General features: G+C 43.2%; 1 protein-coding gene across 1 annotated transcript; it reads right to left on the reverse strand.

Moving 5' to 3' along the window:
- Positions 1–24,600: 24,600 nt before the first annotated feature.
- Positions 24,601–102,516, reverse strand: LOC149279329 (RAB6-interacting golgin-like). The gene is made up of 4 exons (XM_089501299.1): positions 102,278–102,516; positions 30,610–30,711; positions 29,579–29,719; positions 24,601–24,877 (listed from the first exon to the last, which is right to left on the reverse strand). Exons 1-4 carry the CDS (start codon positions 102,514–102,516, stop codon positions 24,601–24,603), a joined length of 759 nt encoding a protein of 252 aa, XP_089357425.1.
- Positions 102,517–144,179: the final 41,663 nt, after the last annotated feature.

The raw sequence follows: 144,179 nt of genomic DNA on the forward strand, positions 1-144,179 counted from the left end.
TGTTTGTGTGTATTGCCCCTTGTGTATTTGTGCCCCCCAGCCACCCTCCTTTGTGCATTTTTGCTATACACCCTTGTGTATTGATTTATCTGATGCCCCCAGCCAGCCCCCTCCCTTGTGTATTGATTTATTTGATGCCCCCAGCCAGCCCCCCTCCCTTGTGTATTGATTTATTTGATGCCACCAGCCAGCCCCCCTCCCGTGTGTATTGATTTATTTGATGCCCCCAGCCAGCCCCCCTCCCTTGTGTATTGATTTATTTGATGCCACCAGCCAGCCCCCCTCCCTTGTGTATTGATTTATTTGATGCCCCCAGCCTGCCCCCCTCCCTTGTGTATTGATGCACCAACCCCTTGTAATGGTTATTATAATGGCCCCCATACAAATGTGTATTAACCCCCCCTGATGTGTAATTATGTCCCCAGCCTGCCAGCCACCATCTTTTTGTATTTAATTTTCCCAAGGCAGCCCCCGCCTTATTAATGTGCCTCCTCCAGTGAGATCTGGTGTACTTACTTCTAATAACACATTACATTTGAAGACCCTTCTGCGTATCAATTTTTTTTTAATTAAATAATTACTTTTTTGAAGGTCTTCGTTTTTCCGCCTCAACACCGCTGTTCTCTTGCTCTTCTACCGCATGCTCCCTGTCACAGCATCTGTTCAGTAAGTGCCCGCCCCCTTGAGCATCTTCAAAGGGGCGGGACGAAGAGCCTCAATGATCGGCATGCCGGCAAGCCATTAAGCAGCCGGCGGCTGACAGTTTCAAAGCGGCTGTAAAACCGCTTCGGTTTTACAGCCGCTTTGAAACTGTCAGCCGCATCGGCTGCAATTTCAACTGAATGTGCCGGCACACCGGTGGGAAATGTCCCGGTTTCCCGGCGGTGAGCCGGGTCAATTGGGGGGGCACACTGGGGGGCACAGCATAATGTAGGGGGGGCCATGGCCCCCTCTGGCCCCCCCCTGCCGACGCCACTGCCATGAGTGAAGTCTGTAATTCCAAGAAGTGTGCTGACTGCAGGATGTTGTCTTGTGACAAGGAGGTTTCCCCAGCCGGGTTTTGTAATCCGGATAAGGCGTCAGCCTTAGCGTTTTTTGTCCCGGGTCTATAGGTGATATGGAGATGGAAGCGAGTGAAAAATAATGCCCATCTGGCTTGTCGAGGGCAGAGTCTCTTGGCCCTACGGAGGTATTCCAAGTTGCGGTGATCGGTGAACACGGTGATGGGGTAAAACGCTCCCTCGAGCAGGTGCCGCCACTCCTCCAAGGCCATTTTGATCGCCAGGAGTTCCCAGTCTCCCACGTTGTAGTTGCTGTCTGCTGGGGTGAGTCATTTGGAGTAGGAGACCGGGTGAAGTAGGTCTTGTGGCGCTGAGAGAGGATGGCAACCACGGCGGTCTCTGATGCATCAACCTCCAACCGATAGGCCCTCTGTGGGTCTGGGAGTACGAGGATGGGGGCCGTGGTGAACTGTTGTTTGAGCATGTCGAACGCCTTTTGTACGGGTTGGGTCCAATGAAACGTGGTCTGTTTTTTGGTAAGGCTGGTGATGGGGAGCACCTGGCGAGAGAACCCCTTGATGAACCGCCTATAGAAGTTTGCGAACCAGATGAATCTTTGGACGGCTTTGACCGAGTTCGGGTCAGGCCATTGTTGTATTGTCATCCCCTTCCTTGGGTCCATCTCTATCTTCCCAGGGGTGATTACGTACCCCAGGAACTCCACCCTGGTGGTCTCGAACGTGCACTTGGATAGCTTGGCGTATAGGTGGTTTTGTTGCAGTCGAGTCAGGACTAGTTCCATGTGCTTTCGATGTTCTGTGAGCGAGGAAGAGTAGACGAGGATGTCGTCCAGGTTGACCACCACACATTAATCAAGCATGTCTCTGAACACGTCGTTCAGGAATCATTGGAACGTGGCTGATGAGTTACAGAGACCCAACGGCATGACCCGGTACTCGTAATGTCCGTAGCGGGTACGAAAGGCCGTCTTCCATTCGTCCCCCTTCCGGATTCGAACCAGGTTATAGGCTCCCATCTTTGAGTACACTTGCGCCCCCCTGAGACGGTCCATGAGTTCGGGAATCAGCGGCTAGGGGTACTTATTCTTGATGTTATGTGGTTCAATTCACTGTAGTCGACACGAGGTCGAAGACCGCCATCTTTCTTTTCGACTAAGAAGATCCCTGCCCCTGTTGGGGAAGTGGAGGGTCGGATGAACCCTTTCCGTAGATTGTCCTCTATATACTCTTTGAGGATCTTGAGTTCGGGTTCTGAGAGGGAGAAAGATACGACCGAACGGAATGGGGGCACCAGGGAGGAGATCTATCGGGCAGTCATAAGGTCTGTGTGGTGGAAGTTGTTCGGCTTCCTTGGGGTCAAAAACAGAGGCAAATCAGTGGTACGGGGTTGGGAGTGTAGGAGCCCCAGCAGAAGGAGTCGACGTCTGCTGGAGAAGGGATAGTGTAGCATGCCGGAAGCTGTTACATCAGATCAGACAGCAGAAAGCCGGCGATGCTTCTGCTGTCAGTGGGGAGTCCAGCCTGATCTCCCGTGCAGCGGCAGGGATGTGTCCCTGACGCTGCAAGAAGGGCTGGACGTACCGGTCCAACCATAGGGGATTCTTGAGAGGTGATTTTTGGACATCCTGGTATATCCATAGGGGATTGAAGGGGTTAAAATCCCCTCCAGCCTTCCAGCCATCCTGTCCCCCAGCACAGCAGACCCTCTTCCGTTTAGGTGCAATCCATCACGGCTATAAAGACTGTACCCAAGTGCAAAATCCACCCAGTGCTCTAAAAGGCCAAAACCCTCCTTCCTACACCACGATTTAAGCCATGCATTAATCTCCCACTGCCTTTCTACTGTTGCGTGCGGCACAGGTAATATTTCTGAAAATACTACCTTGGAGGTCCTTTTCTTCAGATTCCCTGAAATCATTCTTTAGGACCTTCCTTTTCCACTGACTTTGTCATTGGTACCTGTGACAGAATGACCTGTCATACAGGGCCCCAAGGTACTCAGAGATGGCTCCAGCCTGGCTGTCAAACAAAGATAGCACAGGCAGGAACTCCATTGTTTAATTAATCCCATCAATAGGATTGCTGCCTGGGGATTAAAGGTTGGGTTGAATCTGTTAATTTATGTTAATGCTGTTCTCTGGATATATGAGTCTATGTTTTACATCAATAAACTGTTCATTCCTGCTGTACTCAATTCAAGGTAGTTGTGTCTTGTGGAAGTGATTCCGGGGACAACAGGAGGATACATGTGGGTGATCTCTGGGAGTTACACAGCTCTCTTGGTGAACCTGTTACATTGGTGGCAAGCGGCGGGATTGCTTCCTAGTCTGAGGGACACTTCCTTTGCACCGGGATCTATCTCCAGGAAAGAGAATGGAAGTCAGCTACGCAGAGCTGATCCAGAGGAATTGTACCTGCCTGAAGCTCTGGAGGGAGGTTCTCCACTTGGAAATTAAGTACAAGGGGAAAAGTCTCCCAACCTTTGAGGAAAGATTTTGGCTCCAGCGGAAGTAGCGGATGCCGTTCTTGGGGAAGTAGCCCAAAGAGGAATGGGTGGCTGAGCTGGAGGTGCTGGTCCAGACAGAGCTGAGGTTGGACGATGGATATCGGGCTCTGCGGTGGTACGAAGCACAGCTGTGCCTGGGGCTGGAGGATAAAGGTCCCACAGAGGGCTATGGCTTCGGCTGCCCAGGATTATTATTGGAAATTATAGAAAAAGATCCCGACTTCGGTAGTGCATCGGAGTGTCGGGAGGAAGACGTCCAGTAGCGAAGGGCGGAGGATATCACATACGTGCCTGAGCTGTGGGCTGACCTGGATTATTTGGTCACACAAGAATGGGAACTGGAACAGGCATATCGAGAGTTGTTTGACCATGCCTCTGCCCACCCCTCCCCCTTGTTCCTGAGTCTAACCATGATGCTCCCGCAGAGCCCGCTCAGACCACCCCAGCCAAAATACTGGCAACAGGAGAGAGGCAGGACGGCCCCTCTCTACCAGCACTGGAGGTGCCCGCAAACCCTATAGAAGAGCTTTCTCCAGGTCAGAGTGCAGCTGGCCCCTGCCCTCCCTCATCAGACGTCCCTCCACCAGAGGATGGTACAAAACCAGCACTGGGGGACATGTGTCCCATACAGGTGGATGAGACTGTGGTTGCCACCTGTGGTCCCCAGAATTGTTGGACAGCTGGCTCGGATCCCCAACCCTGGATTGAAGGGGCCCCTGCCACCCTGTCATCTCCCCAGCGTCTGAAAAGACTCCAGAGAGAAGGTGCAATTGTCAATTCTCTCCAGCGGCAGTTATATTTTTCGGGAGAGGCAGAGGGCAGGCGGGTGAGTAATGCTCTTTTGTTAAATTGTTTTGGGGAGTACCAATTTGTGGCTGGCAGTGGTAGTTCAGATATACAGACTGAGTTCGGAGTCAAACCCTGTGGGGTCTTATCAGACGCCAGAAAAAGGAGATATGTGATGGAGAGTGTGACGGAACTGTCCATCACTGGGGCCCCTGGAGAGGACTGAAAGCAAGCCTGCTACCCACAGATTATAGACCCTGCTCTGGCGAGTTGGACTGTTGTCCTCGTCTGGGACCGGAACTCCCCAGTCTCTAAGTGTACCCCAGTACTGGTTAGTGGGACAGGTACCTCTTGCCAGCCCCCTGCATCAACAACACTAGGAGCGGCGGAGCTGTGCTCTCCGACTGAACTAGATGCAGACCCGGTTGGGGTCTGGCCCCAGTTCAGTCTTCTTTTTAAAAGGGGAGATATGTGACATAATGACCTGTCATACAGGGCCCCAAGGTACTCAGAGATGGCTCCAGCCTGGCTGTCAAACAAAGATAGCACAGGCAGGAACTCCATTGTTAAATTAATCCCATCAATAGGATTGCTGCTTGAGGATTAAAGGTTGGGTTGAATACATGTATCTGTTAATTTATGTTAATGCAGTTCTCTGGATATATGTGTCTATGTTTTACATCAATAAACTGTTCATTCCTGCTGTACTCAATTCAAGGTAGTTGTGTTATTGGGTACACATAGCAGGGTTCCAAGGTGCGCATGCTGGCTGGTGCTGGAAGTGATTCCGGGGACAACAGGAGGATACATGTGGGTGATCTCTGGGAGTTACTACAGCTCTCTTGGTGAACCCGTTTCAGTACCAATATGGACCACGACAGCCGGGTCTTTCCCAGCCCCTCCCAATAATCCATCCACTCTGTCAGCAACGTGCCTGACCCGAGCACCTGGGAGACAGCAAACTGTCCGGTTGAGCCGACCAGAGCGGCAGATTATCCTATCTACTCTCTTAATTATAGAGTCCCCTACCACCACAACTTGTCTAGCCTTTCTTACACTCTCAACCCCATCCGTACTAGAGGCAGGGCCGGCCTTACCATGGAGCAGAGTGGGGCAATTGCCCCAGATGGCACTTTTGAAGAGGTGGCACTTTCCCGCCCCAAGCGCCTGTTTTTGGTTTTTTTCTTAAGAGAGAGGGGCGCCGACTGGTTTTCGCTTACCCGCTCGGCGACCCTCTCTCTCCTCTGCGAGCCCTCTAGCTCGGTCTCGGTGCCGGCTTGTAATGCTGAGCAGTAAAGCAGCGCGTACCATGGCAGAGCAGGGAGACTCGCCACAGGACTGCTGAAAGGTAAGTGCAAAGGGGGGGGAGAAGGGTAGGTAATGAGCCCTAGCATCAGCGGGGGGCGGCATTTTAAACTTCGCCCCAGGCGGCATTATGTCTTGGGCCGGCCCTGACTAGAGGTACTGTACTGACTCCTCCAGTACAGCTAATCCTGAGCTGATGCACCCATCTTCACTCAAGCAGGCAAATCTTTCAGGAATCATTCTAATCATCAATGTGTATGTTGTTTATGTACGTATGTTTTTTTTGTCATAAATAGATTTGTCTGGGGAATTTGCTGGAAAAGTAGAGATTTTTAAGGGGCAATGTCAATAAGGGACAATAATAGTTATTTATGGATTTAGAGTTTTGGTTCTTTTCATTCTCCTTTCATTTTAATGTTCTACTCTCCTAACCTTTACATTTGCAAGACAGAGCACCGAAAAACATGGTTCTATATATTAATAATTAAAATAAATCAAATTTAACCCATTCAATCCCAGGGGTTTGTGGTACCTTAAGTACTGGAGCAATTTTGCCATTTTTGCGGTATGTCAGTTCAGTGATTATTCCCCTTTCCTGCAAATAGTGTACCCATGTAAACTATATATTGTTTTTCAAGGAGAGAGAGGGCTTAGGTCCGGAAGATTTCCGGCGCTCAGCATTACAAGCCGGCACCGAGACCGAACAGGGAGACTCGCCGCAGGACTGCTGAAAGGTAAGTACAAGGGGGGGCGGCAGGGACGGAGGAAGGGTAGATAAGGGGGGGGGCGGCAGGGGCGGAGGGAGAGGAAGGGTAGATAAGGGGGGGAGCAGCATTTTAAAATTCGCCCCAGGCGGCATTTTGCCTTGGGCCGGCCCTGCTGCCATGTTCAGGTGCACATTGTTTCCTGGTTATCACAACCTATATAAACATGCCCAGCCCTTCAGTCTGGGCCTTGACATTATAGGACTGCCTGCTTTGGTTCCTGAGTTACGGCCAGCGACCCTCAAGTGGACTCCAAAGCTGAGTCCCCTGCAAGAGGGATATCTGCCGTGTGTGCCCCATCCAGAGGGCTTCCAGTCATGTGTGCCCCATCCAGAGGGCTTTCAGTCGTGTGTGTGCCCCATCCAGAGGGCTTGCAGTCGTTATTTCAGCTGTGCAGTCCAGTCTGACAGCAGTGGGGCTTGTCAGTACTGGATATCCGTGGCACCAACCCCCCCACACGGATTGAGGCGTTTTAAGGTAAGATTAATTTATCTTAACCTTAAAAAAAGCCTCTGCCCTGTAACATTTTTTTCTAAAAAGATAAAGGCTCCTTTTAAATCCAAATATATTTCGTGCACTGAGTGTGCCACCCCCTTGCCGGACAGCTGCAAAAAGGAGTTATGTAATCCTTGCTCAGCTTAACTCTTTTCTAAAGGAAAATGCAGGACATGCAGTTTCAGGGCGTTGGCTTCTAGACAAACTTGCACGTACCAATTACGTTGGTTGGTTAGTCATGCGCAGTCTACTAAAAAGGTTACGCTTGTGTGGATTTAATGGTATGGGAAATATTTTTGCGGGAGTGCAATGGTAAATCCTGGTGGTTGGATAGAGTGTCATCTAATGATGCTCTTTCTCTCTGGACTGATGCATCAGCGGTAATAGGTTATGGTGCCTTTTTCCAGGGAGCTTGGTTTGTAGGTGTTTGGCCACAGCTCTGGCGGCAGTGTGGTTTGACTAAAAACTTAACACTGCTGGAGTTGTAATGGTTCTTTGTTGCAACATGCGGACGGTAGTTCCCTCTCCAGGTTTCAATTCGTAGCAGTGTTCAGAAAGTGTCTTAGCAGTTTAGGCATATCTTCTGCTGAATATGGATCTTGCTCATTTCGTATTGAAGCTGCAACTCAGGCAGCTAGGTTTGGTTTGGGCGAGACAATTATAAAACGCATGGGCAGGTGGGAATCGGGTCGGTTTAGGAGATATATTAAGCCCAATTTGATTTAATCTTGATTTACATCAAATTGTAGTTACAATGGGGTTACTGTTTTTTAGGTTTCATATTTACATTATTGTTTGTATTCTTTTTTTTATAGATTCTGAGGTTTGCTTAGTGTGGATTAGTGGACACTAGTATGTTTTCTGGGCAGCACGGTGTGCTGGGATGAGGCCACAAGGGCGAGTGCTAGGTCCTTAGCAAGGGTGTATTCAGAAACATCTCCCAAGTACAGTGATGCCACCCATCCATGGGTTTGTTGGGTTGTTTGGGGGCTAAAAGGCCACATTTGGGACATGCGCAATTACGTTTTTCAACTTGGTCAGCCTAACCACGTGTCCTATTTGGGACATATTCGAAGCTGGCTGTGACAGAATGACCTGTCATACAGGGCCCCCAAGGTACTCAGAGATGGCTGCCAAACATAGATAACGCAGGTAGGAACTACATTGTTTAACTAATCCCAATAATAAGATTGCTGCCAGGGGAATTAAAGGTTGGGTTGTACACATGTATCTGTTTATTTATGTTAATGCCCTTCTGTGGATATATGAGGCTATGCTTTACAACAATAAAATGTTCATTCTTGCTGTACTCAATTTATTGGGTGCACATGGCAGGGTTCCAAGGTGTGCATGCTGACTGGTGCTGGAAGTGATTTTGGCGACAACAGGATACATCTGGGTGATCTCTGGGAGTGACTACAGCTCTCTTGTTGAACCCGTTACACTGGCCAATTCAAATTACCCCATCAAACCATATATATTTTTGAAAACTAGAAACATCAGGGTATTTTAAATGGTGGTATTGTAACACACAGATTGTACTTCAGGTATGAATTTACAGAGCAGCCAATGTTAGATAACAGCAGAAAATCATTTCAACTTTAATTATGGAAAATAACCAAAACAGTGTCACACCGGCTCCATAAACCCAGGGTAAATTTTGATGATGAAAGGCAAGCGGTTTAATTGAAACATTCAAACCCTTGGAAAGTCCATGAACTTGTATTTACAATGTATATAATAAAATTACCCGTTGGTCACTGAGGACCTTTAATCATCCCCAGGTGTCACTAGATTGAACTACCACTGCTGGAGACCTTTAGGTTAGATGTGAATAATTGTGTTTAGTGTCCTCTTAACAACTATATATTGTTTTTAAGGGCAAGTAGGAATTTTGTTTAAACTATACTGATTCATGTAATATAACATTATTAGAAAGAGAAACTGGGCATTTTTTTTTAATTACTACTGGAAAAAAATCTTGATTTATATTCAGCAGCCTAACCTAGTACAGTAATACCACACATACATCTTTTTTAAGTTTTATACCAAAATGCTCCTTTATATACAATTGTTTTAAATTATGTTCAATCAATGGGTGTTTGCTTGTAAAACATTTTGTTTAAATAATTCTGAGATTAGAACGATATTAAGCTAGTGTGAAGTAAATATAGTAGTATGAAAACAAGCCTTGTGTCACGTGAACCATCATGGAAAGAGCTCTCATCCCAGAACTTCAGCCCTGAATCACCTGGCAAGGATTTGGTCCCAAACCTAGGTGGACGGGGACTTAATGGATGGTCAGACACTAAATGAGTAGTCATACAAGCCAGAGCTCGGTACATAGCGCAGTATCCAACTGCCCTTAGTTGGTGTAACATTCTAATAATGTTCATGCTCTATTTTGGTAGATTTTCATGTTGTGGCCAAGCTTAACCTTGCTTGCTGTTTCCTGATTCGGCAGGTTCGGTTCTGACCTGCATTCATTTGACCTTGTCCATTTGTTTAAAGGTTCTGGCCCTTGCTCCATGTTTCTTCTGGTTCATATCCTGTTCTTCATATACTGGCTTATTCTGCTACACAGGATATTCAGTGCTTTTCCAGTACCAAGGGCCATCTATGGATCATGCAGGAATAGGCCAAAAGATATCAGCCTGTGAAGCCCGGATTGAAAGCATGGACCACAGCATGGATCAGTTTGCCCAGGCCCTGCATACTCTCTTTCCCCACACCTTATCATGTCCAGACTCCTGTGGTAGTGCTTACTCCTCTGCCGCTTGAACCTGTGTTCCATCAAATTCTGCAGTAACCCCCTCCTCCCGGTTATGGGGATGAACCATCTGTTTGCAGGGATTTCTGAACTATTTTGAGTTGTTTCCATCAGACAGAGCTTGAGTAGGATATGTAATTTCCTTATCCACCGACAGAGGATTGGCATGGGCTTCTTCTCTATGGGAGCAGAATGCACCATAACTTAATAACTACAGTGACTTTGTTGCTACCTTCAACAGGTGTTTGACATGCAAGGCTGTAGTTACACTGCTTTGTCCAACTTATTCTCCCTGCGCCAAGGCTCCCCTAGCTTGTATAAAGATGCTGTTGTGCTTCCTACTTTGTCAGCAGAGTTCTCCTGGGACAATGAAGCATCATCATAAGGATGAATTAGCAGCCAGTGACCTGCCATCTGGTCTGAAGGAACTAATCACCTACGTCGGCCGTGTTGTCTTCTGGCTTCTCCAGAGCCAGGGAGACCATTAAAGGAGACCTGTGGTTTGTCTGGCTCCATGCTTTTCTCCTCCTGAATCTTCTTGTTTGTCTCCAGAATAACCCATGAAGATTGGCACCACTCAACTAACAGAGGAAGAAAAATATTTCTGCCAGGATAGACCTGATGGTCCCCTTCTGCGATTCTCTAGGTGGGGTACTATAATGTCTTACCAGCAGTTTCATCCCACAAGGCATCAGTGCTGACCCTAATTGTCTCGTTCTTTGTCTATACAGCCTATATTAGCATTGGACTTTCAGTATCCAACTGCCCTTGGTTGGTTTAACATTCAGGTATTGTTCCTGTGCTATTTTGGTTTCCTGATATGTTAAAAAAAAACTGCAGTCTGACCTCAAAGCGGAGTTTGACAGCTAACAGGATTGTTCAGCCGGAAAATAGGGTCGAACATCTTACTAGTGCTCAGCAGGACAGAGACGCGGATATAGCCCACTTAGAGACCACGTGTGCAGACATTCAAGATGCGTTGGAAGATCTGGCTAACCGCTCCAGGTGCTCCAATTTATGGGTCCGGAGAGTGCCGGAGACCCTGACCGATCTAAGGGCATTTTTCCACCATTACATGCACCGGCTCCTGTCTGACACACCCTGGATGAGGAACTACATCTGGAGCGGATCCACAGAGCGCTGTGCCTGAGGCCAGGGAAAGAATCTCCCCGATCCTGCGCTCTACGCGGAATGTTTCACCTGCGATGCACGGCATTACCCCTATTTGGTATGCTGATATTGCCCCCACCACCCTACAGATTTTCTGCGGGAGCAGGAGATTTCGAACCAATGGGGATTCCCCTTGAAACTTCAGTGCAACACAGTGGGTTGCTTCTAATGCTGAGAGGGATTGATGAAGCTGAACCCTTCCTGAGATGTCTGGGCTTACAACCACCTGGTAATTTGGAGCAATACCTCAGCAGAATGCTTCAGAGATCTCGATCCAGAGGGGGGCCTGCATGGGAATCGGGGTCTCTTCAATGTTCCATTCACACTGAGGAAAATCCTGCCACGTCTCAAGAGAGGGGTTAATCTGCACGGGTTTCTGCTGATTCTCGTAAAGGGATTTAATCTTCCTTACCTGATGCCTAACGAGTTTGCCTATGCGGCTTGAACAGGTTTTCGCTTGACATACAGCTTGCCTAGGTTGACCTTTGCCTGTTTTTTGACCACGATTCTTTGCTGCCTGCCTATGACCTCGGACCTGTTTACTCGTTATTGCTACTGTTCTGCCTGCCTTGACCTCAGATACGTTTGACCTCGCTGCCTGCCTTTGCCCTTTGATCGCGGACTGTTTACTGGACTTCTCTAACAGTGCATATCTGCATAGTGGATTCTCCTTCGCTACCTGACCCCGTGACAATTTGATGGTCTTTCCCACCAGCGTTTGCTCTTTCCTTCATCCTCTTCATCCTGGAGGTTCGCACTACCTCAGATCAAGGGCTGATATTACCGTATTTGCTTGATTATAAGACGAGGGATATTTTTCGCAGCATTTGCTCTGAAAAATATCCGTCGTCTTATATTCAAGGATGTTATATTCGAGGTTCTTTCTCTTCGACATCCGGTGGAGGTCTGTGCGATGCGCGCAGACAACCTCCGCTGCTGCCGGCACTTCCTCTGGGGCTTCTATGAGCAGCGCCAGCATTACATGACCTTCTGGTGCTCCACCATAGAAGTCCCGGCGGAAGACCACTGGTCTCCCTGCTCCAACAGTTAAAGGTCCGTACAAGCAACTTTATTGGTTGTTCGTATGGACGTTTAACTGTTGGAAAAGGGAGACCAGTGATCTCTGCCGGCCAAGTTAACCCCTGACGGTGAACCTACCGATTTCCGCTCCTGTTATCTACGCAGCATTGCAGGGGTTAACGGGAGCGAAAATCCGTAGGTTCCCCGTCAGGAGTTAAAAAGGCTGTGCGAGTGAGCCTATTGGTCGCCTGCAGGGTCCTCCTCTGGCATCAGGCCAATAAGCCGGACACTATGATGGCAACGAAACTTAAGGGCCTTATCCGATCCAGAATAGCGTGAGTGATCAAGACCAAAAGAGGCTGCCTGGCCTCTGACCCTGAAGCTATTTCGGACAGGTTTGCCAAATGTTATGCTTATTTGTATGATGGCAAGAAAACCTCCTCATCCTTTTCACAAGACTTATAGAAGTTCCTCTTGGAATGTAAGCTCCCTTCACTTACAACCTTAACACAAGCTGACCTCGACGACCCTATCACACTGGACAAGGTTTCGGCGGCTTTGAAATTTTTTAAGAACCCCAAGGCTTCAGGCCCAGATGGTCTGACTACAAGGTATTAAGTCTTTTACCGCATGTCTTCTCCTGCATCTAACGAAATTGTTTAACTCCTTTATGACTGGGGAGGCACAACTATCTTCAGATATGCAGAGAGCCAAGATAGTTGTCGGGATTCTATCCTGACTGCAGGATATTTCAAGTTTAGCCCTTAGTTTGCTATGTATTTAAGCCATGTTCTGTGTATTTATGTTCAGCTGTGTTTGGTTATGCCATATCTATGCCTCCCCAGCCTATGCCATTACCACACCTGACCTAACCAACAGGCTTTATTACCCTGCCTCCCTCACCTGAAGACTGTCATTCACACCTGACCTAACGACCAGGCCTATATACCAGACTCAAATTCCTCAACTACAGAAGCCTGTGTATCTTTATAAGAAGTCTTATTGGAACATCCACTCTGCTTCATTGATTCTGCTTGCCACAAGTACACCTGCTACAGATTCCTATACTCCTTATAGCTCCAATATCTCACTTGGACCACAGCTATTAACTCTGGGGTAAGAACTGTAATCACCTGTGTATATCTGCCTACCTGCTTTCATAGCTGTTGTTGCTACAACAGCTCCAATTGGATTTTCTCCTAGACTTCATGCTATGAACTCTCATGTCCATTATCTTATGCTTTGCTTTATGAATTGTCTGCAACACAAGATATAACTTGCCTGCCTTGAATTAACGCATCTGTCTCTGGTTTATTGTGTGCCTTATTTTCCTTTTTTGTACTTGGTTCTCATTATGAATAAAGACCAGCAATCTGATTTAACTGTTAACCCCGAGCTGAGACTCTTTCCTGACCTGGTTAGGTTCCTGACAATAGTAATGCTTCCTGAAGAGGGTAAAGATCCTTCTCTCTGCACTAGCTACAGGCCTGTTTCCCTCATTAATATAGACTTGAAATTTTTTTGCTAAGGTCCTTGCCCTTCGATTGAACCATGTTCTGCCTGACCTGGTCCATCCGGGTCGAGACGCTCCGTATAATGTTCGGCGAACATTGAACTTGATCCACTCGTGTCTCTAGACGCAGAAAAGGCCTTCAACCGGGTGGACTGGGTGTATCTATAGTCCACTATTCAGGCATATGGATTCTTGAAGGGTGTGCAAGCCCTCTATACACGGCCCTCCGCTGTTGTGGGTATAGGCACATTCCGCTCTAAACCCTTTTCAATTATGGGTGGGACCCCTGGGATCACCTCTGTTATTTGCACTGGCCATTGAACCCTTAGCACAAGCTATCCGTCTACACCCTGATATTAGGCGCCTAACGTAGGAGACCATAGCTACAAGCTTAGTCTGTTTGCAGATGACGTCCTGCTATCTTTGACGTCCCCTTTAACATCACTGCCTAATTTATACCATCTGCTAGGGAGATTCGGGGAACTCTCAGGATACAAGATTAACTCTGATAAGTGTGAGGCCCTGAATGTAAATCTCCCTCACCCCTTGGTAAAACCTTTAACCCTTAATATTGATTTTAAGTGGCAGTCACTACACATAAGATCCTTGGGCATTAACATCACCCCTCCCCACCAACAGATGTACTCTGCTAATTATCAAAGATTACTTTTACAGTTGAAACAAGATCTGGCCACATGGTTTCCCTATGATTTATACGCGGTAAAAATGCCTAAGCTGCTTTTTCTATTTCACTCCATCTCATTGTCAGTCCGAAGAATGGACTTAAACAACCTCCAGAGAGCCATTGAAAGATTCATTTGACAGAGTCAAAGAAGTAGATTTGCTAAAGCCACTCTCTACAGACAGAAGACAGAATTGGAATCAGATCTATGTGGTGGTGCATGCTTGGGATGGATGATGTGGCATTCGAATCTGAACAAAGCAGTCGCTTCTGACAGTCCCACCCTCTCCGGTTCGCTTACTTTATGGCACTGAGTTCAATACAAGTATCAACTCACCAATAAAGCCACCCGTTTGACTCCACTAAAATTTGGCATGTACTCAAAATGGAAAAATTACTGCAGATATACATGAAACATCACATTTGTTCCACCTCACCTGGGAGCCTTGGATGGAGAAGTTTGCTCCGGCGGACGCCACATTGTCTTTCCTCTGAAAATGGGGGACGTTACGAGGCTTCATTAATCCTATAATTTTAGGCTTTTTTTCCCTCACCCTTTCCTTTCTCTTTTCCTCTTCTTTTTTCTTTTTCTTCCTTTCACTACCATGATTTTCATTGCTTGAGTTATCAATTATAGAGCATATTGCTAGCAGTTGTATACAGGACCAAATTTGTATTACCACGTGCACAGAATGATTGCATGGATCTCATTGCATGACCCGACTTTCTTTTATGCTATTGTTGTATACTTATGCAAGGTAGTACAAATAGAATAACATTAATAGTTTAGAGCTTCTTAATCCAAGGAGAAATCTGATTGCCTCTTGGAGTCAGAAGGAATTTTTTTCCCCTGATGGCAGAATTTGAAATCATCTTATATACTAATAAAATACTACTAAAAAAAAAACAAAAACAGACAACCCTCTTTTCACCAGTGCTGTGAAGCTGTCAGTTCCCTCCCTCCTGAGGCCTATTCCTGTCAAGACTCATGACAGACTAGTTAGACCCATCTCCTTCCTGGAGCAGTCTCAAATCTATAATAATTACAATACCTCCAGTTGCAATTTTGGTAAAAAAATATTTCCTAAAAATTACTTTTTCTGATTAAGGTTGGGTGCCTTTTTGGATAAATTGCAGAACCATCCCTCCCCAGATTTGGTAATATTTTTCTGGTTTGTCAGGTTTCCATACAGGAATTGTAGCACTGGAGACTCTAGAATGGCTAAATCTCATTTCATATACTGATGCGATAGAGCTACTCCTTCCTCAAGAACAGTTGAGACTCAACCGAGCCAAACTCCCCTGGCGGCGGGTGCTGGAGAGCCAGGAGACACGCGGGGCACGGCTGGCCGTGGATGGAACAACGGCTAGAGGAGCTCAGGTAAAACGCGGGCTACACCGTTGAGCACGCCCCCGGGAGTCCCAGTGTATATCTTTTAAAACCTCTTCAGGTTGAGCTCTTGTAATGATTAACTCGCGTCTGGTCCCCAGTAGCCCAATTGGACAGCAGGTTGTGTGAAATAAACTATGTCTAAACGTGAGTAGCTGTCATGGGAATGGGAGTAAAATGAGTAGTCCCTTAACGTGGGATGGAGCACACGCCAAACGTCAAAGAGATTATGTCTCATGAGCCTTTCCAAGGGTCTGTATGAATTGAGGGGCGGTGTAGAGCCTCTGAAATCTTATTTTTTTTATTTTTTGTGTTTTTTTTAAATTTGCAATGTTTTCAGTGCAGGATGGTTAGAGGTCCTCTTAGGGACCTCTTGAACATGTTATTAATGCCAGTGATGTCACAATGACATCACTTAGCTCACTTTGTTTTTTTTGTTTTTTTATTTATGGCAGCCATTACAGGAGATCAGGAAGCAGAAAGCCAGCCATGCAGGCCCTCTGCTGACATGGGGGAGTCCAGGCTGTCAAATGAAGGTCAGGACATACCGGTACGTCCATAAGGGTTTCTTGAGATGCGTTTTATGGACGAACCCGTACGTCCATAGGGGACTGAAGGGGTTAAAGTGAGTCTCCTGGATAATAACAATATCCACGTGGAGTGTATAGTTTTGTATGCCTTTGAGGCTTTTGTGTGAAGAATTAAGCCCATGTGTGTTATGTGTAATTACCTGTCAGGGTCCACTCTCTGCTCCCTGAACCATGGCTGAATCATACATCAAGCTAATACATCTGCTACCACTAGTGGCCACCCTCCTCCCTCTGGAGTGAGCTGAACCTGATTATCAGGTACAGCTGCGCCTCATGAACTGAGTGAAGCCTGCCTTTATAAGACCTGCCCTGCCCATCAGTCAGGGCCTTGGCATTGTAGTTGTAGGACTGCTTTGCTCTGAGCCGCTACCTGTGAGCTTGCTCCTGAACCCGTGCCTGAACCCGTGCCTGAACCCGTGCCTGAGCCCGTGCCCGAGCCCGTGCCCGAGCCTGAGCCCGTGCCTGAACCCGTGCCTGAACCCGTGCCTGTGCCTGAACCCGTGCCTGAACCCGTGCCCGAGCCCGTTCCTGTACCCGTGCCTGAGCCGATACTCGTGCATGATCCAGTACCCGAGCGTAAGTCCGTACCCGTGCATGAACCTGTACACGTGCCTGGCCTAGTGGTACTCCGTTCCCGTCCGCCCTGCCAGTGGGCCTCCGTTCCCGTCCGCCCTGCCAGTGGGCCTCCGTTCCCGTCCGCCCTGCCAGTGGGCCTCCGTTCCCGTCCGCCCTGCCAGTGGGCCTCCGTTCCCGTCCGCCTTGCCAGTGGGCCTCACCTGTACCTGTACCTGTGCCTGAACCTGCCTGTGGGCTTACCTGCCAGTGGGCCCGCACCAGAGCCTGTACCTGTGCCTGAACCTGCCTGTGGGCTTACCTGCCAGTGGGCCCGCACCCGAGCCTGTACCTGTGCCTGAACCTGCCTGTGGGCTTACCTGCCAGTGGGCCCGCACCCGAGCCTGTACCTGTGCCTGAACCTGCCTGTGGGCTTACCTGCCAGTGGGCCCGCACCCGAGCCTGTACTTGTGCCTGAACCTGCCTGTGGGCTTACCTACCAGTGGGCCCGCACCCGAGCCTGTACCTGCACCTGCACCCGAACCTGTGCCTGCACCTGCACCCGAGCCGGTACCTGCACCTGCACCCGAGCCGGTACCTGCCTCAGCTCCCGTCTCTCTGCCTCAGCTCCCGAGCCTGCACCTTCCTCTGCTCCCGTCTCTGTGCCTCAGCTCCCGTCTTTTCCAGTTCTGCTACTCTGTCTGTACCTATCTCTCTGTCACCATGCATAAAGGAGTACAGACAGAGTCCCCCGTATCCCCTGCACATGGACTCCTACCAGACCTGCTCGCCCGGGTCCTGACAGAATGCCAAGGCCATACCAAGGAGTCCGAGGGGATGACTGCAGTTCTGGAATTACTGGCGGAATGTCTTTTGCAGCTGTGTAAATCCGTACGGTCTGTGTTGGAATGTGAAAGCACCAAACAAAAGCCTATGACTGTGACCAAAGGCAAGAAAGCACTACAGAAGAGTGTTAAGCGTGAGCCTCTCACCAAAGAAGAGAAACAAAAACGGCGAGAGGACCACTTGTGTTATTATTGTGGTGAGACCGGTCATAGGATCACGTATTGTCCGTGGAAACCTGCTAAGTCACCTGCAACCCACACTGACCAACCCTGTGCCCAGGATCCTGCATATGACACCAGCAACCTGTCACAGCGGGAGCACACCCCGTCTCTTCCTCAGCCCGGTGAACCAGAGGCTTCTCATGTCATGGCACCAGGAGAACCTACGCCATCTGAAGCCATGTCAGAGGATCTCCAGACCATGTCGGACGACCCTGACTGGTCTGACATGGATTATGCTTCGTCTGAGGCTGATATGGCATACTCACCCGAGAACAAAGACACCAAGGCTGTTTGTGCGGTTGGGATCACCACTCCCATCACTCACAAAAGGGTACATAGGAAACCCCAGACCGCTAGACACTCCCTTGGGGCTCCCGGTAACGTCCTGGCGTCCGATGGGACAATCGTGCACAGGAAAGACCTAAACCGCTACGAGCAACTGCTGCGCGATCAGAGGTCTGGTACACCCTCCTACGCTCTAGCCTCCACCCAGTCCAGTCCTGGTGTTATCCAACGCCAGGTAGAGGGACTCTGTGTACAGGGGGAATTCCTAACCCCTGACGAATGCAGAAGTCGGACAAGACAATTGCTTCCCGGAACCATCGCCTCTGCGCATCCAGCGGCTAAGGCCCATACCACCCAGGCCAGCGCACCTAAGGCCATGTCATCAGAATGTGTGGTGGCGTCTAATGGGACTGTCGTACGTCGAGGTGACCTGCAGGTTTTCGAAAACGCTCTACGTGTGAGAAAAGCTTTCAGCACCATTGGCTACTGCCACACCACTGCCGTCCTAGGAACGCCCGGAGGACGCTCCTTGAGGGGGGGTACTGTCAGGGTCCACTCTCTGCTCCCTGAACCATGGCTGAATCATACATCAAGCTAATACATCTGCTACCACTAGTGGCCACCCTCCTCCCTCTGGAGTGAGCTGAACCTGATTATCAGGTACAGCTGCGCCTCATGAACTGAGTGAAGCCTGCCTTTATAAGACCTGCCCTGCCCATCAGTCAGGGCCTTGGCATTGTAGTTGTAGGACTGCCTTTGCTCTGAGCCGCTACCTGAGCCTGAGCCCGTGCCTGAGCCTGAACCCGTGCCTGAGCCTGAACCCGTGCCTGAGCCTGAACCCGTGCCTGAGCCTGAACCCGTGCCTGTGCCTGAACCCGTGCCTGAACCCGTGCCTGTGCCTGAACCCGTGCCCGAGCCCGTTCCTGTACCCGTGCCTGAGCCGATACTCGTGCATGATCCAGTACCCGAGCGTAAGTCCGTACCCGTGCATGAACCTGTACACGTGCCTGGCCTAGTGGTACTCCGTTCCCGTCCGCCCTGCCAGTGGGCCTCCGTTCCCGTCCGCCCTGCCAGTGGGCCTCCGTTCCCGTCCGCCCTGCCAGTGGGCCTCCGTTCCCGTCCGCCTTGCCAGTGGGCCTCACCTGTACCTGTACCTGTGCCTGTGCCTGAACCTGCCTGTGGGCTTACCTGCCAGTGGGCCCGCACCCGAGCCTGTACCTGTGCCTGAACCTGCCTGTGGGCTTACCTGCCAGTGGGCCCGCACCCGAGCCTGTACTTGTGCCTGAACCTGCCTGTGGGCTTACCTGCCAGTGGGCCCGCACCCGAGCCTGTACCTGCACCTGCACCCGAACCTGCACCTGCACCCGAGCCTGTGCCTGCACCTGCACCCGAGCCTGTGCCTGCACCTGCACCTGCACCCGAGCCTGTGCCTGCACCTGCACCCGAGCCTGTGCCTGCACCTGCACCCGAGCCGGTACCTGCACCTGCACCCGAGCCGGTACCTGCACCTGCACCCGAGCCTGTACCTGCCTCAGCTCCCGTCTCTCTGCCTCAGCTCCCGAGCCTGCACCTTCCTCTGCTCCCGTCTCTGTGCCTCAGCTCCCGTCTTTTCCAGTTCTGCTACTCTGTCTGTACCTATCTCTCTGTCACCATGCATAAAGGAGTACAGACAGAGTCCCCCGTATCCCCTGCACATGGACTCCTACCAGACCTGCTCGCCCGGGTCCTGACATTACCTTTAGTGTGGTCCCCCCCCCCCCGGAGACATCTCCACTTTCTGCCATCACCTGTATTGTGTGTGACATTGACATAGACATTCGCAAGAAGCCTACTTTGTTCACTAGATAAAAGAAAAATAAAGAAAAGGGAGGGTCAATATAATATAGTTGAGCGGGAATATTACACGGAGGAAAGCTCAGAAGGACTTGGGGCAGGAGGGGAAAACACCACAGTTATGTAAAAAAGAAGAACTGGTTTTGGTCTGAAACGCTCGTCACTCAAAGATTTCAATTTCAATCAATATAACAGAATTGAGTTGTTGCAGAAAGACTAAAAACTATATACGTCTTGGGATAAGTGCAGGACTTATTAAATGAGATCTGGTTGAAGAACCAGGGTAAATGCCTAAGCCTCAGCCCAAATCAGTGTGAACTGGTTCTAAGTAGGGACCCAGATAACTAAATGGGATCTACTGCCAAGATTAACTACAGTGCATAATGTGGCACAAAAAACCTAATTGAACTGGTGAAGTGAGCATGCAAATCATTCAAGTCTCCTCCCACACCTCTACAAGAGCAAGACCAGAGAGGGGAAAAGATAAAAGGAAAAAAAAAATAAAAGGAGGGGGACAGCAGATTTAAGCCCTCTCAAATATGCAGACGGCATCTACCTAGACCCCAACCCATGAGAAGGTAAACAAAAAGGTACCAATGCGAAAATGTCAAACATATACAAGATACAAACGTTAGGATAGGGAAACCACAGGATGGGGCCTAGTAGCCCCAGCAAGTACCACTTAGCTGTAAATAAGTATGCTGTCCCAAAAAGAAAATGTCCTCAAGCAATCGGGTGTCCTTTTTAGAGCAGCCCAGGCTCCACGTGCGAGACGAAAGCGCCATACGGCTGTTAATCTCTTCGTGAGAAACCAGAGGTTGGCATCAGGGCCAGCGGCATTGATGTGAGGAAGTAGTCAGTGATGACGTTCATCTGTAAGCTTCCACGATTGGCTTGAGCTATGCCTGGAGTTGAGTCCTCTTCAGGTCTGGGAATCGAAGCACAGTGTGGCAAAAAATAAGAAAAAAATGGAAGAGAGAAGAAAAAAGGGGGTCCATTATCCTCTCTGGATGCGCGTTCACCCCGGAGGCCTCACTCTGCTTGAGAAACCCTCTCATCTCTCACCTCCCAGGAAAAGTGGGTGTAGATGCGGGTTCATGAGGCGAGCGGGGGTCGCTAGGCCTGTGGTCAAATGGTGAGTCGGAGGCTCATAAGATTTTGCAGGTTCTCAATGTCATGTGTTATGAGGATCGCCAGCTTCTATAGAAAACTAATTTTTTTAAATGTTTTAGTCTGGAACGGCTTATGATCCGAAACATACCACATCATCTTTAAAACACAGTAGTGGCAGTGTGATGGCATGGGCAGGGCTGGATTAAGGTATGGGTTGATGAAGCTGCAGCTCCTGGCCCCTACCTGTAAATAGGCCCAGTCAGCGCCGGACTGGCCGACTGGGAAACCAAGAGATTTCCCGGTGAGCCGGCTGGTCAAAGGGCCGGTGGAGCACCAAAGTGGCCTATGCGGCCACAGGACCACCAGGGCCGTCTGCAAGAGGGGCAGCTGAGGCAGGCCCTGTCATTTTCGGGGAGCCTCTTGAGCTCACAGCAACTACGCTTAATCAATACTAAAGGAGGGATGGGTGGTGGGATCACTATACAATATGGAGCTGGCTGGGGACATCACATAAATCAATGCTAAATGGAGGGTTGTCTGGTAGGATAAATACACAATGTGGGTCTATATGGTGGGATAAATATACAATGTGGGGCTAGCTGGGGGGCATCAATACCCAACAGGGGTGTGACGGACCGCCCAGGGACCTACGGTTGTCCCTCTCCGCCAAGAGCGACAATCCGTAGGCAATATCCCCAAGCAAAGTAAAAAGATATCTCTATCCAGTACCCAAATAACCAGGCAAGACTAGTCTTTAGGTACAACAAGAGGAGAACTGATTTATTTTAGACACAGACGGCTGGATATATCCAGCAAAACACACATTAACATAAAACGATACTGGGATACAAACCGCCACCTTAATTTGCCTCCCAGAGACAACAGGGGCAGTAAAGGGATTAACAATACAAAAGGATACAGACGCCACTAACATAAGGAATACACATTGTCTTGATTAGATCATCTCCCAGACCTTAGTGTGCTGTGTGTAAACAGTTAGGAAAATAAGGCAATAATAAAATACATTTGTATTAATAACACACAAAAGACTAACATTAACTGAGGGGTAGGGTGACTCTAGGGTCATCACATAAATCAATACTAAGGGAGGGGCAGGCTGGGGGAGGGAGATAAATACACATAGGGCTAAAACACAAAAGGGGGGTCAAGACCGGAGGAAACACTTGTTTTTTTATGATTGTAGCTGAGCCTGTCTGGATATGGGTGTTGATGTGGCAGAGCCTGTCCTGGTGTGCATGTGTGTTGATGTGGCAGAGCCTGTCCTGGTGTGTGTGTTTGGGTGTCAGTGTGGCAGAGCCTGTCCTATAATCAGATCTGAAATAGAGGTCTGACTATAAGGCTAAGATCCAGATCCCCCGCATAGCTGCAAGGGACCTGGGTGACATGGCCACATTTAAAAAAAGCTTCTCGAGTTTAATATTTTGGGGCCTTTTCTAAATGTTTTCAGGAAGCTTTACACCATGTCTGCGACTCAAGTCAATAGCTTGTACTCATAAGAAATAATTATGAGAAGAGGTGTCAGGCAAGGTTGTGTACTTTCCCCTTTATTATTTAATCTGGGACTGGACCCGTTACTCAGGATTGTGCATCACTCTACAGCGTTTAGGGGCATAGATGATGAAGATTTAACGTGTGTGTGTGTGTGTGTGTGTGTGTGTGTGTGTGTGTGTGTGTGTGTGTGTGTGTGTGTGTGTGTGTGTGTGTGTGTGTGTGTGTGTGTGTGTGTGTGTGTGTGTGTGTGTGTGTGTGTGTGTGTGTGTGTGTGTGTGTGTGTGTGTGTGTGTGTGTGTGTGTGTGTGTGTGTGTGTGTGTGTCTCAGTGGTAGGGAAGCCTACCACTGACAAACTCCCCCTTCTTTAACATCATTCACTACCACACAGTCCTCACCTCCTGTTTCTCACCCCTAATCCTCCTAGAATGTAAATTCCTGTGGGAACAGGGCCCTTCATTCCTCTTGTATCTGTATGTCAATTGCTTGTCATTTTGTACTTGTCGTTATCTGTAAAATATTTACATTGTACAGCGCTGCAGAATCTGTTGGCACTTTATAAATAAAGCAATAATAATAAAATAATAAATGTCCTTCTGGCAGTTGCGCAGCCACATCTCTACCTTAGGAGGGTCATGGAACTGGGTTCAGTGTCTCAACTAGACCACTCCCCTATTTTTCATAGGATGAGGGTGCCACCGAATCTAGCTGACTTGGGCATACATTGGGAAGCATTACTTATTTGGGCACAAGGATCCCCAAGAAAATAGAGCTGCTATCTTCAAAATTATAACCACAGAATCAGCTTGACAAGGCTATATAGCTCTAGGGCAGATCTGAACCTTAATGTCCCAATACAATCTGGCTGTGTTATCATGATATGCCATATATTGAGGTTCCCCCAGGAGTTGGGGGGGGGCACCTACAGGAGCCAAGTCATCGTTTAGGGTGTCTGTCAGTCCCAACTGAAATTAATCAAGTAATGCAGCCTCTTTGAAGGCTGTCTCATGGGCAGACTGGTAGAATCGTGTTTTGTACTCCTCCACTGGTCTCTTGTCTAGTCAAACGTGGCATATAACTGATTGGGCAGTGTATGTGGATCAACATACAAAGCTCCCATGGCTTGTTGGAATTAAGCCCACAAATCCAAAATAGGGCTAATGATGCAAAGCAGATAGTGACCATTGCTGCGGATCACCTGCGAGAAGGGTGATAATGGTGTGAACCTTCACATATTCAGAAGAATAGGTCCAGGGTTGCAGAGAAAACATCACTTTGTATGTGGTAACAAAGGTGTGATATTGTGAATGATCACTTGAGACAGCTGAGGCTTGACACCTGACTCCTGAGGGTGCAGGCGTCACCTGACAACCAAGGGAGGACAGCTAATGCAGGAAGTCTGACACAGGATGGACGAGGGAAGATGGGTGTCCTAAAATGGACAATGTACTATCCTTCTAAGATACTCTAACCACCCTGAAAAACACTAGTTGCAGAAGTAGTATGTATATCATGGAAGGAAGCAACTTGAAAATACGTTGTTTAATTTTTAATTGAGATGCTTGTGCTCCTGGTGGGATATCTTAAAAATGTTGGTCTGTTTGCAGGATTTGAGAGCTGTTTTGCACTACTGTGGCCTGATCAACTGAAATTAACAACATTCATTTTGGTACTAATATCTCATAGTATTCGCCACTGTACGTTATATTCTTAGTTTTCACTGATATTGGACCAAAGTAACATCTACTTACAAAAAATGTATTTAAATAAAAAATGTGAAAAATATGAAGTAATACATATTGTGTGGTATAAATACCAAAGTGGACTTAATTTAATGTTCATAATTGATCATACATTAATATATGGCTTACTTTAAGAATTTAACTAGTCCCACTATAAATCATTCCTTTATTTCCAAATGTAAAAGTGCAAATTATAATTAGTAAGGATCAAAACAGCAGTTGCATATATCATACACAACTACTACTTTGTAGTGTTATATATAAGATTGAGAAACTCAGTTTAATTTTTTTATTTCTGAAAATAAAACTTCAGATATTTAAAACAAGGTCTGGATTTTCAAGTAGTTGTAACTTGTCCACCTCGAGCAGACTTATTCTCTTGTACATTATGCTTCTGGTCAATAGATTTACAGTGTTCAGATTGTGTAAAAATGTTGTCTTTACTTGTATCTTTTTCGCTGGAGGTCTGAATATTTTCTTCATGATTTAGGTTTTTTTCTCTTGAGGTGCTAGTAACTGCCTTTGTGGCTCAGCCTCTTGATGTTGCAACATTCGCTCCACCTCAATCTCCAATTCCAGTTGTTCCTCATCAGTTTCAACTTCTAGCTGCTGCATAAGTTCCTCTAACTTCTTAGCTTTCCGAATTTCATTCTCCTGTATGATGGTACATAGATGTTCTGTCAACTGTTCCTTAATCTCTGTCTTCTTGTGTAGATCTAGCTTGGCTGATATGTACTCAGACTCCGCTTTATCAAACCGTTTCCTGGAGACACAAATAGAAAATGCTTCTTAGCATTATTTGCTTCCTATGGATTTTTTTTAAAATGAAAATGTTAAAAAAATTAAACAGAATAAAAATGAACTACTTTCTGTCAGTAGAACAACCTCTTATCATTGTGGACTGCACCCCATCAAGAATTCAGTAACAAAAAAGACATTAGAGGTGGGATAAAAGAAGGTGGAGGCAGGGGAGGGCTGGCAGCCTAAGGCCTGGGGGGCAAGTTAAGTGAAGTGGCCCGTTGTGCCACGAATCAGCCCACCATACATGCCCATCTTTTCCTGAACGCATATTCATTATAAAAATACAAACGTGATTCCAATGTGGTTCAACATAAGTAAATTTAATAGCAACAAAGGATGGTAAAAAAGAAAAAAAACCAAAAAAAACCTAATGTCCCCCTGATGCTCAGCCAGTTAAATGCCCCCCATGATACTGGCTGAGGATTATGGGAAGTATAGTACACAGCAGCAGGAAAATTGAAAAGGCTAATATGAGTACCCTACCAGGATCATACCTTAAAGTGGGCTGATTGGGGACAGAACTGACACTGAAGGGCTGAAGGGGGACAGAGGTGACACTGGGAGGGTCTGATTGGGGACAGAGATGACACTGGGAGGGACTGATTGGGAACAGAGGTGACACTGGGGAGCTGAATGGGGACAGCAATGACATGGGGGTCGAAAGGAGACAGAGGTGACACTGGGAGGGGCTGATTGGGGACAGAGGAGAGACTGGGGAGCTGAATGGGGACAGCAATGACATGGGGACACACTTACATACATACACACATACCAACAAAAAAGTATGGGGCGCAGATACATATAAGGGAAAAAACTAAAGTAACATACATAGTTCATAAGGTTGAAAAAAGACCAAAGTCCATCAAGTTCAACCTATATACATATTGTGTCCCTACTGTGTTGATCCAGAGGAAGGCAAAAAAACCCTTATGAAGCAGATGCCAATTGCCCTATACCAGGGGGGAAATTCCTTCCCGACTCCAAATATGGCAATCAGAATAAATCCCTGGATCAACGTTCTGTCCCTATTAATCTAATATCCATAACTTGTAATATTATTGCTTTCAAGAAACACGTCCAGGCTCCTTTTGAACTCTTTTATTGAGTTTACCATTACCACTTCCTCTGGCAGAGAGTTCCATAATCTCACCGCTCTTACTGTAAAGAACCCCCGTCTGTGCTGGTATAGAAACCTTCTTTCCTCCAACCGTAGAGGATGTCCCCTTGTTATAGATACAGTCCTGGGTATAAATAGGTCCTGGGAGTGATCTCTGTACTGTCCCCTTATATATTTATACATAGTTATTAAATCCCCCCTAAGCCGTCTTTTTTCCAAACTAAATAACCCTAATTCTGATAATCTTTCTGGGTACTGTAGTCCTCCCATTCCCCTTATTACTCTGGTTGCCCGTCTTTGAACCCTCTCCAGCTCCACGATATCTTTCTTGTACACTGGTGCCCAGTACTGTACACAGTATTCCATGTGTGGTCTGACTAGTGACTTGTACAGTGGTAGAATTATTTCCTTGTCGTGGGCATCTATGCCCCTTTTGATGCACCCCATGATTTTATTTGCCTTAGCAGCAGCTGCCTGACACTGGTCGCTACAGGTAAATTTACTGTTAACTAAAACTCCTTTTCCATGTCAGTCGTCCCCAGTGTTTTCCCATTTAATACATATTCCCAGCCTGGATTTTTCTTCCCCATGTGCATAACCTTACATTTATCCGTGTTGAACCTCATCTGCCACATCCCAGCCCAAGCCTCCAACCTATGCAGATCCATTTGTAATCGTGCACTGTCCTCTATTGTGTTAACCACGTTACAGAGCTTAGTATCGTCTGCAAAGATTGATACTTTACTATACAATCCCTCTACAAGGTCATTAATAAATATATTAAAAAGAATAGGACCCAAACTGACCCCTGTGGTACCCCACTAGCAACAGTAACCCACTCAGAGTATGTACCATTAATAACCACCCTCTGTTTCCTATCACTGAGCCAGTTACTTACCCACATACACACATTCTCCCCCAGCCCAAGCATTCTCATTTTATGTACCAGCCTTTTATGTGGCACCGTATCAAATGCTTTGGAAAAATCAAGATATACGACATCCAGCGATTCACCCCGATCCAGTCTTGAGCTCACCTCCTCATAAAAGCTGAAATGCTGAAAAAGTAAAATGTGATAAAATATAATATATCTTTAATAATCAATATGTGAATATAAAAAACAAACTAAAAAAGTGCAATATTTGGGTAAAGAGTCAATTTGACCAGCAACATGCACTCACATTTAGTCCATGCACCCAAAGTGCATAATGCGTGTGTATGGAAAAAAATCCAACTGGAAGGATTTATTCGAACTGTGTCTATATTCCACAATCGGTGTTTTTTTCCCCATACACACGCATTATGCACTTTGGGTGCATGGACTAAATGTGAGTGCATGTTGCTGGTCAAATTGACTCTTTACCCAAATATTGCACTTTCTTAGTTTGTTTTTTATATCCACATATTGATTATTAAAGATATATTATATTTTATCACATTTTACTTTAGTTGTTTTTTTCCCTTATATGTATCTGCGCCCCATACTTTTTTTGTTGGTTTGTATTTTTACACTTTGAGGAAGAGTGTTTCTTTTGGGCAGCTGCGGTCCTATTTGGGAAACAATATTTGTTTTTACTTTTATTATTTATTCACTTCAACACAAAACACGTGATTTTAGGTTTTTCACGTTTCTCTATACATACACACATACCTATTTTTTTGTTTTTAACGAATACAAAAAAAATATTATATAGCTTGTACAAAAATAAATTGGTTTACTAACCAACGGCCGCTGGGTGCTGATGCCGCCGGCCGGAGCTACTTTAATACTTCTTTAAAAAAAATTTAATACGGCAAGCCGGATCGTCTATTAAATGAAAAAAAAAAAATAGTATTAAAGTAGCTCCGGCAGGCGGCATCAGCAGCCAGCGGCCGTTTAGATCAGTTTTCCAGCAGTCTGATGGCCGCATAGTGATGGGAGCAGCGTGAGGGGTGAAAGGTGAGTGCGAGGGGGCGGAGCTTTCACCCCTCACGCTGCTCCCATCACTATGCGGCCATCAGACAGCTGGAAAACTGATCTAAACGGCCGCTGAGTGCTGATGCCACCGGCCGGAGCTACTTTAATCCTTTTATTTATTTAATATGCCGGATCGGCTTGCCATATTAAAAATAAAGTATTAAAGTAGCGCCGGCCGGCGGCATCAGCACCCGTTTAGATTAGATTTCCAACAATCTGATGGCAGCATAGCGATGGGAGGAGCGTGAGGGGTGAAAGGTCCGTGCGAGGGGGCGGAGCTTTCACCCCTCACGCTGCTCCCATCACTTGGCGGCCTTCGCATACGGCCGCTGGGGCTGATGCCGCCGGCCGGCGCTACTTTAATACTTTATTTTTAATATGGCAAGCCGATCCGGCATATTAAATAAATAAAAAAAGGATTAAAGTAGCTCCGGCCGGTGGCATCAGCACTCAGCGGCCGTTTAGATTAGATTTTAGGCGGCCTGGGGGGCAATTGCCCCCCTGCCCCTGGGTGGAGGGTTGTGCAGCACAGAAAGGAGGTTGGTAAAAAAAGAGGAAGGTAGAAGGCTGTGGCAAAAGTGATACATGGGGGTTAATTCTTGTGTGATTTTTTGATTGAGGGCGCATGTCATAGCACAATGCTCCCTGCATGCTGACCCAGTGATCTAACATTAAGCTTCACTGTGCTACTAATTTACAAGCAAAAATGGTTGGTTTTGATCTATATTTTACTTTACAGAGATGCTTCTCTCTACCCTACTTTAATATAGCCTGAAGCGATTTAGTGTAAATGTGGAAATTCAGCTGGAGCTAATGGAAAGTGATACAGATTGTCAGCTCCACTACAACACAGAGCAAAGAACTGAGTTGAAAAATACCAGGAAGAAGGAAAGTGGAGAGTGCCGCTAGTTTTCCCAACCATGTATCACGGCATTTCCAATCAACGATTAAAGAAAATCAAAATGCTGCCCTGCAGGATGGGGTCTACACATCACTTACAGACCTCCCTGTGCCATTCCCCCCATACACACACACTTACACATCCATGTTATCACACACATTCATTCATTCACTCATTCAGAAACATTAATTCACTCATTGATATACTGATTCATTCCCTCATTCACAGATACTCATTTGTTCCCTCTGAACTGCAGGTTTCCCGGTGCCGCAGACTTCCGAAGGGGCTGCTGCTTCCTTCTGTGTTCCGCCCAGGGGAAGCAGGAACGGAGCCATGTGACGTTATGTAAATTGACGTGACTCCACTGGGTTCCTGCTTTCCCTGGGCGGAACAAAAGATGTTTCTCACACATACTGCACAGGTGAGCAGCAGCAATTGCCCCCCGCCCAGCCCACACCACTTTTTTTTTTTTATTTTTTTTTACAGCATTTCAGCATTTTGCAATAATGCCATTTTCGGCCGATATTTCAGTGCATCCCTAGTACATATATATATTTTTTTATTTTGAAAGAATGCTTACTTAAGTATTTTTAAAATACTTTAATACAGTGAAGGAAAATATTTGTGCAAAACATAGCAATTAAACAGAGCATCCATAAAAGGTTTTAACAACATGTAAGGAGCTTACTTGGCGTGTGAAAACTCCACACATGCCTGATCAATCCGGTTACGTAAAATGCCAATGTCTGTTGAGACCAGGTCATCCAAGGCTTGCAACTGCTTCTGGATCCTCTTTAGTTTGATCGCTTCTGCCTGGGTTTTTTTGGACCTAGATACAAATTTCCATTATGGACACTGAAATGATTTACAGAAAAAGGAACATAAACCCTCTTAATGTTAAATCTACGGCTGCATGCAGTGGCATATAGGGAGATATATAAGGCATATCAGGGGGCACAGTAACATATAGAGGGGTATAAGGCATATCTGGGAGGTGAAGTGGCATATCAGGGGATATAAGGCATATCAGGGGATATAAGGCATATCAGGGGGACAGAGTGGGAAGCCTGGGGTCAGATGTGCATAACTGGAGGCAGGTTGGAAAATAAAAAGGAAATAAATACAAGAAATTCATTTTTTTTTTCTCAATCATAGTTTGTATTAAATTTGAAAAAAATAGTTAACTCATGTTAATGTTTATTAGTAAAACTTTTTTCTTATAGGGTAATCTTACTTTTTTTTTTCTAAATTAACATTTAAATTTAGAAGGAGTCGTCTTATAGTTAGGGTTGTCTTATAATGGAGCAAATATGGTAGATAACGGTGCTATATGAAAAAATTATGATAAAATCTGCCACTGCACAGACCCCAAATATACCAGAAGTGTTAACTGTAAAAATATTACTCTCACTCTCACTCCTCTCACTAGTGAAGGGAAACACCAACATACACACTCCCTCAGATCACACACCTAAGAACTCAGATTCTGGATACCACTAGGTCTGCTACACACTTGCTCACCACCATTTTCATCTCTGGCATTACTCCAGCTTACCTCTGTAGATATAGCATCTATAAATACAGATGCACAAAACATTTAAATGCACATAACAATTGTCAATTCTTTGCCTTTCAAACTACTGTCAAACATTTTGTTGAGTTGACAATGTATTATATTCACTTAAGTGAAGATTCTGTAGTTGATTTACTCTGATTTACCTCTCAGCAATGGCTTTTGCAAGAAGAGCTCTCTTTCGTTTATTCTTCTCTTCTATCAATCTTTGTTCCAGCTGAAGCTGACCCAGACCAGGTTTATGTTTCCTGTTGGGATAAAGTAGATTAAAGCATTGACCTATATTTCACAGCAGAAAAAGTATAAAATAAGTATCCTATTTCTGTGATAGGATATAATATTTAGTGGAAAACTATCAGTTTGACTTTCCAACAGATGTTGGTGGTAATGCTGTCTGATGCACCATATAATCAAATCACTGCTTGTTAAAGTGATGCAAAAACAGGAGGATACATCTGGGTGATCTCTGGGAGTTACTACAGCTCTCTTGGTGAACCTGTTACATCGGTGGCAGCAGCGGTATCCTCCTTGAAAACGTCCCAGTGAAGTACCAGCAGCAAGCTAAAGATGGTTCCAGCACTACAGGACGTGTTGGTGCGCAGCAGAGTCACAAGCTACCTGAATGCCTGGATGGAGGCTCTCAGAGTGGAACAGGGTGTCCATGGAATAGTCCTCTCATCCTCCAAGGAATGGTACGTGCTACAATTAGATTGGCGAATGCTGGATCCTGGAGCAGGCCTACCAAGAACTCTCCAGGGGAGGTGGATCCTGTGAGTATTGTGCCCCCCACCAGAAGCACAAACAGCCAGGCAGAGCGCAGCTGGGCTCTTCCTGCTCCCTTCCCTCACCCCAGATACTCTGCCCTATTCCCTGCGATATGGCCCAGAAACTGGCAGAGACCCCCCTGCATGTCCCTGCCAGATTCCCCAGCTGAACTGCTGGCATCGAGGCAGAGCACTGCTGGCCTCTGTCCACCCCTTCCCCTTGTTCCCAAGCCGGACAGCAGCAACCAAGGAGGGTCTGGTCGGACAGCCCCAGAGTTAGTGGTGGCCCTGGATTTTACAAATGCAGCTGAAGCGCTGGCCTCTGCCCACTCCCCTCTGTGACCCCAGCTCCATTGGCTTTACCACCGCAATGTTGCCCAGAGGTGGTGACTTCTATGGATCCTGTAACCCCAGCAGAAGTGTTGGCAATGGGAGAGAGGCAGATCAACATCTCTCCACAGCAGATGGAGTATACAGGAGGGGATGCATGTGGCTTCCCTCCCCTCACAGTGGATCATCCAAGCATTTGTACCATGCAGGTGGATTGGACTACGGTCGCCACCTGCAGTCCCCAGAGGTGCCGGGCAGCCAGCCCAGAACCCAATATGGAAGGGACCCCAGCCTCTCTGTCTTCTCTCCAGCGGCTGAGACGACTCCAGGGAGAAGGCACATTTGGCCCTTGTTCCCAGCGGCAGTTACGTTACTGGAGAGAAGCAGAGAGCTGGGTGAGTAATACTCTTGTTAAAAAATTGTTTTGGGGAGTACCAATCAGTGGCTGGAAGTGATGGTCCAGATCTACAGACTGACTTCGGAGTCAAACCATCTGTGGTCTAATCAGACTTCAGTCTCCCCCAGAAAAAAGGAGATATGTGACAGAACTGTCCATCACTGGGGCCCCTGGAGAGGACTGAAAGCAAGCCTGCTACCCACAGATTATGGACCCTGTCTCCCTGCCCTGGCAAGTGGGACTGTTGTCCTCGCCTGGGACCCGAACTCCCCAGTCTTTACGTGCACCCTAGTACTGGTTAGTGGCACAGGTGCCTCTTGCAAGCCCCCTGCATCCACAACTCTAGGAGCAACGGAGCTGTGCCTGAACTGGGGGACATACTAAAACGAATGACAAAATGGAATGCCCATAGACTATAATGGGGAGGAATGCCCATAGACTATAATGGGGAGGAATGCCCATAGACTATAATGGGGAGGAATGCCCATAGACTATAATGGGGAGGAATGCCCATAGACTATAATGGAAGGGAAAAGAATAATTGATTTTGAAATAAAAGCTTAAGAAATAGCATTTAGACCTTTGGCACACATACTCCCTTAGGACACACATGTGATCTAAAACTCAGATTACGTTGGATTATAGCTGTTTTCTATGGAATGACAGGTGAATGACAGTTTTGAGGGAATGCCCATAGGATATAATGGGAGAAAAAATAATATTGTTTTTTTTAGAGAAAACCATATGACATATCATATAGATCTTTGTCATGTATACTCCCCTAGTACAGGTATAGGTTCTAAACCTCATATTATGTGGGATTATAGCTGTATTCTATGGAATGACAGGTGAATGACAATATTGATGGAATGCCCATAGGATATAATGGGAGAAAAATCAAACCTGTTTTTCAGACAAAACCCTCTGAAATATCATATCGATCTTTGGCACATATACTCTCCTAGTACAGACACAGGATCTAAAACTCATATTAAGTGGGATTATAGCTGTTTTCTATGGAATGACAGGTGAATGACAGTATTGATGGAATGCCCATAGGATATAATGGGAGAAAAATCAAACCTGTTTTTCAGACAAAACCCTCTGAAATATCATATCGATCTTTGGCACATATACTCCCCTAGTACAGAGACAGGATCTAACGCTCAGATTATGTGGGATTATAGCTGTTTTCTATGGAATGACAGGTGAATGACAGTTTTGAGGGAATGCCCATAGGATATAATGGGAGAAAAAATAATATTGTTTTTTTAGAGAAAACCATATGACATATCATATAGATCTTTGGCACACATACTCCCCTAGTATAGTTATAGGTTCTAAACCTCATATTAAGTGGAATTATAGCTGTTTTCTATGGAATGACAGGTGAATGACAGTATTGATGGAATGCCCATAGGATATAATGGGAGAAAAATGTAACTTGTTTTTTAGAGAAAACCCTCTGACATATTATATAGATCTTTGTCATGTATACTCTCCTAGTGCAGTTATAGGTTCCAAACCTCATATTAAGTGGAATTATAGCTGTGTTCTATGGAATGACAGGTGAATGGCAGTATTGATGGAATGCCCATAGGATATAATGGGAGAAAAATCAAACCTGTTTTTCAGACAAAACCCTCTGAAATATCATATAGATCTTTGGCACATATACTCCCCTAGTACAGAGACAGGATCTAACACTCATATTATGTGGGATTATAGCTGTTTTCTATGGAATGACAGGTGAATGACGGTTTTGAGGGAATGCCCATAGGATATAATGGGAGAAAAAATAATATTCTTTTTTTAGAGAAAACCCTCTGACATATCATATAGATCTTTGGCACACATACTCCCCTAGTACAGTTATAGGTTCTAAACTTCATATTATGTGGGATTATAGCTGTTTTCTATGGAATGACAGGTGAATGACAGTATTGATGGAATGCCCATATGATATAATGGGAGAAAAATCAAACCTGTTTTTCAGACAAAACCCTCTGAAATATCATATAGATCTTTTGCACATATACTCCCCTACTACAGAGACAGGATCTAAAACTCATATTAAGTGGGATTATAGCTGTTTTCTATGGAATGACAGGTGAATGACAGTATTGATGGAATGCCCATAGGATATAATGGGAGAAAAAATAAACTTGTTTTTTAGAGAAAACCCTCTGACATATCATATAGATCTTTGTCATTTTGAACACTGGTGACACTTGTAATATGTTGGTCACCAGAATGAGGAATCTGCACACACACCAAAGGAACTCTGGTGCTTAACTGTGCCAGGAAGGGCCAGCTCCCCAGTAGATCAAAATAAATAAAGGCTCCAGGCACTCAAGGGTTCCAGCTCAGGCAGATTTATTAAAGGAAGACAGCAACAACGTTTCAACCTCACAATGAGGTCTTTATCAAGTTGATAAAACTGTTATTTTGTTGAATTGAGTCCTCACACAAGTATGCCATCCACTCTTCTCTGATAAAACATACGTTTGCCAGTTGGTAACAAGCAGCTGCAATAGACAATAATATGTCACAATTTTCTTTTGCTCTTTCTTTTTCCTTCATGGAATCTATGACTATCAAAAAGGTATTAAAAAGGCCAGTATAACTGAGCTGCAAAAGCAAATTCTGCATTTCTCACCACTAACTAAAGTAAACCATCTCATACTTACAGGCAATAGGAAGCAACTTCGAATAAAGTAAACATTGCCCTAGTAAATTAGATAAATGGTTTAAATGTTATAATGAGGCTTAAAGTGATATTTATTAACTAAAATAAACTGAGATAGTGGGTTCTATCCAATTATGTGAGAGAAATCAGTTATTGTTTTTTTTTACTTCCGTCTATGGTATTCAATGAGCTGAGATAGATTAATTTAAACCACTGAATAGAGCTGGATATTTCAATATGCTGATTTAGACATGTGTTAAACTAGGTTTATTTTGCTGTTAAAACATTTCCAAATTAGCCCAGCATAATACATAATTAAATTGGTAACATTAATTTAAGGCTATGATTAACCCGTTAATGACCAGGGGTTTTTTTGGGTTTTTTTTACAATCAGCATATTGAAATATCCAGCTCTATTCAGTGGTTTAAATTAATCTATCTCAGCTCATTGAATACCATAGACGGAAGTAAAAAAAAAACAATAACTGATTTCTCTCACATAATTGGATAGAACCCACTATCTCAGTTTATTTTAGTTAATAAATATCACTTTAAGCCTCATAACATTTAAACCATTTATCTAATTTACTAGGGCAATGTTTACTTTATTCGAAGTTGCTTCCTATTGCCTGTAAGTATGAGATGGTTTACTTTAGTTAGTGGTGAGAAATGCAGAATTTGCTTTTGCAGCTCAGTTATACTTGCCTTTTTAATACCTTTTTGATACCAGGGAGGTGATAGTCATAGATTCCATGAAGGAAAAAGAAAGAGCAAAAGAAAATTGTGACATATTATTGTCTATTGCAGCTGCTTGTTACCAACTGGCAAACGTATGTTTTATCAGAGAAGAGTGGATGGCATACTTGTGTGAGGACTCAATTCAACAAAACAACAGTTTTATCAACTTGATAAAGACCTCATTGTGAGGTTGAAACGTTGTTGCTGTCTTCCTTTAATAAATCTGCCTGAGCTGGAACCCTTGAGTGCCTGGAGCCTTTATTTATTTTGATCTACTGGGGAGCTGGCCCTTCCTGGCACAGTTAAGCACCAGAGTTCCTTTGGTGTGTGTGCAGATTCCTCATTCTGGTGACCAACATATTACAAGTGTCACCAGTGTTCAAAATGACAAAGATCTATATGATATGTCAGAGGGTTTTCTCTAAAAAACAAGTTTATTTTTTCTCCCATTATATCCTATGGGCATTCCCTCAAAACTGTCATTCACCTGTCATTCCATAGAAAACAGCTATAATCCCACATAATATGAGTTTTAGATCCTGTCTCTGTACTAGTGGAGTATATGTGCCAAAGATCTATATGATATTTCAGAGGGTTTTGTCTGAAAAACAGGTTTGATTTTTCTCCCATTATATCCTATGGGCATTCCATCAATACTGCCATTCACCTGTCATTCCATAGAACACAGCTATAATTCCACTTAATATGAGGTTTGGAACCTATAACTGTACTAGGGGAGTATACATGACAAAGATCTATATGATATGTCAGAGGGTTTTCTCTAAAAAACAAGTTTCATTTTTCTCCCATTATATCCTATGGGCATTCCCTCAAAACTGTCATTCACCTGTCATTCCATAGAAAACAGATATAATCCCACATAATATGAGTTTTAGATCATGTATCTGTACTAGGAGAGTATATGTGCAAAAGATCTATATGATATTTCAGAGGGTTTTGTCTGAAAAACAGGTTTGATTTTTCTCCCATTATATCCTATGGGCATTCCATCAATACTGTCATTCACCTGTCATTCCATAGAAAACAGCTATAATCCCACATAATATGAGTGTTAGATCCTGTCTCTGTACTAGGGGAGTATATGTGCCAAAGATCTATATGATATGTCAGAAGGTTTTGTCTGAAAAAAGAATATTATTTTTTCTCCCATTATATCCTATGGGCATTCCCTCAAAACCGTCATTCACCTGTCATTCCATAGAAAACAGCTATAATCCCACATAATATGAGTGTTAGATCCTGTCTCTGTACTAGGGGAGTATATGTGCCAAAGATCTATATGATATTTCAGAGGGTTTTGTCTGAAAAACAGGTTTGATTTTTCTCCCATTATATCCTATGGGCATTCCATCAATACTGTCATTCACCTGTCATTCCATAGAAAACAGCTATAATTCCACTTAATATGAGGTTTAGAACCTATAACTATACTAGGGGAGTATGTGTGCCAAAGATCTATATGATATGTCATATGGTTTTCTCTAAAAAAACAATATTATTTTTTCTCCCATTATATCCTATGGGCATTCCATCAATACTGTCATTCACCTGTCATTCCATAGAAAACAGCTATAATCCCACTTAATATGAGTTTTAGATCCTGTGTCTGTACTAGGAGAGTATATGTGCCAAAGATCGATATGATATTTCAGAGGGTTTTGTCTGAAAAACAGGTTTGATTTTTCTCCCATTATATCCTATGGGCATTCCATCAATATTGTCATTCACCTGTCATTCCATAGAATACAGCTATAATTCCACTTAATATGAGGTTTAGAACCTATACCTGTACTAGGGGAGTATACATGACAAAGATCTATGTGATATGTCATATGGTTTTCTCTAAAAAAACAATATTACTTTTTCTCCCATTATATCCTATGGGCATTCCCTCAAAACTGTCATTCACCTGTCATTCCATAGAAAACAGCTATAATCCAACGTAATCTGAGTTTTAGATCACATGTGTGTCCTAAGGGAGTATGTGTGCCAAAGGTCTAAATGCTATTTCTTAAGCTTTTATTTCAAAATCAATTATTCTTTTCCCTTCCATTATAGTCTATGGGCATTCCTCCCCATTATAGTCTATGGGCATTCCTCCCCATTAAAGTCTATGGGCATTCCTCCCCATTAAAGTCTATGGGCATTCCATTTTGTCATTCGTTTTAGTATGTCCCCTGAACTGGTTGCAGACCCGATTGGGTCTGGCCCCAGTTCAGTTTTCTTTTTAAAGGGGAGATATGTGACAGAATGACCTGTCATACAGGGCCCCGAGGTACTCAGAGATAGCTCCACCCTGGCTGCCAAACAAAGATAGCACAGGTAGGAACTCCATTGTTTAACTAATCCCATCAATAGGATTTCTGCCAGGGGAAAAAGGTGGTGGTGAATGCATGTATCTGTTAATTTATGTTAATGCAGTTCTGTGGATATATGAATGTGTGTTTTACAACAATAAACTGTTCATTCCTGCTGTACTCAATTCAAGGTAGTTATGTGTACCCAATAAGTACACACAGGGTTCCAAAGTGTGTATGCTGGCAGGTGCTGGAGGTTATTCCAGGGACAACAGGAGGATACATCTGGGTGATCTCTGGGAGTTACTACAGATACAAATTAAATGTTTTATTATATAAGATATGATATAAGATCAAGAGGGGGATCATTACAGACTTACATCCTGTAAATGACCAAAGAAAACATAAAACCCCCATCAAAATATAATGCATTGGACCTAGTGTATAATACAATTTTGATTTGAAAATGAAAACAGGTACCTGTAAGACTTGAGAAGCTGTACAAAAATCAATGCTAGGCAGAACCTAGACCAACCATACACAGTTACTGCACTGCTGAGGGGAAAAACAGGGCTTTAAAAAGTTGAAGCTTGCTGCAAAAACTGCTGATGTCATAATCCGGCATCTTAACCCCCCAGAACTTTTATGGCAGCTTTCTTCAGCGGAAGACTAAGGAAAGAGGAGGAAAGATCGATGTCCTAAAGCCTTGCAGGATGAACTCTGGGTGCCTGCCCAACCATGAGGCTCCAACAGACCTACGAGTTGACCAACCAGAGTGAGTAAAACAAAACATGTCGGAGCAGTTATGGGTATGGTGAGGGGGGGGGCCTATAATTAAACTTCTTTCTAGTTCCTGTTAGAGGTCTGCATTGGGATGCAGGTCCCGTGGGCGCGTGAGGTTTTTCGGTAGTTGCGGGCGGTCAGACAATGCACCTGTGGGTCCCGGTAATCCATCGAACTCCCGCAAGGCTACCTTCGCGTTGCTCCATCACAGCGTCTCTTCTCTTGTTCCACCCAGGAACCCAGCGGAGTCGCGTGATTTTACGTTTAGGTAAGGGGGTGAGCGGGATTGACCACATATGTGGCGGGAGCGGGCGGGATTGGACACCTATGTTTCAGGAGTCGAACACACACCTTGCGGGATTAAAAAAAAAAAAAAAAATCAGTCCCGCGCAGGGCTCTAGTTCCTGTCCTGCTCAATAGGTTTCAAGAAGAAACCCATCTGTATGCTGCCGATTGGAAGAATGTGAAATATTTTTTTTCTTTTCTTACAACACTCTTACATAAACTAATATGAAGTCCTATACACACACACACACACACACTGCAACATCAACATTTTAGACTTACTAACAATTCCAACTCCTTTTTCGTTATCTCCTCATTTTGTTCTGTTCCGAGTTCTTGGGAATCCCCGCTGGTACACAGATCTTGAGAACCAGCTTTTAGTTTATCTTGGCTTTCTCCAGTACTAGAGGGTACAGACTCGGTAGAAAGGGCCCCATCTTGCTTCACTAATATTTCATTTTGTGCTTGTAAGGCTTTCCTTCTTTGGATTTGCTGTCTACTTAAAGCTGCAGAAGGCTGTTTGCGCGGACGAGCAACAGAATGAGGTAGTTCTAAAAAATAAAATAATTAATAAAAGAAATCTGGACACTCAGCTGGTGCCAAGTGAAGGATAACAGTGCATGTATTAATATAGGGGCAGCAAATTATGTAGTGCTGTTATAACAAATATAGATGGTGGAGACAAAATAATTCACCCTCACTTAACCTGTCTTAGCTTTGTTAAATAATTTAATAAATACTGCTCTAGAGCTGCCATGTACTATCCCCTCTTGTCTCCGAGATTCACAGTTCTTTCAGCGCATACATGTTTCGTTATACTCCATGATAATCTCACAAAAAACAGTGCTGTAGTTGACTGGCTATGATTATCTGTGCATGTTTGGCAGTGGTATGCTGCAGCATCTTCAGTAGGAAATATATATATTAACCCCTTAACGTCCATTGCCGGGTCAGGCACGTCATGCAAAACGGTCACTTAACGACCTATGACGTGCCTGACACGTCATCAGACTTAAACAAGCTTAGAAAGTGATCAATGATCACTTTCTAAGCTTAAACGGTGTTGCTGTAATGCCTCGATGTCGAGGCATTCAGCAACACCGAGATCGGCATGATGGGCCATGTCTGGCCCCTCCCCGGGGCGTCAACAGCCGCCATACATTGTATGGCGGCGGACGCCCGTTTTAAAAGCGTTTAGGAGGCGATCAACGATCACCTCCTAAACTTCAATGGTGTCGCTGGAATGCCTCGATCAGGAGGCATCCAGCGACACCAAACACTTACCTCTTGATGGACTGTGACCGCTCCGGAGAGCGGTCACAGCCGCAGCTGCACGCAGTCTTCACCATCCGCAAGATGGCGGCGGCCCGGGAAAAAAAATAATAAAGTTGAAAAAGTTCGCTAGACGGTCTCCTGACCTTCTAGAGAACTCTGGCTCCACTTGCTGGTTGAATACAGGTACTGCATTCAACCATACAAGTCAATGGAGGCCAGCTTTCTAATCACTATGTGATTAGTAAAATATTTAAAAAAAAAAATAAAAAAATTAAAAAAAAAAAAAAAGAAAAAAAGAAAAAGCTTAAAAAAAACATGGTAACATTTAAAAATTATTATGCTTTAGAGGAACTATCCAGTTCCAGCAAAATGTAAAAAAAAAGTCCAAAAAGAGTAAAATAAATAAAATTAAAAAATAAAGTTTATTATTATGAGCAAGTGCTAAAATTAGCGCTGTATCTTCCCAAAAATCCTGACGTGGAAAAAATTTAAATAAAAGCATTTCAAATACCCAAGGGGTGTCTAATTTAAAAAAATGAATGGTTTGATGGGGTAAATTGGAGTGGCCGGGCTCAAAGATAGGGCATAGGCACAGACTGACCGAAATGGGGGGAAAAAAAAGCGCACTTCCAAAATGTGGCATTTTAACCTCAAACACCAGACAAACCCATACATGTGGGGTATGACTGAACTCGGGAGATGTTCCTGAACACATATTAGGGTGTTGTTTGATAGTGACGTATACCTGGAGCTATAAATTTATACCCAAAATACAATTTGTGTGAAAAAAAAATAAAAAAAAAAATACTACCACAAAGTGTGGCAAAGGCTGGTGGTAGAATCTGATGCATGGAAAGGGTTAAATACTACCATTTTAAGTACCTTGGGGTGTCTAGTTTTCAAAAATATATGGTTTTATGAGGTAAATTGTAGTGGCCAGGCTCAAAGATAGGGCATAGGCACAGACTAACCAAAATAGGGGGAAAAAAGCGCACTTCCCAAATGTGGCCTTTTAACCCCAAACAGCAGTCAAACCCATGCATGGGTGGTATCACTGTACTCGAGAGATGTTATTGAACACATATTAGGGTGTTGTTTGATAGTGACGTATACCTGGAGCTATAAATGTATACCCAAAGTACAATTTGTGTAAAAAAAAATACCAAAAAAATACTAACACAAAGTGTGGCAAAGGCTGGTGGTAGAATCTCATGCATGGAAAGGGTTAAAATACTAGCATTTGAAATACCTTGGGGTGTCTAGTTTTCAAAAATATATGATTTGATGGGGTAAATTGCATTGGCCGGCTTCAAAGATACCCGAAATGGCACATGGGGGGAAGAATTACCAGATTTGGAAAAAATGGTTTTGAAATAGCAAAACGCTACCTGTACTTAATGCTCCATAACGTGCAGAAAAAAGCAAAAAAACATAAAAACATTGGGTATTTCTAAACTCAGGACAAATAGTAGAATATATTTAGTAGGGTTTTTCATTAGCTTTTTTGGATGAGTAAAAGATTTTTGGGGTAAAAGTCAGAAAATGTGGGGGTTTTTTACATTTTTCATCATATTTTATTACTTTTTTTATGGGAAATTAGATAATATGATTAAAACAATGGTATCTGAAGAAAGCCCTTCTTGTCCTGAAAAAAACAACATATAATTTGTGTGGGTTCACTAAATGAGTGAAGAGAAAATTACATCTAAACACGAACACCGCAAAAGTATTAAAACAGCCTCGGTCCCAATGGTACAAAAGGTAAAACACAGCCTGGTCCTTAAGGGGTTAACCCCTTCAATCACAGGGGGGGGTTTGGTACATCAAAGCCTGGAGCAATTTTGCCATTTTTGCGCTATGTCGGTTCAGCGATTATTCTCTTTTCCTGTGAATAGTGTAGCCATGTAAACTATATATTGTTTTTTCAAGGAGCGATAGAGCTTTCTTTTGATACCATAGTTGGATGATTAGCTGAAAATTTAGAATCAGAAATGTAGTAAAAAGTAACGAAAATTAGAATAAAAAAAAAAAAATTTTTAAATTGTCCCTCTGAATCCTCACAAAATTAGGTAAAGTGATGGAAAATCCCCTCCAAGTTCATCAATTCAGGTGTCCTGATTTCAGAAATACCTAATTTATATAGATTTTCCATACTTTCCCAGCACCAGCACAAGGTGTACATTTTTTGTATAATTTTTATGCCTATGGCTTAACGGGTTTGGGGGTTGTGAACGGGGGCAGGAAGGTTATTCTGGCTAGATGTTATGCTAGGGCAGGGGTGTCCAAGTTTTTTCTGCAGTGGGCCACTTCATCAGAATTGTATACGTGCGCGGGCCGCACTCATTTTTCACTGTGACAAAAAATATGGCCTTTAATAAAATATGCAGATTAAAATAAAGTAAAATGACACAAAACCTTTACTCTTCCTCTCACTGATTTCTGGGCCTTGAAAGTTTTGCGACTACAAATTCAGGATTCCCTAGATTTATTCTAGGGATGAACTAAAATGAAAATTCTGGACCAAAACATTCAGGATTCACTTAGCCAAAACCGAAAATGACCCCCACCTTTAAAAATAATAATAAAAACTCACATGTTTAATAAAAGTAGGTAACACACAATTGGACAAAATTAGCAGTATGACTTGGCATGATAGGAGTGTGATTGCTAACAGCAATCACACTCCTATCATACCCAGGCAACTAGTAAATGCTGGTACCTAGGCATGATGGGACTGTGCTCGCTGTTAGCAATCACACTCCTATCATGCCAAGTCAGCCGATACACTGGTACAGGGTGGCTGTAAGTGATGTGCAGACCCCATACTGCTGGCAGCATCAATACACAAGGGGGGCAGCTAGCCAGGTTTCAGCATGTACTGGCTGACTTGGCATGATAGGAGTGTGATTGCTAACAGCAATCACAGTCCCATCATGCCTAGGTTCCAGCACTTACACATCCATGCTATCACACACACACACACACACACACACACTCATTTATTCATATAATCATTCATTCACAGATTCATTCCCTCAATCACACACTCATTCAAACACCCTCCCCACCCCCTTACCTGCACTGCAGCTCCTCGATGCCGCTCACAGACTTCAGCAGGGGGCGTGGCCTCCCTCTGCCTTCTCTGCTAAAGCACAGAGGAAGTAGGATGTCACGTGAACTCCGCTTCCTCTGTGCAGTCCAGAAGACCCTCCCACAAGTAAGTAGCAGGGCTTGAGGTGCGGCTCGCGTAAGATCGGTTGCCCTGGCTGCCGATCTTACGCGGGCCGCACCTCGAGGTCTCGCGGGCCGCATGTTGGACGCCCCTGTGCTAGGGCAATGGGATGTAAGGTTTTTTTTTAAGATTTTTTTTTTTTTTTACACAACAATGGTTAGCGATCCTCTTAGGGACCTCCTGAACATGCCAGTGATGTCACAATGACATCGCAGCTCACATTATTATTTTAATGATTTTTTTTTTATTAATTTTTTAAATGAATAAACTTTTTTTTCTGTTTCAGGATGGGAGGGGGGGGGGTGAGAGACAGTTTCACCCCCCCCGTGATCCCCCTGCACCGATCACACTGTGATCTCTATGCGATCGCAGCGCCTGTGCCTCATTGGAGGACATGTCCTCCGATGAACTTCCGGGTTACGTCAGCAGTGACAAAACCCGGAAGGGAATGCCCGATCACGCAGTTCGAAATGTAACAGCTTTCCGGCTTTCTGCTGTCAGTGGGGAGTCCAGGCTTTCAAACGACACCCTGATCTCCCGTGCAGCGGCAGGGATGCGTCCCTGACGCTGCACAAAGGGCTGGACGTCCCGGTACGTCCATAGGGGATTGAAGGGGTTAAATATATACAAGTATTTACCAAGTGTGCTTACCTGATCAATGTTTTATCCTGATGTCAACTATATTCTGTTTACTCGCCTTACAGAGGCAGACAGACCCCGCAGCAGATATACTGTCCTCCAGTAACATCAGCAGTGATACCCAATCGCGCAATCTTTAAGTAACAGAGTACAGACACTTGCTACAAGCGATTGTTGAACACAGACCCATCTCCTCCAAAAATATCCAGGTACCTCTGAGCACCTGTGGAGGAAGTCTCTCTTACCTGAAGACTCTACACACAAACGCATCAATATTACAAACTCATGCTCCCTTTCTATATATCGACCCTCCATCTCGCTAAACAAAGCTATTATATTTCATTATCTCCACCCTTTCCCATAACCCTAAATGTTTGTTTTCCACATTTAAAACCAGCACCTCCCTCGCCTTCCAACTTCTCTGTCCAAGAACTCGGCATCTAGTTTTAAAAAAATTGACACAATCAGGGTAAACATCCTTCCCCATGGTGTTAATCATATGGTACACTGCACCTCCTCCTCGCCACAAGCCACCCTCAACTACTTCAGTCCATTCACCTGTACTTAATTTTCTAAGACCTACCATCCTCCCGCCTCACCACCTTGACCCTGTACCCTCACGTCTCCTACCATCTCTTACTGGCGTCCTTACTCCGAACTTAACCAATACCTTAAATCTCTCTCCAGCCTCACTTAAACATGCCATCATCTCTCCCATCCTAAATAACCTTTCCATGATCCTACATCCCCCATCAACTACCGTCCAGTTTACCTCCTTCCCTTGGCATACCTTATAATAAGACTTTCTCTCCACAATCTGGTTTTCATCTACAGTATTCCATCTAAAACCGCACTAGGGCTGCAAATAACGATTATTTTCATAATCAATTAGTTGGCCGATTATTTTTTCGATTAATCGGATAAATTTAATAAAAACAGGATTTTAAAAACAAATAGCAAAATAGAAATGCATTTTTTGTTTTCTTTTCCCAACCTGCCCCCCCGTTATGCACAGTTGAGCCCAAGCTTGCCACACCGACTCCCAGATATGCCACTCCGACCTCCCCAGATACGCCTTACGCCTTATATACCATTCATGTCTTATACCCCCTGATATGCCTTATACCCCAGATCAGGGCTTGACACATTTTTTTTTTTTTTTTTTTTAAATACTTAAGTTTTCGCTTTTTTTTCCCCTCTCCCCTCAGACGTGACGATCCTCTCCTCGCCACGAGGAACTCTTCTGTGAGCCACTCACCAGCATGGTGTTTGCAAGCCGGCCGCCTAAAAAAATGAAAGCAGTCAGCGCGCACACGGCGGTCTTACAACCTCACCTCGCGGCCGCACCACATGAACACTGGTCTGCCAGCCCACCCGGTTCATGTGGTGTGGCCGCGAGGATCACACAGGCCGCACGTTGGACGCCCCTGACCTAGGCGCCAAGACAAATTTCTCAGTCGCCATGGCGACCTGGGATTTGTCGAGCCGTGGTATAAGGCATATCTAAGGACAAGTTTCTGAAAGACCAATCAAAAAGTAAACTCCTCCCCTCTTACCCATAAAAGCCGGCAAACTGGTAGAGTCCTCAGTAATAAGAAATACTACTCACTCCAACGTATAAGGGAGGGAACTATGTACTGCCACTATACTAGGAAAAAAAATTTACGGTAAGAAATTGTTTTTTCCTGCGTATAGTGGCAGTACGTATGGGATATAGAAAGATCCCTTACATGGGTGCAATAGAGGCATTGACCGCTTGAAGAACATGAAGGCCAAAGGCAGCTTCCGAAGCTGCAGAAAGGTCTAGCCTATGTCTAATATAAGTATTCCATTAGGGCTGCAACAACTAATCGATAAAATCGATAATAATCGATAATGAAAATCGTTGCCAACGAATTTCATTATCGATTAGTTGAATCGATTTTTAAATGAGGGTTTTTTCAGAGCAAACGCTCTGAAAAATACCCCTCATTATATAATCCGTTTAGTCTGACTCACAGCAGCAGCTCCTACTTACCAGCCCCTCCCCCCTCACTGTGACAACTGGCCCCGCCCCCTTCCTTCTCCCAGAAGGCCAGAACCACATGGCTGTGACACTCATCTAACTAAGTATAAAATTAATATTTGGGCTACTGAAAGTTAGGGGAGGTGGGGGTTAATTTAGGGACAGTTATGGTTAATAGGGTGTTTAGGGTTAATTTAGGGGCAGCTATGGTTAATAGGGTGTTTAGGGTTAATTTAGGGGCAGCTATGGTTAATGGTGTGTTTAGGGTTAATTTAGGAGCAGCTGTGGTTAATGGGGTGTTTGGGGTTAATTTGAGGCAGTTTTGGTTAATGGTATGTTTAGGGTTAATTTAGGGGCTGTTGTGGTTCATGGGGTCTTTAGGGTTAATTTAGGGGATGCTGTGGTTGATGGGGTCTTTAGGGTTAATTTAGGGGCAGTTATGGTTAATGGGGTGTTTAGGGTTAATTTAATGATGAGGACTGAGGGTTAATTTTATTAATTTATTAAAATTAACTTAAGGTGCAGTTAGAGATAAAGGGGGGCAAACTAAGAGGAATCTAAATCCTGGGGGCAGTGAAGATTAACCCAGTACTTATTTATAAAAGTATGGTCTGTGACTCTATGAGGGGACTATGAGATATCTGGGGGGTATAAGGCATATCTGGGGAGGACGGAGTGACATATCTGGGGGTATAAGGCATATAGGGTATATAAGGCATATGTGGGGAGGGCAGTGTGGCATGTCTGGGGAGGACAGAGTGGTGTATCAGGGTGTATAAGGCAGATCTGGGGCCACAGTGGCATATCTGGGGGTAGAGTGGAGTGGCTTATCTGGGGGTAGAGTGGAGTGGCATATGTGGGGAGGGCAGTGTGGCATGTCTGGGGAAGATGGAGTGGTATGTCTGGGGAGGATGGAGTGGTGTATCGGGGTATACGGTGTATCAGGCACAGTGGCATATGTGGGAGGCAGCGTGGAGTGACATATGTGGGAAGCAGAGTGGAGTGGCATATGTGGGAGGCAGCGTGGAGTGGCATATTTGGGAGGCAGCGTGGCATATGTGGGAGGCAGCGTGGAGTGGCATATGTGGGAGGCAGAGTGGAGTGGCATATGTGGGACGCAGAGTGGCATATGTGGGAGGCAGCGTGGAGTGGCATATGTGGGGGGCAGCGTGGAGTGGCATATGTGGGGGGCAGCGTGGCATGTCTGGGAGGCAGCGTGGCAAGCCTGGGCTCAAACGTGCATAAATTGGGGGGGGGGGGCTGGTTGCGAAATAAAGGCAAGAAATGCATTTTATCAAAGTTTTTTTTATTATGCTGTTTGTATTTAATATAATTTATTACATTATTTTAAATAAATGAAAAATTTACATTTTTTTTATCCGATTAATCGAAAAAATAATCGGCCAACTAATCGATTATGAAAATAATAGTTAGTTGCAGCCCTATATTCCATGAAGACCAGGTTGCCGCTTTGCAAATTTCTTCTGGGGAAGCTAATGCCTTAGCTGCCCAGGAAACGGACATAGCTCTAGTATAGTGCGCATTAATATATGAGTTGATACATCCACTTTACAGGATACATAGGCTAAACGAATAGTATCAGCAAGCCATCTAGCCAGAGTAGATTTGGACACCTCCTGGCCCGCAGATTTCCCATGAAACTGAAGAAACAGGTGGTCTGACGCACAAACTGTTGCAGTACATTGTAAATAGACATCAAGAGCTCTTTCAACATCCAAAAGAATGCCACATGATCTCTTCTGGAGAAAAAGGATTAGGAAAAAAGGTGGGTAACACTAAAGGCTGGTTAATGTTAGTCCGCAACAAGACTTTAGGGAGAGAAAAAAGAGAGAATACACTCCTCTCCATTGATGTTCCGAGGGCACTTGTTCGATGACCTCTTTCACTAACAACTTCAACACTGCTGCCGACAAAACTTTGTTCTTTTTGTAAGATAAGAGGAACACAGGAAGTGGTCGCGAGGAACAGTGAAAAAACCTGATCTTGTAGCCTACAAAAACTAAATTTGTCTAGACCACTCCGTTATTCATGTGTTTTCTGTAGACTGAAACCGTGCTTTCTGAAAGTGTTGCAGGCAACCCCTGCTCTCTTGCCTTCCAATGGCAAACCAAAAAAAGTCTTCCTTGTTCAAACAGCAGGTCACATAAGGCTGCTTTAGAGGCTGTAATCTCCTTCCAAGATCTTAACCATACTGCCCGTCTAGCCATAAAGTAATCTTCCATTTTCTATGTCAACAGGGCTTGATAACAGCTGCTCCCGCTGAAGCTGCTTTACTCTGAAACGCAGCTGCCTGAACCATTCTCCTAACGGCTGTTTCGGCTCTCTCATCCATAGCGTCTCTGAGTCCCGCTATCTCACCTTTAGGAAGCGCGGTTTACTTAGATAACTTGCACCCTCTACCTTTGGAAGCTCTTGCCATTTAATATCTTCTTGAAACTTGAATTGCTTAAAACGCTTAGAAATAAAAGCTCGATTGCCAGGGTTATTCCACTCCCTCTGAATCAATTCCACTAATTGGGGAGGAATAGGGGAAACCCTTCTTAGTTGCTCTCGGTTGAAACCGAAGATTGCAGTTAACTTCTTTAATAAACTTGTCAATTTCTTGAGGTGGAAAGCCAAATCCATCCTCTGAATCATAAGAATTAGTCTCAGAAGATGAGGGAGAGCAATCTGCTGAAGAACGGTCAGACGATGCCGCCTTTAATGCCTTTTGCGGGTGACTCAGGTGCAGGAGATTTAGCTCTAAATGCTGAAAGGTCTGGAATAAATTATCTTGGAACCAGCATAAGAATGACTTTTTGCTTTTCTTTTGCCAAGATGTCCGCAGCACACTGTTGGCAAGTCTTTTCTGTAGCCGTCCAGGAGCAGCATATTACACTCTGCACAGGCTAGATATCTAGCTTTAGAATCTAGCTATTTAGCAGGAGGAGCAGGTTTGTCTGTTTCTGGAGAGTAAGGGTTCAACATGTTTAGATAAAACTCAAATTAAAACCAATGCAAGACAACCGTGTGGACTCTTGTGGTCAGTCAGGTTTGCACAGCTTTGAATAGGCTGCGAATTGATCAGAATTGGCGCCATAAAAACGATCCATCCCGCGCATGCTAAGATCCCGCTACAGGATCACAGTGGAACGAATAGCCACCCGGGCGTTCGTTCCACACAGCTGCACATGCTCCTCCTCCGTAACCAAAAAGGATAGAGTGAACGTTGCCTCTGTAAGCCAGTTACGAGCCGCGCAGCACGGAACTTCCACCATCAGAAGAATCCACAAAGCTGTTCACCCTACGAGGGACAAGAAAGAACTGAGGACTCTACCAGTTTGCCGGCTTTTATGGGTAAGAGGGGAGGAGTTTACTTTTTGATTGGTCTTTCAGAAGCTTGTCCTGAGGGGAAAACAACCACACGTACTGCCACTATACGCAAGAAAAAAATCATCTTTTTTTTTATCCGATGAACCCCTTCGCCATAAAGGCTGATTTTATTTTTTGTACCCTTCGTGACAATGGCCGTTTTAACATTTCTGCGCTGCTCGTGTTTAGGTGTAATTTTCTTCTTTCCCGTTTACTGAACCTACACAAGTTATATATTGTTTTTTCAGGACAAGAAGGGCTTTCTTTAGATGACATTGTTTTGATTGTATCATATTGTTTACTTTTAATAAAAACAAAAAGTATAAAATATGGTGAAAAATTTAGAAAAATAATAATTACTTTTGCTTTTTTCTGCACGTTATGGGGCAATAAGTACAGGTGCTATTTCAAAACCATTTTTCCCCAAATCTGCTAATTCTTCCCCCCATGCGCTATTTCGGGTATCTTTGAAGCCGGCCAATACCCCATCAAACCATATATTTTAAAAAACTAGACATCCCAGGGTATTTCAAATGCTAGTGTTTTAACTCTTTCCATGCACTAATTCTATCACCAGTCTTTGTCAAACTTTGTGGTAGTCTTTTTTTTTTTTTTGCATTTTTTTCCCCACACACGTCAAAACACCCCAATATGTGTTCAGCAACATCTCCCGAGTACAGTGTCGCGGAGCTGGCTAGTCTGACCGACTACCTCCGCTGTCTTATGTGCTCCCTTAGCCTGGGACAACACTTTTCCCGGTTCCCCAGTCACTAGCCGAGACTCAGTGTAGGGTAAAACCAAACGAAGACTGATTTATTTTGGACACACAGCGCTGGATATACCCAGCAAAACACACATTAACATAAAACAACATATTGGGACACAAACCGCCCCCTTAATCTGCCTCCCAGAGACAACAGGGGCAGCAACGAGATTAACAATACAATAGGGGGGAGACTGATTTATACAACATTAAACTGAAAGAATGGTGTTCACTCCCTGGTGGCAGATCCTGGCTGTCTGCCGGAGATAATCCCCTCAGCCAGTGATGAGATGATACTGCTGGGGGTAGCCACAGAACCCTTTACAAACCCAGGGCCCATAGTCAATAGGGAGAAGGCTGGCAGTCAGGCTTCTCCAGTGGTCCCAGTGATGGAGGCTTCCGTCACATACAGCAATACCCCACATGAATGGGTTTGTCTGGCTGTTTGGGGGCGAAAGGGCCACATTTGGGGCATGCACATTTTTCAATGTTGAACTTTGGCATTTGGTGATCCACTGCCCGTGTCCTATTTGGTACATCTTTGAGTGGTTGGTTAGCCTTCTGGCTTTCATTGTGCCCAATAAAACCCATATATTTTTGAAAACTAAACACCCCAGGGTATTTCAACTCTTTGCATGCACACATTTTACCACCAGCATTTTTTGAAAGTTTGCAGTAGTATTTTTTGTGTATTTTTCCCCACACACTTAATTTAGGTATGAATTTACAGCTCCTGGTATATGTCACTGTCACACGACACCCCAATATGTGTTCAGCAACATCTGCTGAGTACAGTGCACATGCATGGGTTTGTCGTTTTTTGGGGGAACTAAAAGGGCCACATTTGGGACGTGTGCATTTTTCCAATTGGAAATTAGATGTGTGGCCATCCTTCCCCCTGTGTTAATTGGGACATTGTTGAACCTGGCCAATTCAGTTTACACATTTTTAAAATGTAGACACCCCATGGGCATTTAATATGCCAGTATTTTAACTCTTTCCATGCAATAATTGTTTTAAGCTAATGTGCTAATTTTAGGACTTGCGCACCAATTTTTTTTTTTATGTATACACATATATACAGTGGGGCAAAAAAGTATTTAGTCAGCCACCAATTGTGCAAGTTCTCCCACTTACAAAGATGAGAGAGGCCTATAATTTTCACCATAGGTACACTTCAACTATGAGAGACAGAATGAGACAACAAAGTCCATAAATCACATTGTCTGATTTTTAAAGAATTTATTTGCAAATTATGGTGGAAAATAAGTATTTGGTCAATAACAAAAGTTCATATCAATACTTTGTTATATTCCCTTTGTTGGCAATGACAGAGGTCAAACGTTATCTGTAAGTCTTCACAAGGTTTTCACACACTGTTGCTGGTATTTTGGACCATTCCTCCATGCAGATCTCCTCTAGAGCAGTGATGTTTTGGGGCCGTCGCTGGGCAACACTGACTTTCAACTCCCTCCAAAGGCTTTCTATGGGGTGGAGATCTGGAGACTGGCTAGGCCACTCCAAGACCTTGAAATGCTTCTTATGTTGCCCCGGGCGGTGTGTTTGGGATCACTGTCATGCTGAAAGACCCAGCCACGTTTCATCTTCAATGCCCTTGCTGATGGAAGGAGGTTTTCACTCAAAATCTCAAGATACATGGCCCCATTCATTCTTTCCTTTACATGGATCAGTCGTCCTGGCCCCTTTGCAGAAAAACATCCCCAAAGCATGATGTTTCCACCCCCATGCTTCACCGTAGGTATGGTGTTCTTTGGATGCAACTCAGCATTCTTTCCCCTCCAAACACGACGAGTTGAGTTTCTACCAAAAAGTTCTACCTTGGTTTCATCTGACCATATGACATTCGCCCAGTCCTCTTCTGGATCATCCAAATGCTCTCTAGCAAAGTTCAGATGGGCCCGGACATGTACTGGCTTAAGCAGGGGGACATGTCTGGCACTGCATGATTTGAGTCCCTGGCGGCATAGTGTGTTACTGATGGTAGCCTTTATTACTTTGGTCCCAGCTCTCTGCAGGTCATTCACTAGGTCCCCCCGTGTGGTTCTGGGATTTTTGCTCACCATTCTTGTGATCATTTTGACACCACGGGGTGAGATCTTGCGTGGAGCCCCAGATCGGGGGGGGGGATTATCAGTGGTCCTGTATGTCTTCCATTTTCGAATAATTGCTCCCACAGTTGATTTCTTCACACCAAGCTGCTTGCCTATTGCAGATTCAGTCTTCCCAGCCTGGTGCAGGTCTACAATTTTGTTTCTGATATCCTTCGACAGCTCTTTGGTCTTGGCCATAGTGGGGTTTGGAGTGTGACTGTTTGAGGTTGTGGACAGGTGTCTTTTATACGGATAACAAGTTCAAACAGGTGCCATTAATACAGGTAACGAGTGGAGGACAGAGGAGACTCTTAAAGAAGCTGTTACAGGTCTGTGAGAGCCAGATATCTTGCTTGTTTGTAGGTGACCAAATACTTATTTTACCGAGGAATTTACCAATGAATTCATTAGAAATCCTACAATGTATTTTCCTGTATTCTTTCCCCCCCATTCTGTCTCTCATAGTTGAAGTGTGCCTATGGTGAAAATTAGAGGCCTCTCATCTTTTTAAGTGGGAGAACTTGCACAACTGGTGGCTGACTAAATACTTTTTTGTCCCAGTGTGTGTGTGTGTGTGTGTGTATAAAGCCTTGTTTAATTTTTTTTTTCTTTTTACATTTTTTTGGAACTTGAAGGTAACATTTTACTGTTTTTTTTTTTAACTTTTTTTTCTTATTATTTGTATTTTAAAATGCATTTTACTAATCGCACTGTGATTAGAAAGCTGGGCTCCATTGACTTGCATGGTTGAATGCAGTACCTGTATTCAACCTGCAAACGAAGCCAGAGTTCTCTAGAGGGTCTGGAGAGCCTCTGGCTAACTTTTCAAACTTCATTGGTTTTTTTTTTTGTTGGTTTTTTTTTTGTTTGGTGTTTAGGAGGCAATAAGCACTTTTAAAACGGGCGTCCGCTACCATACAGTGTATGGTGGACATTGACGCCCCGGGAAGGGTCCAGACACGACGTCGAGGCATTACAGCAACACTGTTTGGGTTTCACCTATAAAAACTTAATATAACCAGTGCAAATGAGAGAAAAAAAAACTCCAAAGTGTATTTGGGCATCTGTCCTGTTTTTGGAAATACCTCGTATGCCCGGTATTTTCGTTTATTTTGGCACTTACATATATATATATATTTTTTTTTTAAATGTGGTATCCTGGGAGTTGCGCCCCCAATAGGGGCCAGAAAAAGAAAAACTGCCCAACAAAAGTATATATTTTTTGAAAAATGACATCCCAAAGTATTTTACTTGGGGCATTTTAATACTTTTTATTTAACCATTTTAGTGCCAGTCTGTCCTAAACATTGCAGTAAAATTTTATTTTTAACAAACCCATTTAATTCTAACACAGTATTTCAATATTTTTTTCCTGGGTACATAAAATGACTGAAACAACGTGATTTGTATTTAGAAACACCCCCCCCCCCCGAGTACAGGAATACCCCACATACATGGGTAGGGCATGTCTCTTTGGCACTGCGGGTTCAAAATTGGAACATGCGCATTTCAGTTTTCAAACATGTAATTTTGACAGATCAGTTTGCTAAGTCCAGGTCTCATCTGGGACACAGTAGACGTGCCATATTTCATTTTAACCCCCTATAACTATGTATTTCCTTAAACTAGACAGGTCAGGGAATCTAGTTAGGGGCGTATTGGCCCATCCCATGCAGCTGATTTCACACTGGCGCCTTCCAAATTTAGTCTAACAAAAAAAGAAAAACAAACATTTTCACATCCACTTTGCAGTTTCACCATGATTATTTTTCTGAGTGGATGTGTGAAAAAACAAAATACCGTATTGGCTCGAATATAGGCCGCACCCTAACAGTTAGGTGCTTTTTTAAAGAAAAAAATTTCTGCCCCCCCCAGATATGCTGCCACTGTGTCCCGAAGCTATGCTGCCACTCTATCCCCCCCCCCCGAGATATGCTGCTACTCTGTCCCCAAGATGTCCCCCCCCCCGCCAGACTTACCGGTGCGACACGGGGTCGGCGGGGGACATCTACGCATAACGCGTATTCCACTTCCGGTGCCGGCACTTCCGCCGTGGGAAGTACCGGCATGTCTGCACGATGTGCTTTAACTCCTTGATAACAATTGACGGTCTGGGCACGTCACTGGAAAACAAACGGTTAACGACATTTGAAGTGCCAGGACAGTCATGACTTTAATCGGGTGCAGAAAGCGATCTACGTTCGCTTTCTGCACCCAAACGGTGTTGCTGTAATGCCTTGACCCCGAGGCATTCAGCAACACCCCGATCGGCACTAGGGGCCATGTCTGGCCCCTCCACGGGGCATTAACATCCGCCATACATTGTATGGCGGCGGACGCCCATTTTAAAAGCATTTAGGAGGCGATCAACGATCACCTCCTAAACTTACATGGTGTCGCTGGAATGCCTCGATCAGGAGGCATCCAGCGACACCAAACACTTACCCCAGGACGGGCTGTGACCGCTCTGGAGAGCGGTCACAGCCGCACGCAATCTTCACCATCAGCAAGATGGCGGCGGCCCGGGAAAAAATAAAAATAAAGATGAAAAAGTTCGCTAGAAGGTCTCCAGACCCTCTAGAGAACTCTGGCTCCAATTGCAGGTTGAATACAGGTACTGCATTCAACCATGCAAGTCAATGGAGCCCAGCTTTCTAATCACAGTGTGATTAGTAAAAATAAATAAAAAAATAAAATTTAATTAATAATAATTAGAAAAAAAATGTTAAAAAAAACAGTAAAATCTAAAAATAATTTCCCACTGATGTCACTATCAGGGGAATCTTCAAGTTGAAAAAAAATGTAAAGAAAAATGTAAAAAAGGCAAAAAAATTAAAAAAAAAATAAAAAATACAAATATATATATATATAAAAAAATATATTTTTGTGAGCAAGTCCTAAAATTAGCACATTAGCTTGCATGGAAAGAGTTAAAACTAATTCTCGCATGGAAAGAGTTAAAATACTGGCATATTAAATGCCCATGGGGTGTCTACTTTTTAAATTGAATTGGCCTGGTTCAACAATGTCCCAATTAATACGGGGGGGGGGGAGAGGATGGCCACACATCTAATTTCCAATTAGAAAAATGCACACGTACCAAATGTGGCCTTTTAGTTCCCCCAAAAAATGACAAACCCATGCATGTGGGGTATCACTGTACTCAGGAGATGTTGCTGAACACATAATGGGGTGTTGTGTGACATATACCAGGAGCTGTAAATTCATACATAAAGTAGGTGTGTGGGGGAAAAGTACACACAAAAAAATACTACTGCAACTTTGAAAAATGCTGGTGGTAAAATGTGTGCATGCAAAGAGTTAAAATACCAGGATTTAAAATACCCTGGGGTGTCTAGTTTTCAAAAATATATGGTTTTATTGGGCACACTGAAATGGCCCGGCTCACAGATGTACCAAATAGGGCATGGGCAGTGGATCCCCAAATGCCAAAGTTCAACATTGAAAAATGTGCATGTCCCAAATGTGGCCCTTTCCCCCCCCCCAAACAGCCAGGCAAAATCATTCATGTGAGGTATCGCTGTACTCAGGAGATGTTGGTGAACACATATTGGGGTGTTTTATGATACTGACATATACCAGAACCTGTTTATTCATACCTGAAGTAAAACGTGTGTGAAAAAACAAATGCAAAAAAAACGACTACCACAAAGTTTGACAAAGACCGTAGGTAGATATGGTGCATGGAAAGAGTTAAAATACTAGCAATTGCAATACCATGGGGTGTCTAGTTTTAAAAAAAATTTGATTTGATGGGGTAAATTGTATTGGCCAGCTTCAAAGATACCCGAAATGGCACATGGGGGGAAGAATTACCAGATTTGGAAAAAATGGCTTTGAAATAGCAAAACGCTACCTGTACTTATTGCCCCATAACGTGTAGAAAAAAGCAAAAAAACATTGGGTATTTCTAAACTCAGGACAAATAGAATCTATTTAGCAGGTTTTGTCATTACCTTTTATAGATGAGTAAAAGATTTTTCAACTAAAAGTTAGAAAAAGTAATTTTTTTCTAAATTTTTCACCATATTTTATACTTTTTTTAATAGTAAATAATGATACAATCAAAACAATGCCATCTAAAGAAAGCCCTTCATGTCCTGAAAAAAACAATATATAACTTGTGTGGGTTCAGTAAACGGGAAAGAAGAAAATTACAGCTAAACACGAGCAGCGCAGAAATGTTAAAACGGCCACTGTCCCAAAAGGGTACAAAAAGTAAAATCAGCCTTTGTCACGAAGGGGTTAACAATCTCCCTTGCGGGGACTCCCCCGTGGGAATTACCGGCAAGGGAGATTGTTAAAGCACATCGTGCAGACGTGCCTGCAGCGGAGGCTGTTTGCGCGCATCACCGCTGCATGTCTGCACGCTTAGACAACCTCCTTCCCCCCCATGGGAAGTGCTGGCAGGGGAGGCTGTCTGAACGTATCAGAGAGTAGGGTACAGGTCTCCTGCACCGCTGCGGGAGATCTGTATCCTAACCCTGCTGCCTGCCCGGTGCCCGGAACTGCATGTCCCGGGCGTCGGGCACTAGACCCCGAATATAGGCCGCACCCCCACTTTAAAGATTGCGGCCTGTATTTGGGCAAATATGGTAGTTCTTTATTTGTGTTCAGTAATACCCCCTGAGTACAGCGATACCCCACATGCATACATAAGTCATATTTCTCAGACATTGTTGAGTCAAAACACATGACATATTACACTGTGTCATGATTTATTCAACAAAAATAAAGCCAAATTTGAAAAGCCAAGTGTGGTTTAGGAATTAAGATGCTAAGTAGCAGACAGGTGCTACTAATCAAATGCCCTTGCTTAGTTGATCACCAGCATGTGTGACCACCTCTATAAAAGCTGAAGTTTTAGCAGTTTGATGGTCTGGAGCATCCAGGGCCAAGGAGGAAAACCATGAGCAGTGATTTAAAGTTAATCATTCTTCAGAGAGAAAGTGGAAAACATTCAAGACAGTTGAAAATCTTTTCAAGAGTGGATGTCCTTGCACATTCACCCCAAGGTCAGAGAAATTGCAAAATACCCAAGAGTTACATCTCAGTACCATACAATTTGAAAAAGATTGGCCAAGTATGGTTTGTTTGGAATGGCCGCCAGTAAAAGAACATGGCAGCACAGTTTAGTGCCAATAATCAATGTAGCGCATAATACCATACCGTATTTCCCCATAAGACGCAGTTTAATTTTGGGGCCCGAAATTTGAAGAAAAAAAAAAAAAGTATTACATAGTTATTGAACTCAAGTTTCATTTATCATAAAATTCATACTCCTCATCACTCCCATTCATTAACTGCCCCTAAATTAAGACCCAATCAACCATAACTGCCCTTAAATTAACCCTAAACACCCCATTAACCATAACTGCCCCTAAATTAACCCCCACCTCCCCTAACTTTCAGCAGCCCAAATATAAAAAATTTTGAGTTTCTGAACCATGTGGACGCTATAAGAAAATAGGCGGGGCCAATCGGCAGTGAGTCAGAAAGGGGCAGGGCTGATTGTCAGTGTGACTGCAGGGAGGGACTGAGAAGCAGTAACTGCAATCTACAACCACTGTATAAGACGCACCTAGTTTTTAGACCTCAAATTTTTCGAAAAAAAAAGTGCGTCTTATACATGGGGAAATACAGTATATTCAAGGGGTATGACAAGACGAGAATTGACAGACCAAGACAAACCGATACATTAGGTGGAGAGAGCCCTGCTCACAAGCTTGATGCACAGCGCCACTTTTGGCGAAAACCAAACCGCATATCAGCACAAACACCTCGTATCAACTGTCAAGCACGGTGGTGGAGGGGTGATGATTTGAGCTTGTTTTGCAGTCACAGAACCTGGGAGCCTTGCAGTCATTGAGTCAACCATGAACTGCTCTGTATACCAAAGTATTCTAGAGTCAAACATGAGGCCATCTGCTCAGCAGCTAAACTTTGGCTGAAATTTAGTCATGCAACAGGACAATAACCCCATACACACCAGAAAATCTAAAACAGAATGGTTGAAAAAGATGGTTTTAATCGCGCAGTGAAAGTCCAGACCTCAACCCGAATTAAATGCTGGGGCGGGACCTTAAGAGAAATGTGCATAAACATATGCCTGTAATCCTCAATGAACTAAAGCAACATTGTACCAAAAAGAGTGGGCCAAAATTGCTCCACAACAATGTGACAGATTGATAGTCATCTCTATTTCGTCATTACTTTTCTGTTGAATAAGTCAGGACACGGTACAATATGTCAGTTATTGTCATTCATCTGATATGGGAATAGATTATTGTTATCATTCTTTTTCATGACTGTAGATGCATTTTTTTCCATCTCAGGCATGGTCTCTCCTTCTTCTGTTCCATTTCATGTCCCTCAGCAGCAACTTTTATGGTCTCTTTTGAATATCATGACAGGGGTCAGCATGGGCACCCTAGCTTGTCTGCGCAGCCCCATAAACAACAAACTGCCATGCACCGTGCGTTCTTAAACCTATCAGAACTAGCATTAACTTTCAGCTTCTAAGGCATCAACTTTCAGGATGAAATGCTGACATGCTGCCTAATATATCCCACACACTGACATGCTTATCTATGTTATTCACTTGACCTGCCAGTGGCCATATTATGACTGATTGGTATAAATGCAATCGAGACTTCAGAGCTCTATGCTTCATTTTTGATTGTTAGCGGCCCCTCCTCATTTTCAGACATATTCATGAATTCATTAAATTGTTAAATTTCGTTAAAATGAAAACTTCATAGGAAACTAGTTTAAGCATAGTTGAAATACCGCTGCTGTTATTATACATTATACAGGCTAAAACTCTTTTTACAGCAAAATGATCTTGTAATAATTAGACTTGCGCATTCGTCTTCGGGCGAACATGAAAACGAGCACGAAGAGGCCGTTTTTTTGTTCGTTCCGAAGACACGCCGAAGAGAATACAGTGCCGGCAAAACGTAGGAGAAGACGAAGACTCACAACCACGAAGAATCGAAGATTCTTCGTGATCGTCTTCGTTTTTGCCGCGCAGCCGCCAAAATTTCAAACAGGAGTGAGCTGATCTCGTCTGTCCAATCAGCTCACTCTTGTGACGTCACGCTAAGGGTCTCGTCCAATGCCTGTGCTGCTGTTTTTTGAATTCTGAAGGCGCCTTTATAAGACCAGAGCTTGCCTGAGAGATCCATTCATTTTTCGCTGTGACTGCTTTGGCAACACTGCTGTGCTGCATCCGAGCGTTACAGAGAGAGATTGTTCTGTTCTGTGTGAGACTGGTAAGCCTTAGCCTGCCATTTCTCACAGTGTACTTCATCCTCACTTCAGTGCTACTTAATATAATTAATAATAATAATTTGATTAATTTAATTTGTCATCAACTGTAGTGTAAGTGCTGTTGAGTTGACAGTGCACCCAGTGCCTCAGTGGCACTGGGGTGCCCTTGCCCTGGGCTGGCACTAGTGCCTATTGCCTGTCCTGCTTAAATAAATTAAATAGAATTTATAAATAATAATTTAATAGAATCTATAATTTAATAGTTCATTATTATATATATATATATTTGTCAGTCATATATATATATATATATTCTATAGTATACTAGTGTAGAGTGTACTGTAGACATTCATCTACTAGTGTCTAATTTAAAATCAGTAATATTAATTAATATAATTAATAATTGAATTCATTATAAAATTATATATATATTTGTCAGTTATAGTTAGTAATAGTATACTAGTGTAGAGTGTACTGTAGACATTCAAGACATCTACTAGTGTCTAATCTAAAATCAGTAATATCAATAATTCTTTCTTGTCTTAATAGTTAATTAAATTAGCTATAAATAAAAGTAATAATATTAAATAATTACTACTAGCGTATAGTTCAGCTAATCTTATTAGTACTGGTGCTGCAGCTCTATAGTTTGTGCTTTGTTTTAGCAACAGCAAGAGACCTAGTCAATTTTTCTTAATTAATCTTTCATTTTATTTCATTTGTTTTGCTCACCTCAGTCCATCAGTGAAGTGAACTTGTTGGGCTAGTGAGTGCAGCCGCATAAGTGCTGTGTTTTTTTTTGATCAGCAAGCAGTGACGTTAACTGTTTTGCAAAGATTTTCTCATTTATTTTACATTTTATTTCAATTTTATTAAAAGTACCCTTAGTGTTTTGCTCACCTCAGTCCATCAGTGAAATGAACTTGTTGGGCTAGTGAGTGCAGCCAGCAGTGAAGCTGTTTTGCTGTGACATTTTATTTTATTTCTAATTCTTTTCAAGAAAAATTGACTGTGACGAGCTGTACTAAGCAAAGCTTCAAGCTACTAGCTGTAGTACTAAAATAATTCTAATCTTCTTTAATCTTAATCTATAATATATTATAAATAATATATAACAATATAAATTCTAATTCATAATCTATAATATAAGTAATTCTAATTCTAAATTCTAATTCATAATCTATATTCTTCTATCTATAATACATAATATATAAGTAAATTATTTCTAATCTATTAATATTATATAACTTAATATTAATTAATAAATCATATACTGAATCTGATTTAACCTCACTTTAGCTTAGTGGGTTTGAGAGCGTCTGCCTAGAGGTAGACTTATAGTAAGGAAATATAGCTTTAGGCTAGCATAGTAGTAGGCTAAGCTCTTAGGCCCGTGTAAATTCAAATTAAAAATAAAATACTGCTAGTTATTAAATAGTTAATCTTGAGTTAATAATTTAAATAACTTTAGCACTTTGGCAGATTGCACACAGCACAGTGCAGTAGTGCATAGTTTTACTTTTTAAGCAGTAGCACTGAAGAGAACTTCCTCTAATTTTTTGTCTTTAATTCGTTTTTCCTTTTTTTTTTTTTTTTATTTTATTTTTTTTTTTTTTATAGTTTTTTAAACACTACACTACACTACACACACACACACAACACAAAATTTGAAATGTATCCTCCTTTTGGGACTAAGGAGGGACAAGCTCCATCTACCACCGCCACCACCAGCACCACCACCAGTTCTAAGATGCAGCCTTTGCGTCAGTCTAGTCGGCCAAGCTCTCGCTTATCATTTGGGGAAGCATTGCTTGAAGGATCATCAAGTAAAGGAAAGGCACCAAAAGCAGGCAGTAGTAGTGCAGCTAGGCCCACAAGCTCTATGGTTTTTTTACGGAAAGCCTAAAGCACCAGAAGCACGTTCAAAGTTAAAGGGTAGCACAAGTAGTACCAGCCCAGTGACTAAAAAGAAGTGCCTTTTGCCCCAAGCAGCATCTTCCCCATCCACCAGCAGCATGCAAGGTACCAAGCAGAGCCAAATTAGCAGCAAGACTCAGAGGGGTCCCAAACCAAAGCGATCTCATTCCTTTGTAGGGAAAACCACCACCACCACCACCCCCACCTCTACCGCCTCTACCACCACTAGTGCTGCGCCTACTGTTCCCACTGGTACCGCCACGCCATGTCCTCCTAGTACCTCTAGCAAGCCACCAAGTCCTTACAAAATTTTTGTAAAGACAGTTAGAGAGAGGGCTACACATAGTGGAACTCCACCTAGCGAGGTAGCAGAGGAGCCTGAGACAGAGGCCAAGTGCAGAGTCTATTCTTCCTGCTCGCACTACTACTAGTCACGAGTCTCACGACGATATCAGTCTTAGCTCCAGCCTAGCAGGAATTCCATTCGATCTGGCTAATGAAGAGCTAGACTATGAGCCAGAGGAAGTAGAGGAGATGAGTGGTCAGGAATCAGATTCCTCAGGGAGCAGTGTCCAAATGACTAGTGCACAATTTTCCCCTGAGCCTCCACCTTCTCCGCTACGATCATCACCACCACCACCACCACCAGCAGCAGCAGCAGCAAAACCTAGCAAATCTAAAGCAATTAGCAGTCCCACTATGGCCAGTACTGTTACCACCAGTCCCACCACCACTAGTTCTGCCTCTGTTCATCCACCCCGAGCAGTAGGAGCAGCACCCAAGGCACACTCCAAGGCTATGCGCGCCCCAATTTGGGAGCACTTTGAAAATGTTGAAGAAGGGCGCTATGGAAAGTGCAAACATTGTGGGAAGCTAATAAGCAGAGGGAAAGTGTCTGGCCATTTTACCAGTGCTAGCATGAAGCATCACCTCAGCACTCAACACAACGCTGTGCTATTGGGGAAAGATGCAGAGGGAAAACTTAGTGCAGGCAGCATAGCTGGTGGCCGTGGAAAAACCCCAACAGCTTCTTCTTCTGAGCCAATAGCAGCAGCAGCAGCAACTAGTGCTGGCAGCCAGAGACCAAGGCAGGTTGGAGCACTGCATGTCCAGCCCACCCTGGAACAATTTGTGGCATTCCAATCCAAAAGGTCAATGCCCAAACAGCAGGCCAATAAAGTAACGCGACTGATTGGTCAGTTCATTGCTGTTGGAGGGGCATCCTTCTCTATGATCGAAGGGGAGCCTTTCAAACAATTGATGGCGGCTGTGGCTCCACAATATACAGTTCCGTCACGTTCCACTTTCAGCAGGAACATTGTCCCCTCATTGTATCGGTCCTGTGTTGCAGCAGTGAAAGAGGAGCTTTCCAAGGCTGCTGGTCAGTCTGTTCATTTCACTACAGATTTGTGGAGTGCACCTAGCGGCCAGCATGCCTTTCTTTCTTTGACAGCACACTGGTGGCAGCCCGGTGTGTCTAAGGAAGCTGCTGCAGCAGGCTACCGATCTTTCCTTCTCCATGCAGAAGTGATGGATGAAAAGCACACTTCCCAAAACATTCTGCATGTGATGAGGAAAATGTTTAGCCTTTGGGTGGGAGCAGAGGCGGGCACCAATGTTGAAGTTGGTTTTGTGGTAACTAACGGAGGTGCCAATATGGTGAAAGCGCTGCGAGATGGTCATATTGTTGGTGTGCGCTGTGCAGCCCACATCATCCATCTTGTAGTGAAGGCAGCAATGTCAGAAGGAACTAATGTGGCAGCAGTAGTTCTGTCCCGCTGCAGAAAGATCGCTGGGCACTTTCACCATAGTGTTAAGGCTAGCCAACTTTTGAGGGAAGAGCAAGAGAGGTCAGGTCTTCCCGTACACTGCCTACGTCAGGATGTCAGTACACGGTGGAACTCCACGTTAGACATGCTCGAGAGGATTTTGGAGCAGCAGAGGGCAATCCATAATCTTGCCTCAGAGCACAATATTGGGATTACCTCTCCATTGAATAGGGAGGATTGGACAGTGATCGCCCAGCTAGTGGCAGTCCTTAAACCATTCAGGGATGCCACAGAAAATTTAAGCTCAAACACTGCCAGTCTGGCCCAGGTAATCCCAGTGTTCTCCCATCTAGGCAGCAAGATGGATGTGTTCCTTGGAAACCGTGAGGCTGTTCAAGGTGGCACTCTACATCCTGACATAGCAGCCTTAGTCAGGAAGCTGAAGGATCTGCTAAAAGTACACCTTCGCAAACGAATGGAAGAGAGTCCCGAAATGATGCTAGCGTGCCTTTGCGATCCAAGAATTAAGGGAAAGCTAGCTTTGAAATTTAATGTTCTCAGTAGCTACCGGGAGCAATTGGTCAACAAGGTGCGTGACTGGCAGCGTAAAATGGGAATGCTGTCCGAGGAGGGAGAGGTGCAGGAGGAGGAAGAGATGATGTGGTCTGCTACTCCTAGCAGCAGCATCAGCAGCAGTGCCACAAGCAGCACAACACAGCTGAGTGGAGCAGCTGCGTTTTGGGAAGAGGCACTTGGGAGTATAGTTGGACCATCTGACAGAGCTAGCAGCAGAAAGGAGAGTAGTGCTGCTGAAATGGTCAAACTTTACCTCTGTGAAGTTCCTTCTGCGCCTAATGTTGATCCTCTTAGCTACTGGGATGAAAAGAAGAGTGTGTGGTCTGCACTCTCATGGGTTGCGCAGCAGCTACTATCATGTCCGCCAACCACTGTTCAAAGTGAGCGCGTGTTTTCTATGACTGGAAACATACTGAGTCCACAGCGCTCACGCATGGCACCTCATCTGATGGAGCAGATTGCCTTCCTTAAATTCAATCTGCCCAAGTTGGGTTACCCAGCTCTTAGCTTGGAAAGTTAATTTTTTTTATCTGTAATGTTTAAGGTAGTTTCTCCCCCTGGTTGCACGTGTTTGCGGTGTGGCAACGTCTGCTACCTCCGCCGGTGTAGCCAATTTACGCTAGGGCCTAGTGTCTGAGTTCTGGAAGTCCGCTCCCAAACGCCATGGACTGACAGACTTTCATGCTTTGCCCTGGGGTGAAACAGGTGAGCGGGTCGTCAATTGCCCACTCATTCACCTTTTTCCTTTTCCAACGGTGCTGCTGGTGGTGGTGCCAGCATCTTTTGCCAGTTCGCTTCCTGGCTGAAATCATGCCTCAAATGTCCCTAATGGAGAGGGTAGTTTCTCCCCCTGGTTGCACTTGCTGCGGTGTGGCAATGCCTGCTACCTCCGCCGGTGTAGCCAATTTACGGTAGGGCCTAGTGTCTGAGTTCTGGAAGTCTGCTCCCAAACGCCAAGGACTGACAGTCTTTGGATGCTTTGCCCTGGGGTGAAACAGGTGAGCGGGTCGTCAATTGCCCACTCATTCGCCTTTTCCAATGCTGCTGCTGCTGCTGCTGGTGGTGCCAGCGTCTCTTCTCTGCCAGTTCGCTTTCTGGCTAGTGTCATGCCTTAAATGTCCCTAATGGAAAGGGTAGTTTCTCCCCCCCTGGTTGCACTTGCTGCGGTGTGGCAACGCCTGCTACCTCCGCCAATGTAGCCAGCTTACGCTAGGGCGTTGTGTCTGAGTTCTGGAAGTCCGCTCCCAAACGCCAAGGACTGACAGTTTTTGGATGCTTTGCCCTGGGGTGAAACAGGTGAGCGGGTCGTCAATTGCCCACTCATTCGCCTTTTCCAATGCTGCTGCTGCTGCTGCTGGTGGTGGTGCCAGCGTCTCTTCTCTGCCAGTTCGCTTCCTGGCTAGTGTCATGCCTTAAATGTCCCTAATGGAGAGGGTAGTTTCTCCCCCCCTGGTTGCACTTGCTGCGGTGTGGCAACGCCTGCTACCTCCGCCGGAGTGGCCAGCTTACGCTAGGGCCTAGTGTCTGAGCTCTGGAAGTCTGCTGCCAAACGTCTAGGACTGACAGTGTTTGGGTGCTTTGCCCTGGGGTGAAACAGGTGAGTGGGTCGCCAATTGCCCACTCATTCGCCTTTCCCAATTCTGCTGCTGCTGCTGGTGGTGGTGCCAGCGTCTCTTCGATGCCAGTTCGCTTCCTGGCTAGTGTCATGCCTCAAATGTCCCTAATGGTAAGGGCAGTTTCTCCCCCCTGGCTGCCTCTGTCTGCGGTGTGGCAACGCCTGCTACCTCCGCCGGAGTGGCCAGCTTACGCTAGGGCCTTGTGTCTGAGCTCTGGAAGTCCGCTGCCAAACGTCTAGGACTGACAGTGTTTGGGTGCTTTGCCCTGGGGTGAAACAGGTGAGTGGGTCGCCAATTGCCCACTCATTCGCCTTTCCCATTTTTCAATGCTGCTGCTGGTGGTGGTGGTGCCAGCATCTCTTCTCTGCCAGTTCGCTTCCTGGCTAGAGTCATGCCCAAAATGTCCCTAGTGGTAAGGGCAGTTTCTCCCCTCTGGCTGCGTCTGTTTGCGGTGTGGCAACGCCTGCTACCTCCGCCGGAGTGGCCAGCTTACGCTAGGGCCTTGTGTCTGAGCTCTGGAAGTCCGCTGCCAAACGTCTAGGACTGACAGTGTTTGGGTGCTTTGCCCTGGGGTGAAACAGGTGAGTGGGTCGCCAATTGCCCACTCATTCGCCTTTCCCAATTCTGCTGCTGCTGCTGGTGGTAGTGCCAGCGTCTCTTCGATGCCAGTTCGCTTCCTGGCTAGTGTCATGCCTCAAATGTCCCTAGTGGTAAGGGCAGTTTCTCCCCTCTGGCTGCGTCTGTTTGCGGTGTGGCAACGCCTGCTACCTCCGCCGGAGTGGCCAGCTTACGCTAGGGCCTTGTGTCTGAGCTCTGGAAGTCCGCTGCCAAACGTCTAGGACTGACAGTGTTTGGATGCTTTGCTCTGGGGTGAAACAGGTGAGTGGGTCGCCAATTGCCCACTCATTCGCCTTTCCCATTTCCTTTTCCATTTCATTATTTTCCTTCTGATACACAACCAACCAAACATAACACACACAATAACACAGTGACATAACACATAACACACATAACACATATAACACAGTGACAAGTGACAACACACATAACACATACACGTACAATGCAAAAATCACAAGGACCTTTCCTCTTGTTATTTGTCCTGGCCTTCATTTCTACACTCACTAGCATTAACGCTATAACTCACACTTCATACTATAACATTTTTCCATCCACATACCTGCCAACAGACCCAACTTTTTCAGGGACAGTCCTGCTTTTTTCCAGTCCTGTCCCATCTAATTTAGCTAAACTAGGTATGCAAATACACGTTGGTAGTTATAGCTCGGTAGGTAGCACTAGTATAAACATTAAATAAATATAATAAAGTACTAAATAATAAATCTAACTTTAAAATACATTTAAATAAACCCCTAATTTTTTTTTTAAAACCCATTAAAATTAAATTATTATTTAGACATAATACATCTTTAACCAAAGCAGTGCACTGCTACTAATCTTAAACATAACCGTACATTAACCCTAAGCTATTTTTTAGTTCTTGTCCAACATTTTTCCATCCGCATACCTGCCAACACACCCAAGATTTTGGTGGACAGTCCTGCTTTTTTCCAGTCCTGTCCAGTAAAAGTTGGGTTGTTGCAAAGTATGCCATTGTAAATAGGTAGCAAATGTTAGGCATGTATTACAAGTGGTCCAAAATCAATTTAAAAATGTAAAATAATCCCTATTCTTTTATTAAACATCTATGGATGTGTGATTGTGTATGATAAACGGAGGCCAAGTTCCTTGGAGCATTTGTCTCTAGGTCATTTTGTGTACAGTACACCGCAGTACGTGTGTGCAACTCTATTGGTCGTTTCGGCAGGGGGCTGGCCTGCCATCAACGAATGAAGTGCGTTCTGCAATTCACTAGTTGATGCCAGACCAGCCCCCTGCCGAAACGACCAATAGAGTTGCACACACGTTCCTTCACGGCAGCTGCTGCTGCTCCGATGTGTTGTTAACCCCGTATTAACCCCTGCAAGGCAACCGGGAAGGAAACGAAGATTAAACGAGCACGAAGAATGTCCGCGAATATTCGCCCGAAGAGAAGACAGGAACGGGCGAATATTCGCGGAATACGAAGGTTTTTTCCCCCCCGAAGACGAGCACGAAGACGAACACGAAGAGCCCCCTGGTGCCCAAGTCTAGTAATAATGTCATAAACTGGTGTGTTAAAAAAAAAATCTTACCTCCTACGATCTCTGATTAAATGTATAGCTTTAATGCAGAAATCCAATTTGAAAGTAAATACACTCAGGGGAAATGTTTGCTTAATGGTGAATAAGCTCTCATACATGTCTGCAGTTCCATTACCCTGTAAAGGGATCGTTTTATGTGTATTACCCCAGCAGAGACAACGTTAGATCAAAAGCAGGCATATATAACGCCAATATATAATACAAAACGCTATACAAAGTTCTATGCTAGTGTCTGATTTCTGAAAGAAGGAGCAGCACATTATTTAAGACAGGTTTGAAAGCACAATACTACAGTTACGTATCCATTGACCCTGGAACAGGAGTACACACACTAAAAGCAAACCCGCCCGTTTTCTTCTTGGGACAACTGAAGTACCGTTAGTACCTTGTTGTGTCTTTAAACTCCTGAGTTCTTCGTCGGAGAAACCCGCCCAGTCAGCCATGTCTGTATAATTAAGTTCCGAAAACTTACAGTGTATACACTTCCGTTTCACGTACAGTCTTGCCACGTAGAAGCCCCTAATAAGGAAACACTTTTGACTCACCCGTGCTGCCTGATGCATTGAATAGGAAGTCTTAATATGTTTGGGGTTCTCGTTATAATAGTTGACTTTCTTTTAATTACAGATCAACTGATATAAAAAAAGGAGGGATGCGATGGGACATCCCAATGTTAAAAAAGTGTGCAATCTCAGACAGGCAATTACGCGGACGGCCCATTAGTTGCTATGGTTAAGAGCACGCTTTCGACAAGCAGCCCTTACGGTGATCGCTGAACATAGTCACTAGTGATGGGAAGTTCGGATCATTAAAGTGAATCGGATCATTTCGATTCGTTCACTGAAATGATCCGATTCATGATCCGGATCTTCGGATCACTCAGTGTGTCTGCACGGAGTTACTGTTTTCCAGTAACTCCGTGCAGGCACACTAACGATTGGCCCCGCCCCTTTCATTATGAATCCTCCCCCCTGCCTCCAGTGATGTCAATGAAGGCAGAGAGTCGTTCAAAGATTCGGATCTTACAGGGATCCGAATCTTACAGTGATCCGGATCACTGTAAGATCCGGATCATTGTAAGATCCGGATCATTGTAAGATCCGGATCATTGTAAGATCCGGATCTTTGAACGACTCTCTGCCTTCATTGGCATTGTAATCATTCAGAGAATGTCACCATACTGTTATAAATAATACATTCATAATCACTGCCCCCAGGATTTACATTCCCCTTTACCTGCAACTGCACCTTAAGCTAACTTTATTAAATTAATTAAATTAACCCTCACCATTAAATTAACCCTAAACACCCCATCAACCATGACTGCCCTAAAATTAACCCTTAACACCCCATCAACCATGACTGCCCCTAAAATTAACCCTTAACACCCTATTAACCATAACTGCCCCCAAATTAACCCTAAACACCCCATTAAGCATAACTGCCCCTAAATTAACCCTAAACACCCCGTTAAGCATAACTGCCCCCAAATTAACCCTAAACACCCCATTAAGCATAACTGCCCCCAAATTAACCCTAAACACCTCATTAAGCATAAATGCCCCTAAATTAACACTAAAAACCCCATTAAGCATAACTGCCCCCAAATTAACCCTAAACACCTCATTAAGCATAACTGCCCCTAAATTAACACTAAAGACCCCATTAAGCATAACTGCCCCCAAATTAACCCTAAACACCTCATTAAGCATAACTGCCCCTAAATTAACACTAAAGACCCCATTAAGCATAACTGCCTCTAAATTATCCTTAAACACCCCATTAAGCATAACTGCCCCTAAATTAACACTAAAGACCCCATTAAGCATAACTGCCCCTAAATTATCCTTAAACACCCCATTAAGCATAACTGCCCCCAAATTAACACTAAAGACCCCATCAACCATACCAATTTATTAGGTAATTTATCTGGAGTACATGCAATTAATTTAGGGGCAGTTATGGTTAATGGAGTATTTAGGGTTAATTTCAGGGGCCGTTGTGGTTAATGGGGTCTTTAGGGTTAATTTCAGGGGCCGTTATGGTTAATGGGATCTTTACGGTTAATTTCAGGGGCAGTTATGGTTGATGGGGTATAAGGGTTAATTTTATGCTGATGATTGAGGGTTAATTTAATTAAATTAATAAAGTTAACTGTAGGTGCAGTTATAGGTAAAGGGGGGCAAACTCAGGGGAATCTAAATCCTGGGGGCAGTGTGAACATTATTAATGTATTTATTTATAAAAGTATGGTATCAGTGATTTTCTCTGAATGATTCGAATCTCTGTAAGATTCGGATCCTTGTAAGATCCGGATCCCTGTAAGATTCGAATCATTCGACTCTTCGGTTCATTCGACTCTTCGGTTCATTCGACTCTTCGGTTCATTCGACTCTTCGGTTCATTCGACTCTTTGAACGAATCTCTGACTCTATGAGTCATCGTTCCTGTGAGAATTAATGAGCTGTAACCTGACCCCAGAGTGCTCTGCAGATGACTCACAGCTCTAGGATCAGGTTACAGCTGCATGATGATTCACAGACTGAACCGCTACAAACGAATCGTTCAGTCTAGTGAACCGACTCATCCGGATCACTAAAAAGAACCGGATCAAATGAACGATTCGTTCATGATCCGGACATCACTACTACAGGAAGAAGAAGAAGAAGCGGCAGCGCCGGACGTGCAAATGGGCTGTGCTGGGCTGCTGTTTCTTTTTCAATAACGTGGGATGTGAGGATGAAGTTTTAACAGAACTACTGAAAATACAGAATATTACGGAGGCAGAAGGAAACGTGAATCTGTGAAATAATTCACAGTGAGTCTCTCTCTCTGTCTCTGTGCCAGTGAGTCTGTCTCTCTGTGTGCCAGTGATTCTCTCTCTCTCTCTCTCTCTCTCTGTGCCACTGAGTGTGTCTCGCTGTGCCACTGAGTGTGTCTCGCTGTGCCACTGAGTGTGTCTCGCTGTGCCACTGAGTGTGTCTTGCTGTGCCACTGAATGTGTCTCGCTGTGCCACTGAGTGTGTCTCGCTGTGCCACTGAGTGTGTCTCGCTGTGCCACTGAGTGTGTCTGTCTCTCTCTGTGCCACTGAGTGTGTCTGTCTCTCTCTGTGCCACTGAGTGTGTCTGTCTCTCTCTGTGCCACTGAGTGTCTCTGTCTCTCTCTGTGCCACTGAGTGTCTCTGTCTCTCTCTGTGCCACTGAGTGTCTCTGTCTCTCTCGCTCTCCCTCTCGGTGCCAGTGAGTGTGTCTCTCTCCCTCTCGGTGCCAGTGAGTGTGTCTCTCTCCCTCTCGGTGCCAGTGAGTGTGTGTCTCTCTCTCTGTGCCAGTGAGTGTGTGTCTCTCTCTCTGTGCCAGTGAGTGTGTGTCTCTCTCTCTGTGCCAGTGAGTGTGTGTGTCTCTCTCTGTGCCAGTGAGTGTGTGTCTCTCTCTCTGTGCCAGTGAGTGTGTGTCTCTCTCTCTGTGCCAGTGAGTGTGTGTCTCTCTCTCTGTGCCAGTGAGTGTGTGTCTCTCTCTCTGTGCCAGTGAGTGTGTGTCTCTCTCTGTGCCAGTGAGTGTGTCTCTCTGTCTCTCTCGGTGCCAGTGAGTGTGTGTGTCTCTCTGTGCCAGAGAGAGAGACACACACACTCACTCACTGGCACAGAGAGACACACACTCACTCACTGGCACAGAGAGACACACACACACACACTCACTGGCACAGAGAGACACACACACACACACTCACTGGCACAGTGCCCGCTGCGCACCCACCAACCAACCCCAGGGCACTCCCCTCTGTCTGGCACAGACAGAGAGAGACACATGCTCACTGGCACAGACAGAGAGAGACACGCTCACTGGCACAGAGAGAGAGAGACACACGCTCACTGGCACAGACAGAGAGACGCACTCACTGGCACCTCGAGAGAGAGAGAGGGAGAGCGTGTGCCTCAAGAGGGAGATTTTTTAGTGAATAGACTCATTTCTTATAGACTAAATGCCATGTCTGTAATTGAGACCTTCACAATGTATATGAGAATGTGATAAAATAAAGCAACAGCTGTATATGTTTAAAAATAATAGTAATAATAATAAATGTTCACAAATAATTAAATGAACATAACTAGATGTTTATACTGTTTTCTTCTTCTACAGTCTATCTCAACCACTCACAAAACATTAACTTTTTAGTGACATGGGTAGATTAATAGATTACGTCCTCATGGTGGCGGCTTTTTGGAATAGGAGCCAGGCATAAGATGTTGCCCACAGAGTATTGTGCAGCGGACAAGTGCAAAGGTAGTGGGAACAGCTCAGCTGTGTGCGTCGGAACGCCATACACAAGGGAGAATATCCAAGAAAGGCTCCATTGGCTGTGTCTTTCTCCTGCTCAGATGATTAGGGACCACACAGGGTTAAGGTGTGAATCCAGGACAGATGGAAGACAATTGGAGTCATAAAAAGGACCCATCGGTACCCATTAACACACAATTAGTTGTTAGATTAGATTTCTCACTATGAACTGTCTAGTTTATATTCCTGTAAGGGACCTGTGTGAGCTGGAGGTATGAAAGTCCTTTAGCTGGATTGAAACTAGATTTCTCACAGTAAACCGTCTAGTTTCTATCCCTGTAAAAGGCCTGTGTGAGCAAGAGATATGAGTCCCTTTGCAGTATGAGAACTAGGGATTGTTATCCTTGGTATAAAAGTCCTTTAACTGGATGGAAACTAGATTTCTCACTATGAACCATCTAGTTCCTATCCCTGTAAAAGACCTGTGTGAGCTGGAGATATGAGTCCTTTTGCAGTATAGGAACTAGGGATTGTTATCCTTGTAAAGGACCATTGTTACCTGAAGGTATAAAAGTCCTTTAGCTGGATGGAAACTAGATTGCTCACTATGAACCGTCTAGTTCCTATCCCTGTAAGGGACCTGTGTGAGCTGGAGGTATAATTGTCTCTTGGTTGTATAAGGACCTGTGTGAGCTGAAGGTATAAAAGTTCTTTAGCTGGATGGAAACTAGATTTCTTACTATGAACCGTCTAGTTCCTATCCCTGTAGGGGACCTGTGTGAGCTGGAGAGATAAGGGTCCTTAAGCTGGATCGTAACTAGATTTCTCACCATGAACAATCTAGTTCCTATCCTTTAACAGGACCTGGCCACGATTGAGCAAAAGGTCCTTTACAGGGATAGAAACTAGCTCTCTTTACATGAGTTGGATAGTTCTTATGCCTGTACAGGACCTGACCACTAGGGGGCAAAGGGTAATTTTGCTGGATAGAAAATAGCTCACACACACTGAGCAAGCTATTTCCTATCCCTGTAAAGGACATGGTCCTTCTACCGGATAGGAACTAGTCGCAACCGTTTGAAATGTATTATAGTGATGGGAAGTTCGGATCATTAAAGTGAATTGGATAATTTCGATTCGTTCACTCAGTGTGACTCACAGGAGTTACTGTTTTCCAGTAACTCCGTGCAGGCACACTAACGATTGGCCCCGCCCCTTTCATTATGAATCCTCCCCCCTGCCTCCAGAGAGTCGTTCAAAGATTCGGCTCTTACAGGGATCCGAATCTTACAGTGATCCGGATCACTATAAGATCCGGATCTTTGAACGACTCTCTGCCTTCATTGGGATTCTAATCATTCAGAGAATATCACCATACTGTTATAAATAATACATTAATAATCACTGCCCCCAGGATTTACATTCCCCTTTACCTGCAACTGCACCTTAAGCTAACTTTATTAAATTAATTAAATTAACCCGCACCATTAAATTAACCCTTTACACCCCATCAACCATGACTGCCCCTAAAATTAACCCTTAACACCCCATTAAGCATAACTGCCCCCAAATTAACCCTAAACACCCCATTAAGCATAACTGTCCACAAATTAACACTAAAGACCCCATTAAGCACAACTGTCCACAAATTAACACTAAAGACCCCATTAAGCATAACTGCCCCTAAATTAACACTGAAGACCCCATTAAGCATAACTGCCCCTAAATTAACCCTAAACACCCCGTTAAGCATAACTGCCCCCAAATTAACCCTAAACACCCCATTAAGCATAACTGCCCCCAAATTAACCCTAAACACCCCATTAAGCATAACTGCCCCCAAATTAACCCTAAACACCTCATTAAGCATAAATGCCCCTAAATTAACACTAAAGACCCCATTAAGCATAACTGCCCCCAAATTATCCCTAAACACCCTATTAAGCATAACTGCCCCTAAATTAACACTAAAGACCCCATCAACCATACCAATTTATTAGGTAATTTATCTGGAGTACATGCAATTAATTTAGGGGCCGTTATGGTTAATGGGGTCTTTACGGTTAATTTCAGGGGCCGTTATGGTTAATGGGATCTTTACGGTTAATTTCAGGGGCAGTTATGGTTGAAGGGGTATAAGGGTTAATTTTATGCTGATGACTGAGGGTTAATTTAATTAATTTAATAAAGTTAACTGTAGGTGCAGTTATAGGTAAAGGGGGGCAAACTCAGGGGAATCTAAATCCTGGGGGCAGTGTGAACATTATTAATGTATTTATTTATAAAAGTATGGTATCAGTAATATTCTCTAAATGATTCGAATCTCTGTAAGATTCGGATCCTTGTAAGATCCGGATCCCTGTAAGATTTGAATCATTTGAATCTTCGGATCATTCGACTCTTCGGATCATTCGACTCTTTGAACGACTCTCTGACTCTATGAGTCATCGTTCCTCTGTGAATTAATGAGCTGTAACCTGACCCCAGAGTCTGTGTGCTCTGCAGATGACTCACAGCTGTAGGATCAGGTTACAGCTGCATGATTCACAGACTGAACCGCTACAAATGAATCGTTCAGTCTACTGAACCGATTCATCCGGATCACTAAAAAGAACCGGATCAAATGAACGATTCGTTCATGATCCGGACATCACTAATAGTCACTAGGCGTACACGTCGGAAAACCTCAGGTGCAGTAATGACGAAAGTGACGTATATCAAGCTAGCGAAAAAACTTCGATTACTGCAGTAGGACGGTTAGATAGCCTTATAGTAAATGAGGAAACTTTTTAAATTAGCAGTTGTTCTTAAGATAACAGTTCATTAGTAATTACCATTCTATCGTTGTTTTTGCGTGTGCGCCTAACGATTCAGAAAATGTGTTGAAATTGCAACTTTATGTGAAAAATGTATATATTTTTACCACCAACTTGGAAGTTGTAAAACCACTTGCGTTAAACATGCCAATGTTTCTCTAGATACATGACCTGGTCAGTTAGTTTTAAAAAGTACATACCGTAGTCTTTCTCAGTTAAGTTGAAATATGGGGCCACTTTTACTGCCTCCAATGAAACACAGGCCAAGTAAACTAATACATAAAAAAAAAAATGTAAAAACGTAAACATGCAAATTCTAGTGTAGACCCCATAACATCCCCCAAACATGACATATTTATACATGTGAGACGTGGCTATATACAGGGAATGTTTCTGAATACAAATTGAGAGATTTATTTTCTGTATTTGCATGTATTCCGTTAAAAAATTAAAGCTTTAAATCATGGGAGCACTGCTGCTGCTCAGGTTGCCAATTTGGCCCACTGAAAAAAATGTCTGATCCCTGCATGACGCAACAGATCAGACATTGTCAATTAAATTAAAACCACACACACATTAAGCACATAATAAAAATGAAAAAGTACCCTACACCACCATGTTGGGTTTTTTTGGTTATTATTGCAAATTTTAAAAAGTTACAGATCTAGATAAAGTTTACATGATATCCATAAAATGTAACATATAACCATAAATATATAAATATTTATCTTATAATAAAATACCATGAATGTATTAGGGCTGCAACTAGCGATTATTTTCATAATCGATTACTTGGCCGATTACTTTTTCGATTAATTGATACAAAAATAATGGAAGTTTTTGGTTTATTTAAAATAATTTAATGAACAAACTGGGTGTTAAAAACAAACAGCAGAATAAAAATTATTTGAGAAAAATGCATTTCTTTTTTTTTTTATTTCCCAACCTGCCTCCCCAGTTATGCACATCCGAGCCCAGGCTTGCCACACTGCCTCCCAGATATGCCTTATACCCTCATATATATATATGGCCCCTACACCCCCTGATATGCCTTATACCCCAGATATGCCACTCTGCCCCCCCAGATAGGCCTTATGCCACAAGATATGCCTTATACCCCTAGATATGCCACTCTGCCCACACCAAATATGCCCCTTACACCCCCTATAAACCATAGTGCCCTCTGATATGCCTTATGCCCCAGATATGCCTTATACCCCCTATATGCCACTGTACCCCCTGATATGCCACACCCCGCATACTAACCCCCCCCCATGCTCCAGACTTCTTGGTGTCTAGTAGGGGCAGCCGGTGAGCATCTGCCGTAGACAAACCTCTGTCACTGGCCGGCTCTTTCGCTGGAGCTTCTATGACTGAGCACAGGAAGGTCACGTCACACCAGTGCTCCATCATAGAAGCCCCAATGGAAGTGCTGGCAGCAGCGGGGGTTGTCTGTGCACATCGCACAGACGGCCACTGGCTGCCAGAGAGGCGGATCCTCCTCTCTGGCGGCCGGCGAACATCGAGCAATGCACGCAGACAACCTCCACTGCTGCTGGTCGGTACTTCTATGGCCATGTCACGCTGGTGCTCCATCATAGAAGCCCCGGCGGAAGTGGAGGGCAGTAGCGGAGGATGTTTGCGATCATCGCACAGACGCCCACCGGCTGCCAGAGAGAAGGATCTAGGTCCCCTGCAGCGCTATTTGAGGTCTGATTATAAGATGATGGGTATTTTTCAGAGAATTTTCTCAAAAAAACCCAAAACCCTCATCGTATATACGATAAAATCAATTCAACTATGCGATAATGAAATTCGCTGGCAACAATTTTCATTATCGATTAATTGTAGCTCTAGAATGTATCCTTACATATTTCATCTGTCATACTACACGATAATTTCATAAACTACCGTATTTGCTCGGTTATAAGACGAGGTTTTTTTCAGAGCAAATGCTCTGAAAAATACCCCTCGTCTTATAATCAAGGTCGTCTTCTAATCAGAAAAAATGTCCGCTGGGGCCAGGCTGCTTACCTGTGCTTTGGTCGCGAGCAGCGTCTCTTCTAGCAGCAGGAGAACAGGAAGCTAGCAGAGTGTAACATAATTCTGCCTTCTCCCTCCTCCCTCCTCCCTCCTCCCTCCTTCCTCCTTCCTCCTTCCTTCCTCCTTCCTTCCTCCTTCCTCCTTCCTCCTTCCTCCTTCCTCTGGGGGCGGGGCCATAGAAGTTGCTCGCACAGCCGGGCCCCTGCAGAAGTCTTAGAGTGAGAGATCTGCGGTTTTATGTAAGGGGGTGGGGGAGGGTTTTTGTGATTAATGTGTGAAGTATGTGTGATTATTGGAATGAATGAGTATTTAAATGTTTGTGAATGAGTGTGTGTGTGATAGCATGGATGTGTAAGGGGGTGGTGGTGGTAGCATGGCATAGGGAGGCTGTACTCACACTCCCATCATCCCCAGGTTCCAGCATGTACTAGCTGCCTTGGCTTGATAGGCGTGTGATTGCTGTTAGCAGTTTATATATATATATATATATATATATATATATATATATCTCCAGAAATGCCTTTTAACCCCCTATATGCCACTCTGCCCCATGATATGCCTTTTAACCCCCTATATGCCACTCTGCCACCCCCTTAGGTCTTTGTGAAAGCTTTCAATGTATTGTGATCCCAGATTATCTAATATGGTATAAATGTCACGTTATGCCCAGGCTGCGGAGCTGCATATCGGTCTTGCTTTAGTTTCTCTGTTTTGCTTTGATCCATTCCTGGATTTCCTTTTGCTCTGTTCTGATCTTCCATTCCTTGCTTCTGCTTCAGCTCTTTGCTTCAGCTCTGTTTCCTTTAATAGGTGTGCCCCACCTGTGTGTTCTGTTTGTCTCAGTCTTTCCTTCAGGCAGTTTTCCTTCAGAGAGTCTTGGGAGGTTTAAGGTCTTGAGGAAGAGTACCATATCAAACCTAGAGCTCCTGGGTTCAGGTAAGTTTTATATAAGGCTTCATAGTATAATTTAAAAGCATTGCCTATCTGCATCGGTGACACAAGTGTCTCCATTATATATTTATTTTCTTAATTCTATTCTAGTTTGTTGCTCTAGCATTTTCAATCTATTAGTAAGGTCTTTTCCTACTCTGTTATTACTGCAGTTCCAGCGAGATTTCAGTCTCTCCATTATTATTTCAGCTTTAAGTTTGAGTTTAATAACTATTGATTCTTGAATACTCTCTATCTGTCTTGAAAGATCTCTGGGAGGATTTTGTTTATTTGCTCTCTCGAGTGTCGCCAATTTAATGTATAGGTCAGCTAGTTCTTTACCTCCTTTTTTTTTTTTTTAACCAAGTGCCTTTCTTTATCAAATATCCCCTGAGTACGGGTGGATCACAGCTTCAAATCCGAGGTCTCTATTATGATTTTGTTCCAGAAATAATTTTGTCTGTTCTATCAGTTTCGTTCTATCTGCCTATGTTTTTAAAATAGATTCATTAAGTCTCCATCGGGCTCTTGTCCTATATTGTGGATTGTCCTTAACACAAAATATAAACTGGAGCATGGTCTGACCATGAGATGTTTCCCACCTATGAGGTGGAGTACATCTCAAGGGTGGGACCCCTCATTAAGAAATAGTAAATGCGTGAGTAAATTGGTGCAAGATTGGTCCGAGAAAAGGGAATAGTCTCTTTCTTCGGGGTGTTGTACCCTCCAAACATCGCAGAGGCCATGTTTAAACAGGCCGAAAATGCTTCTGCTCTAACACCCAGACGTAGATCCGATTTATGCTTAGTAGATGTCTTACTATCCTTCTCGATGTCAGTTATACAATTCAAGTCACCCACTATAACCAACAGCCCTTTGGAGATCTTTTCTATTGCTTCCATTGCTATATTAAGAAATCTTGTTGATCCTTCGGATGGAGCATACAAACTAAATAAATGCAAAAGCCAGCTCACCTCCCTATATTAATATTGAAGTAAAATAAAAGCTGGAAGTTTTTTCATTCAAGTGCTGGATCGACCCCTTCTTTTCTTTTGAGCATACAAACTAACCAGGGTGTAAATGACATCATTTATTCTACATATAAGAAGAATATACTACATATATAAGAAGAATAATCCTCCTTCCCTCCTGGTCCGTTTCATGTTATATACCGTATTTGCTCGATTATAAGACGAGGTTTTTTTCCAGAGCAAATACTCTGAAAAATACCCCTCGTCTTATAATCGGGGTCGTCTTATAATCAGACCTCAAATAGGTCTGACTATGAGACGACTAAGATCCAGATCCCCCGCAGCTGCAGGGGACCTGGATCCTCCTGTCTTACCACCCCCCCCCGCCCCACTTACCGGTGCTTCTGACTCCCGTCATGCAGCCGGGGCAGCGTGTAAATGTCTACGCGAATCGGGGGGGGGGGCAGGGGAGTGTTAAATGGGGGGCATAAGGCATTTCTGGAGGCAGAGTGGCATATAGGGTTAAAAGGCATATCATGGGGCACAGTGGCATATAGGGGGTATAAGGCATTTCTGGGGCAGATGTGCAGAACTGGGGGGGGGGGGCAGGTTGGAAAATAGAAGGAAATAAAACCAAAATATTTTTCTCAATTATAGCTTTTATTTAAAAAAATAGTTTACATGAATTAACATTTACTGGTAAAACTTTTTTCCTATAGGGTCGTCTGGTTCCCTAAATTAATATTTAGATTTGGGGGGTTGTCTTATAATCAGGGTCGTCTTATAATCGAGCAAATACGGTATATATTCAAATTTGTTTTTTGTTGCAACCAATATTGCTACTCCTCGTTTTGTTTTTTTTTTAATCTAGGAGGGAGGATGTGTAAACATGCCGATATCTACGGTATTTCCTTAATGAAGCTTCTATTGCTTGTTTCCTGTGTGTCTCTTGGATAAATGCTATGTCCACCCCTTCTTTGATTAACATATCATATAAGTAGGATCTCTTGTAAGGAGAATTTTGTCCCTGTGCGTTAATTTTCACCATTTTAAGAGACATGAAAGTTTTGTATCTCCGTGGGCCCTACCTTGCCGTTCCCCCCAATGCCGCTTTTTTTTACTAGGCGTTTTTTGGACGTCCCGGTACGTCCATAGGGGATTGAAGGGGTTAAGACCCAAGAGCAGCTTTTAGTAATCTTGTTTTCCAAAGTCCTAATGTTATCAAGAATTCACTTTTTACTCTAAAATTATCCATGACTATTGTAGAAAAAATGTTTGTCTAACTCATGGTTCGCTGAGTAGAAATCTGTACTTTTTCTGATATTCACCGCTTTGACCATTACAGTCACTGTAGAGCAACTACACTATCCACAGTGTCGCTGCAATCCATTTAGACAAAATCTTTGTGTTGTTCAATAAATAGATGTTTTGTTTTTTTGTGTCGTTACTTTAATTTCCCTTTATCATATATATGATTCCCAAGATAAGGGATCAGGGCAGACTAAAGAAGGTTGTGTATATCAACAGCACGAGGGTCCGCCACACGGCTGCAGACTCAAACGCAGGGCCGCCCCCCCTAGAGACAGCGTCAATGGCCAGACTCGAAGAGCCAAGTACCTGCACTAACCGGCAGTTCCTGAGAAAAAAAACGCAAACTTCAGGCAGCTTTAGGCAACTTCAAGCAGCTTCTAGCGGTAGAGGTATCCCTCCATCAAATCACCGGCTGTCGAGTTGCAACCACCAGCCGACCGTTGAGAGCTGCTTGTTTCATCTAGAGCAGGGGCGTCCAACGTGCGGCCCTCCAGCTGCTGCAGGACTACATCTCCCATAATGCTCTTTCAGCTAAGGGGCTGGCTGAGGAGTATGGGAGATGTAGTCCTGCAGCAGCTGGAGGGCCGCACGTTGGACGCCCCTGATCTAGAGGAAGCTCCGTCGAGGGTTTACCCAAGAGGCTGTCCATGAGAGACCCAGATAACCCTCAGCGCGGGCAGCCGACCCTCACCACCGGAATGAGCTTCAGGGTAGGGCGTGCGTGTGAGTTCACCTCATCACATCCCTACACCACCATGTTTTGATGGGAGTTGAGGCCCAAAAATGTGGATGCGCCAGAAAATCAAAAGGCATGGCATACTTGTGAAAATGTGTGTTTTCTTATCAAAACTGTGTATAATGTTTAATAGTTTATTTTCTGTGTGCCTACCTTGCACTATTCTGTGTGCTGTTGCACAGTGAAATGTAGTCTGCCCTGCAGATATAACAAAGTATACAAAAACCTATGCACGTGGGCAGGGGCATAAATACAAATTACCAGGCCCTGGTACAAGAAATTGCCCCGGGTCCCCAACTTAAACAGCTAGTCTGTGCCATAATTGCCCCCCCCTCTAACATACAATATATTCAAACACATACTCATATTTAGTAACACACACTCCATCTCACCCCTTGCTTGCACACACAAGTACACATGCATGCTCACACACACAAGTACATATCCCTCCATATGTATGATTGGCCTGTATTTGTGGGAGGGGCTTAGTAGCACTTATATACCAGACAGGGGCCTCCCTTGGGTGTGACAACGGTGCTGTGTATCAGGAAATGATGTCACGGAACGTCAGGAAGGAACATTGCGGTTTTCGGCTAGTATTGGCAGTGCGGCATGTCTGTGTTTCAGGAGCCAAACGACTCCTGCAATCAGGTTTTTTGGGGGTTATTTGAGGGGGGGCACCCCCCTTCTGGTTATACTTATTTTGTTGCTTGCTTGGTTGTTATTTAATTTTTTTGACGGTTCAGGACCGTCAAAGGTCGTTAAGTGACCGTTTTTCTGTGACGGTCCTGATCCGGCAAAGGTCATTAAGGGGTTAATCAATCGTGACCCTTCCCGAGCCTGTTTTTTCTTTCTTCGTATCTCTATGTTTCTTTTACTATCAGCGCCTAATTCAAACATTTGTGTTACAGGAACCAGTTCCCTGGAGCGATGCTGGGTACTTTTCTTGATTTAGATTGTTTATATGTACGCACGGCCACACAGGTGCACTTCTCATACTCAAACGTTACTAAGCCTGTTTAACCCTTTTCCTACCGACACCTGTTGGATACCTCTAGTCCTGCACTACACATCATTCAGCACGCTCTTTCTTTCATGCTTTTATACTGTTCAGCTCATGTTACTATGTCTGCGCTTTTTACGGAGGTTCATTTCCTTATCCAAGCGTATTTACAGTCGCTCGCTATATGTATGTTACAGCTGGTGAATTACTTTGGTTGTTGTTGGAGTACTTTCAAATTATACTTTACTCCAATTAATTCATGTGCACACCATTTGTGGATAACGATCAGCATACTAGCTACATTCACTAGTTTACTCTGTTGGTCTACTACCACTTCTGCTGGGAGACTGTTCCATGTATCCACTGGCCCTGCTCCAGAAGATTTCTGTTGCTAGTGTCAGGTGAGGGTTGCTGGTTAACCACTTTTCATTAACCCTTTGTTCACTGTTAGTGCGTGTTATTTAGGCTGGTCATTCCGGTCCTGGGTCAGTGTACGCTGCACGTTCGAGCAGCATCGTCTATTTTGCTGTCCGGTCGGCGGTGTGCCAGTTTCCTTAGGTGAAGGGGAAGCTGGGCACCGCACCGGAACGATCTGCCTGGAGCCCACGTCATGGCTCCCATGCGGCAGTACGGTTAGGGCGCAGGAGTCAGTGAGACTCCGTCTGTTTGTCTTACAGGTTTCCCATGTCTTACATGGGCCACCGTGCTTTACGGGGGGTTGTAGTTGTGTTGTTTTGCCCTCTTTAGGCACATCACGAGAGTTCCAGGTCAGCAGGTTCCCTTTCGAGTCGACGGTTAGGAACTGGGGCTAAGGTCATTCCGGTCCCAGATAAGTATACGCTGCACGCTCGAGCAGCATCGTCTATTTTGCTGTCCGGTCAGCGGTGTGCCAGTTTCCTTAGATAGGGGAAGCTGGGCACCGCACCGGAACGATCTGCCTGGAGCCCACGTCATGGCTCCCGCGCGGCATTACGGTTAGGGCGCAGGAGTCAGCGAGACTCCGTCTCAGTTTGTCATGCAAGCTTCCCATGTCTTACACGGGCTGCCGTGCTTAACGGGGGGGGGGGGGTGGTAGTGCACTGGCCACATCACTGTTTTCACTTCACGCAAACAGATTTCTCAGCCTGTCATTACAGCCAATGCTTCACGTTTGCACCAATTGTTTCAGAGCTCATCCCAAAATAGCGTGTCCATTAAAATGAGATGTCTCGCATTTGAGAACTTGGTCATGTAAGTGTTGTTTGTAATAAGCTGTTATGCATCATTTTATGTGGTTTTGGCCTCTTTAGGCATTGCTCCTACGCAGCGGTTATGGCACAATTCAAGCCGTTTAGTTAGTTAGGCAGGTAGGTGGTAATATGTCGTGTAGCTATACACGTCACAGGTAAGCCCTGACCACAAGTATGAAGGCCGATTTATTGGCCTGTATTTGTGGGAGGGGCTTAGTAGCACTTATATACCTGACAGGGGCCTCCCTTGGGTGTGACGACGGTGCTGTGTATCCTCCCAACCCGCCCTACTTTCATACACATCTCACAGGGTATGCCCTCTTTAGGCATTCCTCCTACGCAGCGGTTATGGCACAATTCAAGCCGTTTAGTTAGTTAGGCAGGTAGATGGTAGTATGTCATGTAGCTATACACATCACAGGTAAGCCCTGACCACAAATATATATATGCCACCTCCCACCCCGGCTTACCTCTCACTGCTCCTGCAGCTTTGCCTCTGGCTGCTTGTGTACATGTTCTTGTCTCCTGATGCCGGTTGAAAATAGTTTAGAAAGGGCCCTTGTGACCTGGATTGGTGTGGCCCTTTCTAAACTATTTTATACCAGTACGATGAGCAGGAAGAAGGGGTTGCAGGGGGTCGACCCCTGTAGTTACCCCATTGCCTGTGGTCTAGGGATGCGGCTGAATGCATTTTGGTACCGATAAGTGTATACCAATATAATTTGTGGATACACAAAAATGAAAAAAGAATCATGGTTTAATGTGAGGCTTAAAATGTCCAAGGGTTTTGGGCACAAACACCCTCAGTAAAGAAGGGGTTCATTGAAGTCCTCAAAGAAACCTGGACTTGTCATTATTTAAAGAAACATCTGCATTCAAGCAGAATTATTACCAATAACATACTGGTAGCAAAAGTATTATGAGTCTTATATAGGATCACAGCAGAGTAGAATAGGAAGGATTCGGCTCCAGACTTTAAACTTGAGACTATGGGGGGGGGGGGCTGTAATGTGGTTTAAAACAATGGGGGGGAAATGAACTAAACCTTTTGAGAGCTAGACCACAAGAAATATCAATTGTTTTTATATTAATTATATATGTTGTATTTTCTGTGAATTCATTTAGTGTGAATTTAACTAATGTTAAAATTATAGGGTAATAATTGGGGAAATTAATTTTTATATCTGGGATTTTGTGTTATATACAGTGACTGGATGAGTTAGATATCTTTACATATTGTTTGTTATTCCTTGGTCTATTATAAAAGTAAATTACCCTACTTTATCAGTTACCCGGGTTGCCCTACTGAAACCAGGAAGTGTGAGCAGAAACCTTGATTCATGTGCATATCGTCCTTATTTGTAATAAAAAAAAACATATTATAAAACTGGTTGGTGTTTAACAGAATGGGATCAAGTTTAGCCTATGAGTTTAGCCTTTAGTACAAACATCTGAGGTGGTAGATGTCATCTTTCCCAAAATAAAAGCTATGACTTTGTATTTGCAGATGATATTAACTCCCCATGCCAGTACAACCATATCATAATAACTTGACAGACTAACCCAAAACAAACTGCCGGCTCGCCCATATAGGCACTGCATCCAGGCAGGTAGCACCACGTCCACGCTAGCCAAGGTGGGGAATCCAACACCTCTGTGGCTATAAAAAACATAAAATACAGAACACCAAAACATGCACAAGTCATGTAGAAAATTGCAACAGGGAGGGATAGTGTTAAGCAAAATTATGCATTTTGGGAATAAAATGAAATATGCACATTTTACGTAAATTTTATTTTTAGGAAAATCATGAGAAAAGGACTTGGGGATAATTGTGGACAACAACTTTAGCAACAGTATTCAGTGTTTGTCATCTGCTACAAGTGTAAGATATTGTCATGTAAAAACAAATGGTAAAGTATAATTTTACTTAGAGTTTGTGCTATTAAATTCAGTTGAAACATTTAAATATGGGCCTGGTATTTTTGTTACAAATATGCAGGGATATCATAGGTTATAAGGAAATAGTTATATTCTGTTCTGTCTAGTGAGAAATCAGATTGTAATTTTGGATTCATAAGCATTATTCCTTTTTAAGGTACAATTTGAAATCAAAATATTTATTTTTTGTTACCTAGATTACTGTTTAACTGTTAGTTTAAACACATTTTACAGTGAGGCTGCATTGGACACTAACATGTGAGCAGAATGTGTAGAATATAGGCAGTGGTTTTGCAGTAAATCTCTGCCTAAATTTTTCCAAACTTTTAACGACAATGAATTCAATCTTTACACAAGGCGATTTGGGGAATAACGGTATGCAACATGCATAGATAGAGCTAGTGACTTAAAAATTAATATAATTAAATAATAATCTAAATAATAAATGACTCCTTGCAAATGCATAGCAGTGTTATGCCCCTTTCACTCTTACCTGTTCTCCCCAGCTGTCCTCCATTGCTACAGGCCTTGTAAAAGCTCTGCGGAGTAGGCTAAGCCGCGGCCTGTAGTAGCAGCGTCTACCCGCGAACGTGATCTCGGTAGCGTGGTAGGCCAAAACCACGGCCTAAAGTTACAACAGACTTCCAGGTGTTGCCCAGACCTCAGCATAATGTTTTACACCTGTGGAGGGGAGGCAAAGCCAGCCTTCCTATTGGACTACCCCATTTGTCTGTTTCCAGACCCTAGCTTGGATTACCATTTTTCTTGATCGCCACCTGCCCCTGACCTATTGGACTGTTCCTGACATCGTTTTTGGACTATCCTCTGCTCTTATGCTCCAAACCTGACTAGCAGTTTAGGACATCAAATATTATGGCTTATGCAACTGAGGAAAGTGTAGGCCTGCTATACAAAATATTTAAAAAATGAGGAAATGCTAAACAAGAAGGGTTTGTTTATACAAGATAAAAGCCAAGGGGGTAATAGTCCTCCTTTACATATCCCTATCATTCCTTAATGTGCTTGCGTATGAAAGTACAGTGCAGTCTTCAACATTAAAGTAATTAATAATAAGCCTGATATTCTAAATATCTATGTCCTTTCCTTCATGTTGCGCAGTTTAGGACCAACTTTCCTTTATAAGGATATAAGTGTCTTGTGATCTGGATATCCAGGTACCTACAAAAGCTCTATGAGTGTCAGGACCCGGGCAAGCAGGTCGGACAGGAGCCCAGTTGTAGGGGATACTAAGGGCTCTGTCTGTACCTAACTACCCATCATGATGCATCAAGGGGTACATAACAGACAGAAAAGCAGGACTGGAATCAAAGAATAAAAAGGGGAGTTGTAGCGAGGACACGAGAAAACAGAGTGGCAGGGCACACGGCTTGGTAGCCCTCAGGCAGGGCACACTGCTTGGAAGGTAGGTAAGTTTGGGACACGCCAGGGTCTGGTACACAAATCAGGATCAAGAACGTAGGCAAGGTCATACACAGGAAATCAGAACAAGTTAACGGATCTTCAGCAGAAAATGTTATTCACTATATGCTACAGTACAATAAATACATACTTTAAAATAGGTTAAATGATATAATGGAACATTTAAAATGATAAAATGAATTAAAACATTTTACATAAACTTACAATGGAACATAAAAAAAGTCTTTGGGACGTTCATGCAAGTAAAATGTTCCACATATTAAGGCACCAAAGTATCTTTGCGGTCATTGAGCCCATGCCTTTACAATCCTTTAAAAAGTGTGTGTACATATCACTTAAAGCCATCTTTGAGAAAAGAAAGGGTCTATATATTTATTAAAAAAATGAAATATTCTTTGTCTTCCAAATTGCTTCTTTTACACAATTTATCATCCATAAAACATGCGACTGGTCAGCTGTGGGATAGGTAAAAAGGCCATATAAAACAACTGCATAGCTTAAAAACCGAAGGCCACAAATCCATTTTAAAAGTGGGCCTGCCTTTTCCCATATGTCCTGTGCAGTTCCAAAATATATGCAACGCTGTCTCATCTTGGGTACACTGATCTGGGGCACTTAGCTGTGGCACCAAGACCTCTCCTGTGCTGAAATTGCCTAGTTCATAAACATTTGTGCACTGTTAGAATGATGAGGAAGAGCAGCTGTTAGAGCAAATTGAGAAAGCTGAACATCTGGGTAACACGTTAATTATTGGAGATTTTAATTACCTGGACATAAATTGGGATAGAGGGACTAGTAGTTCTGTAAGGGGATTCAGGTTTTTGAACATATTAAATGACACCTTCATGTCACAACTGGTACAAGCACCAACTAGAAAGGATTCTTGTCTGGATCTGGTGATAACAAACAATGTTGATCTTTTGTCTAACATTCAAGTGTAGGAGCACTTGGGTAATAGTGATCACAATATGGTGTCTTGAAATAAACTCAAAAAAGAAATTGCCCATGGGGAATACTAAAACATATAATTTTAAAAAGGCCAATCTCAATAAGATAAGGGCAGCTTTACAACTTATTGACTGGCATAAACTCTTTAGGGATAAAAACACTGAGCAAAAATTGAGTATTTTCAAACAAATATTAGCAGGGCACACTTCTCAGTATGTACCACTAGAAAATAAATATAAAAGAAACAAATTGAAACCAATGTGGCTTAGATGTTAAGCAGCTTTTACAGCGTTTAAATCAGATGAATCAGAGGCATCCTATATAAGATATAAGGAAGCCAAACTAATGAGAAAATGAGAGAGTGATAGCCAAAGAGAGCAAAACTAACCCCAAAAATTTGATTCGATGGGCTAAACTAGAAAATGAAAGAGTGATAGCCAAGGAGAGCAAAACGAACCCCAAAAAATTCTTTAAGTACATAAATTCTAAAAAAACAAAGAATGAAAATGTAGGTTCATTAAAAACAGAGATAGGAGTGTTGGTTAAGGAGGACCAGGAAAAAGCTGAAACTTTAAATAACCGTTTTTCCTCAGTAATATATTAAGGAGGAACCTATGGCAATGGATATACATAGGACTACTGAAAAAAAATGCATTCAAACTGTGATTGGATGGCTCAGGACAAGGTGCTGCAGCAACTAACGAAAGTTAATGTCAACAAAGCTCCGGGGCCTGACGGTATTCACCCACGAGTACTTAAGGAGCCGAGTCAGGAAATAAGTGAACCTCTGTTTCTAATCTTTCGGGATTCTTTTCTTTCAGGAATTGTACCAGAGGATTGGAGGAAGGCAGATGTGGTTCCTATACTCAAAATGGGTTCAAACTCTGTGCCTGGAAATTATAGACCTGGGAATTTAACTTCTGTGGTTGGGAAAGTATTTGAAGGCTTATTAAGGGATAATATTCAGGAATTCATTGGGAAGAACAATATTAGCAAAAACCAGCATGGTTTTATGAAGCATAGGTCCTGTCAAACTAATTTAATTGCATTCTACGAAGAAGTAAGTAGAAGTGTACATCAAGGCGTTGAAGTGGATGTAATCTACTTGGATTTTGCCAAGGCGTTTGACACGGTTCCACACAATAGGTTAGTATTCAAACTCAAGGAAATTGGTCTAGATGCAAATTCTTGTTCTTGGGTAGAACATTGGCTTAGTGATAGAGTACAGAGAGTTGTTATAAATGGTAAATTTTCAAGCTGGTCAAAAGTGGTAAGTGGTATCCCTCAGGGTTCTGTTCTGGGGCCAATTTTATTCAACATATTTATAAATGACCTGGCAATAGGCGTTGAAAGTCATGTTTCTGTGTTTGCAGATGACACTAAACTAGGTATAGTAATACAGTGTGAGCAGAATATTACAGTGCTGCAGAGGGATCTAGACAGACTGGGGGACTGGGCACACAAATGGCAGATGAAATTCAATGTAGATAAATGTAAAGTTATGCACTTCGGGGTAGGAAATGCACAAGCAACCTACATCCTAACCGGTAGCGAATTAGGGATAACAACAAATGAGAAGGATTTGGGAATTGTTATAGACAACAAACTAGGCAACAATGTGCAATGTCAGTCAGCAGTTGCTAAGGCCAGTAAGGTATTGTTGTCTATGAAAAGGGGCATCAATTCGCGGGATAAAAATATAATTTTGCCTCTGTATAAATCAATGGTAATGCCACACCTTGAATATGCTGTGCAATTTTGGGCACCTATTCTAAAGAAGGATATCATAGCACTAGAAAGGGTGCAGAGGCGGGCTACAAAATTAATAAAAGGAATGGAGCACTATAATTATGAAGAAAGGTTAACAAACTTAAATCTGTTTATTTTAGAAAAATGGCTCCTCAGAGGGGATATGATAGCATTATATAAATATATTCGGGGCCAATACAAACCATTGTGTGGAATTTTGTTCATAGGACACGTGGTCATGCGTTTAGACTGGAAGAAAGGAGATTTAGTCTAAAGCAGAGGAAAGGGTTTTTTACAGTAAGGACAATAAGGATGTGGAATTCTCTGCCTGCAGAGGTAGTTTTATCGGAGTCTGTACAGACGTTTAACCCCTTCGTGACAGAGGCTGATTTTACTTTTTGTACCCTTCGTGACAATGGCCGTTTTAACATTTCTGCGCTGCTCGTGTTTAGCTGTAATTTTCTTCTTTCCCGTTTACTGAACCCACACACATTAGATATTGTTTTTTTCAGGACAAGAAGGGCTTTCTTTAGATGACATTGTTTTGATTGTATCATATTATTTACTATTAAAAAAAGTATAAAATATGGTGAAAAATTTAGAAAAAAATGACTGTTTCTAACTTTTAGTTGAAAAATCTTTTACTCATCTATAAAAGGTAATAAAAAAACCTGCTAAATAGATTCTACTATTTGTCCTGAGTTTAGAAATACCCAATGTTTTTATGTTTTTTTGCTTTTTTCTGCACGTTATGGAGCAATAAGTACAGGTAGCGTTTTGCTATTTCAAAGCCATTTTTTCCAAATCTGGTAATTCTTCCCCCCATGTGCCATTTCGGGTATCTTTGAAGCCGGCCAATGCAATTTACCCCATCAAATCATATATTTTTGAAAACTAGACAGCCCAGGGTATTCCAAATGCTGGTATTTTAACCCTTTCCAAGCACTTATTCTACCATCAGCCTTTGTCAAACTTTATGGTAGTAATTTTTTTGCATTTGTTTTTTCACACACATTTTACTTTAGGTATAAATAAACAGGTTCTGGTATATGTCACTATCAAAAAACACCCCAATATGTGTTTAGCAACATCTCCTGAGTATAGCGATACCTCACATGAATGATTTTGGCTGTTTGGGGGCAAAAGGGCCACATTTGGTGCATGCACATTTTTCAATGTTGAACTTTGGCATTTGGGGATCCACTGCCCATGCCCTATTTGGTACATCTTTGAGCCGGGCCATTTCAGTGTGCCCAATAAAGCTATATATTTTTGAAAACTAGACACCCCAGGGTATTTCAAATGCTTGTATTTTAACTCTTTCCATGCACCATATCTACCACCAGTCTTTGTCAAACTTTGTGATAGTCATTTTTTTCCATTTGTTTTGTCACACACATTTTACTTCAGGTATGAATTAAAAAGTTCTCGTATATGTCACTATCACAAAACACCCCAATATGTGTTCAGCAACATCTCCTGAGCGCAGTGATACCCCACATGAATGATTTTGCCTGGCTGTTCGGGGGCAAAAGGGCCACATTTGGGGCATGCACATTTTTCAATGTTGAACTTTGGCATTTGGGGATCCACTGCCCGTGCCCTATTTGGTACATCTTTGAGCCGGGCCATTTCAGTGTGCCCAACAAAACCATATATTTTTGAAAACTAGACACCCCAGGGTATTTTAAATGCTGGTATTTTAACTCTTTGCATGCACACATTTTACCACCAGCATTTTTTCAAAGTTTGCAGTAGTATTTTTGTGTGTGTATTTTTCCCACACACACCTACTTTATGTATGAATTTACAGCTCCTGGTATATGCCGCTGTCACACGACACCCCAATATGTGTTCAGCAACATCTCCTGAGTACAGTGATACCCCACATGCATGGGTTTGTCATTTTTGGGGGGAACTAAAAGGCCACATTTGGTACGTGTGCATTTTTCTAATTGGAAATTAGATGTGTGGCCATCCTTCCCCCCGTGTTAATTGGGACCTTGTTGAACCCGGCCAATTCAATTTACCCCATCAAATCATAAATTTTTTAAAAGTAGACACCCCATGGGCATTTAATATGCCAGTATTTTAACTCGTTCCATGCGAGAATTGTTTTAAGCTAATATGCTAATTTTAGGACTTGCTCACAAAAATATATTTTTTATATATATATATTTTTTTTTTGCCTTTTTTAAATTTTTTTTACATTTTTTTTCAACTTGAAGGTTCCCCTGACATCAGTGGGAAATTATTTTTACATTTTACTGGTTTTTTACAATTTTTTATCTAATTATTATTAATTTTATTTTATTTTTAATTTATTTTTTCTAATCACACTGTGATTAGAAAGCTGAGCTCCATTGACTTGCATGGTTGAATGCAGTACCTATATTCAACCTGCAAGTGGGGCCAGAGTTCTTTATTGAATTTTCCCGGACCGCCGCCATCTTGCTGATGGCGAAGATCACCGGCAGCTGCGGCTGTGACCGCTCTCCAGAGCGGTCACAGTCCATCCCCAGGTAAGTGTTTGGTGTCGCTGGATGCCTCCTGATCGAGGCATTCCAGCGACACCATTTAAGTTTAGGAGGCGATCGTTGATCGCCTCCTAAATGCTTTTAAATCGGGCGTCCGCCGCCATACAAAGTATGGCGGATGTTGACGCCCCGGGGAGGGGCCAGAGATGGCCCCTTTGTGCCGATAATGGCGTTGCTGAATGCCTCGAGGTCGAGGCATTACAGCAACGCCGTTTCGGTGCAGAAAGCGAAAATAGATCGCTTTCTGCACCCGTTTAATGACGTGCCAGTCCTGGCACGTCATTTGTCGTTATCGACTTGAATTTCCGTGACGTGCCCGGACCGGCAATTGTTATCAAGGGGTTAAACAGCATCTGGATGGATACTTGAAAAAACATAATATTCGGGGATATAATCTTTAAATATGGGGAAACAGCTTATTGATCCAAGGAGAAACCTGACTGCCATTTTGGGGTCAAGAAGGTTTTTGTTTCCCTGGTTAGTGCAAAATTGGAAAGAGCTAAACTGGTGTTTTTTGCCTTCTTTTGGATCAACAGCAACAAATTAACAGATAGGCTGAACTTGATGGATGCAACCCTGTGATATCCACAGGGTTGAATACAGATGTTGAGGCCAAAGGGCAGACTTGGACAATGTGTTAAGCTTCACGATATTTCTGAGCCACTTTGCTGGACTAAGTAAATAGGATCATAATTATGGTGAGAGTGAGAAAAGTTAAGAAACTTGGGGAAAAGCATAAGTTGAGTGTTGAACATAACTCAATTGTAGGTTTACCAGTGATCATGTCCCAACATAACTGCCAGTATCTTTAGTGCTTCTTCAGTCCTCACATGAGTGTGGTAACACCTTTTCAAAATTGCTCCATGAAAGGAATCATGCAGCATTAACCTATTTAATCACGTCAAAGCTGGGTTCAGACTCTTTTGTGAATTAATGGTGGCTGTCTCCAGTCCCTAAAGCTTGTGCCAACCAAACACATTTTTTTAAAAAAAAGTTACAACTGCACTGACCTGGAAGTTAAAGATGCTTCCATGCCAGGTGGTGTCATTTGGCTCAGCAGCAGCATTACAGTTAAATGCTACAGAGCCACTCAGGAGTAATTGGAGTGGTGTGATCATTATTACAGCCCTTGGATGACCCCCCTGAGGTCATCTAGGATGTAAATGGAAAAAAACACTCCTTACTGATATAAATGAAAGGGACATCAATTTCATTTAGTTACTTTCTTAGTTTCACATTTTTGAGTTGTTAAGTTAGATGGTTTATGGTTGCGACTGGTTAAAAGGGCATACAATCCTGAGGAAGCACATGCTTATTGTGTGGCCAAAATCATGTGTTCCTCTAGAAAGGTGATATTTTGAGATTCTCTGTCTTTGTGCTTTTAGGCAGTATATTGTTTGTCTGTGTTACGATGTTTAGGGGTAATTTTCCCCCTAAAACCATGAGGTTCAACTGTAAAATAAGCAGAAACAACTTTGGACTCTTGTGATTTGGGGGTCTCGTGTGTAACACTGACACACCACACATGTGGTATCTATGTGCTCAGGAGAACTGGGTGATAAATATTTGTGTTTTCTTGTTCAAAATAGCCCAGCATATAGGATCCATCCCAAAAATACTAATCAATTTTTTCGTATTTGCAAGGGGCCACCTAAAAAGGTGTTTTAGAAATATTCTGGTGATGTGCTTTCAATGAATATATAGTTTGAATATATATTGAAAACAATAAAGAATATTATAATTATGTTTAAGATCTATAGGTAATACTGCCACATTTATATAGAAGCCTGTTACTGGTTCAAGGCTCTAAATGATTATGAGTCTAGCGGTAACCATAACATATCTAATAACTCTTAATCTCACCACTATTTTGTTTGCATGGTGTGCTGGACCTTTAAATGTCATGATTATTTTTTATTTTCACTCCAACATAACTGGTTTCACATTGATAAAAAAATAAATAATAATAATAAATATAGGATACACCATGCAGCATACAAAAGCAAAATTAATACGTTTATTTTCACATGCTTTAAAATGGCTTATGTACATCTACCATGGTACATTTGAAGTGTGTAATGTGTAATAACTTTTTGTTACATTTTACATATATCATACTTGGCTGTTGAAGATATACAGCATCAGCCATAACTTTATGACCATCTCCTTAATGTTGTGTAGGTCCCCTTTTTGCCGCCAAAACAGCCCTGACGCGTCGAGCCATGAACTCCACTACACGACTGAAGGTGTGCTGTGGTATCTGGCACTAAGATGTTGGCAGCAGATCCTTTAAGTCCTGTAAGTAGCGAGGTGGGGCCTCCATACATTGGACTTGTTTGTCCAGCACATCGCACAGATGCTCGATCAGATGAAGATCTGGGGAATTTGGAGGCCAAGTCAACACCTTAAATTCAAAACACAACAGAGAACTGAGCCCAGAGTAAGAAAGAGACTCTTTGACAGGCAAAAGTGCCCTTAAATAGCCTTAGTAAGAAAAAACCCTGCCTTCAGCTAATCACTGGGGCGGGCAGAAATGAAATTCAGTTCGCGGGCTGCGCACGGGCAGTCCGCCACAGGCTGTACCAGTCGACCATCTTAACTTAGGTTCGCACATGTGCAATTCACTTTTGTTTCTCCGATCGGCCATCTTAGGTGTGGCGTGCGCACGCGCGGTGTATAGCAGAGAATGCCGGCCATCTTGGTTGTGGCTCGGCAAGAAGAGGAGCCTCTCATCTGACAGCGGTGGCGTCTAGAAGTAACTGCTACATCCGTAGCGGCAGCAGGTAAGTGGGTTACACACACTATGGCTCTATAGCAGCTATTGCAGAAACTGGACAGCAGCGTAGGTATTAAGCATCTTACAGAAGAGTATGATGTTGAAGTGACCACCATACACTCACTGACCACTTTATTAGGTACACCTTGCTAGTACCTGGTTTGACCCCCTTTTGCCTTCAGAACCACCTTCCTTCCTTTCTACAAGGTGCTGGAAACATTCCTCAGATTCCTCAGGCTGGTTGCAGAAGTTTACATGGCATACATTTTTTAAAGGTTTGTGGTGATTAAGCTGATCGGGAAGAATTATTGATGATACATCACTGTTTTGACGTTATTGCCCCAGAAAAACACTGACTACAGTTGACTAGACACCCCCCTACAGGAATTGAGGATGTTATTATTCCTTCAATCAAAAAAACGACGATGAGGAGGAAGATGCGGAAGTAGTCGCAGGAGCGGAAGTCTGAATCGCTTTTGGCTTATTTGCACATGTGCATTAATTACTGTTAATTCCAGCATAATTAATGTGCTTGATTAATTAATTAAGTTTGACACACAAAAGGGAATGTCACTGATGGACCACAGCTACTATTTGAGTATGTTTATCCTGTGTTAAGCACTTTCACCTGACTACATGTTTTTCTTGCATGAAAGGAAAATATATGAATTTTTAAATTCATAAGCTCTAGATTTTTAACATTAGTATGTCATATTGAGTCTACATTGGCACTAAAAATGTAATATCCACTATGAGCTTTCACTTATCACAAAATAATGTCTAAGCACAGGCAGGAATGTGCATATTTGCGGCAGAATAAAAAGTTTCCTGGCTGGAATATAACCGAATATGTATATTTTCCTCACATTTGTGAGAAGACTTTTTTTTTTTTTACTTATTCTTACACAAAAACCTTTTGTTCTCCAAAGCAATTAAAGTATAATCCAGCATTAACCCAGATGTTACATATCAAGAAATATGCCATGCCAGCCCTCCAGAAGTGCTTTTTCTACTTCTGATTTCTGCAAATATTTTTTCAATGTTTATGGTTTCCACTCAACTTCATCATAGAGGAGGCACAAGCTGGCCTGTGTGTGTGTCCAGCAAATTAATAGAAGTGATGCAAGGCGCCTTGGTGCCGTTTTGCCCTAAAGGCACAGTCTGGGTTTTAACCTTTAAACTGCTGTCATAGTTTCCTTGTTTCAAATTTCCAAATAGATTTTTCAGGACCCAGGGCTATCATTTACAAGTAAAATTATTTGGGCATGCAGAGCAAAATATAATTTACTGCTTTTGATAAATGCCAAAACGGATTTGATAAGTCTTTGGTAAACTATGTTTTCTTAGAACATCTATCTTGCGCATCCTGTCTACGGATACATTTACATTAAATATATTTATATATTACGCCAGAAGATTCCAAAGCGATTTACAATCAGAGTAGGTAGAATAAATTTTAAATCATAAATAATAACAAATCGGTAAAAAAGGAGAAGAGGGCTCTGCTCTTTCAAGCTTACAATCTAGTCGGTTGAGGAGGGGGTGTGAAAATATCACCATATCATCATATTTACGGTAAGATTTATAGGATTTGAGTTAGCATTTCAAGTAATGTTTGCAGTTTGGATTATCATATGAATGTTTTGTTCTTAATATTTACTATTATTATTAACAGTTAGTTGGAAGACAAGATTCCTCATTCCAGTAAAGTGAAACACACACTGCATACATGAGTACATAAAAAGTTAAGTATACAATTTGGTTCTCTTCTGCTTACTCTTAATATCATGTGAACAGATAATTTATATTACATACAAACAAGGCCAGGTTAAGGAGCTTTGGGACATTGGGTAATTGCACAGGAAGGTCCACTTCTCTGGAGCCTGCAAGTCACCGTATTTGCTCGATTATAAGCCAAGTTTTTTTTCAGAGCAAATGCTCTGAAAGTCCTAAGGGGACCCGGATCCTCCTTTCTGGTAGCCGGCACTTCCTCTGGGGCTTCTATGATGGAGCGCCGGTATCACATGAACTTCGGGTGCTCCACCATAGAAGCGGAGGTTATCTGTGCGCATCCCGCAGTTGGTGAACATTTGTGGAATGCGCGCAGACAACCTCCGCTGCTGCCGGCACTTCTGCCAGGGCTTCTATGACAGAGCACCGGCGACCTTCCAGTGCTCAGTCATAGAAGCCCCAGCGGAAGTACCGGCAGCAGTGGAGGTTGTCTGTGCGCCGACACGAGGGAGTCTGAAGCACGGGGCCAAGTCTAGGGATGCATCGGTAAGTTGGGGCATGTGGGGGGCAAGTAAGTGTCATGGAGGGTAAAATTGTTTTCTGGAGGCAGAGTGGCATATAGGGGGTCAGAGGGCATATCAGGCAGGCAGAGTGGCATATAGGGGGTGTATAAGGCATATCGGGGCTGCAGAGTGGCGAATAGGGGTTGAAACGCATATTTGGAGGCAGAGTGGCATATAGGGGGGTATAAGGCATTTCTGGGGGGCAGAGTAGCATATAAGGGGGTAAGGAGGTCAGATGTGCACAACTGGGGGCAGAGTGGAAAATAAAAACAAGTTTTTATTAATTATGAAAAAATAGTTTACATGTGAATTAATATTTACTAGTAAAACTTTTTTCCTAAAGGGCAGTCTTATATTCAAGATTTTTCTTTTTTTCCTAAATTAATATTTCAATTTTGGGGGCATCTTATAATTAGGGTTGACTTAAAATCGAGCAAATACGGTATTTTCCTCTGCTTTCTGTCTCTTGCTGTCTTTTTATCTTTTATGCTTTCCTCTCTCTTTGGCATCTCCGCAGATGTAGCCTGGTGAGAACCAAAGTTTCCACTACGTTATGTCAGCGGAGATACAGATAAAGATAGAAGAGACGAGATAAAGGATGAAAGAGAGAAGTGAAAAAAAAGAATAGAGGAGATGAAGAACTAGAAGCTGCATAAGTTAAATCAGAAGCAGAAATGATCAGCAGAGAAGGAAACATTTAGAGAGAGTGAACAAGAATAAAAATGTGTAAGTGAGAGTGTGAAAGAGTGTGAATGAACGCACCCAAGGATTTCAGACAAAAAACAGAGTTTTTGCCTCATTTTCCTGGCTTTGTACGAAACTTCAAATTTGCCAAAATGTAGTAGATTTGCAATTTATAGGAATCTGAATGCACAAGATTAATACACACTCACATGCACACATATAGAAAGACACATACACAAATATATATATATATATATATATATATATATATATATATATATATATATATATATATATATATATACACACATACACACAGTACTTACCGCCATCTCCACTTCTCTCCTATATGTTACTTGTGGTCTGTACAGTAGTACAGTATTTCCACTCCTTCCTGATTTCTTCTATTTTTGTACACTTCAATGTTTCAGATCATCACACTAATTTTAATATTAGATAAAGATAACATGAGTAAACAAAAAATGCAAAAACAATCCTACCCTACCAAGCCCTATGTGAAAAATGAATTGCCCCCTTAGTTATTACATCAAAAATTAACCAAATTGGGTTCCAGACCAGACACTGTTGAATCAGGGATATCAACCATATCATACTGGCAGCAAAAGCACCAACCTGGAGTCATATTATCACAGCAGTGTATAATAGAAAGGAGTCAGATTTTCATCTGGAGCTATCTCTTCATCTCTTCCAAACTGGAGCAAAATCCCTGAGAATCAGTGTCAAATTGTGCGTTCCCTGGTATGGACATCACTTCTCGGAGAGCAGTGTCAGTGAGGGAGGATAATTGACAGATATTGCAGGACCCGATCGGATTGCTGCTTCATAGGACTGATGAAAAATATAGACATGTCAGAATACAGGGACAATTGCTCTGTGTGCCCCGCTGTCAATCCAACCTTACTGCAGAGTCCCAGATATCTCTGGAAGATGTGAAACTTAAAAGTCCACATTTTGGGTGCAAAACAAACAGCAACCTTCCCAGTAGAAATTAAAAAAAACTCACTGTATTTGACTCTCCTCCAAAACATGAAAAAGCTAATACATATGAAAGAAGTAGTTGACAATAATTTGGAGAAATCCTAAGCAAAATTGTGAAGGGTGTGAAAACATACACATCTTTATTTTCACTATATACCATACTACTAACATACCAAAATATCACTTAAGAATTTTATAGAAAGGTACTTTGAATTCCCAAACTCAAAACAAGTAAATTAATATATTTTAGGTTTATCACCCTTTTTTTTTCTAATTGGTCAGCGTTTTCCATACACTATATGGACAAAAGTATTGAGCCACCTGACCATTACACCAACAAGGACTTTTATGACATTGCATTCTGAATACATAGACACTAATATGTATGTTGGTCCCCCATTTGCAGCTATGACGGCTTCCATTCTTCTGGAGGGGCTATCCGCAAGATTTTGGAGTGTTTCTGTGGGAATATTTGCCCATTCATCCAGTAGAGCATTTGTAAGGTCTAGCTAGGAAGTTTTTTCTGTGGAGTGGGAGTGTTTTATGGTTGGGGTACACCTGTGATATCACAATCCCAGATCCTTGCATGCTGAGGATGGTTGCATTTAGAGGACTGCATCGGGATGCGTCAAAAAACAGGTGCGGGCGATTTTTCAGGTGTTGTGGGCGGTCAGACAATGTACCTGCGGATCCCAGTAATCCCGTGCACTCCCACAAAGCTGCCTTCGCACACAGCGTCTCTTCTCTTGTTCCGCCCAGGAAGGGTAAGGGGGTGGGGGAGTTTGTAAAAACAAGTATGCGTGATTGAAGGCATAAATGAGTATCTGTGAATGATTAGCATCTCTGAATGAAGGAATTAAATTCTTCACCATCTCTAAAAGCTGTGACAGAATGTTTGCAGGAGCGGGCGGGAGTGGAACACACAAGTTGCTGGAGCGGGCGAGATTAGTATGTTAGGGATATTAATGAGACAAAATAGGTAAAACCAATATTTTATCACACACGCAAAATAACGACGCTACCAAAGATTGTAGAACCACATCCACAATGTTAATTTAAGGAGATACCCTATATTTTATCTCCGATCCTAAATCCTTTCAGATCGCCGAAAATTATAATTCAAATCAGATATATATCACAATAATAATCAATCAAAAATATTTATTTATTGTGAATACAATTTATAAAATCTATATATGAGTCAAACAGTGCATGATATAAAACACGAAATTCTTAAAACATGTCAAATTGCAGTATATCCAAATACGGTATATTATCGAAAGTTATCAATATGAATTAGTACTTTATGAGTCTAACACAGCATTAATTTCCATCCCACTCAGCAACCAAAAATGATAATCAGGGCGGTAATAAAAAGATCACTAACTCTATTATATTAGTTTAACTAATATGACAATTTAAAATAATTTAATAATGTCCAAGAGTATTCAGTGACATTCCTAATAGATGCAAATAATGTCGAACTTCATCTACAGGTAAAAGTACCTTTTCATTATTGTTATTATCACGGGTCATAAGCTGCAGTCTCACAAGCCGTCATATACAATAATGCAATATACTATTTCCCAGAAACAGGGAATTCTATACGAAGAAGACAAAATTCACCTCTAGTGAGAATAATAAAACAATTATATTTACCACCACTTGTTGCTGTTGTCCAACTGGTCCTTGTAGAAGTTAATCCAGGTTCAGTGGCAAGAAATTAAGTGGAAAGAAATATAACTTACTAAAAGTTATATAGATTGGGACTCAAAGTAATTCTAAGAGTAAAATTATGGTGCCAGGATCTTAAGATTCCAATTCTCTGGGGTAAATTTAAATGAGTCCGTCAGGGTCTGTCTGTTTCAGCCCGTCTCTTTTTTTTTAAGGTCCCCCCTCCTTAATTATTAAAAACCTAAGCTTTTAAAGACAGGGCTTATTATCATAGCCTCCACCTCTTGATTGGAATTCTCCAATCATAATGGTGGGTTTTACCCATTATAATTAGGACTTTTACTCGTATTTACATCGTTGTAATTTCTTAATTTACCTGCGAGAGACGCTCTGGTCTAAGAAATAACTTAAGACCATTACATATGTGTTAGGAATTTATCCTTGGTCACCTTATCTTTAGATGTTACCTCCTATATAGTAAATCAGGTCTTTGTAGTCACTCATATCTCCAGACGTTGCCTCCTAGGTAGTAAATTAGGTTTTGGTGGTCTTACGACATATCCCCCATTCCAATTTACATTCCTAAAGATATGCAGTGTCTACTCCTTAACTTTCTCATGGAAGATAACATTAATTGGATCATATATACTGAATACTTCTTTGTTCTCAATTATTGAGGGAACAAAGACACACAGAAATAACCGTTATATGATTAAATAAAATAAAATGGCTCTGACTCCATTTTGTGCTCATGTAAAATACAAAATATATAGAATACATGTTTTCTAGCATAAAATATCTGACATAATCCCCCTTTTAGATTATGACAAAGCAAAATCCAGTTTGCTCTAGAATGATCTAAACAAGCGTCAGATGCATGTTAACGACTTCAAACCATATCGTCCGACATGGGACGTGCAGGGGAATAATGCACAGATTGGAACACTTTTGCTCCTGTAAGAGAAGTCATTAATGAAAACTTTATAGTAAGAATAATTAGCCATATAAGAACTGTTATCATCATCAAACCAAAAATTATATCGCTATGATATGACCAATCCACATTGTGTATGATATTGGTATCTTGTTCCGTGTACTTATATGCATCAACAGAAATATTATTCTTCCTGATAGACATCTGTATCGTATGGTTAGGCTTATGGTCAAGTAGATATTGGAGATCAGGATTAATGGGAATATCAAGATTTTGAAACGCATCAACCATTTGAACTTCCCCTTCCCAAACATCGGTACCAACAGGGTACAAAGTAACCTCGCCTATGGTAATCCGCGAGTCCTGGGGTACCTTGATCAATGACACGGGAGATGGCAAAGCTATCACCTTATTAGTCACCTGATCTCTCCGAAATATACTCATATTTTTGTACAGAGTACTGACCAACCATCTATCCTTTACCAAGATAGCATGTACTGGAGCATTATCACCAGTTTTTGTCATAGTTACTTGACATTTTTCAGAACCATGCTTAATATATTCAATTCCACATAAGGCATTGGTAGAATCGTATATAAAAGGATTCCCGTCACACTGAAAATTATTGTCCTTAAATTTGACACATTCTGTCAAAATAGGTATTGAATACCAATCTGGTACCCATGGTTGAAAAGCCAACACAGCAGGGGTTTGGATTCTGACATGGATCTCATCCTTCCATGTTCCAACATTATGTATGGTTTTCAACTGAAAAAATATTTCGTGGGGTAACATACGGGATTGATAATAAGAAACATATTTCCATTTTCTCTGGATCAATGTAAAGAGGAAGAGCACTTCCCATTTCATAGGCCAGATTTAGTTGCATGGGTTCCACTGTATTGCCATCGACTTTCGTAATCATTTTACGAACAATATCATCTGAAACAAAATATAAAGGAATATGTCCTCTGGTTAACTCAGTCATTCCAGATTGCACTTCATCCAAAAATGAATTTGTGTGGAATATTATCGGGTCGTGCATAAACAAAAGTTCACGTTTGAATTGTTCATGACTTTGGTGCAGATTAATGGAGTGAGAGATTAATTTAGAATGCATATTTGTGGTTACAATGGTGTCATTCACCATAACCATTAAATCGACTAAGTACTCTCGTTGTCGTTCCATTTCCCGATGAATAGCATTGATTTCTCCTTTTAAGCCTCGAATTTCGTTCTCCAAAGTTTGAACGGAGACAGAGTTTGCGGCAGACATACCGGTTGCAACGACTGCACCTATGGCTGTACATACCAAGGCGACAATTAAGGCAACAAGGAATCTTTTAGCTCGATGATTCATTGTAATGGAGCTCGATACAAACGGCTTCCTGGCTTGTTCCAAAATTTCTTGAACGCGTCTTTGTGCTCTTTCAAGATTCATCTGGTACCAGGCCTTTAATTCAGGTAGCTGCATCGATGAAACGTTGTACTGTTTTTCGATGGAGATCTTCGGGTCTAAGCTGACAAACACACGTTGTGTTAGGATCCTCTTTTCTGTAAGGATGAATCCAGGAGCTTCTTGGATCATGATGCTGGAGGATGGTCCAGGCTCTGCGATCGGTTCCATCCGCATCTCGTGACACAGGAGTAATACGATCCAGACGATCGCCACATCCTTCTTGGACATCTTTCAGAACTTGAATCCTTGTCTTAATATTCAAAAAGAAGAATAGTATGAGTATACGCACTTGTAATATCACTTGACATTAAAACATAGCTATCCAAGCTACCTATCAATATTAATATAGTTGCTGGATGGTATGGAAATTAATGATATGAATATATATGATCGCATAACATAACCACATGTCAAGTTGTATACGATACCACATTGTTGATTTGGATCCTCTGATCCCAGACAGATGTTCAGTCTTCTATTTCCGAATCATTATCTATAATTCTTAACTGAGATCTAGGATGACAAGCACGCAATTGGTTAATATGAACCCATTTTTTCAACAAAATCACCATCTTTAGGAATCTTGATCTTATAAGCTACTGGTGAAATCTTGTCAATTATGACATATGGACCCTTCCAAGAAGGTAGAAACTTCTTTTCCTTCACTTGGTTTCGTGCAAAGTTATACAGATAAACTTGGTCGGAGATTTCATATTCTTTCTTGGTAGTCTTCAGATCATAGTAGGTTTTAGCACTGATCGCTGCTTTACCTAGATTCTTCTGTGCAAAAGCAAATGCATGTTGAAGATGTTTACGTAGATTTTCAACATACTGATGGGTTGTTGCAGCGTTGATCAAATTGTGATCAGATGTACGATATAGCAAATGTTGTGGTAAAACCATCTTCCTGCCTGTCATCAATTCAAAAGGTGACATCTTAGTAGCAGTACTAGGTGTAGCTCTAATAGCCATTAGAACTAAAGGCAATTTAACATCCCAGTCCTTGCCAGATTCTTTCACATACTTCTTGAGTATATTTACTATGGACTGGTTATAACGCTCTACCCCTCCGCTAGAGGCTGCACGGTAGGCGAAATGTAACTTGCGTTTCACACCTAGGATTTTCCACATTTTTGTCATCACTTCGCCTGTGAAATGACTTCCACGATCTGACTCGATTCTCTGAGGAAGGCCAAATCTGGAAAATACATGATTGATTAGTAATGCTGCACATACAGAACTAGTGTTCTCTCTGCATGGAATACATTCTACCCATTTGGTGAACATACATGTAACAGTTAACATATACTTGTTACCTCTTGAGGATCTAGTTACAGGTCCTATGAAATCGATTTGTATGTCAGACCAAGGTAGAGACATTCCTCGTTTCTGAAGTGGTGCACGATGAGTTGGAGCATGAGGTTGGAATTGCGGACAAATCAAACATCCTTGACAATAAGTTTGCACATCTCTTAGCATATGTGGCCAATAGGCATAATCACGCAGTATTTCGTAGGTGATCTTATCCCCACGGTGACCAGAAGTAGGTGCATCATGTGCGTGTTGCAACATTAAACCTCTAAAGGCGGTAGGAACTACCCATTGTTGTATGCCATGTTTGGATGTTCTGATCAGCAATCCATCCATCAAGTTGAATTGGACTTTATACCTCATTAAGATTCGCAAGTCTTCATTAGCCTTACAATCATCATCAGTGATAGGATTAGCAATAGGATCTTTTATATACTCATAAAATCGACCAATAACGGGATCGTTCTTTTGACTAGTGATCAGATCCTCATTGGGAAATTCTTGACTCCATTGTGCAATATTAAGGTCCACTTCATTTCTAGCTTGTTGTCTAGTTATGGCTTCAATCTGAATTGATCCAGTAAGATCATCAATGTCAAAAAGTTCTCCATTGATGGCTGCCTGTTTTGCTAATGAATCGGCTAAATCATTACCTTCTTTATCAATACTTTGTATCTTAGAATGGCCTTTGGTTTTCTTCCAGTAAATGGTCAAACCATGTTTGATTACCAGTTCATCAATCTTACAAAACAGCTTACCATGCTTCACAGGTTTGTTGTTACTCCTCAGCATTTGGTTACGTTTCCAGCTAGGCAGATACTCGACAAAACTGTTGCGCACGTAGTTAGAATCGGTTATGATAACAAATTCTTTAATACCATATTCAATTGCCATTTGAATGGTTTTATATACGGCACAAAGTTCAGCTATCTGACTGCTTTTAGGACCAATGCTGTATCCTACAGATATATTTGGATAATCACCTGTCCAGGTGATTCCAATACCTGCAACCAATTTCCGTTCATTATCAATGGTGATATGATATGAACAACCATCTATGTATACACATGATAGTGGTCGACAATATTCCTCGTCATAAGCTTTATACGGGGAAAGTAATTGTTCCTGTAGGAAATCATCTCCGGTGGAGTTATCATCCAGAGGTAGAGCAGCACAATCATGTAGATCTGCTAGTCCTTGGGCAACTACGTTCTTCTTATTTTGATTATAACGGACTTCTAACGGCCATCCCTGTAAGAATAAAGTCCATGCAGTAATTCTACTGTTAGAAAGATTACCGTCTCGTATCCTGTCGCTCTGCAAATATTGTAGAGGTTGGTGAGCAGTTTCAACAATAATTTTCTCGCCGTGAATATAGCTCCGAAAATTCTGTAATGCCCATACCGTGGACAATAAAGCTTTCTCACAGTTGTTGAATTTCATTTCAACCGGTGACAAGGTTTTGCTTGCATATGCGATGACCTTGTTCAGATTGTCCTGTTTTTTATACAAAACTGCACTTATACTTAAGTTAGTAAATCCTGTTTCCAGATAGAAAGGCTTACCTCCCTTCGGATATGCCAAACAGGGTGCCTGAGTGAGTTTTCTCCTCAGCTCGTCTATGGCTTTGTCCTGGGCTTCCCCCCAGTTCCAATTTACGTCTTTCTTAAGCAACTGTAAAAGAGGTTTTGTGATTTCGGCATAGTTATCAATAAACTTACGGGAATAATTAATCATTCCTAAGAACGATCTTAATTCTTTGACATTGGTAGGAGTTTTGGCATTCAGAACAGCTTCAACTTTCTTCTTCTGTGGACTTAACCCTTCAGAAGTTACCTCGTGTCCAAGGAAGTTGACTTTGGTACGACACCATTGAGCTTTCTGCAATGAAAGTTTAACTCCTGCTTCTCTTAATTGATTAAGTACGTGTCGGATCTCCAAAATATGTTTATCAAAAGAAGTACTTTTGAGTAAAATATCATCCACGTAGGCCAAGGTTCCCCTTTCAAATGCATCAGGCATAACTTTATGCATGAATACAGCAAATTCATGACCAGAATTTATGTAACCAAAAGGCATCGGGGTCCAAGTATACTGCTGTTTTCCAAATGTAAAGGCCAACTTGTATTGGTCCTCCTTGTGTACCGGAATAGTCCAGTATCCCTGGGCACAATCTAGGGCAGTAAATATTTTGGATCCTTGCATTTGTACCAAGTATTGGTCTATGTAGGGTACAGGCCATCCAGACATATACACACGCTTATTTAGCTGTCTTAAATCAGCACACAAACGCCATTGACCATTAGGCTTCAGAATTCCTAGGATGGGGTTATTAGACGAACTGTGCACCGAACGGATAATGCCCCGGTCCTTTAAATTCCGAATAATATCCTGTAGCGCATCATAGGACGCTAAAGGTAGTCTATATTGCTTGATACATACGGGTGGTAGATCGGGATCAGTCTGGATCCTAGCGACATGAAGGTTAGTAAAACCACAATCATAAGAATCTTTGGCAAAGATCTCTTGGAACTCCATTAGGATTTCCCTTAGCTGTTGACGTTCACTGTCATTAGAGCAAGCATCAGCCATGGATATCTGTTCTTCCACCCTTTCCTGAAATCCAGGAAAAACTTCAGGTTGACCTATTTCAAAAGATTCCTCAAGTTTAGAGGTTAGATCCTCTCCAGGTGGATCGATCTTCTTTTGGTCATGATATTCCTGTTCATCAATTAGGTGGTCAAAGATGATGGAGGATTCTTCAATCCTGCACGAACCTTCACCTATATTGAAAGGATAAACAGATTGGATAGTGAATAAACCTTCTGGAATAGAATTAAACGTTTGTTCCACTATTTGTTCTTCTGTCAGATATTCTTCAGGAATGAGACCTATAACATGATTTTGAAATCCAAAAGTATAATATTCTGAATCCAATGCCAAACCTACAACAGTACCTTTGGATAAGGTAATATTATGAGGTGCAATGTTGTTTATAACAACATAAATAGGGTTTCCATGAATATTTACCATTGGTGTAGGTGTTACCATGACACCTAGCTGCTGCATCCGGTTGGATAAGCAGATAAATGCATTAGGATTTCTCAATCTCTGGCCTTTCTTAACCTGTATGGGTAGAAGAAAGTTACTGCTCCCTTGTGGAATGGTTACATCTTCAGGAACTTGAATACTGACTGCATATGGCAATAACTGATACGATTTCAGTGCTTCATCTTCATCCTGAAATTCACAAGGATCGCCTTTTAACCTGGTCCAGAGATTGGAATTAATCAGATCCAGATTGATAGCAAAGCGATGTGTAATATCATTGCCCACATAAATCTGGTAACGAGGTTCGTCCAACACCAGAAACAAATGTTTGGCTGTCTTATTTCCGATAGAAATGGATAACAGACATTTTGCAATAATATTATGGCTATCTGATTCGCCGTCCAGATTATGGATCCATCTGTCTTGGGGAGAAAGATACCGGATCATTTTAGGATTAGCGATCTGTTTTAACAGACTTTTGCTGATATAGCTGTTTTCGATCTCCAATTTCAGTTTGGCATTCTTACTTCTCCCTAGATCATTCACTTGAACAGGAAAAAATAAATTGTTATTAACCCTTTCAATTTTGTCAAGGAATTGAACATGACCTGCTGATTCCACAGATTCCACATAATTCCTGTGAAGAGAAATGGTTAAAACATTGCCTTTCAGAGATACATTTCGGATCCTCTCCGGTTGAACTTTTATGGAATGATCATCTGCAGGGGAAATAAAATCATTAACCTGCAAAACAGTAACATCAGATGACTGACTATTCCTAAAATGAATTTCAATAGAGTCCGGCCTTTCCTCAATCACATGGCAATTACGCCTGGATTGCTGATGAGACTTATCATATGGAATGGGTACTTTGGTTTGTGACCATACAATCCCATTCACACAATCTATGATTACATTAAGTCTTCTGAGTAGATCTATACCCAAAATCAATCGGTCATAGGGGAGATTTACCACTATTACCGGGTGTCTCAAGGTCTTATTACCTATGGTAAACTTTAACCAGGTAGAACCTACGACATGAAGGGAATTACCTCCAACACTCAGTAGAGTATTTGGAAAATCTCTTAGCTTCGGCTTTTCTGCTGCTAAGTCCATTACCTTCTGAAAGTACACATTTGACAATATAGTCGCTTGTGACCCAGTGTCAATTAACCCAATGAAGGGTTGTGGTAATGAATCCTGTACATTTACAGAAACATAATATCTTCCCTCATATTCTTCGAGTTCACATAAAAACTTAGAATGTGTCAGCATATCACTTGTCTTCCATACGTTACCTGTCACGGCAGTAGTTCCAACCTGTACTGATGTATGCACACTCTTACCCACTAGTTCTTCCTTCTCAGGAATGTCTTGAGCATTCAAGCTCTTCCTAGCAGTTGGCATCTCATCGGTTAACTCCTTCGGAGCTGGTTCCTGCGAACTAGGTGCTTTTAAAGACAAGTTAGCTTGCGGATTCATTTGGTCTTGCTGCAATATAGAAGAAAAAGTTACAGACACGTCCCCCCTAGCCAAAAATGGAGGGACCACATAGGTTTTACCATCAATAACACAATCATCCGATAGATGATGAGGATCTGGAAGTAAAACAGGGTTAGGAATTATATCATCTGATAACCATCCCTGCATTGCCACATCGGCTTTAACTTCATTATGATCTATTGTGGGGGAGCTGGCATTGTAGCAGGACCTACCCCTAAAAAAGGATTGGTGGTCGCTGTAGCCATAGTTTGACTTAATTTAGTCATCTGCTCCGTTAACAATTTCATTTGGTCACTCATTTGATTGACATGATGACGAAAATTGTTTTTCCCATTCCTGTACTGCCTATTAGGTTTGGAGTTATTTGGCTGAGGCTGTTGGGAGTTATCAGACTCAGATTGGCTGGATCTGTCCCGATTAGTCCTGTAAAATTTCCTCCTTGCCTGAGGGTTTTTATTCCACTGGGAATTACCCTTCCTCCACTGTGGATTCTTTTTGGCAGTATGACTTTTTCCTTTGTTATCCTGGGATTCCACATTAAGAGTTTTAGGCCTGACAACAGGTGAGGCTGTAGCCGATTCCTGTTTCTGAGGTTTTGGGAATTTAACCACCTCAGCATAGCTTCTCTTTTTCTGTGATTCTAATCCCAGATGGACTTGGGTTTCTGCCACCTCTTGTCCATGAAATTTCTGACTCTTTTTATCAGACAAATCATCATTGGCATGCAATACTGTATACAGCGTCATGCATTCATTAACAAGCCAGTCTAATGAACAATCGCTATCATAATCTCTAGCAAGATTTGTCCGAATTGGAGAAGGCATTGCATAGAAGAAAAGATCACGGAATTCTCGAGAATCATATCTGGGCTTACGTTCTGTAAGAGAATAAGCGTTCTTTAGAACAGTTAAAAACTCTCTAGGACTTTGGTGAGGTCTACATTTCAGATTATACACAGCCTTTTTAGCGGCGGAGACAGTTTTATACTGTCCAAACTCAATCTTAATCTCATATTTCATTTTAGACCAAGATAGGGTTCGCATGCTTTGTAAACCTTCAAAGTAATGTCTGTGATGACTTGAAAAAGTCCACGACACATAGTGCTTCTTATGGATATCATCATCCATTCCCAAAAACTGCATTGCCCTTTCAAATGATTCTAAATGGTCAGCAATATTAGCTGTGCCCTTTTTAGAAAATTCAGCAACAGTCTCCTTAAGGAATTTAATTACCTTAGGGGCATCATAGACAGGTACGGGTAATTTCTTAGTACCCTTTTTCACTCCTTTAAAGTTACGGGAGCGCCCGTCTGATCTGTGTGTTCTGGCCGTATTGGCACCTTGTAACATCACAGAGGGTTCACCTGAAACATGACCTTCTGAATAAACGGAAGATTCACTATCACTTTCATCACTACTCTGATTTTCATCAGAGTCAGAGGAATCACGTGTATCAGAACATTTAACCTTATGATTCCACTGTGATTGGACAGAAGCCATCTGATTAACCTGTTCTTGTAGAGTTTGTAATTGCTTACTTATACTCAGAACAGCAGACTCTGTTACGGTGGTGTGGGTTTTAACCCCTTCATCACCTTCACCATACAAAGATAGTTTAGGCATTTGCACACTATCCTGGTTAGACAATTTGGCTTGGAGTTCTCGTATCTCCCCATGACAATTAACAAGATCATACTGACAATCAGTTACCCTGCTCTTAGCATCAAGGTATTGGCCATGAAGTGCCAAATGCTTATCATTTAAATCATCAAACTTTAGTCTCAACTGTTTGTACTCTGCCTGAGTATCATTTAACTGATCCAGGGCTGTTTTAGAATCTTGCAATTCTTTTTGGAGACTAGACACTTCTTTATCTCTAGTTTCACGATCTCGCAACAACCGAGAAGCCAATACAAAAAAATAGGGCCAGGATGATAAGATTAACCCTTCTCGCTCCTTCAAATCTGATGTTTGAATAATAGCATTCAGATGTCCAACCAAAGGTGATCCTTCAGACCATTCCTTTGTTAGGGTCAATTGTACATTATCCTTAAGGGATTGGAGCCACTCTCCATAAGTCCCTTTGATTTTCATATTTTTATGATAACCTCTCATAATATCCTGTTTAATGTTATTAACATGTACCAGCATTTGTGCTTTATACATCGAAACATCTTCATCAGAAGCAGCACTCGATTTGCTAGATACAGACATGTTTTATGCACTGATCAGTATGCAATACACAGTACCAGAAATATACTATGTGAAACAACCGAAACTCACAACAACTACCGTATACCAATAATTTGAATTATTCTTTACGTGAAATATCTCAGCAGTGCCTCCAAGTATGTTAGGGATATTAATGAGACAAAATAGGTAAAACCAATATTTTATCACACACGCAAAATAACGACGCTACCAAAGATTGTAGAACCACATCCACAATGTTAATTTAAGGAGATACCCTATATTTTATCTCCGATCCTAAATCCTTTCAGATCGCCGAAAATTATAATTCAAATCAGATATATATCACAATAATAATCAATCAAAAATATTTATTTATTGTGAATACAATTTATAAAATCTATATATGAGTCAAACAGTGCATGATATAAAACACGAAATTCTTAAAACATGTCAAATTGCAGTATATCCAAATACGGTATATTATCGAAAGTTATCAATATGAATTAGTACTTTATGAGTCTAACACAGCATTAATTTCCATCCCACTCAGCAACCAAAAATGATAATCAGGGCGGTAATAAAAAGATCACTAACTCTATTATATTAGTTTAACTAATATGACAATTTAAAATAATTTAATAATGTCCAAGAGTATTCAGTGACATTCCTAATAGATGCAAATAATGTCAAACTTCATCTACAGGTAAAAGTACCTTTTCATTATTGTTATTATCACGGGTCATAAGCTGCAGTCTCACAAGCCGTCATATACAATAATGCAATATACTATTTCCCAGAAACAGGGAATTCTATACGAAGAAGACAAAATTCACCTCTAGTGAGAATAATAAAACAATTATATTTACCACCACTTGTTGCTGTTGTCCAACTGGTCCTTGTAGAAGTTAATCCAGGTTCAGTGGCAAGAAATTAAGTGGAAAGAAATATAACTTACTAAAAGTTATATAGATTGGGACTCAAAGTAATTCTAAGAGTAAAATTATGGTGCCAGGATCTTAAGATTCCAATTCTCTGGGGTAAATTTAAATGAGTCCGTCAGGGTCTGTCTGTTTCAGCCCGTCTCTTTTTTTTTTAAGGTCCCCCCTCCTTAATTATTAAAAACCTAAGCTTTTAAAGACAGGGCTTATTATCATAGCCTCCACCTCTTGATTGGAATTCTCCAATCATAATGGTGGGTTTTACCCATTATAATTAGGACTTTTACTCGTATTTACATCGTTGTAATTTCTTAATTTACCTGCGAGAGACGCTCTGGTCTAAGAAATAACTTAAGACCATTACATATGTGTTAGGAATTTATCCTTGGTCACCTTATCTTTAGATGTTACCTCCTATATAGTAAATCAGGTCTTTGTAGTCACTCATATCTCCAGACGTTGCCTCCTAGGTAGTAAATTAGGTTTTGGTGGTCTTACGACGTATCCCCCATTCCAATTTACATTCCTAAGGATATGCAGTGTCTACTCCTTAACTTTCTCATGGAAGATAACATTAATTGGATCATATATACTGAATACTTCTTTGTTCTCAATTATTGAGGGAACAAAGACACACAGAAATAACCGTTATATGATTAAATAAAATAAAATGGCTCTGACTCCATTTTGTGCTCATGTAAAATACAAAATATATAGAATACATGTTTTCTAGCATAAAATATCTGACAGGACACATATGTTACGGGAGCGGGCGGGAGTGGAACACACAAGTTGCAGGAGCAGGTGGTAATGGTCACAAATTCAGCTGGAAATTCAGTTGCGTGCACCCATATTGACTGCCTTCTCATTGACCCAGTTGTTGCTTTTTCTCTATTGCACTGATGAGAACATGCGATTGGTCACAGATTGATCAGCAGTCCTTTCTTCTCCCCAGATGCTCTTTTTTTAAATAATGTATTCTCTAAGTAGAGAGCTGTCATTTTAACACCGTTATTTTACTGGTCCAACAGCAACTATGCATTTTCCATGGCTAGACATGCTCCTTCTGCAGCAAAAGCTCATTTGGGTTGGTTCATCATAATGTATAGTGATATCACAAGAGGTTTAAAACATAACTCTTTTGCACACTGTACTATGTTATACCACACCGACTCCCAAACACACACAACAGGACAGGCTCTGCCACACTGACACCCAAACACACATACCAGGACAGGCTCTGTGTGTGTTTGGGTGTCGGTGTGGCAGAGCCTGTCCTGGTGTGTGTGTGTGTGTGTTTGGGTGTCGGTGTGGCCGAGCCCGTCCTTGTGTGTGTATTTGGTCATCTGTTTCCTGGCACTTTACTTACTGTAGGAATAAATGGAACGATTTCATTTTTACTTATCTAGAGATAAAACGCCCTCCTGAATTTATAGTCACTTCAGAGGACAAAACTTCCTAGGCCCAGAAATCAGTGAGAGGAAAAGTAATGTGTGATTCAATCTCTTTCAATCTGCATGTTTTATTAAAAAGGATTAGCACTAAATTGTGACTTCAGGCGTCCTGTGTATGATGACTTTTTTGTGTAGTGATGTACTATCCCATCACATAAGATTCTATCCTATACTTTCTGCCGAGCACTGACGTCATCTTTATCCAGTACACATGGATGTCTATTTTATTTATTTCCATAAAAGGCCCAAAATCCTCAGCACCAGGTCCATGATTCTTTTAATCTGGCCCTGTCCAAAAGATTCTAAGAATCTTATTATTCTAAGTATTTTTTTTATATCATGGACAAAATGTAAGAAATAACGTATATATCATACAATCACTTCATAAACACCTACCAAATATAATGCATATATAGTTTTAAGAAAAATATGCTTATAAAATAGTTTTTTTACCGCTTGCCAATAATTTTAAAAAATGTCCCTGGATTTTATTTTGAAAATCAGGTCACCTTAATATATTGAGTTTTACGTTTGAAATCTGTAAGGTGCCATTTTTTAACACTTAGGTGCATGAAGCACACTATCATAAATTGATGCAATATATTTTCTTATATCTCTGAGGGAAGGTGCAGGTGGTGAAATGTGCAGTGCACACAACACTGTTTTATTGTAAAGTAAACTCGTACATCCACAACTGACAGTCACAAAATCTCCCATCCTTGCAACACAATTAAAATAATCCTTCAATATTGAGCGCTCTTTTTTCTTCTATTTTTACCATATGTTGTTTTTTTACAGGACATGTAGAGATTCTTTTCAAACCATAGCAACATACAAAATATAATTATAACTGCTAACAGGTGAAATAAAACCTGTTTACCACTGTTGACACTATTTATGTTATGCATCATATCCACATTGCAGTAATAACCCACATATATTTTGGGCTACATCTATGCCTTACATTACAATACCCTATAGTATATTATTTTGCAGAAGAAGAAGTGGTCAGCAGAAGCTGAAGAAGTCGGCAGAAATGGTAAGGAAACATTGAGAGAGTGTGTTGTGGTCGTGGCCTGTTTTATGCAAAATTATTTAAATACACAATTTAGACAAAACACATCTAACAATACAACAATAAATTTGATTCAGGAATACAGTTAAATTATGTAAAGACGAATACCAACAGATGTTATGATATATAATGATATACTTTATTAATACCTCTAGCGGTAAAAACAATATATCGGAAAAGGTTACCATAACAAAGTTACAGACAGTCAACAATTACCGTATTTGCTCGATTATAAGTCGACCCTGATTATAAGACGACCCCCCCAAAATCTGAATATTAACTTAGGAAAAAAAGAAAAAGCCTGAATATAAGACGACCCTAAAGGAAAAAAGTTTTACCAGTAAATGTTAATTCATGTAAACTATTTTTTTTTTAATAAAAGCTATGATTGAGAAAAATATTTTTTTTGTTTTTATTTCCTTGTATTTTCCAACCTGTCCCCCAGTTATGCACATCTGCCACATCTGCCACACCAATATGGCACTGTGGCCCATGATATGCCTTTTAACCCTCTATATGCCACTGTGCCCCATGGTATGCCTTTTGACCCCCTATGTGCCACTCTGCCTCCAGAAATGCCTTATACCCCTATATCCCATTCTGGCATTTAGTTAAAATGCATATTATGGGCCAGAGTGGCATATAGGGAGGTATAAGGCATTCCAGGAGGCAGAGTGGCATTAAGGGAGTTAAAAGGCATTGTATAGAGCACTCTGCCTCCAGAAATGCCTTATACCCCTATATGCCACTCTGGCCCATAATATGCATTTTAACTAAATGCCAGAATGGGATATAGGGGTATAAGGCATTTCTGGAGGCAGAGTGGCACATAGGGGGTCAAAAGGCATACCATGGGGCACAGTGGCATATAGAGGGTGCTCTATTAAATGCCCCTTTAACGCCACTCTGCCTCCTGAAATGCCTTATACCTCCCTATATGCCACTCTGCCCCATAATATGCCTTTTAACCCGCTAAGTGCCAGAGTGGCATATAGGGGTATAAGGCATTCCAGAAATGCCCTATGCCCCCATTTAACACACACACGCACGCACACACACATACCGGTGCTTCCAATTTCCTGCTGTATTGCCGGGGCAGCGGGTTGACGTCTCCTTCCGCTGCAGCCGGAAGGAGGTGACGGACGCAGACAACCCCCGCTACTAGCCACACCTCCTTCCGGATGCAGCGGACGTTGTCTACGCGGATCGCGTAGACGTCAACCCGCTGCCCCGGCAATACAGCAGGAAGCACCGGTAAGTGTGTGGGGGGGGGGGGGGGGGGGAGAGAGACAGGAGGATCCAGGTCCCCTGCAACGGTGCAGGGGATCTGGATCTTAGTCTCATAATCAGACCTCTAAGGTCTGATTAGAAGACGACCCCGATTAGAAGACGAGGGGTATTTTTCAGAGCATTTGCTCTGAAAAAAACCTTGTCTTATAATCGAGCAAATACAGTATATTCTAATAACATTGTAATAACATATGTACTTAACTTCAGAGAGTATCAACATATCAAATGACTCCTTTGGTGTTCAGTTTCCAAAATGGCTCTAGATACCAGGTTCATATAAAAGACTTTAAAGGATTCTTTCAGTAGTTGTTTTCTAATTCTTAGTTACAATACTAGGCACTAAACTAGTCCTAGCTTCTTGGCACTTAACTAGCCCAAGATGGAAGAGCAGCTTTCTATTTCATACTTTTTCTCTGGCAAACTTTCACAGCTCCCTTAGCTTCTGCCATGCTGCTTCCTTCCTGTCCTTCCAGTCTCTTCTGCCTCCTCCCCCGTCTTCCTGGAGTTCCTGATATCCCATTGTTCCTGGTATAGCCCACATGGCTTTTCATGTAGGTAGCCATTATCTATGGTCTTAGATAAACAATAGATGTACACATCACTCACTCTCTAGTGCTACCTGGTGGTAGAGGTAATGCACTTCTAAAACAATAGAAGTATAAACAATAGAACTAATTAATATTGTAATATATGCCACAGTTAGGGGAGTGGTTTATCCAAAGGGAGATACAGATGTTGCGTCTGTGACGTGAATCACTAATAATGGACGACACAATCCATGTCCACAACAGAGTGTGAGAGAGTGAACGAAAATGAGAGTGTGAGAGTGAATGTGGACCCACAAACTTCAGATGAAAATTCTGAGCTTTTTGCTGCCTTTTTCTTCCAACTACTGGGGGGTAATTTGGTAAATTTGCAATACGTACAAAGCTGAATGCACTGGTCTAAGTGTGATTGCTAACAGCAACTGCTAACATCAATCACACTCATCCTGGAACCTGGGCATGCTAAAAGTGTAATTTCTGCTAACTTTTGCTATTGTGGCTGCTATATTAAATATATATGATTACTAACAGCAATCACACTCCTATCATGCCCAGGTAGCCAGTACACGCTGGATCCTGGGCATCATAGAAGTGTGATTGCTATTAGCAATCACACTCCTATCATGGCAAGTCAGCCAGTACATGCTGATATCTGGATATGGCTGGGCATGATAGGAGTGTGATTGCTGTTAGTAATCATATATATTTAATATAGCAATGACACTCCTATCATGCACAAGCAGCCACAATGGCAAAAGCTAGCAGAAATTACGTACAGCCTTCCTGTGCCCTGCCCGCCCAACTTACACATCCATGCTATCACATGCATATTCATTCATCACAAACATTCATTCCCTCATTCAGGTATACTCATTCATACACCCTCCCCCACCCTTACCTGAACTGCAGATCTTCCGGTGCTGCTCGCAGACTTACACAGGGGCCGATGTCTCCCTCTGCATTGCTCGCAGTCTGTTTAAACTTCTCTTGTCCTTCCCAGGGGAACAGTAACGGAGCAGAGTCATGTGCATTCACTAGGGTGACCACAATTTATTTCTGCCATTCAGGGCACACTATGAAACCCATGAGATCACACACACAGATGTGTATATATATATTTGCGTTAGACATGCATTTTTAACTACATAATAAGTACTTATCTCTTTGAAGTAAAGACTATGACTGAAATATGAGTTCAAAAAAACAGCTGAACTGGCAGTTTCTTTAATATTAGCCCCTGCTGTCAATATACCGTATTTGCTCGATTATAAGCAGGCATGTTGAGTTATCTGTGAAAGGGGAGGCCATGCAAGCATAGGCAACATAAACACCATGCACAAGAGTAAATATAAAAATCCAGTATTTATGTTGTTTGCCAACGTTTTGACCGCACAGGGTCAGGGGATATTTTGTTCCTTAGACAGTTAATGTATGTGAAATACCGTATTTGCTCGATTATAAGACAAGGTTTTTCCCAGAGCAAATGCTCTGAAAAATACCCCTTGTCTTATAATCGAGGTCGTCTTATAATCAGACCTCAAATAGAGGTCTGACTATGAGACTAAGATCCAGATCCCCCGGAGCGCTGCAGGGGACCGGGATCCCCCTGTCTGGTAACCTCAGCTGCTGCCGACACTTCCACCAGGGCTTCTATCACAGAGCGCAGACAGCAGAGGAGCGCTGCAGGGAATTCTCTTCTCTGGCAGTCGATGGACACAGACAACCCCTGCTACTGCTGGCACTTCTATGATGGAGCACCGGTGTCACATGACCTTCCGGGGCTCAGTCATAGACGCCCCGGCAGAACTAACGCTGGCCTCCACCCGCTGCCCCCACTTGACACTAGGGCATCAGAAGCACTGGTAAGTCGGGGGGAGGTTACAAGGGGGTCATAAGACTTTTTCTGGAGGCAGAGTGTCCCATGATATGCCTTTTTACCCCTTTTTGGCACTCTGCCTCCAGAAATGCCCTTTAACTCCCTATATGACACTCTGCCTCCAGAAATGCCTTTTAACTCCCTATATGCCACTCTGCCTCCAGAAATACCTTTTAACCCCCTATATGCCACTCTGCCTCCAGAAATGCCTTATACCCCCCTATATGGCACTCTGTCCCATGATATGCCTTTTAACCCCTATATTCCACTCTGGTAGGAAAACATTCAGTAAGGCTGTAATCACATTCCTATCATGCCCAGGTTCCAGTATATAAATATTGCTGTTGATTTTTGATGTTTGTGTGTTACTTTTAATAAAAGTGTTTGTTTTTTTTAAAAAGGTATGTGGGGGGGTCATTTTCAGTTTCAGCCAAGTGAATGCTGTATTTTTGATTTCGGTCCAGAATTTAAATTTCAGTGCATCCCTGCTATATACTATGCCAGACAGTAAAGCCATAGGCCTACACCACATCAATGTCTGGCTCAATGTATAGTGATAGGGATTACGCTGTACCACCGTCAATGTGTACCTCAGTATATAGTGATAGGTGTTATGCTGTACCATTGTCAGTGCGTGCCTCAGTGTATATAATGATAACAGTTATCCTGTACCACCTTCAATGTTTGCCTCAGTATATAATGAAAGCAGTTATCCTGTACCACCGTCAGTGTCTGCCTCGGTATATAGTGATAGGTGTTATGCTGTACCCCCATCAATGTCTGCTTCAGTATATAATGACAACAGTTATGTTTGCCTAATGATAGAAGCTATGCAGTTTTAAGGTGTGTGTGGGTGTATGTGTGAGGGGGTGTCAGGTGCCAAATACTCTAGGTATGCCCCTGTACATAAATAATGTATGGAAACATAGCAAAGCAGGGATAGATCAACACATTAACACACAAACCCAGCTTTGCATGTATGGATCAATTGAAATTCACAGCACTGAAGGCATAGAATCAGACAAACAAATCCTGTATTTGCAGGTATATGATAATGTATGGAAACATAGCATTGCAGGTATAGATCAACAGAACACACAAGCCCAGCATTGCAGGTATAGATCAACTGGAAATCACATGTAAACTCAGGACTGATGGTATAGATCAAATAAACAGATAGAAACCTAGCATAGCACATATGGATCAACAGAATACCACACAAACCCAGCTTTGCAGGTATAGATCAATTGGAATTTGCATAAAAACTCAGCAATAAAGGTACTGATAGCACCCAGATAACACACATAAGACTTGCCATCTTTGTCCCCAAACAGCCCAGCATGAGTCAACTTTGTTTGTCCCCAAGGCTCAAGCACCCTGCTTGTGCCATCTTTGCCTTTCCACAAATCAATTATACATCTATGATACACACAGGCATTTTTACAGTCACTCACTAATTCACACTTTTATTCACATTATTCATTCACATAATCGTTTATTCTATCTCAAATAATTTACACATATTCATTAATGCATTCTCACAAATTCATTAATTCTCTCCCTCATTCAGACAGTTCATCCACACATTAATCCATATTCTTCCTCATTCAGACAATTCATCCCCACATTAATTCATACTCCCTCATTCAGACAATTCATCCACACATTAATTGATTCATTCTCTCCCTCACTCACACAATTCATCCACACACTAATTTATTTATTCTCTCACTCAATCTCACTCTTTATTTATTTCAATATTCTTACTACGCCTTTCTCGCTATTTCCCCCCTCGTCGCTAGCAGTATCTTACCTTGATGGAGGTCTGTGGACCCCCATCACCACCTGCCCCGGCGATCTGCCCCTCACACTGAAGGGCATCACCGGGCCCACCCAATCCGGCCGGTGACGGCACGCGCGATGACGTCACCGCGCAACTTTATTAATAACTGACAATTGTCAGTTAAAGCGGTATGGGGGCATGCTGCTTAGATGCCTGTATCTCAGGCATCTAAGCAGCTACAGACCCCCAACATATACCGTTGGAAAGGTAATTACCTCACCTTTCCAACGGTATATAACTTGTAAAAGAATAAAAAAATCTTAAGTTAAAAAAATAAAAATGTAAAAAAAAATGATTTGGGGGTCTCTAAAGGCAGATAAAAAAAGATCAAAATTGCCTAGAGACCCCCAAATGAAATTATTTAAGCATAAAGTAGTTTAATTTAAAAAAAATAAATAAAGTTTAAGTATTCTAGCTAAATGATCACTGTGGTAGCCAATGTTACCACAGTGATCATATAGCTATAAAAAGTCACATTCCCTTTTTAAAAATGGCCGATACTAATTTTTAATCCCATGATCCCTTTGATCATGGGGTTAAATTTAGTCAACGGTAGAGGGAGGCAATTTTTGAAATCCTGATGAACTGCAAATATTATTAAAATCAGCCATTTAGCCTGTGCGGTACATGAGTAACCATCTCATCCCTGGAGCGCCTTGCATTTTTACTGCAAAACTTATTTTTGCTGTAAAAGTTATTTTTTTTTCTCCCTTTACCATAATTTCTTTGGGATTGTAAGGGGAAAGAATGGTGTGTGCTTCTGTGAGTGAATGTATGTAAAGTATGGTTTCTGCGAGTGAATGGAGATATGAAAGGCGTGTGAGCGGTCAGTAATTAGGGTTGAAGCCTTGACGTGGCATTACTGCTCATGTAGGAAGTTAAATTATGGCACAAAAAGTACACATTTGCAAGAACTACACCCCTTGGCGCATCAAATGAGGGGCTGTATGTGTTTCTAGTACAAACCTGGAGTGCGCAAGACACAAATGAACATGTCGCTATGGACAGAAAAAACATATTTTCTAGCCAAAGCGACATATTCCACCATTATTTGTGCACTCAACTTTTGTCCTAGAAATACATGTAGCCCCTCATTTGAAGCTCCAAGGGGCGTAGTTTCTCAAAATGGATGAATTGTCCGAATGAGGGAGAGCATGAGTTAATATGTGGATGAATTGTCTGAATGAGGGAGAGCATGAGTTAATGTGTGGATGAATTGTCTGAATGAGGGAGAGCATGAGTTAATGTGTTTGTGTGTATCATAGATGTATAATTGTGGAAGGGAAAAAATGGCACTAGCAGGATGTTTGAGCCTTGGGGACCGAGATGGCACAGGCAGGGTGTATATGGGACAAAGATGCCAAGTCTTATGTGTGTTATCTGGGTGCTGGCCAGGTTCTATGTGGGCAGCGTGGTTGGGATGTGCAACCTGTGATCTATCCCTGTAAATTAGGGGGTTTTAAATATACCTTTAATGCCGTGTTTTTATGTTAATTCCAATTGATCTGCACCTACAAAGCTGGGTTTCTGTGTTATTCTGTAGATCCATATCTGCTATGCTATGTTTCCATACATTATTTATGTATACCTGCAAATACAGGGTTTGTATGTCTTGTTCAGTTGATTAATACCTGCAATGCTGTTTCCATGTATTTATTTGATCTATACCTGCAATGCTACATTTCATATATTATTATTGTATACCTGCAAATACAGGATTTGTATGTCTGATTCTGTTTATTTGATATATACCTTCAGTGCTGAGATCACAAGTGAATTTCAATTGATCTATACATGAAAAGCTGGGTTTGTGTGTTAATGTGTTGATCTATACCTCCTATCAGCAGCAGGATATAATTATATATATATATATATATATATATATATATATATATATATATATATATATATATATATATATATATATATCGGCAGCAGGGACTAATATTAATATATATGGGCAGCAGGGGCTAATATATATATATCAGCAGCAGGATCTAATATTAGGCCCTGAAATCATTTAGTGCAAAAGTTAAGGTATTGTGTTGTTTAAAGGATTTCAAGGATTAGTCGTACTAAATTGTGGCTTCAGGCTTCCCATGTTGAATGATCAAGTATTGTATTGTCCAATAACAAAAGTATCATTCCATAGCACATTACTTTTGGCAATATATATATATATATATATATATATATATATATATATATATATATATATATATGTGTGTTTTTTCAGTGGTATGATTTAATGGTGGAAATTATTAATGCCCCCCCAGTTTGACTGTGGTATCTTGTGTGCCCCCCTATATATTGTTTCTAGAGTCGCCACTGCTTCTCATTATCTATCCCCTTTCCCTCCATCCGTATTATCTACCCTTTTCCCCCTTTTGTAGTTCACTTAACTTTCAGAAGTCCTGCGGTGAGAGCACGAGGCCTCTGTCTCTCTGCTCTGCCGCGGTGCACGCTGCTTCACTGCAGAACGCCAGAATATGACGTATGCATTGTCCCCGACTGAGGCTACCCGGGACTTGAAGTCCCATTGCGGGACTGTACTAGGCAATCCGGGACGTGTGGTCACCCTAGCATTCAGGTGACTCTGCTGGGTTCCTGCATCCCCTCAACGGAGCAAGAGACGCTGCTGAGCAACACAGATGGAAGTGGCATGGCCCCTGCGGATGATTATTTTCAGTGGGTTTTTTTTTGTTTCTGCATTTTGCCGATAATGCTATTTTCCGCCGATACGTTTCGGCCAGCAATATATCGGAGCATCTCTAATTTAAACCAAAATTTGTAGTAGTATTTTTTTACCTAGATGGTTTCTATATATAATTATTATTTCAAAAGAAAGCCCTACTTGCATACCTCCCAATATTTCAAAATGTGAAAGAGGGACACTTTTTTTTTAAAATCGCTCTCGCCAAACTCCTCACTACAATTGCACTTTACAATGCTGCGCTTGCATCGCTACTTAAAACACGCTACATTTTTGTCAGCACAGTCATGCATTTTAAAAATAAAGAACACATCGAATTCCCATGAGGCTCAGCCAGACATACTACTTCAATGATGCCCTCTGAGCATCATGGAAAGTGCAGTTAACAGTAGATGTTAGCTGTAAATTACAATTCCTATGATGCTCAGCCAGCCAGGTGTAAACATGACTAGGCATCATGGGAGTTTAAATTCACAACTAACACCTGTCATATCATCTACTGTTAACTACAGTTCATATAAGGCTCAGCCAGACATACTGCTTCCATGATGCTGGCTGAGCATACTGGTTAGTGCAGTCAACAGTAAAGCTAGGTGTGAACTACAATTCCTATGATTCTCAGCCAGCCAGGTGTCCACCATAATGCTGTATCATTGGAGTATCATTGGAAGAATAGTCAACAACAGCAGAGAGGCTAATGTTAGCCTCCCTCCCACACTGCCTTTTACACACTGCCTTTACACACACATATACACTGCCCTTACACACCTGCTCACAAACACACATATACACATACACTGCCCTTACACACGCCTCTCCATACACACACACACCTGCCTATAAACATACATATACACGTACAGTGCCCTTACACACACATTTACACATACAATGTCCTTACACACACATAAACAAATACCGCCCTTACACACAACTGCCTTTACACACAGCTTACAAATACCTATACTGCTTATACACACCTGTCCATACACATGTATGTAGGTAGTGTGTATCGTGCATTGTAAACCCAAAACCAGTTTAACCCACCAAATAACGACACGGAGACCGAAATTGGATAAAGCAGGCCACAGCACAATTTTATTATAAAACCATAAAACACTGTGTTGGCCCAAAACACCATAAACCAATAAGAATAATATACAATAACCGATAAATAATAAATACAAATATACAAATATACATAACACATTACCGTAACATATTCAAAACATAACCAACACAGGAACTGAATTAACACCGTCCTTGCCGGCCTCTCACACTGCACAATCCAGACCACAGGTACTCACCTCCCCCCTCGTCCAAACAAAATTGACAGCTACCTTTCGCTGTCCCACCACCAATGCTAACCACCAGCTGTCCAACAAGCTCGGTGGGCACGTCCAATAAAACACCAGAGGTTAGGGGAGAATTGAGCCTTCCATTACACCAGTATCCAAACTCCATCACTTACCAAAACCAGACCGGCAAGGACACACAAACCGCCAGCTGTGACAAAAGAAAGAAAGTTAGTACACAAGAAATAGGGAGGGAGGGTGGGAAGCAGGTAAGACTGTTGGCCGTGTCTGTAAAAAAGGACAGTGACCGGGTCACCCAGAGGGCACCTTATATCACCTAGGGTCTCCCACCCCTCAATTAACATACCCCAATCAAAACACGGACATGCCCTGAGCATGCACTAACCCACACACATACATGCTCCCTGTCCATTTAGCTACGCTGATTCCCAGGGGCCTCACACACACAAGCTTACACATACATTCATATACACTGCCATTACACCCCTTTCTCCCCGTCTCTTACCTCTTCCACCATCCTTCTACCTTCATTTTTCATCCTTCATCCTCCATTATCCATCCTGTGGTGGGAGCACGAGGCTTGTCACTTCAGACCTCGCTTTACTGCTATCTCATCACTACGTACAGTCTATTGCTGCAGAGCGCAGGGATGACATCATATCCCCGCGCTCAGCATTATTTACAGGCGCATAGTGACAAGGGAGCAGTAAAGCGAGGTGTGAAGTGACAGACCTTGCGCTCCCTAATGTTGAGCTGACTAGAGGGAGATTGTGATCTCCCAACTAGTCCTGCAGGCTGCAGCTGCTGATCGGTAGGGATACGCAGAACAGCGGGACAGAGACCCAAAATCGGGACTGTCCCGCTCAAATCGGGTTAGTTGGGGGGCATGTACTTGTGCTGAAAATAAACCCAATATATATCTTGTGTGGGTGCACTTAATGAGTTGATGGCCAATCACAGTTGAATACAAACATAGCAAAAACACAAAAACTGCTCTGGTCATTTAGTGCAAACATGGTAAAAAAACCCTAGTCCTGAAAGGGTTAATTTATTCATTTTTAGATTATTGTGGCTGTTTACAGATATACCGTATTTACTCGATTATAAGACGACCCCCCAAAATCTGAATATTAATTTATGAAAAAAAGAAAAAGCCTGAATATAAGACGACCCTATAGGAAAAAAGTTTTACCAGTAAATGTTAATTCATGTAAACTATGTAAACAATTTTTTTTTAAATAAAAGCTATGATTGAGAAAAATATTTTGTTTTTATTTCCTTTTTTTTCAACCTGCCCCCCCCCCAGTTATGCACATCTGCCCCCTGGCTTGCCACTCTGCCCCAGAAATGCCTTATACCCCCTATATGCCACTGTGCCCCATGGTATGCCTTTAGACCCCCTATGTGCCACTCTGCCTCCAGAAATGCCTTATACCCCTATATGCCACTCTGGCATTTAGGGGGTTAAAAGGCATATTATGGGGCAGAGTGTCATATAGGGAGGTATAAGGCATTTCAGGAGGCAGAGTGGCATATTGAGGGTTAAAAGGCATTTCTGGAGGCAGAGTGGCATTAAGGGATTTAAAAGGCATTTCACAGAGCACTCTGCCTCCAGAAATGCCTTATGCCCCCCAACTTACCGGTACTTCTGAGTCCCCGGTGCTTAGTCCGGGCAGCGTGTAGAGCTCTACGCGATTCGCGTGGACAACTTCCGCTGCAGCTGGCAGGCGGTGCGGTTAGCCCGTGATCTCTGACAGCCAGGGAAGGTCTGCGCGATGGATGCAGACAACCCTGGCCGCTAACCGCACCTCCTCCCGGCTGCAGCGGAAGTTGTCTATGCGAATCGCGTAGAGCTCTACACGCTGCCCGGACTACGCATCGGGGACTCAGAAGCTCCGGTAAGTTTGGAGGAGGGAGGTGGAGACAGGAGGATCCAGGTCCCCTGCATCGCTGCGGGGGATCTGGATCTTAGTCTCATAGTCAGACCTAGTTGAGGTCTGATTATAAGACGACCCCGATTATAAGACAAGGGGTATTTTTCAGAGCATTTGCTCGTCTTATAATCGAGCAAATACAGTATTTCACGTACATTAACTGTCTGAGGAACAAAATATCCCCTGACCCTGAGCGGTCAAAACATTGGCAAACAACATAAATACTGGATTTTTATATTTACTCTTGTGCATGGTGTTTATGATGCCTATACTTGCATGTCCTCCCCTTTCACAGATAATTCAACATGCCTTCTCAGCCATCTTGGGAACCATTCCATTCAATATAGTTAGTATAATCACAGCTGAAGATATAATAAATAACACAACAAGAACAAGAACATGGTCTTGCAATAATGGCTGTGTTCCTGGTGTACCTTCATCCTAGCCCCTCCCCAATGTATGCATCATGTTATTATTATTATTTATTGTTTTATATAGTGCCATCAAATTCCGTAGTGCTGTGCAATGGGTACACAGGGCATAACAAGTAGTATGTAACATAACAAATTGACTAACAGAGACAACAGGTGAAGAGGGCTTACGAGCTTACAGTCCCCCAGCTGCTGTTTCATCTTCCCAGAAGTAGATAGAGAGAAGGGTGCCCTACATGGTGTATTCCTGTACTGTACTGTTCACTTTTGTTGCCTCAAGCTGTATGAACCATGAGCATTGCCGTGTGTAATAAAATATATACCCAGGAAATGCAAGTAAGCAGCCCCCCAATTGTTTGTAAATTATAGTACCACCTGCAGGTTTAAGATTTGCTGTTGTTATTACCCTGTGTTAGGCTTCACTGTGATTTAATACAGTGGCGTCTCCAGGTTTCATATTTAGGGGGGGCACATGGGGGGCCAGGGACCAAAGTAGGGGGGCCAATTATAAAACGGTACATATACACTATATATATATATATATATATATATATATATATATATATATACACACACACACACACGTTAGACGTGCATTTTTAACTACATAATATGCACTTATCTCTTTGAAGTAAAGACTGTGATTAAAATATGATTTCAAAATAACAGCTAAAGTGACAGTTATTTTTCATTATTTAATATTAGCCCCTGCTGACAATATATATAAATATTAGACCCTGCTGCAGATATATAGAAATATTAGACCCTGCTGCAGATATATATTAATATTAACCCCTGCTGCGGATATATATTAATATTAGCCCCTGCTGCGGATACATACTTATATTATACCCTGCTGCCGATATACATAGAAATTATACCCTGCTGCCAACATATATTAATATTAGCCCCTACTGCCGATATATATTATTAGTCCCTGCAGCCAATATATATAAATATTAGCCCCTGCAGCCAATATTTATTGATAATAGGCCCTGCAGCCGATATATATAAACATTAGTCCCAGCTTCCGATATATATTAATATTAGCCCCTGCAGCCAATATATATTAATATTAGACCCTGCTGCCAATATATTTGCCACACTGACTGCAGATCAGGGGAAGACAGTGAGAGTCAGTGCAGTGTTCCCTCCTTCTGACTGCACCGTGACATTGAGAGGTCCTCTCCCCTGTAATCATCCCCAGAGTCCCTTTGTCCCCTCATTCACTAAACCATAGCGCTCTTTTACTTACACCCTGTAGTTCAGGTATAGATCAAATAAACAACACATGGAAACAGCACATGCAACTGAATGAGATTTAAAAAAACCTTGTATTTGCAGGTATACATAAATAATGTATGGAAACATAGCATTGCAGGTATAAACCAACAGAACACACAAACCCAGCATTGCAGGTATATATCAACTGGAAATCACATGTACACTCAGCACTGAAGGTTTAGATCAAATAATCAACACATGGAAACAGCACTCCAGGTATTGATCAACTGAATAAGACATGCAAATCCTATATTTGCAGGTAAACATTAATAATGTATGGAAATATAGCCGATACAGATGAACAGAATGACACAAAACCCAGCTTTGCAGATATAAATCAATTGGAAATTACATATAAACTCTGCATTAAAGGTATAGATAAACCCCCCTAAATTACAGGCATAGATCACTGGTCACACACCCCAAAGCCAGCCCTGGTGTCCACACTGCCCATATAGAACCTGACCAGCACCTAAGTTACACATTATGTCAACTTTGTCCCCAAACAGCTGAACGTACGCCGTTTTTGTCCCATAAAGACCTCTCCCTCCCAATCTATCCTATCTACCCCCTCTCCCTCCCAATCTATCCTATCTACCCCCTCTCCCTCCCAATCTATCCTATCTACCACATCTCCCTCCCTATCTACCACATCTGCCTCTCTATCTACCACATCTGCCTCCCAATCTATCCTATATACCCCCCTCTCCCTCCCAATCTATCCTATGTACCCCCCTCTCCCTCCCAATCTATCCTATCTACCCCCTCTCCCTCCCAATCAATCCTATCTACCCCCTCTCCCTCCCAATCAATCCTAACTATCCCCTCTCCCTCCCAATGTATCCCATCCACCCCCATCTCCCTCCCAATCTACCCCCTCTCCCTCCCAATCTATCCTTATCTACCCCTTCTCACTTCCTATCTACCTCTTCTCTCTAACCCCCTCCTAACTTTCTAACCCCCCCTTTGAAGTTCACTTACCTTGGGCTTGTCCAGCGGTGAGATCGCGAGGTCTCTGTATCCCTGGTTCTGCCGGCTTCACTGCTGGGCGCCGGATATGACGACATATACCGGCGCTCGGCTTGAAATGCCGGCACTGCGAACCAGGAAGAGGCCTCGCGGTCGCGGAGAAGAGTGAGAGGCGCCGAACGGTTGCTCAGAACTTATTCCTCAGCAACCGCTCGGCGCCTCTCACTCTCTCCTCCGGGTCTATTAAAAAAAAAAAAAAAGCCGGCGTTTCAATTGGGGGGGCACACCGGGGGGCACAGCATGATGTAGGGGGGGCCATGGCCCCCTCTGGCCCCCCCCTGCCGACGCCACTGATTTAATAACCAGGTGATATATTACCAGAAAGATGGATAGATGCATTAAATGCAAAATTTGAGTATCCTTTACTGGTATGTGATCCATACGTGTAGGTGTTGCTTAGAATTTGTGCCTTATCTCTGAAAGGATTAATTAGTATTACTTGCACTGTTAATTTGCCTAGACTTTTAGCGGAATTGTAACTTTGAAGATGTTCTATTTGTGTGTCTCACACATTTGAATCATTTAAAACTGATGGGTTTCTATTGTTTTTTCATTTGTAACAAACTCTTTTCACATGTCTTAGCAGGCAGGCTAACAAGCCATCATGCCACCAATTACACACATGACTGTTCCTTTAAGTGACAGGAAACTAGAAATAAACAAAGAGGTAAACTTAACATTCTATAATACAAAATAAAAACAGAGAGATAGAGAATTTAAATGAAGGGGTTGGGTATTTACATATTTTGTTTCTTTCAGAGAAAACCTTAATTTACATGTGAATTTATAAATGGGACATTTTTCCTAGTTGGTTACAATAATTTAAATTGTCTCAATAAATCACTATTCTTTATCAGCTTCTTTGCTAAGTTTAAGAAAACATCCATGTGGGTTAGAGACACTTTGGGTGAGGAACAAAGGAATGGACTTCTAAATGTAAGGTATATGTAACCTTTACAAAAATAACATAGACAACCCTTGTATAAGTAACCTCTACTAATTAAAGGTTTACTGCCTTGAAGCTAGATCAAAAGGGCAGAGTTAAAGGTCAAAGCTGCAGATTATACCGTCTGAATATCTGCTTGAGAAACTTTATGTCTAATGCTGTTTGGGGCTATAGACATATACATACTTTTGTTTATGCTTTTGTTTGTGCTCATTGCAAAGTTCCAACGGTGACTGCTTTGGAACAGCAGGGAAATCTGTCCCTGCAAAATCAAAATAGAATAATTTTATTCGCATCCTTGGACAGCAACAATAAAAATATTGTTGCTGTCCAAGGACGCGAATAAAGTTATTCTATTTTGATTTTACTTTGCTGATTGCTGTGCTCATTTCCATTCCTCCTGGATGTGCACCTGCTCCCTTGAATTGTGGAACTCTGATATTGGACTTGAAGTGAGTCCTGAAGTGTTGTGGCACCTGGAGGAACGTTATATAGATGTTTGGGGTGGCTGGAGCGTGGCCATTATCAGTATGAGTTTGGTATGCTTGTTGCAAAACCTAAATGTACTGGAAATTGCCTTCATTTCAACATGAAAGGAAAATCAGTAGCTGAGATTACCAAATCAACATGGTATTAGAGGATTGCACTGGGATGCGGGTCTTGTGGGCCCTGTGGGACACGCCAAAAAACTTGTGGGCGGTTTTTCGGGAGTTGCGGGCAGGAGCAGGCGGTCAGACAATGTACCTGCAGGTCTCGGTAATCGCGCACACTCCCGCAGGGCTGCCTTCGCGTTGCTCCCTCACAGCGTCTCTTCTCTTGTTCCACCCAGGACTCCCCTGGGTTCCTGGGCAGAACAAGAGAAGAGATACTGTGAAGGAGCAATGCGAAGGCAGCCTTGCGGGGCTGAGCGGGAAATTTGCAGTTCAGGTAAGGGGGCGGGCTGGATTGACCCCATATGTGGTGGGAGTGGGCGGGATTGGACACATATGTTGTGGGAGCAGGCGGGAGTGGAACACACACATTGTGGGAGTGGGCAGTAATGGCCACAAAATCAGCAGGATTAAAAAAACAGTCCTGCACAGGGCTCTACGTGGTATCCATACTACTGTAAAAAAAAACAAAACGTCGTCACCAGTCACAAATTGTTAGATTATCTCACATTTGCAACAATGTACTTACAACCAAACTTTTAGCCTAAAGGGCTAATCACGGTATAATGCCTCTAGGGTGTGACACTAGTTATCAATCAATTACCGTATCTGCTCGATTATAAGACGACCCTGATTATAAGATGACCCCCCAAAATTTGAATATTCATTTAGGAAAAAAGAAAAAGCCTGAATATAAGACGACCCTATAGGAGAAAAGTTGTACTAGTAAATACTAATTCATGTAAACAATTGTTTTCATATTTAATAAAAGCTATGATTGAGAAATATATTATTTACTTTTATTTGCCAACCCGCCCCCCCAGTTATGCACATCTGCCCCCAGGCTTGCCACTCTGCCCCATGATATGCCTTTTAACCCCCTACATGCCACCCTGCCTCCAGAAATGACTTATACCCTCCTATATGCCACTCTGCCCCATGATATGCCTTTTAACCCCCTATGGGCCCTGACTATGTAAAGACTTGTGTGGCTACCCCCAGCAGTATATCATCCATTCACTTGCTGAGGGGATTATCTCCGGCAGACAGCCAGGATCTGCAACCAGGGAGTGACTGCCATTGTTTTGCTTTAGTGTTGTATAAGTCAGTACCCCCCCCCCGTTCCACCACTACAGACGTTTACTGCGTCCAAACCCTGGAACTGATTTGGGCCAGTGATACATAGTGGAGACCCTTCTGAGAACTCCCCCTGCAGGTTGAAATGTCCCCCCCCCCAAAATGGGTGATATCACTGTAAGGAGATGTTGCTGAACATATATTGGGGTGTTGTATGACAATGGCATTTAACAGGTGCTATAAATTACCTTAAGTACAACGTGTTTAGGGAAAAATACACATAAAAAATACTACTGCAAACTTTGACAAAGGCTGGTGATAGAATTAGTGCATGGAAAGAGTTAAAATACCAGCATTTGAAATACCCTGGGGTGTCTAGTTTTCAAAAATATATGGTTTTATTGGGCACCTTGAATTGGCCAGGCTCAAAGATGTACCAAATAGGGCATGGGCAGTGGATCACCAAATAAAGTTCAACATTGAAAAAATGTGCATGCCCTAAATATGGGTGGTATCACTGTACTCGGAAGATATTGCAAATATTTTTTATTATAAGACGACCCTGATTATAAGACGACCCCCCAAAATCTGAATATTAATTTAGGAAAAAGAAAAACCCTGAATATAAAACGACCCTATAGGAAAAAAAGTTCATCAAGTTCAACCTTTCTACCTAACCTTCCTATTCTTGATCCAAAAGAAGGCAAAAAAAATTCCTTCTTCAACAATCGGATTTCTCCTTGGATCAAGAAGCTCTAGAATATTAATGTTATTCTATTTATATCCCTGTATGTCATGCCTTTCTAAGAAAATATCGAGGCCCCTTTTGAAGGTATCTAATGTATTGGATAACACCACCTCCCTTGGAAGTGAATTCCATACCTTTATTGTTCTCACTGTAAAGAATCCCTTACTTTGTCGTCTATGAAACCTGCGCTCTTCCAGTCTCAGAGGGTGACCTCTTGTTCTTTGTATATTACTGTTAATGAACATGTCACCGAAGAGCTCTTTATATTGGCCCTGCATATATTTATACCGTATTGGCTCGGATATAGGCCGCACCCGAATATAGGCCGCACCCTAAAAGTTTGGTGCTGTTTTAAAGAAATTTTTTTGTAATAGATATGCTGCCACTCTGTCCCCCCCACCCCAGAGATATGCTGCCACACTGCCCCCCCATATGCTGCCACTCCCCCCCTCGAGATATGCTGCCACTCTATCCTCCCCCCTCGAGATATGCTGCCACTCTGTCCCCCCCCCCCCCGATTTACCAGAGCAGACTCCCGGGTCTCTTGCGGGGCCGGCGGGGGACATCTACGCAATACCGTATACAACTCCCGGTGCGGCACTCAGCGGATTGTGTAGATGTCCCCCGCCGGCCCCGCAAGACACCCGAGAGTCTGCTCTGGTAAGTCTTGGGGGCAGAGGTAAAATGCATCGTGCGGACGTTCACTGGCTGCGGCGATGCGCATAAACAACCTCCGCTGCCGGCACGTCTGCACGATGTGCTTTAACAATCTCCCTTGCCGGGACTTGCGGAGGTTGTTTACGCGCGCATCGCTGCAGCCGGTGAACGTCTGCGCGATGCGCTTGGACAATCTCCCGTGCCGGCAGGGAGACAATCTTCCGTGTGGGAAGTGCCGGCAGGGGAGGTTGTCTGAGCGTATCAGAGAGTAGGATACAGGTCCCCTGCACCGCTGCGGGGGATCTGTATCTTAACCCTGCTGCCTGCCCGGTGCCCGGAACTGCATGTCCTGGACGTCGGCCGCTAGACCCCGAATATAGGCCGCACCCCCACTTTAAAGACTTAAAGTGGGGGGAAAATTCCATTTAAAGGATATTCCATTTAAAGAATAGGTCGCTGTCACGTTCTACCTAGGCTGCGGAGTTGCATGTCTTTTGTTTCCCTGTCTTGCTGTGGTCCATTTCTGGATTTCTGTATGTTCTGTCCTGAACCTCTGATTCCTTGATTCCAGTCTTTCTCTTTGCTTCAGCTCTGTTTCCTTTATAAGGTGTGCCCCCACCCTTGTGTTCTGTTTGTCTCAGTCTGCAGTCTACAGGTATGTCTCTCTGATATTTGTTTGGATTTCATGTTTGGTTCATGTTTAGTTCCTCTGTAGGCAGGCTCTAGCGTTAGGACCCACCATCATTGGAGTACTTTGGCGTAGTGGTGGGCTAAGCATACTATGGCCATAAGATGTGACGGAATCTCCAATAGTTATCATATATTCTTAGGCTAGTCCTGTTTGGTCCTGTGGTTTCTGTGTATTCTTGTCATGTGTTGCCTGGTCAGTCTTGTCAGCTTTGTTGTCCTGTCTCGTGTTCCCGGCAGCGGGGTTGTCCTGTCTCGTGTCCCCGGCAGCGGGGTTGTCCTGTCTCGTAACCCCGGCAGCGGGGTTGTCCTGTCTCGTAACTCCGGCAGCAGGGTTGTCCTGTCTCGTAACCCCGGCAGCGGAGTTGTCCTGTCTCGTAACCCCGGCAGCGGGGTTGTCCTGTCTCGTAACTCCGGCAGCGTGGTTGTCCTGTCTCGTAACCCCGGCAGCGGGGTTGTCCTGTCTCGTAACCCCCGGCAGCGGGGTTGTCCTGTCTCGTAACCCCGGCAGCGGGGTTGTCCTGTCTCGTTACCCCGGCAGCGGGGTTGTCCTGTCTCGTAACACCTGGCAGCGGGGTTGTCCTGTCTCGTAACCCCGGCAGCGGGGTTGTACTGTCTCGTTACCCCGGCAGCGGGGTTGTCCTGTCTCGTAACCCCCGGCAGCGGGGTTGTCCTGTCTCGTAACCCCCGGCAGCGGGGTTGTCCTGTCTCGTAACCCCCGGCAGCGGGGTTGTCCTGTCTCGTAACCCCCGGCAGCGGGGTTGTCCTGTCTCGTAACCCCCGGCAGCGGGGTTGTCCTGTCTCGTAACCCCTGGCAGCGGGGTTGTCCTGTCTCGTAACCCCTGGCAGCGGGGTTGTCCTGTCTCGTAACCCCGGCAGGGGGGTTGTCCTGTCTCGTAACCCCGGCACCGGGTATGTCTTGTCTGGTTATGTTTCTTGCTTGGTCTCTCTGTATCTTGCTCGCTCTGTCCCCCTTGCTTGTTATGTTTCTGCTATATCCTTTGCTTACCTTTCATACTCCCAGCCTGCAGCATCCTGCACGTGAGTCTAGTGCTATGTCTCATGCTTGTTCCAGGGTGCCTGCAGGATATCACTTAGTTTAATTTTGGACTACATCTGCTGCTATGTCAGGGTGCTGGTATGTGGCTGCACAACCCTAGGTGCTCAACACCCGGGTGAGTGTGGTCGCCCTGCACCAGGCCCTGTCCAACTCAGCTACTGCACCGTAACTCCTGCACACAATCTTTGACAGTCGCATTTTTATTATTTTTACCATAATGCATAACTTTGCATTTCTCTATATTGAACCTCATCTGCCACTTGCACGCCCAGTCCCCAACTCTGTCTAAATCTCCCTGCAAAGAAGAAACAGCAAGATTAGTCTGAATTACCTGGCCTAATTTTGTGTCATCAGCAAAAACTGTGACATGGCTCTCAATGCAGCTTGGGAGATCATTTATAAATAACTTAAAAAGAAGAGGACCGAGGACCGACCCCTGAGGCACTCCACTAAATACCTGCGTACAGGCTGAGAAACATCCATTCACAACAACCCTCTGCATTCTATCTTTTAGCCAATTTCTGATCCACATACAGACATTTGCCCCTAAGCCTATTTCTGTTAATTTATAGAGTAGCCTTTTATGCGGAACCGTATCAAATGCCTTAGCAAAGTCCAGATAAATCACATCTACAGCCACCCCCAGGTCTATATTTTTACTAACTTCTTCATAGAATGCTAATAGGTTGGTTTGACAAGACCAGTCTTTTACAAATCCATGTTGACTTCTACTAATTGGATTATGGATCAAGATATGATCTTGAATGTATACCTTTAGCAACCCTTCAAATAATTTCCCCACTACTGATGTTAAGTTTACTGGCCTGTAATTGCCCGGTTGAGTTTTTGATCCCTTTTTAAATATGGGCATAACATCTGCCTTGCGCCAATCTAATGGAACTATGTCCGAGCTGAAAAAATCCCTAAAGATTAGTAATAATGGTTGGGCCAGAGTTAGGTTTAGCTCCTTCAGTACCCTTGGGTGTATACCATCCGGTCCAGGGGCCTTGTCTACCTTAACAGTATTTAATTGCTTGAGCAATTGTGTTAGCCAATCCCATGTTTGATGCAACGGTTCCTTAAAATTAGCCAGCGGGGGCTCTGTCATTGACTCTTCCTTGGTATTAACAGAAGAAAAAAAAGCATTTAAGAAGCATTCTCGCTGTTCTCACTAACCAAAGTTCTACTAGTAAATGTTAATTCATGTAAACTATGGAAACTATTTTTTTTTAATTAAAAGCTATGATTGAGAAAAAAAATTTTTTGTTGTTTTTATTTCCTTTTATTTTCCAACCTGCCCCCCAGTTATGCACATCTGCCCCCAGGCTTGCCACTCTGCCCCAGAAATGCCTTACACCCCCTATATACCACTGTGCCCCATGATATGCTTTTTAACCCTCTAAACGCCACTGTGCCCCATGATATGCATTTTAACCCTCTAGGTATTTAGGGGGTTACAAGGCATATCATGGGGCAAAGACGCATATAGGGAGGTATAAGGCATTTCAGGAGGCAGAGTGGCGTATAGAGGGTTTAAAAGGATTTTATGGAGGCAGAGTGGCATAAAGGGGCTTAAAACGCATATCTGGAGGGAGAGTGGAATTAAGGGGGTTAAAAGGCATATCATAGAACACTCTACCTACAGAAAGGCCTTATGCCCCCACTTAACCCCCCCCCAAAACTTACCGATGTCTGACTCCCCGGTGTGTTGTCCGGGCAGCGGGTAGACGTCTACGCGATTCGCGCAGGCAACTTCCGCTGCAGCCGGAAGGATGTGCGGTTAGCAGCGGAGGTTGTCTGCATCCATCGCGCATAAACCCTCGCGCATACACAACTCTCCTCTCTGACAGTCGGGGAAGTTAAAATGTATTCACTCTTGCAATTTAAAATGTTAAACTACATTTGGGCTCCTCTCGGCATGTGTTGGATGCATTTACCTTTTCTAAGGTGTGTAAATTTAGTTAAGGCAACTAGGTGTGTAAGTTTAGTTATGGCGCCAAAATATGAAAAGTCTGACGTCACTTCCCATCTGGTGGAATCCGGCGGTGTAACGTCCCCGTACGGAGCATGTCCCCCGAGTACCCGCCGCTAGCGGGTACTCGATACTTACCTCCTCGGTCCTCCTACACCCACGATCCCCCGGATGCACGGAACGATGCGGCACCGATGCCTCGCGGTACCGGTGCTCGGCGGTTCGTAACAACGAACCGCCACAGAGAGAAGGACGTGCGTGGTGCTGCACGCCACGCCCCCCTTCCTCTCTCATACCCCTGTGGAGACGCCGGGATGTCCATTGGACACCGGCAAGACAGGAGGCGGGGTCTGGGGAAGCGGCACATTTAAAAGCCGAGCACTGACACTCATTCAGTGCTCGGTTGTTTTAACGGTTGAGCTCCCTGTTACCTTGTCCTGGATGTTTACTTACCTGATACCTGTTGCCGAACCTTGCTTGATACCTGACCATTCTTACCTGATACCTGTTGCCGGACCTTGCTTGATACCTGACCATTCTTACCTGATACCTGTTGCCGGACCTTGCTTGATACCTGACCATTCTTACCTGATACCTGCTGCCGAACCTTGCTTGATACCTGACCATTCTTACCTGATACCTGTTGCCGAACCTTGCTTGATATCTGACTACTCTCACCTGATACCTGGATACTCTGGACTTTATACCTGTTGCCAGACCTCGCTTACCATCTGGCTGCTCTTGTTCTGGTACGTGTTACTGGACTTTACCTACATTCGGCTATACACCTCGCCCCTATCCCTGCATACTGGTTTCCTCACCTGACCCCAGCATAATATAACAACCGAGCCTTTATGGAAACTGCGGGGTTAGCTGAGACCGTTGCGGCTCTCACACAGCAGATGGCAACACTTACCCAATCCTTACAAGAGGTCCAAACCGGACAGAACCTGTTACAGCAACAAATACCACCAGGTCCTTTGGTCTTACAGGGGGCAACTGCTCCAGAGCCACAAGTAGTCATGCCAGACAAATATTCCGGGGACCGCAAAAAATATAAGACTTTTGTGACCTCATGCCAGATTTTATTTAACCTGAAACCCAGGACCTACACTTCTGACTACATCAAGATCCAAACAGTCATCTCTCTGCTGTCAGACGAACCCCAACTCTGGGCCCATCACCTGCTCCACAACAATAGCCCGGTTTTGGAGACATGGGCTTCTTTTCGTCAGGCCATGGATACCTTATATGATGAGCCATTTCGCACCACCTCCGCAACAAGCGCCCTGAGGGCGCTACGACAGGGCAGAAGACCCGTGGAGGAATACATAGCGGAATTTCGTCGTGTATCCCTGGAAACGACATGGAATGAGTCTGCCCTACACGACCAGTTCCGGTTGGGTCTGTCGGACCCTATAAGGGATGACTTAGCCCGTGCCGTCATTCCTTCCTCTCTGGAGGAGTTCACCAGACAGACCATTCAAATAGACAGGAGATTACGAGAAAGAAAGGCCGAACGCCAGGCATCATCATCCTCCTCTTGGCCTAGCGTACGACCCCAAAACAAAACCACACACAAAGACAACCCTGAAGAGCCTATGCAATTGGGACTCATCAGGGGCCCGTTGTCCGTAGCCGAGAAAGAACGGCGCAGGACTCTAGAGTTGTGTTTATACTGCGGCACAAAGGGACATTATGCCAACGAGTGTCGAAACAAGAGACGGTCATTGAAGGGTAAGCAACCCTCACAACCTATTCCCAGTTATCACGTTACGTCTGCTTATTGCGCCTCTCACCTGTCCCTTTCCATTACCTTACAGTGGAGGGGGGAATCTATTGTGCTCCCAGCGATGATCGATTCAGGAGCCAGCAGTAACATCCTGGATGCTGTCGTCATCCAAAGGTACGGTATATCCGTACGAAACAAGACAACACCCCTCTCATTGGTGGATGGAAGCCCCCTGAAGTCCGGTCCCATCACTACAGAGACGGTTCCCTTGCATGTACATATCAACCCTAACCATGTGGAGGATTTAATATTTGATGTGGTGCCCTCACCTATTTTTCCTGTATTATTGGGTCTCCCCTGGCTGAGGACACATAACCCTATCATTGACTGGGAGAAGAGCACTGTGCGATTCATGTCCAATAAATGCATTCATCACTGCAAATCGCCTATGTCCGTTAATGTCGCCCATGATTATAGCTCTCTACCTATCCCTACCATACCAGACCATTACAAACGCTTCTCCGACGTATTCGAGAAGAAAGGAGCAAGTCGGCTGCCTCCACACAGGGTATACGACTGTCCGATAGACCTTTTTCCAGGTGCTCCTATCCCGTTTGGTCGCTTATACCCCATGTCCGATCCCGAGCTCGGTACGCTAAAAGACTACATCGACGAGAACCTGGCCAAAGGTTTCATAAGACCATCCACCTCCCCTGCTGGAGCAGGCATCTTTTTCGTGTCCAAAAAAGACGGAGGGTTACGTCCCTGCGTGGACTACAGAGAGTTGAACAATGTAACGATAAAAAATCGCTATCCTCTACCTCTGATCCCTGAATTGATGGAACGTGTCAGATCTGCTTCCTACTTCACCAAGATTGATCTTAGAGGAGCATACAACCTAGTGAGGATCAAGAAGGACCACGAATGGAAGACTGCATTCAGGTCCAGGTATGGACATTTCGAATACCTAGTCATGCCTTATGGGTTGTGCAACGCCCCAGCAACCTTCCAACACTTCATGAACGACGTATTCCGGGATATGTTGGATCATTTCGTTGTTGTCTACCTGGACGACATACTGATCTACTCCCCCTCGCTAACCCTACATAGGGAACACGTATCCAAGGTGCTGGAACGCCTGAGGAATAACGATTTATATGCTAAACCCGAGAAGTGCGTTTTCGAAACCCAAACAGTTGAATTTCTGGGTTTCATATTAACCCCCAATCAGGTAGAGATGGATCCAAAAAAGGTCAACACGATTCTACAGTGGCCTGCCCCTACGGACAGAAAAGGCGTTCAGAGATTCGTTGGTTTCGCGAATTTCTATCGCAGATTCATCAGGAACTTTTCAAAGGTCATACAACCGATCACCGCATTGACATCGGTGAGACGAAAGTTCTGCTGGTCTGAAGCTGCGCAAAGGGCCTTCGAGTTCCTGAAGGACAGATTCACCACGGCACCCATATTAATACATCCAAACCCGCAAAAACCGTACACACTCGAGGTAGACGCCTCAGACACCGCAGTCGGAGCTGTCCTATCCCAAAGAGACAGTACCGACAATCAGCTCCATCCCGTCGCCTTTTATTCCCGTACTCTACACCCTGCTGAGAGAAATTACGGTGTAGGAGAAAAGGAAATGCTCGCTATGAAGTCTGCCTTGGAGGAATGGAGACATCTCCTGGAAGGAACACTTCATCCCATAACCGTGTACACAGACCATAAAAACATGGAATACTACAGGACGGCCAAACGGTTACAACCTAGACTCGCCCGATGGTCCCTGTTCTTCTCACGATTTCGTCTCCACATAACCTATCGACCTGGTTCACGTAACACCAAAGCTGACTCTCTGTCCCGCATGCACGACATCCCTGCTATTCAGCAGCAAGACGACGATACGGTTCTAGGACCTGGACACTTCCTGGCCTTCGCTCCTTCTTTTTGGGATGCGCTACGTCCTAAAGCCTCCGATCCAAACCCGGCTGATGCACCTACCCTACAACTGAACGACGGGTTCTTCTTCCATAACGATCGGGTTTATGTACCTCCTCCAGCACGGTTACAGGTCCTGAAACATCACCATGACACACCTGCAGCAGGGCATGGGGGTACCACCCAAACTACAGACTTAATAAAGAGAACCTTCTGGTGGCCTACCCTCCACGATGACGTCCTTGCTTTCATCCGTTCCTGTCCCGTTTGTGCCAGAGCAAAGAGCACTCGTACCAGCCCTGCCGGGTTTCTGTGCCCGCTTCCAATACCCACAAAACCATGGACTTATCCATGGATTTCATCACTGACCTGCCACCCTCAAACCACCACACCACCCTCATGGTAGTGGTAGATAGATACACCAAGATGGCCCACTTCATCCCGGCAACCCAGCTACCCACGGCGGATGAAACGGCCTCTCTTTTTATTCGGGAGGTGTTTCGTCTACACGGGTTACCGGAGACAATCGTGTCGGATAGGGGAACACAGTTCACATCCAGAGTATGGAAAGCGTTTTGTGAGGAACTCCACATCCATCAGTCGATGTCCACCTCGTTTCACCCCCAAAGCAACGGGCAAACAGAGAGAACCAACCAAACGCTCGAACAGTATCTCCGATGTTTCACCACACACCTACAAGACAACTGGTACCACCTGATACCCATAGCGGAGTTTGCATACAACAACCACATCCATTCTTCTACCCGGATGTCTCCCTTCTTCGCCAATTACGGGTTTCATCCGTCCATGCTTCCCGGTTCTCCAATCTCCAGTACGGTTCCTTCGATGACTGAACGAATCACACAGATGATCGACATGCACAAGACGTTACACCGCACCCTCACCAAGGCACAAGAGAGGTTTAAAACCCAAGCAGACAGGCATCGCACAGAGGCCCCCACATACAAGCCAGGGGACAAAGCATGGCTCTCCACCGTTCATCTCAAATTATGTTGTCCCTCGAGGAAACTGGGGCCTCGGTTTATCGGCCCCTTTGTTGTGACCCGTGTCCTCTCGCCTGTATCGGTTGAACTACGTCTACCCCCAACAATGAGAATCCATCCCGTATTCCATGTCTCTTTACTGAAACCATGGCACGCCAATCCTTTTTCCGAGAGACGTCCCGATCCTCCTGCTCCTGTTCTTGTCAACGACACAGAGGAATACGAAATAGGTCAGATCCTGGACTCCAGACGCCATAGAGGGCATCTACAATACCTTATCCAATGGAAAGGATACGATGATGATGAGAATTCATGGGAAGATGCCCGAGGGGTACATGCTGACAACATGATCCGTTCGTTTCATACAAGCCACCCACGCAAGCCTGGCCCCTTGAGAGGCCGGAGACCTCTCCTCAGGGGGGGAGCCTGTAACGTCCCCGTACGGAGCATGTCCCCCGAGTACCCGCCGCTAGCGGGTACTCGATACTTACCTCCTCGGTCCTCCTACACCCACGATCCCCCGGATGCACGGAACGATGCGGCACCGATGCCTCGCGGTACCGGTGCTCGGCGGTTCGTAACAACGAACCACAACAGAGAGAAGGACGTGCGTGGTGCTGCACGCCACGCCCCCCTTCCTCTCTCATACCCCTGTGGAGACGCTGGGTCTGGGGAAGCGGCACATTTAAAAGCCGAGCACTGACACTCATTCAGTGCTCGGTTGTTTTAACGGTTGAGCTCCCTGTTACCTTGTCCTGGATGTTTACTTACCTGATACCTGTTGCCGAACCTTGCTTGATACCTGACCATTCTTACCTGATACCTGTTGCCGGACCTTGCTTGATACCTGACCATTCTTACCTGATACCTGTTGCCGGACCTTGCTTGATACCTGACCATTCTTACCTGATACCTGCTGCCGAACCTTGCTTGATACCTGACCATTCTTACCTGATACCTGTTGCCGAACCTTGCTTGATATCTGACTACTCTCACCTGATACCTGGATACTCTGGACTTTATACCTGTTGCCAGACCTCGCTTACCATCTGGCTGCTCTTGTTCTGGTACGTGTTACTGGACTTTACCTACATTCGGCTATACACCTCGCCCCTATCCCTGCATACTGGTTTCCTCACCTGACCCCAGCATAATAGGCGGCCATCTTGAGTATGGCAAGACCTTATCCCTAGAAGTATAGATGCCTGCAGTTCTTGGTCTTGCCACCAGAGGGCGGAGGTGGATGTCGAAGGGGGGTCTCCCTCTCCTCCGTGGCGGTTGCTGGCTTGCAGAGGGGGGTCTCCTTCTCTTCCGTGGCGGCAGCGGCGGTTGCTGATTGGTGGAAGGAGGTCTTCCTCTCCTTGGTACCCGCAGTTGAGGCTGCTGGCTGACTGAGGGGGGTCTCTCTCCCCTCCTTGGCGGCAGCTGAGACTGCTGGCTTCCGGAGGGGGGTATCTCTCTCCTCCTTGGCGGGGGCTGCTGATGCAGGTAGGCGACAGGCATTTGGTTTCTATTTACATCTTAGCACTAATAATTCTTAAAGTTTATGTGTTTACATAATTTCAAAAGAAGACCCTGCTTGAAAATCACACCGCCTAATGTGTGTGGGTACACCAAACTTGGAAAAAGGGAATAATAAAAAAAAAAATAAAAAAAAAAAAATATATATATATATATATATATATATAAATGTAAAATAAAAACTCAGGACTTTAAGGTGGGAAAAACCCTTGGTCCAGAGTGGGATGAAAACGATATGTAATTATTAGTATTTATGATGGTGCTAAAATAATAACAATAATAATAGTTCTGAACTACATGTTATGTATGAATTACCATCATCAAATGATGGTTGGTTGTAGTTGGCTGATGTGCAAGTATGACAACCTGGTGCATGAAGGCAAGTTGCTACATGGATGGCTATTTAAAGTTAATGTTACTCTGGGACATGTTTAATATTACTTCTGACAGGGCAAATTTTGTCGCTTCTATGGTTTTTCTACCTGTATTTTAGTTGCTGCACAACCCAGCAAGGGTAATGTTAACTAACTATCCTGCATAAACAGGTATCTGATTATAGGTGTGGTTATCAAGGCTTAGCAGGGCCGGATTAAGAGCATCATGGGCCTGGTGCTGAGGATTTTGGTGGTCCTTTTTATGGAAATAAATAAAATAGGCAGAATAGACATAATCTTAACTCCTCGGCTCCTCAAGGGGCAGCTGCCCCTTTTGCCTTGCGTTAAAGACAGCCCTGTCGGCAGGGCCAGACAGGGAATGAAAAAGCAGCCTTGGAAATATTTGGACACCAGCTCCATGTATTGTATCGCATGGTCGAGCTCGTGTGCCCACACGCCACACCCTTTACACAAACCCCCCCTTTACACATGCCTATCTGAGCCACACTATTTACCATTTAAAAAGCTATAAATCATTATTTTTAAAACTATATTAAATTGTTCCTTTACAATAAGAGAACACTACATTATAATTATTATAATCCCAGGAACCAAAAGTGTTAAAAGGCCCAAATAAGTACCTGGGAATGGACAGAATCTTAACTCCTCACCATCCATGTGTGTTGGATAAAGATGTCATCAGAGCTCGGCAGATAGAATCTTATGTGATGGGATTGGGAGTAATCAGTACACTAAAAAAGTCACAATCTAGTGCCACTAATCCTTTTTAATAAAATATGCAGATTGAAATAGAGTAAATAACACAAAACCTTTACTTTTCCTCCCACTGATTTCTGGGACTAGAAAGTTTTGTCCTCTGATGTGACTAAAAATTCAGAAGGGCGTTTTATCTCTGGATAAGTACAAATTACATAGTTTTATTTATTCCTACAGTAAGTAAAGTGCCAGGAAACAGATGACCAAATACATACCAGGACAGGCTCTGCCACACCGACATGCAAACACACACCAGGACAGGCTTTGCTGCCCCGACATACCAAACACACACCAGGACAGGCTCTGCCACACAAAACACACACACTGGGACAGGCTCTGCCACACCGACACCCACACCAGTACAGGCTCTGCCACACCAACACACACACCAGGACAGGCCCTGCCACACCAACACCCAAACACCCAGACCAGGACAGGTTCTGCCACACCAATACCCAAACACACACACCAGGGCAGGCTCTGCCACACAGACACCCAAACACACCAGGACAGGCTCTGCCACACCGACACCCAAACACACACACAACAAGACAGGCTCTGCCACACCGACACCCAAACACACACACCATGCCAAGCTCTGCCACTAGAGCTAGAGGCCTTGTAGAGGAGAGTGAGGGATGCCGAGCAGTTGCTGAAAACGTATTCATAAGCGACCACTTGGCTCCCCTCTCCTCCACGTAAAAAAAAAATGGATGGTGTTTCAATTTCAAATGGCGCACACTGATTCCGGGAAAATGCATTGTCCCCGATTGAGGCTGTCCGGGATCCAGGACTTAAAGTTCTATTGCAGGAGTAACCCGGGCAATCCGGGACATGTGGTCACCCTACTCAAGAATCCACTAAAATATCATCTTTCTATTAAATCAAAGGCTTTAACCCTGTCTCCCGCTTTCTAATCACCTCGGGGGTTTCCTACGCTAGATGATCTCATACATCACATCT

Source organism: Sceloporus occidentalis, unplaced genomic scaffold (assembly GCF_023333645.1).
Source record: "Sceloporus occidentalis isolate IW3139 unplaced genomic scaffold, rSceOcc1.0.p SCAF_170, whole genome shotgun sequence".
In the NCBI taxonomy this organism is placed as follows: Eukaryota; Metazoa; Chordata; class Lepidosauria; order Squamata; family Phrynosomatidae; genus Sceloporus; species Sceloporus occidentalis.

Excerpts from the sequence above, each read along its gene's own strand:
- LOC149279329 (XM_089501299.1), bottom strand. The coding sequence starts at position 102,516 with ATGTCCAAGAAGGATGTGGCGATCGTCTGGATCGTATTACTCCTGTGT. Across the intron at positions 30,712-102,277 it reads CTACCTGAATTAAAGGCCTG|GAAACATAAACCTGGTCTGG; the intron begins GTACCAGATGAA and ends TTATCCCAACAG. Across the intron at positions 29,720-30,609 it reads GCAAAAGCCATTGCTGAGAG|GTCCAAAAAAACCCAGGCAG; the intron begins GTAAATCAGAGT and ends ATTTGTATCTAG.